Raw genomic sequence first — 144,179 nt, 5'->3', positions numbered from 1 at the left:
CTCTGTATTGAGGTCGAATGGCAGTGGAGTGTTCTACTTTGAAGTTGATTTTGCGGTCGTTGCCATTCCACAGAGTGAAAACCAGGATATGTGGTACAAATGACAATGTGCCTGTGTTGGGTGGTTTACGGTATCCCTCGCCATCCTCACATTCAATTGCTGGAAAAGCCTGGCTGCTGTTACGTTAAGGGTGAGCTTTAACTTCTCCCGAATTAAAGGCTGCAGGGTCATGACTAATTGATTTTGATTAAATGGGATTTTACCACTATCAATCGTCTATTTCTATAAACGTTATTTCCTAACGAAGGCATTCTGCGAACTGAGGCTTAGGAGAAAAGGCGATCAATAGCTTACCCAGTTGCTGGATTTCTAGTTCCTCCTGAGCTCCTGGCTGCATTATGCATTACTGTCCCCATTTTGCTGCATCTTCCCTGAAACGGTCTTTGAGTAACTTGTGGTGTCACTGGGAGCTGAGATTCTGGTCATAATGGTTCCTGGAGAAACAACGGAGTGAATGCACAGCCCGGGGAAGTACCCAGAATGGGATAGCTTCAGTGGCCTGGAAGTGGGTTTCTGGATAGGGGTATGACTAGGGTTGTGTGAAGTACCCAGAATGGGATAGCTTCAGTGGCCTGGAAGTGGGTTTCTGGATAGGGGTATGACTAGGGTTGTGTGAGGTTTGGTGGTTCTTGAAGTCACACTCCCAGTAACTCAAAACTGTCCCTGTTGTACCCCTCAAGGTCCTGAGTACTTGCCAAAGCACACAGTGCCCTTCCTAAGGCTTGCACAGGCTTCTTCATCTTCACAGAACACCATCCGTCTTTACTTCATTTCTTGGTTTCCTTTCAAGCATCAAAGATCTGGATCTCATTTGCTCTCCATGGAAACCATAAACTTTTCTTTGGGGAGTTTTCCATTTCTAAGCGTCTCCTGCGAATCGGGCTGGCTGGGGGAGTTCATATTCGTGTTTAGACTCATTTTAATTCTCTCAGTGGGTCTCTTGCTATTTTAAAGATGGAGAGGACTAAAGCCAGAAGATGGAGTAACGTCAACATTTTCCTCAGTGTGAGAAAGTAGATTTAGTTCAGGTCTGTCTGAAGTCCTACCTGTGAGATGTCCTCATCTGACCCGTGACTCTTGTTTTCTCCTCCTCCTTCCCCTCCACAATAGCTGCCTTTTGCAGGCTCTATTTTCCTGGGCCATTATCTTTTATTCTTGTTGATTTTTCCCAGTCCACCCTACTCCTCAATGGTCGTGCTGCCTCTTTACAATAAGAGTCCAGTCAGATTCCTCCCTCAGTACAAACTGTTTGTGTGTGCCTATTGCTTTCCGGATGGAAGCTCTCGACCTGGTTGGCCTCTGTTCCGTGTGGTCTCTAGCCCATTCCTAGCTAGAAGCATGCTTGTGCTTGCCTGCATCACTGACCGTCGCGGGACTCCTTTGGTCCTCTTTTACCATCATGCTTTGCTTTGCCCTTTTTAGTTCTCCTTCCTACAAACAAACATGTTTCTTCTCATCCTTAACTGTTCTGTCAGAAAGCTACTTCTCTGGGAAGCCATGGGTCATCCTACATAGGACAGCCCTAATGACAGAACAGTGACCTTATCTCTTCCCTGTTTACCTATCGCCTGTCTGTGGGGAATCCTTGTAAGATCTACTGATGTCTGAGAAACAAACCATGACAGGCAAGAAGGAAACCTAGTTCAGTACAGCTTAACTGGGCTGCTGGTTCAAACTTCGGGAGTCTGACCAATTTATTTAAAAAAACAAACATTTTTTTTTTACATATTTCAACACAATACAACTTTAGAAAAGAGTTCCCTCATGACAACTCTCACAACAAAGCTTAATGCGTGACTGCATCAGAAGTCCTTTGCAAAGTTCATGTCTTTAGCAAAGCACCTGTGACTTCTTCTACAGGAATGGGTTCTTCTGACTGTTAAGCAGTGCTCAGGATTAAGTCCAGGGAGGAGGGGTTTGTAGTAAGCATAAAAGTAAAGACCTTTTGCAATGTTCATGGGACCTCCTTCCTAAGGATGGGCCATATTGATTGAGAAACAATAACCAGGATAAGGGGATTTGGAGGAAGGCTGGCTCCACAGAATAGCACAAGATCACCAGGCTATTAGACAAGATCCACTCCCAGCCTTCTGGATGGAAAACAAAATACACACCCCTTCCATTGATGACAAAAGCCTGCGTGTTCAACAGTTCAGGTTTCTCTATTGCTCTCTGTAAGCCCAGGGGCCTCACTTCCCTTTATACCTGTCCACTTCAAATAGACCTCATCTTGGGTATCAGGACCCAGAATCATTTGTCCAGATGGTCTAGCTTCTTCCTGGGCCTGAAAAATGGGCTGTGCTCTCTAAGGACAGAGGGACAGACAACTGGAGGCCACATTGAAGAGGACAGGTGTTGTGTGTGTGAATGAATGGAGCCTGAACTTACAGATACAAGCACGCAGAGGGGGTGTCTCGCCATGTCTCATCAAGCCCGAAGGAAAAAGAGGAGTTCAGCTGGGGATCAGAGCACCTTGTGTTTAATCTCTAGTTCCAAACTCAGCACCACCACCCCCGCCTCCTTTTTATGAAGAAAATCTGAATCTAACCACTCTGGGTCCCTTAGTTCATTTCTGAGCTGAATTTTGATCTTTGGGGAATGGTCAGGGAATTGAAGGGTCCCCTCGATGGCTCTCTTATAAGGAGGCACCTGGGTGGTATACTAGCGGGAAGGGGTGACCTGCTGCCTGGTTGGAGAGTTTCTCTGATGCCTCAGTACTTCTGGGTTGGGTGAAAGGCCCCTGCCTCCTCGTGCAGATGGACTTGGTACTCATGTTCATGCCTAGGCAGAGGTTTCCTTGGGTCATGTTGGCTCTTGCTGGTTGTTGCTTCCTGGGCGCAAATTCCTTTCAGAGGCGCAGACTCAGTTCTGTTTAGCCTGAGCATTGTTTGTAGACATGGTAGGTCCTTTCTGTGCCATTGCTAACGCTAATGTTCTAAGTTTAACCAAGTGATGCTAGATCCCTTCCATGGACCATACACTCAGGATGGAGATGATGGTTGGTCCAACAGCCAGCTCTCTGTGCGTACTGGAGAAGAGTGTATTCAAGTAAGACTTCTGCCGTCAGCGTCTGAGATTAAGCGGAGGCATGACCACTTGTATTCGGAGTCATGTACAGTCACAGGGAGCAAGGGGAGGAGATATGGGATTCTCAGTCTTCTTTCCAGTCAGTGGTTCCCCATCCCCCACCCCCGCCATCATTGCATATGCATCATCATACTGCATGGATTTTTCCTGGTACACTCAGGACTCCTAGGTTGTTCGCTTTCTTTATAGATGTTACCATCAATGCTTCTTGCATGTTCTTGTAAATGTCTCCTGGGGCTCGCATGGAAGAATCTCTCTAGGGTTATTGTATGGCAAAGAACTTATTTTTCTCAGTTTCTGACACAGAGCTTAGAAAAAAAAAGAACTTGGAAACTTCCAAGTGTTAGGAATATCTTTGTCATGCTGATACAGTGATTCCTGTAGTCCCTGACTTCAGGGAGAGGCTCCCATCCAGCTGGGATGGGAGTGGAGCTGCCTGAACTCTGAGGGCAGGAGAGGACCAAAGATGCCATTCATGCACACTGCCAAGGGCTTATTGATCACCAGTAAAAACCTCTGGTTGATGAAGCTCACCGGGGCTTCCTGGTTGGGACAATAAGCTCTGGCTCAGAGAGGGCTGGAAGGCTCTGATCCCAGGACCCTCCCAGCTTACTTTGTGACCCTCCCTCACTGTGAGTGTTAAGTCTGCCGCAAACACTATGCTCTGGAAGCCGTTCTAACAAATGGTCAAGCCAGAGAATGGGTTTGAAGAATCCGTGCTTCCTAGCCAATTGCTCCTAAGTTCCAGTGGCTTCTGGATTGGGTCCCCTGGTGGACTTTGCCCTTCTCTTGTGGGGCTTTGTACTGACTTTGTATGGGTACTACTGGGGTTGCATTGCAATAGATCCAATTGCAGCACTCAGCTCTGAAACAGTGCAAGCACATATATATCTAGGAGTGGAATTGCTGCCAGGAGGGTTCTTAGAACATCTGACCGACTCACAGGCAGTGCTTGGCCACTCCTGGCCATTGACAAACGGTGACTCTTATGATATATAGTGGTCTGGTGGTTTTATTGATTTCACACTGTGGTTTTTATTTCAATTTCCATATTTCCTAAAGAGGGCGAATAGCTTTTCACGTTTCTTGACTGTTCAGTTTCTTCTATAAAATGCCTGGTCCTATTTTATGTTTCTTTATGAAGTTGTCTTTTTGCTGCAAGTAGATGATAGCATTTTCTGTGTTGGCTCTGCACTTTCATTTTGATGCCTTTGGAAGAATTTTAATACACTAGTAATTAGTCATTTCTTTCTGATTTTAGTTCTTAAAATTTTTACATTTAAGTGTTTAATCTACCTGTGATTTATTGTTATGCATGATGTATGGGCCTAACTTTTCCACCTTCCACATTAACAATGGCTCCAGTGTGCTTATTGACCTGTCTTTCTTTGCTATGGAAATGCTATCAATCAGTTTTTCATGTATGAGAGTTTGTTTCTGGCTGTGGGTTCTGTCTCACCATAGGCTCTATCACTCTGGGTTCTATCTCACCACGGGCTCTGTCTAACCATGGGCTCCATCTCACTGTGGGTCTACCTCCCTGTGGGCTCTATTTCCCTGTGGGTCTCTCTCCCTGTGGGTCTCTCTCCCTGTGGGCTCTATCTCCCTGTGGGTCTCTCTCCCTGTGGGTCTACCTCCCTGTGGGTCTACCTCCCTGTGGGCTCTATTTCCCTGTGGGTCTCTCTCCCTGTGGGTCTCTCTCCCTGTGGGCTCTATCTCCCTGTGGGTCTCTCTCCCTGTGGGTCTACCTCCCTGTGGGCTCTATCTCCCTGTGGGTCTCTCTCTCTGTGGGTCTATCTCCCTGTGGGTCTATCTCCTTGTGGGTCTATCTCTCTATAGGTCTATCTCCCTGTGGGTCTACCTCACTATGGGTCTATCTCCCCATTCTATCTGTCATTTGGTTCCAGTAATACAGAGAAATTGAAGTCTGCTCTTGGGATTTGGTCTTATTAGTAAAAGGATTTAAGAATGGACTCAATTGGAAACTTGAGGACAATTTTATTTAAGTTTAAAGTACACCCTGGGTGGTGGTGCATGCATGCTATGAATCTCAGCAGCTGTCTGGAAGAGAGAAGGAAAAAGCCACATGTGGAAGGCAGCCACATGAGGGAAGGGGAGCTTTAGAGAAAGAGCAAGGAAGCTTAAGACATTACAAGGTATTAGGAAAAGAATACTTGGTCTCGGGGGCTGGAGAGATGGCTCAGAGGTTAAGAGCACTGGCTGCTCTTCCAGAGGTCCTGAGTTCAATTCCCAGCAACCACATGGTGGCTCACAACCATCTGTACTGAGATCTAGCACCCTCCTCTGGTGTGCAGGCATACATTGAGGCAGAATGTTGTATACATAATAAATAAATAAAAATAAAAAGATTTTAAAAAAAAGAATACTTGGTCTCTGGCCAGCATCCACTGTGCGTGAAAAAGTGATTTGAAATAATCCTTGATTATTTGATGTTAACTGGTAATGTCAATCCATGAATACGGTATGGCTCACCATCTATTCGGGTATTCCTTAGTAACTTTCAAGGTAGATTTTGCAGTCTTCTTTCTGCCTGCAATGGCAGGTTTGTATGCTAGTTAGTTAAGTTTTCATGTATTAGAACCCACATGTGACTTGTGTCTGAGTGTATGGTGGGTGTGTAGCTGTGCATTGCTTGGGCCTACTCCTTTCACTCTGTGCTCCCTATTTACTTCCAATTAGTTTGTTTCCAGTACAGAAAATGCTTTTTAATATGTTAATATGGCAATGTGGGTTATCTTATTATCGATCATTATTAAAAGACCCTTTCTTTACTTTTAAAAGATGATTTGCCTGTCCACGAGTCTATATTCGTCCACATACATTTAAAATTTATTTATTAGTTTTAAAGCCAAGTGGTGGTAATGCATGCCTTTAATTGCAACACTCGGGAGGCAGAGGCAGGCGGATCTCTGTGAGTTCGAAGTCAGGCTGGTCTACAAGAGCGAATTCCAGGACAGGCTACAGAGAAACCCTGCCTCGAAAAACGAAAAAAGAAAAAAAAATATTACTTTTAAAAGTTAAGCTTATTGAGTTTCTATGGAAGTTCAAAAGAATTTTGATATCTTTATATTTATACATTGGTTTGGACAGAACATATGTGTGGATAATGTTAAGTAATGCTACTCAGGAAAATGAAATATCACATGTCTGCATTCATTTCAATATTTTAAAGTGTTCTTTATTGGATTTAAAAAGTATCCTTGGCACAGCATTTCTTTGGGTTCTTAAAGTTTTTAAAAAACATTTTTATTATTATTATTTATTAATGCAAGTGTGTGTTATAGTGCTCAAATGGGGATCAGTGGATGGCTTGTAGAAATTAGTTCTCTTCTACCCCATGTGTTCTGGGGATCAAACTCAGGGCATCAGGCTTAGTGGTAAGCACCTTTACCCACTCAGCAGTCTTGGCTCTGTAGGTTGGTTTTAGTTGCATTGCTTTGAGGTGCTTTGCTTTATTTCATATGTGTCTATAAAAGTCATGCTACAAACTGGTGAGTTTTGTAAGCAAAGCCTCTTTTCTGATCTCTTTACGTGGGTATGGTTTTATTTCTTTTGAGACAATCCCTACGATTATTTGTTTGGTCGCTGTGTTATGCAGAAAATCTATGTTTAATTGAAACCCCACTGCCAGTATGTTTTCTAAGATGACTAAAACCACTTTGTAGTAGCAACTCATGAGAGCTCAGGTTGCTCTCTGTCTTTGTCAGCACTTGAGATTGTCCATCTTTTTAAGTTTAGCCATTGAAACGGATATGTAGTGTTTCTGATAGTTATTTTCAATTTCACTCTTTGGAGTGGTCATTTGTAGAAGTTCTATTCACACCTTTTCAAATCCACTCCATCATTTTTTTTTTTACTTATTTATTTATTTTTATTCTTTTTTAATTAAAATTTCCACCTGCTCCCCATTTCCCATTTCCCTCCCCTCCTCCCAAATATTGCCCTCCCCCCACTTCCCTCCCCCATCCCCACTCCTCTTCTCCTCCCCCCACTCCATTCCCCCTCCCTCTCGATACTGAAGAGCAGTCCAAATTCCCTGCCCTGCGGGAAGACCAAGGTCCTTCTATCTACGTCCAGAAAGGTGAGCGTCCAAACAGGCTAAGCTCCCACAAAGCCAGTTCATGTATTAGGATCGAAACCTAGTGCCATTGTCCTTGGCTTCTCATCAGTCTTCATTGACCGCCATGCTCAGAGAGTCCGGAATCAACCCATGCTTATTCAGTCCCAAACCAGCTGGCCTTGGTGGGCTCCCAATAAATCAGTTCCACTGTCACAGTGGGTGGGTGCATCCCTCGTGGTCCTGATTTTTTGCTCATGTTCTCCCTCCTTCTGCTCCTCATTTGGACCTTAAGAGCTCAGACCGTTGCTCCAAATTGAGACTCTGTCTCTACCTCGATCCATCGCCAGATGAAGGTTCTAAGGTGATATGCAAGATATTCATCAGTATAGGATAGGGTCATTTCAGGTTACCTCTCCTTAGTTGCCCAAGGTACCAGCTGGGGACATATTCCTGGACACCTGCGAACCCCTCAAGAGTCAAGTCTCTTGCCAACCCTAAGATGGCTCCCTTAGATAGGATATATACTTCGCTGCTCCCGTATCCATCCTTCCTATATCCCAACCATCCCAATCCTCCGAGCTCCTCCCATCCTCCCCTTCTCATATTTCTCATCCCATTTCCCCTTTGCCCCATGCCACCTCACCCGCAAGTTCCCAGTTTTTGCCCTGGAATCTACTCCATCATTTTAAGGCAAGTTTGCTCCTTCCCCATCTCTCCTTTATCTTCTCTGCCTTCTGAGGCCTCCTTGTTTCATTTCTGGAGCAGTTTTATGCACAGTAGAATTGTCTGCCGTACTCCTGTCCTCGCGTGGGCACAGCCTCCTCAGTTGATACCCTGGACCAGAGAGGTGCATTTTTTTGCAATCACCTACAGTGCTACATCAGTGTCACCCACTGCCACAGTCTTGATCCTGTCCATTACGTAGGCTCTGGCAAATACAGAACAGACCTGCCAACCATCACGGTGCAGCACAGAGTACTGCCCATTCATTCCCTTCTCAAAATCTTCGGCCCACCATTCTTTTTACAGTGCCTATCATTCTTCTTTCCCTAGTGTTATGAATGTGGAATCAGGCAGTAGATACCCTTTTTAGACTGGCTTCTTTCTCTCTGCAGGGTGTATACTAGCCTTCTCTCCTTTAAAAACAAAACAGTAAGTGCAGCTGGAGCAAGATGGCTCCATTGGTAAATGCTTGCCACGTAGACATGAAGACCTGAGTTCAAACCCAGATATCCATTAAAAAAGCTTGGTGTAGTGGTGTGTGCTGTGCCCCCAGTGCTCAGCTCAGCAGAGACAGGAGGATCCCTGGATCTTGTCATTGAGCCTGCCGATAGTGAGGGCTGCAGCGAGGACTAGGTTCAGTGAGAGACCTTGCCTCAAAAAGTGAAGTGTGGTGTGATAGGGGAAGACACCCAAAGTTGACCTATGGCCTCCAAATAATTTAGCCCAAGCACAAGAATGCATGCATTATATGTACATATGCACACAGGAATATTCAGACACATACACAGAAGACAAAATAGAAGCAGAAATAATGACATGTACTTCATACGAGGTATGTGCTAACCCACTAACGAAGGTGATTTCAACTCTCATTTCCTGTCTATATTTTCACCTGCTCTGGCTCCCAATTCCTTGTTGACCGTGAGATTATTATTTGGACATTTATCTGAAGGATTGTTTTGAAGGTTGGCTTGAAGATGACTTCCTTCAGATAAAGAAGGTGTTATTTGCTGTCACTGTCCTGAAGAATTTCCACCCCAGGACTATTTGAACTGAATTCTCACCTTGCGGTTTTTAAAGTCAACCACACAGTTTGAATTCAGCCTGTGAACTTGAATGCATCTAACCTGAGACTACAAACTCCCGGGGGAAGGTTTTCTCTCTTTGGCTCGTCACAGAGTCTTTAAGTTCAACAGAAAGCTTTCCTTGGACTACTTGGAGAAGTGGATTTGCAGTCTTGCAGCAGATGAAGTGTGTAAGATCCTAGCTTTTACTTGGGGCGGGGTGAGGGTGAGGGGGCTCTCCTCACACCTGAAGGAGCCCCTGAGGTTTGCTGCCTCCCCTAAGGAAAAGCAGGAAGGATGTGGAATTGGACAAGGGATCAGCATTCCGCGCTGCTAATACTATCTTAATAAACCTCCTGTTAGTGTCGCAAATGTAACGACATTGGATAGTGAGAGAAAACACGGGCTTGGAGCAGTGACCGCTCCCTGCGGATTCAACCTGAAGATGAAGTTGAGGCAACTCTTAGGTCTCACAAACTTCCTTCTCCCTTAAGATTCACTGATCATTTCCCCATTCTAGAACAGTCTCTGTGTTTATGTAGCTCATGGAGGTCACAAGTGACACATTTAATTTATATAGCTATAGATATTTCAGCTGAAGATATAACTTAGTACTCACCCAGCATGCACAAGGCTCTGGATTCACACTCCAGCACCACACACACACACACACACACACACACACACACACACACACACACCAAAAACAAAATACCAATCCAGACATAGATATTGCTAGCATGCATAAAAAAACCACAGCAGAAATGCATACGCTGCAAATCAGATGTAAGCAAGCACCCGGAGCGTCAGTCATTCCCAGTGCTGACAGAGATGGAGTGTACTCTCAGGGGAACGATGCTCTGTAAGCACTCTGCTCGCTCGCTTGCTGTCTGCTTTAGTACATTTTGCATTTGCTGTAACGATATACCCAAGGCTGTACTACTTCATAAAGAAAACAAGTTTATTCAGGTGCCCGCAATTGGAAAGGGTTTTGTGCGTTATAACCTTGCGTGGATGGAGTTATTACAAGATGAGAGTACATATGATAGAGAGAGAGAGAGAGAGAGAGAGAGAGAGAGAGAGAAGACTAATTAGTGTGATAATAACCTGCTCTTGTGGTAACCAATTCAGTCCTTTGAGACCTAACCCACCCCTATGAGATCCAAGGGTGATAACTCCTCATAAGCATCTCTTAATAACCTCACCTATTAAAGGTTCCACCCCCTTCTCAGTATCGTTACTTTGAGGGCTAAGTCTCCAGCACAGGAGCCTTTAGGGAACAAACCATATCCATGCCCCAGCCCTGTCTTAGGAACTCATTAAGGTAAGTTACTAGGTGCGGAATCATGGGGGAAATGTAGGCTGCTTTTCAATTTGGAGAGGCATTACTGAGTTTTTCTTCAGTTATTCTCTCAGCAGAGTGTGGGAGTTCCCTTTCCTGAATACCCAGCCAATACTGGTTATAATTAATTTTTTTTTTAAAAAAATCTCTGCTCATCTGCTAGCTGAAATATTGTTTTAATTTCCACCCATGTTATTACTAGTGAGGTTGAACATTCTTTCCAATTTGTTTTTTCTTAACTTCCTTGTGCATGCTCTTTGCAAGTTCTTCCATTAGGGTAGATCCACCCCGGCCCCTGCTCCCATTCCATGGGTGATGGCGGATCAGTGTCCTGCTTGAGAGACTCCGTGTTATTCTGGATGAAGTTACCGAAACTTGGCCATTGTGCCCTTGTCATTCAGTCTCCTCTTTTTAACCTCATTTCAACTACACCCTCCAGGGGTGGGCAGGAGAGGCACAGGACCGGATGACTTGGCATGATGAAGTAGCCAGGGAGCCCAGGTGTACCAGGCTTTCTTTTGGGTGACAAACCAGCTCCCAAATCAAGACATGAAGACTTCTTATTAGGTATGAATGCTCAACTGGCTTTATCTTAGCTCGTATTTAATCTGTTTCTCTTTATATACATTTTGCCTTGGGACTTTTTACCTCCCTCCCCCCCTTCCTCTCTCCCTCCTTCCCTCCCTCCTTTTCTTCCTCCCTTTCTCCCTTCCTCTCCCTCCCTCTTGCCCCTCCCATCTCTTGTCCTACTTTTACTGCTTCTCACATCAGGCTGATTAGAGGCTTCCTGGCTTCCGGCCCTGGACATGTCCCCTCTCTTTCTCTCCCTTTCCTACATTCTTCTTCCTGCTTATTCTGTTTGCCCACCAGCCCCACCTATCCCTCTCCTAGCTATAGGATGTTCAACTTCTTATTAGACCAACCTGGTGCCTTAGGCAGGCAAGGTGAGACAAATGCAACACATCTTTACATAATCAAGCAAACACCGCATAAACAAATGTGACTCATCTCGACATTGTTAACAAAGGCAGCAGAAACAAATGTAACACCCCTTTACACAGTTAAATATTCCACAGATAAACAAATGTAACACACCTTTACACAGTTAAAGTAATATTCCACAGATAAACAAATGTAGCACATCTTTCTTTACACAGTTAAATATTCCACAGATAAACAAATGTAACACATCTTTCTTTACACAGTTAAAGTAATATTCCATAGCATAAACAAATGTAACACACCTCTGCACAGTTAAATATTCCACAGATAAACAAATGTAACACACCTTTACACAGTTAAATATTCCACAGTAAACAAATGTAACACACCTTCACACAGTTAAAGTAATATTCCACAGATAAACAAATGTAACACACCTTTACACAGTTATAGTAATATTCCACAGATAAACAAATGTAACACACCTTCACACAGTTAAAGTAATATTCCACAGATAAACAAATGTAACACACCTTCACACAGTTAAAGTAATATTCCACAGATAAACAAATGTAACACATCTTTACACACTTAAAGCAATGTTCCACAGCACCGAGGAATCCTGTGAGGAGAGTTAGCCAGTGTTATGGGGTGCTTAGGGGCTACTGTTCGACTTTGCAGGCGAGATAGATGCACTGATTATTGTTTTTTTGTTTATTTGTTTGTTTTGTTTTTGGAATGTCCCTTTGAGTTTCATTAACCTTCTTTATCCTTCTTGGGAACTTCTATCTTTGCATTTCACTGGATTAAAAAAAAAAGCACAAAAGGCTCACATGACCTGATGGTTCACTGAGACAGGTCCATGAAGGGCAGGCTGCAACTGTTTTCCCTAATTTGTTTTTGTTTTAGTAAGTACATGACCTTTGGCCACCTAGGACTTTTGTTTTTGTTTTTGGAGACAGGGTTTCTTTTGTGTAGCACTGGCTGTCCTGGAAGTCTCTCTGTATACCAGGTTGGCCTTCAACTCAGGAATATGCCTGCCTCTGCCTCCCAAGTGCTGGGGTTAAAGGTGTGAGCCACCACCGCCTGGTGGAAAAATGTTTTTGAGCTTTAGCTATTTAAAAATAGTTCCTATTATGTTTTTCCAGGTTAGCTTGCTCTTGTCTGCCAACAGCAGACCTTACAAGTGCCACAGAGGCACTTAGGCCCTCACCAAATGTGTCAGTTCACATAAAAAAGATGTCAAGTGGCCAATGGGCCAAAGTCTTGGATGCCTCCATGTTTTGGGTTAGTGACATCTGAAAGCTGATGGTGCTTGTGGTTAGAGGCTGCCTGCCAGTAACGGTCATCCTTCATTCTCCCTTGCTCAAGCTCAGAGGCAAAGGGAGGGAGAGAGAGATGTCTTATTTGACTTGTGACTGTTAAGAAGTTTTCTGCTCAGTTCTCTTAGACATTGCAAGTATCTTATCTATGAAGCCATTTTAGCAAATAGGAGAGGGATTTTTGTCAGGGATCCTCGGAGACTGGTCCAAGGCTGTCAACACCAATCCTTTGAGATGAAAAGAATTTAGAGCCACTTCTCCAACATATTCTCTTAGAAATACTGTATGAGTTACTTTGTGTGTCACTGTGATAGAACAACTGATGGAAACCATTTAGGGAAGGAAAGATTGATTCCGGTTCATGGGTCTGGGGATATAGTCCTTTGCGAGCAGGAAATACACAGCCATGGGTATCTCTCAGCTGGTGCACAGTAGCATGAGGTGGACGGTTACCTTGCTGTTGACTGTAAGGGGCCAGGGTCACCTATAACCCATACGGTCTGCTTATTCCAGTTAAGCCCTTCTGCCTATAGTCTCCCAAAACAGTGCTACCAGCTGGGAACCACATGTTTGAACACATACATCTATGGGGGACACTTTACGTTGAAATCGTAACTGGGGCTCCACAGGTGCTTCTGATGAGTTGCCACATTGAGATACATTGACCTCCTGTAAGAGCTGTGTCACTGCGTGCCCCTTGAGTCACATAGGGTACTGGAGGGAGGGCTAGGCTCCTGAACAAAGCGGAAGTTCTATTGGGAGAGAGAGGGGCGGCAATAATGTCTACTGCATGGATCAAATTGTACTTAATTTCCAGCCCGGTTCACCCCGACGTCTAACCCTTTAAACTGTAAAATGACCGTATAACTATTGTACACTTTTCTAATGGCAGAAAAGCATAGGTGGTGGGGGCGGGGTTGAGGGGAATGGGGAGGGAGCTCAGTCAGTAAATCACTGTCTTGCAGGCACAAGGACCAGAAAAGCTGTGTGTGATGGTGGATGCTTGTCGGCCCAGCCCTGGGTAGGCTGAGCTAGGTGGATTCCAGGGACTCGTCATCCAGACAGCTTACGTTACATGTTGAATTTTAGGCCAGGAAGAGACTCTCACCTCACCAAAGGGGTGCGGGGACCTGAGTAGCGACATCAGGTTGTTTTTTTGGTCTTTACACTTCTATGTACACACAACACACACACACACACAGGGGGTAGCTTAAGTGGACACACAATGCTCATGATTTCACATTTGCTTTTTGTGTTTAATATGCCAGGGAGATCATTTATGTCAGCCTACCAATCTTGCTCTTTGTAACAGCTAATCCTTTCCTTGAGCATTAGTTACACTGTTGATTCAATTGCTCTCCTGTTGGAGGACCTTTACACCCCTCTGCTCTTTTACCAACAATGCTGCAGTGGCCATCTGTTTCCATAGATTTGTGTGTGGGAGTCGATAGGCAGAAGTGGAATTTCAGTCTAAAGGGTGATCATTTAAAGATGATCGCTTGGTGTGGTGGCATATGCCTGTTGTTCCAGCACTCGGGAGGCAGAGACAAGCAGATCACTGTGAGTTTGAGGCCGCCTGATCTACATAGTAGTTCCAGGAAGGCATGGCTACACAGCGAGACTCTTGTCAAAAAAAAAATAACAACAACTCCAAATTGATAAATATTTGCAAACTGTTCCCTAATATAATGGGAACAGTTTACCGTCCTTCCATGAATACACGAATGCTTCTGTTTCTTCATAGGCCCACCCCACGGACTTTGAGTGCTATCTTGTTTCTAGACCTTTGCTTATATGATAAACAAAAATAAGATTATTTTAAGGTACACCAGTTTATTTGTGAATTAAATGTACATTTCCTTATTTATGGAGGAAGTTGGCCGTTTTTCATAGCTTAAAATTTATTTACTTATGTTTTTATCTTGTTCTAGGGACTGGTCACACATAGTTATCTTATGGGTGGGTTTTCCTTGAAGGTTTCTGGCTTTCACATCAAGCAAAGAAACATTTTCTCAGCACCAAGGTGTAAAGGTAGCGTTCTACCAGGATGGAGACTCCATTGCATCTCTGAAGTAACAGTTGCCAAGGTGACTCCATCTGCAACTGTGTAGCTTGTTCCCAACTTTTCAGGGTTGCATTTCTCCCATTCATGTGAATGATTTTCCCACCCACAGACCTGCTTAGAAAGTTTGTTTATCCTTCCATGGGGCAATTAAAGACGGCTTCATTTCTGATTGTGCGGTGGAGGGCTAGGTTCTTGGCAGCTCTAGGCTGCCCAGGGTCTGGTGGCATCCCCTGCAGGACCCCTGCTCTCTCCTTGATGTTGGTGTCTCCTACCCTGGCACCTAGTTGATCCTCTGAAGGCGGCTTTCAAATGCCAGCTCCACTGGGTCTTGTTAAAATACCTTATCAGTGGCCATCTTTCTCAGCAGGAGTGACCTTTGCCTCGGCTTCGCTGCCACTACCTGACTTGGATAACCTCCAAAGGCAGGTTGCCATGGCGATTCGTATTCAGCCCAACCAAATCTGGCTTCTGTATCTTATTAAATGTTCCCTAAAAAGGAAATCACACTGTGTGCGGAAAGAGGAGCGCCATTTACAGGGAGCAATAATGTTCAGCGGCCCTGTCCTCCCACTGTGTCCCACTCTGGGACCGGTCTATCCTTTGCCAGAGTTGACTGGTTGCCCCACTTGTTTCGGTTCTTCCTAATCGCCGTTGTCATGGTAAGTACTTAGATTTTAGGGGTGAGAGGATGGGAGGGGGTGGCTGTGGCAAATGTCAATCAGCCATTCAAAAGACACTTTTACTGTTCCGATCCACGACACTAACAAGCGTCAGGATCAGGTGCATAATGAGGCCGCGCTCGAGACACTAATTGGAAGGGCCTTCTTTTCTTCTCCGTCTTCATTTTGTTGTGATGTTTCACCCGTTTTTCTCAGAATGCAGTCTTCACAGTGACTCTCATTAAATCCGAGCAGATAATCTCCTTCAAACTACTGCTCCTTGCCCTGGAAGAGGAGTGGGTGGACCCAGTGGTTGCTGGGAACTTCCAGAAGGTTGCTTTGTGTTCACCCCTGGTTAGAATAGAGGGGAAGGTGAGAAACATTCCACACCCACAGAGCCTGCAGACGGGGCTGTGCTCTCAGTCCCCCAACAACAGGCAATCTGGGGAAAGGGAACACTAGATGTCAGAGATAAAGTCACTTGTAGAGTGGGCAGGTGCCGCCACAAATCTCTGGGCATGTCAGTGGCCCTGACCTCTGTAGGCAGAAACCCCAAGTCTGCTTTGAATGGACCGCCATTCATTCACAACAGATCGTTCATTTTTCAATTAAACCTCCCTGGAAGTGCCACCTCAGGCATGTTGCAGATGCATCCTCTGGGTGATTCTAAATTGGTCAAGCTGACAGTGAAGATTGGCTGTCACAAGGCACACGTCACATGTGCACAGACCAGTGGGATCTTCTGAGCAGTGTGGACCATACTGCTTGATCCTGAGTCATAGCTGCTGTGTGAACCTAGACTGCCTCCCAAAACCACTCTCTAGACTACTCTGGCCATCTTCTCCCTTCTCTCCAGATGGCCAGGGTCCTGGGAGATGGTTCTTCTGTATGAACTTTTAACACTCACACCTTAGAGGTCAAGATTGATACAGAAAAATAACATCAGTTGGCCATACTCCAACTCCTCAAGTTGATAGAGGGACCTCAAGAGCCTTGGAGGGCCTGTCCTGCTGGTAGAGGAAGGTACCAGAGGCAAGGATTGGGGGTGTCTCAGAAGGCACAAGTGACTACACACTCAGATACTAAGGGGAGGGCAGCACTGCTGTGAAGTGTGTGTGTCTGTGTGTGTGTATGTATGTATTTATGTTTGTGTGTGTGTGCTTGTGGGGCTGTGTGTATGTGTGTATGGGTATATGTATGTGTATCTGTGTGTGTGTGCTTGTGTGTGTGTACAAATGTGTATGTGGGTGTATGTATGTTTCTGTGTATGTGTGTTTGTGTCAGGATGTGTATGTGTCTGTGTATGTGGGTGTGTGTGGGTGTATGTATGTGTGCTTGTGTGGGGGTGTGTATGTGTGGGTGTGCGTATGGGTGTGTGCTTGTGTATGTCCACGCAGTTACATATGTACATTCCTGCCTCCCATTTCAACTCTCATTTTGCAAACTAGAGTGGGACCCTGGTTATCCCCACCATGACCACAGCTTCCTTGGATCACCTTCCTGAAACTGAGTGGAAGCCAGTTTGTCACCTGGGCTCCTAGGGCTTCTAGTAGTATGGCACCAGGCTTTTAAAGGCTGGGAACAGTTTAAATCCTTGCTAACTCCTGCTGTGCCCGAGGCCATCCCAATCCTGCAGCAGCTACGAACAACTTCAACCCACAGCACCTAGCAAAGCCTGCCTGGATCCGATTGCATTTTCAGGCAGCATTTTAGAAACGACTTGGTTTTATTTTAGTTTGTGTGTGTGCATGCATGACAGTCGGCTTCAAGGACAAGATGGTGTCCCCACTACTCTACATGATGTGGTATTCAGGACTGGAGCACATCCCTGAGGACATGAAAGAATTCTGCTCTGACTCAGTTGGACTTCTCTTTTACATCCTTACAGTGAAATGATGGCATCACACAGAAATAAACTTGGCTTCTGATGCAGCGAGGCAATCTTTGTGACCAGGACTCACCATCAACGACTGTGATTCAGGCTGCACACGTTAAGATCAAGTCCTTTCCTTCAGGAGGCGGAGCCTCGGGCTTGTTTGCCAATTGGACATTGGAAAAGTGTGGAGAAGCTTGTCTTATCTAGGGATTTGGGGGATACAGACATGTATGGGGCAGGGGCAGAGTATGACCAGAAGAAACAGGCATCAGAGGCTACTGTTTGGCCCCTCATCCCTGGAAGGGAGTAAGCAGACTGCGGTCAGCGTCTCAGCATAGGGTAAATGGCCATGGATTTGGGCTTTCTGAAGCCAGTTTTCTTTTAAAAGAAAGAGATGGCTCTGCGTGTGGGCAGCCAGGCCGTCTTGCTGGGATCAGCCTGGCACTGTGTCTCCGACTTCACATTGCTTCTTTACGTTCACATTCATGCCTCAGCCACCCGCCTGCCTTGGCACTTGTTGGGTCAGTCACTGGTGAGTTACTCCTCGGTGGAGATCTGTGATACATGAGGGGTGATACAGGGGAACCAGAAATGAATTGTGCTAAGCTTCATACTGAGTGACAAAATGAAGGATGAGAAACAACACATACACACACATACAGAGGGAGAGAGAGAGAGAGAGAGAGAGAGAGAGAGAGAGAGAGAGAGAGAGAGAGAGAGAGAGGCCAAGAAAGTCCCTGGTCCACTTTCTCATGGAATCCACAGTTTATTCTTTGTTTTTCCATTTGGAATTTCTGAGTCAGGGTCTCACTGTGTAGCGCATGCTAGTTTCAAGCTTGCAATCCTCCTGCCTCAGCCTCCTGTGTACTGGGTAACAGGCCCACACCATCACGCTCAGCTCTCGTGGCTTGTTCCTTGTTTCCTGAGTGTGCACACACCTATGTTCACATCCCACACAGGACAGAGGTTAATGTCAGGTGTCTCTCCACCTTCATTGCTCTCCACCTCACGTTTTTGAGATACAGTTTCTCATTCAGTGTGGGACTTGTTGATTCATCTAGACCAGTGGTTCTCAACCTTTCTGATGCTGCGACCCTTTAATATAGTTCCTCATATTGTGGTGACCCCAACCATAACATTATCTCTTTGCTACTTCATAACTGTCATCTACTGTTATGAGACTGACTGGTGTGTACCAGGAATGACCTTATCTCCACATTCCTTAGTGTTAGAATGTCAGGCTTGTATCACCATGCCCAGCTTTAGATAATTTTAAAATCATGTATCTGGAGGTCTGAGCTGAGGTCCACATGCTGATGTGATGAGCATTTTGCTGACCGAGCCATTTCTCCAGCCCCTCTGGTTTGCTACTTTACTCACCCTTTAATACCCTTCTCCTTTCCTGCCCCATCTAGAAAGCAGCATGTAAAAAGTTTTTCACAACCTCCTGCAAATTCAGCCGTGAGGCACAACCGCCTTTTGTATACCATGTGGTCTGCCATGGAAGAAAGTCCATGACTGACTAGAGGTTCCTCTAATACTGCCTCTGAGAAGTGATGCAGGCCAGAGCTCCCTTCCACTCCTGGATGCTGCATTTCATTTAACATAGGACCTTAGGAAGATAATGTTTAATAGCAGGCATGGCGGCTCTCCAAAATAGCTCTTCTGTCTGAGTAGAAGCCGAGCACTAGGTGGCCGCGACAGAGTCTACCAGAATCTTTCCACATGGAAGGTGAACATGGGTCTAAAACAGTGGATTTCCGGTGATGATAGTAAGAGATCTTAACTTCCTCAGAGTCTTAAGTGTTTGTTTTCAGTTCTGTTTGCCAGTTTCATTTGTGCAAGAAGGTTGTTGAGATAGGTCTAAAACCGTGTAAAAACAAACAAACAAACAACAACAACAAAACCAGAAAAAGCAGGGTGGTGGTAGCACATGCCTTTAATCCTAGCGCTCGGGAGGCAGAGGCAGGCAGGTCTCTGTGGGTTTGAGGCCAGCCTGGTCTACAAGAGCTACTTCCAGGACCAGCTGTAAAGCTACACAGAAAAATCCTATCTTGAAAAAAACAACAAACAAAAAACACCCTGTGACTAAACAACCCATGATGGTCCCTAAGAAGCAACAGCTTTCACCCCTTAGGGAAGATTGGCAGGTTGGTGTGTTGTGCAATCTGGCCTTGTGGGGGGTTTTAGGGCACTAGTATATTGGTCTGAGTCCTACCACAAGCCATTAAGGCCACAGTGCAGAGACCGTCTTCTCAGTCATGACCTGCTGGGACTAATGACACTGGACTTAGGGTCAAGCCCCACCCGTTGTTTTCCGCCAGTCCATCTGGGCTCGCTAGTAAGCCTCACACCAGCCCAGCCTGCCATGAGGAGAGATGAGGCAGTTCTGGTTGGTGGCCTGCATCAGGGAAACCAAGTCATCCTTTCCTGTCATCTCAGCACGGGCTTTGTGGCAGGGTCATCATAGTTTACGTTCTACCTTAGTGGTGCAGTTTGGACAACTCTGAATTTCAGCATCTTCTTCCATAAAGTGGAGTGCATGGTGCTTAGCTCCTAAGGGCATCACAAGAATTGGAATCAGACACTTCAACTTGTAGAGCGGGGTCTCTCTGCATTAAATTACCACAGCCATCATGATCGTCACCACTCATGACTGAGCCTAGTGGTCATGTTCATAGCGTGGTCCAGCTGCCTGTTAAGTTGGAGCTGCACGTGACATTTTAGTGAAATGGGCTTCATGGGAGCGCGGTGTTGTCTCTCAAAGATGAACTCTCAGCTCACTTCCTCGCCGCATTCAGGAAGGGTCTGTGGGTGACAAGGGGTCCCTGGAGGTCTATGGCTTTCCGCTAGGGTGCGAACTGGTTTCCCACTCACAAGGTGACTCCATTCGGTAAGTTTAAGAAAAGAACGTGGATGCTGTGGGCCATGAAGGAGGGACCAGCTCTGTCCGGTTTTGTGAACCTCTTGACGCCTGGCCCATTAGAGAAGCCAGAATGCTTGGTGGATTTCCTGGGAGAATGGCTGCCAATAACTTAACAGAGAGTGACTTGAGAGAAGTGGAGAAAAGGCGTTTTGTTCTCTCAAGGAGCCTACCGAACGCTCAGTCCAAACAGCCCCATAACTAATTCATGACTTTGCACCACACAGACATCTTTTAAATTAGGCAGAATACAGATGAGTCTTGTTTTGTGCCATTAATTTCAATGGTTTTACACAATATTTGAATCGCTGGCTTTTCTTCTTCTTTGGAAGCAGACCAAATCGGGCTGAGTCTCCTCGCACTAAAAGCCATTCACGAGACCCAGCCAGCTCCATCTTGCAGATGGAGCACCATATGTTTTGGCTCAACCTCCATATGGAACGACAATATGCAATCCAGGGATAGAAAGCCCCGTTTCTTCCCGTTCACGCTCACGGTCACCTCTAACCCGCAAGCTCTCCATTCTGCACAGAAGTAGGCACATTCATCCACAAAGGAGCCAGAAATATGCTGAACGCTGCAAGGGCTGGGTTTTGTTTTCTCTTGTCCTTTTACACACAAAGACATCCATACATCTGGTGCTTCCATGAGGTGGCACTTGGAAAGATTCCATTTTCACGTTTCCAGGAATAGGTTAGGCCTTTTTGCTTGAACACACAACACATAACTTTTTGTAAACATCAGGAGACTCTAGAAATAGTGAATTAAGGGTCTGGACTGTGCAAAAGCATTTGGATATAATCTAAGGCTTCCTGGAAGGGGTTTGTTGTCTGGGAGAGAGGAGTCAAGTAGAATCTGGGCTTCATTGACAACTAGAATAAAGGCTTCAGGTTTCAGAGCATCTTCTAGGGAAAGGTGGGTCAAAGTTATTAAGAAGTAAGGGCTCCTTTTCCCATGTATCCAGAGCGAGGAGGCCAAAAGTGCTGAACTGAGAGTCTGGCCTTTTCTCCATTATTAAAGAGCCTTGTGACCTTGAACAAATGTCAGTGTGACATTCCTTTACATGTAAAGGGTTTAGATGATCTGATGATGGCTACAGAGCCCATCTCTCATCCCATCTTATGCTGTAGGACACAGCTGTGGGGAGGCTCAGCAGTCAGGGTGGTGGACATGAAGTCAAGGCTGATTGGATAGTAGATACGCTCATCATGTATTCAAATTGAGATGTCCCTCCCGGCAATGGCATTTGGGAACCATAATTCAGTTTGTTCGCATGAACCTGTGTGCAGTTATTAACTCAGGAAGCGGATCTCAACTTCCTGGCATGTGGGCACACCACAAAAACCTCTGTCCACACTTTGTATCCACCTGCCTTTGGCAGTTTTACTTCCTCGCTAGGGAACAGCAGTAGCGCAGACCCCTGGATGTCACAGAAACACAGGTGCTTCAACCCTGGAGTTTTGATTTTGATGTGATTGTGAACCAGAGGTAAGGGGACAGATAGCAGAATCTCAACCTTGTTTTGGCCTGCGAAGATGAGGCCCACATCTTCTAGGTATTTATGTCTCAATAAGCTCCAGTTGTGACTGGAGTTACCAAATGTCTTATGCTCTGGGACCCTGGAGACTGAGTTCCAGGAAATCTAAACCTCCGAGATTGCCTGAGCCTTGTTAAATGAGTTTCCAAGCAGCTACCCGTGTAGTTTTCTATGACTGGAGGCTGCAAGGGGATGCTCTGAATCTCTTCAACTGAGCTGTCAAAAAGCAAGGACAAAAGAACAGCTATGAACTTTCACATTCCAAGCTCTGAAACCAAGCTTCTGTGCAGAACTTCCTCAGATTGATCTGACACCAGGGTCCTGACCCTTAGCCCACTATCTCTTCGGTATAAAGAAATTGAATTTAGAAATTCAAGAAACAAAGGGTATGTTGATGGGCAGGTTTGTGTGTGGCGTGACCCGCCCTCAGCCCCACCCACACAGCAGGGAACAGGAAGCAGAAGGAGAAACACCTGGAGTTGGAGGTACAGCAAGCTCCTTGGGGTCTGAGTCATATTTGAGTTAGGCACGGGTTCTCGGAGAATTAGCTGGAAGGTAATGCTGTGAGTTTCCCATGATTCAAATGAACCCAAGGAAGAGAACTGACCTGGAGATGTCTTAGAGGGAAGTTTGCGCAAGATGTACAGTTGGAAAAGTAAGGAGCCCCTTGTTGAGGGTGTCCGGAGGGTAAGCGCTGGGTCCTCAGGGGCTAACACTGGAGACATCAGTCAGAGCAGCCGCCTGCCTCTGCTGGGCTTGGGGGAGACTGTGGGGAGCTGGGAGAGAGGGACACGGGAGAGAGGGATGCCGAGTGTCCGTCCCTTCTCTCTCCACTTCCTCCCAGTAGGCTGGTTTGTTTGCGGTTTTAGGGTTAGAACCCAGAGCCTCTCCCATGTCTGGCAATGCTTTTCCACTAAGCGACAACCCTAGATCACAGGAAGACTTGAAAGCAGTCAGGATAGGAAAGGACACCTCTAGATAGATTCACCTTTGGGGACAGCTTCTTTAATTGCAGAATCGCCTTCTATGGCAATACTTGTTAATAATTTGTCTGCCAGCTCCCCAATTGATTAAGGCACGGATTGTTTCCCGCTTGAGGCTATTAGGATCAGAGCTGCTAAATCCAAACATTCTTGTGCTAGTTCACCGTGGGGACACGGGTCTCCCATCCTCTTGATGAGGCACCCTGGAGGGCTCTGCACGTAACTGTGTTTCACTGCTCAGTGCAAAGGTCAAGATGTTTCACCCCGCCTTGTCCCGTCTCAGTGCACACACTGACAGAGTGAGCTCTGCTTGGTTATTCTTGATGCTCATTTTCTGGAAAACTTATTTGCGGAGAATTTTTTTTTTTTTTAATTTTTTCCAGACAAGAATGAAAGCGCCTCGCTTTGGAGAATATTTACCTAGGCTGTTGCTAGGGGCTGGGGCGTGGAGGACACTGCCAGCCTGGGATCCCTTTCAACTTCGTTGTGGCTGGAGGTTTGTTTTGGACACTGTCCAGGTGGCGCACATCTGGGCTAACCATCTTGTAAAGGCCAGCTGTGGTCACTCCACTCAACGAGGGCCTTTAGATTTTTGTCTGTTTTGCTTCACTGAGCGTCAGGGTCTCTCTCTGCAGCTCCTAGGCAAGAAGGAATAGGTTTCCTTCTATCTCTGCCTTAGCCTGTTGGCCTGACCTTAGTCTGCTTGTGGAAACTGAAGCTCAGTTTCACTTAGCATGACAAATAGCTTCAGGGAGAAGGCAACTTGAATTCACCTCCCTCTGTCTTTACTTCGCCTTTGACTTTACCTCCTCAGAGTGCTTTCGTTTAGGCTTTGGGATGGGACATTTGCTACTGTCTCGCCATTGCTTGTACGAAGGTGTTTCTAGTGTTTTATTTGGGTTCTCCGTGATTTTTTTGTGGAGAGTTAGTTCGCATCTCAGCTGGAATACACAGACACAGTAGAGAGGTGAAATGCTGTCCTCGGGGAGCAACAACCATTGCTCTCTTCACCTCAGCAGTCAGTCCTGACTCTTTGTGAGCACCCTCCAGATGGGCCTGTCACCCATAGAAGGAGGGGGTGGAGGCCCTTCGACCCTCACCTGAGATGTCAACCACTTCACCTCCAATCCTGGTTCCACCTGGTTCCACCCAAGCAGTGTGTGGTCTAGTGTTAGAGCAGATAGGATGCAGAAGGCCAGCTGGAGGGGATACCCTATCTATGCATCTATGTATGTTGGGGTGAAGCCTTCCAATGCTGCTGCTGCTTTGGGGACATCCATGCTCTTATAAGTGACCCTTCACCCATGCTGTGGGAGTGAGCCTTTTTTTGGTGTGTGGAGCTAGACTTGGTGACTCTGTCTGGTCTGTCATAGGTGTCTTGTTGGAGTGAACAAACATTTGTCTGACCATCCCAGAAAAAGTAAAGTTTGCACAAGATAAGTGTCTGTTAGCTCCTTTGGTGAGCTCTTTTAAAGTATAAAACTTTCTTCTATTCGAAAAATTATATTGAGTTATGTATTTCATAACTTTTATGTTTTCATTTGCCTTCGGTTTTCTCCAAAGACAATGGAAATAATTAGTTGGAAGATTGGCCATTTGTATCAATGCTCGAATTTTCTTGTTTCATGTCCTTTCCTCCCCCGTTTTGATCTTTTTGCCTCATTTTCTGGGAGAAATTCTCCATGCCTGTTTAATGATTTTATTGAATCTTTACATTTTGCAGTAGTGTTTTTAATTCGAAGAGCATTTGTTCTCATGGTTCTCTGAACAGTTCTCTCTCATCTAGCCCTTGTGGTCTGGTTTCCAGAGAGAAATATCTACTACTTCAGTGGTTTGGCTTCCCTGGCTGAGTCACTCTCTCCACAAACTGCTGTCTTCTACTTGTCTCCTCTGTGCATAGGAAAGGACCCTTACGATGCCAGGTCTTCAAGTGCTTATATTTTAATCTAGGCACAAAAATGGTTATCGAAAACTGTGTGTGTATGTGTGTGTGTGCTTGCATGCATGTGCACATGTGTTTTTATGTATGCACAAGTATGTGTCTATGTGTCTGTATGTGTGCATGTGTATAGATGCAGGCATGTGTGTATGGATATGTGTGTTCAGCCATGCTCCCCACCATGAGGATAACAAACTAAAATTCTGAAACTGTAAGCAAGCCCCAGTTAAATGCTTGCTTGCTTTCTTTCTTTCTTTCTTTCTTTCTTTCTTTCTTTCTTTCTTTCTTTCTTTCTTTCTTTCCTCCCTTCCTCCCTTCCTCCCTTCCTCCCTTCCTCCCTTCCTCCCTTCCTCCCTCCCTCCCTCCCTCCCTCCTTCTTTCCCTCCTTTTCTTCTCTCCTCCTCCTCCTCCTCCTCCTCCTCCTCCTCCTCCTCCTCCTCCTCCTCCTCCTCCTCCTCCTCCTCCTCCTCTTCTTCTCCTCCTTCTTCTTCATAAGAGCCACCATGGTCATGGTGTCTTTTCACAGCCACAGAACACTAAGACTGTCTGGTTCTAATGCTGGTACCTCTTGTGGTTTTTCTCTTGAGTTGGTCTGGGTCTCAAAAGGAGTCTCTTCTAATCGCCTCGCTAGAGACAGTCAAAACTCTGGAAGCCGAGATGAGGAAGGAGGTCAAAGCCATGGGTGGTGGGAGCGATTTCATATGCAGTAAATATGTAGGCCCTGGGTACCTTGTTATTGGTTGTTGCCCCTGCCCCTGGGGTCTAGAGTTCTTTGTTTCTACGCTCCCTACAGTTCTGTTTAGGAGAAGACGTCCTCCAGTTTCCCAGAGGGGAGGCGGTCTGACGATCGAGTTGTTCCTTTAAAGTTCTTAAACCGGCGTTCTCATTCTCAGCCTCCTCTTTGCTCCCACATTCATGAGCACCTGGTAGCATCATCCTTGCTGCCAACTTCAGCGTTGACAAGTCAGTGCTCACTCCTCTACTTCTTAGCTTCCAAATGCCTCTTCCTGTTTCCTCTCCTGTTCCTTATGAGCCATTGGATGCGTGTCATTGAAAAACCATTTTAATGTGGTTCCTGGGAGGGGGTGGAGCAGAGGTGAATAGATGCTTGCTACTCTTTTCTTTCTCTGTCTTTTGACAGAAGGCTTATTCCCACAGCATTGAAAGTCTCTTATTGGATCACCATATTTGGACTCTTAAATGCAAATATCGTCACTCCGAGCTATTTTTAGTGGAACCTGGGATACTTTTGTCCAACTATCACTTGGGAGAAGAAAAAGACATTGTAATTCACCCTATGCTTTTTTTCTTTGGCAAATGTGGTCAATACATCTATTAGCTTGGGGCTTTTTTTTTTTTTTTTTTCGAGACAGGGTTTCTCTGTGGCTTTGGAGCCTGTCCTGGAACTAGCTCTGTAGACCAGGCTGGTCTCGAACTCACAGAAATCCGCCTGCCTCTGCCTCCCAAGTGCTGGGATTAAAGGCGTGCGCCACCATCGCCCGGCTTTGGGGCTATTTTTGTATGTGTATTTTGTATTGATTATGAGTAGTTCAAGGAAGCTTGGTGTAGAGCAGAACCATTGAGTGTCCAGAGCAAAACTTGATCCACCCAGCACACCCTCAAGACAGGAGACTGTTCCGCTACGGACCTTCAGACCATGGCTTCTAGAAGAGGCACGGCATCTCTTAATGTTTTGTGAGTTTGCATAATATCTAGTTACAACACATGGGAGTTATAAAAGACCCAGCATCTGGAAACACACTGTAGCTTAGGTATTATTTTGCTAGGAGAATTGGGCAAAGTAAGGAAGACTTGGGGGGCATATGTGGGACTCTTGGGCAGTTTGTTGAGGCTGTAGTCTGAAGTGGGCTTCTATAGCCTTTCTTTGGGCTCTGATATAAATGGACAATCATTTTTGTGTCTTCCAAATGGGGAAAAACAGAATGCTATGTGCTTGGGTTTAGCTTTGAGTCTTGACACAGTGTTTAGAAGGGTAGTCAGACTTAGTTACCCAATACCCCCTTTACCCTCCTTCCCTCCTTCCCTCCCTCCCTCCCTCCCTCCCTCCCTCCCTCCCTCCCTCCCTCCCTCCCTCTTTCTCTCTCTCTCTCTCTTTCTTTCTTTCTTTCTTTCTTTCTTTCTTTCTTTCTATCTTTCTTTCTTTCTTTCTTTCTTTCTTTCTTTCTTTCTTTCTTTCTTTCTTTCTTTCTTTCTAAGCAAGTACTCTATCGAGTAGACCATATCTCCAGCCCTTCTACTATTGCTTTTCTGTCTATGCTAGATAGTTCTTAGGCACCTTGGGCCTATCCCCACATACCCAATTTCCACATTGTCTCCCCTTGTCGGCAGAGGTCCTGTGCAGACTTCCAGGCACTTCTTGGAGAGGGTCTTGGACTCTATCCTGGCATAACAGAAAGTCTGTAATTTTTCTATATTTATCAGTGTGATTGTCTGTATACTTCTGCTTGTGGGTACTACCGCTACTGTGTTCTCTTATGCAGGTTTAGGGAAAACACAAAATTTTATTTTAAACACAGAGTCTGTTGTCTTATTTTTAACAGGATCAGCTCGATAAAGGAATAACTATGGAGAGACTTTATGCAGTGACAGGAAAGTGTCTCTTCCATTGTCCGTCGACGGCCACTTGAATAGGGGTAGAGAGACTCAATGTCTGTGTTAAGTGTTCTATGGTCATTTCTCATGTCTGAGCTGTTGCTTTTCTTTGAGGTTTGATGCACTTTCCCCTGCACTAAGCCTGATTAAAGATAAAGTGACTAGGAGGTGGGAGCCAGGGCATCCCTATCCTTGGGTTGCCCAAGAAGAAAATGCTTCAGCGAGACCTGCCATTCTCTGGCTCACTGTACTGTTTCATATGGAAGACAAGTTTCCAGAGAAGACATAAGTTAAGATGGGACATGTCAAGTGAAGTGGAGGAGGAGCAGGCAAATGGAGACCTTATGTCTGAAGATGAGCTCTAGTGAGGCAGTGGCTAAGGAACTGGAAAAGAGTGGGCTCGGAGCTCAGAGAGACTGAAAGACTACCAGAGACAGAGGGACTTGGCGGGCGCCAGGCTGGGCTGCACTTTTTGTGTGCCTTTTATTCATGGCCTTGCGTTCCCATGCCAGACTGCAGGCTTCCATCTTTAACTCCAGCTTTCCACTGCTCGGTAGAGCTGATGAGATAATCTGGTGTTTTGGAGGAATCATGCATAGTAGGATAAGTAACAGACATGTCTCTGCTTAGTAATGATTTAAGGGATTTGCGAAGGTGTAGTATAGTCTTTATGTGTGGTCATCGTTTTGTCTGTTATGTGGTTAGAATAAAAAAAACTTACATAGACCCGGAAAGCAAGTCCTGATCAATAAGGGAGGAGACTGGAGGGAGTCACAGAGCACAGTCACAAGTGAGGAGGTCCAAGAGCCCGGGTACACAGTGATTGTGGAGAATGCAGCCAAAGTCCCCCTGAGCAGGCCCCACCCGACCTGCACCCATTACTATTGTTAGAGAAAGTGCAGGGTCCTTCTTAGAAATTTATGGAGCACCTGCTCCTTTCCCCACCAGATTTCCCTTCTGGACTGTTGACTCCCGTGAGGAGACCAAATAGCTTCTATCTTCCAGGAGAAAGACCAAGAACAACCGATGTGTGCATACATCAACAGACTAGGCAGTTGCCTGCTGTCCTGGGAAACTGCAGCATGTCCTTGAAGACAGGCCTGGAGTCTGATGCTACAATGAGAAGGGCTGGGAGGAAACCAAGGGAAGCTGATAAGCAGCATTAAAATTCCTCTGGTGGAACCTCGAGAAAAGGGGCATTAGAAGGAGGACAAGTGTCATGGGAACGTGATCCGGTCAGCCAATGACGTTTGGGGGTGACTTGTCATGGGCGTGGTTTTCTCTGAGCACATGACCCGATAAACTGGGGAAGGAGCATGCGGTCACTCTCTTGGTGTGGTCCTAGCTGGAGGAAGCTGTGGTTAGTGTTCTTCACCCCTGGGCAGAACGGAAGGACAAAGACAGGTGGATAGCAGCTCTGTCTGCTTTGTTCTGTATTTGCAAGTTTGTCTTTTCATTGCACCTTTTAATAATTTTTTTAATAGACTTCTGTGGGTTCCTGCATCAGACAAGGGCAGGAGAGACAGTCTCAGAAGAAAATATGCAGAAAGTGAGGATCTCTTGCATGTCACATAGACACTCAGCTGTCTTTCCATTTTGGAATGGCTGAGATCACTCTCTAAAGGTCCAGGGTCATATGAATCCAGTGCTGTGACCTCAGCTGGGGCATCATCAAGATCTGTAGGAGAGAATATATAGGTGATAGCCGGGCTTACTCCCTTGGTGGCTTTTGAAAATTGGTAGGAATTAGCTTCCGTGTGATAGCTGGCTGCTTGATTGATTTTCTTGTCCATTGCTGCTGCTAAGGAGGATAAAGCCTTCCCAGAGGGAGCCGGCTAGAGAGTCGAGGTCCAACAAGCAAAGTCCCACTCCATCTTCCAGGCCTAGCCCATCTGTCATCGCTCCCATGAATCCTTCTCTGAATATTCCCAGTTCCTTGAACCAACATTTCCTTTTTATTTTATTCTGCCATCCTTTGTGTACCACTGTTCCTCCCATTATCTTTAAGCCTTTCTGAGGCTGGAGCTATGTGTGTGTGTGTGCTCCTCAGAGATGGCCTTAGTGCCTGTGCCTTTCAATGAGGTCTATAAAGTTGGATGAACAAGTGTAGATATTCTAGAACACATAGAGACTCCTCCTTCCCCTGCGTGGCTCACTGGTGTTCGTGGTTAGTCCGGAGTCCTGTATCTGGAAAGGTGCCTGATTGTAGAGGTGGCCATGAAGACCGGGCTGCCACAGCCTTCTCTCTCCCTCTTTGGCCCTTGTGTCTGCAGAGGAGAGGAAAGGACAGCTGCCTTCGAGGAGACATGGAGCTGATTCTTTCCTTGCACGTTTTCCCTCTCTGGCTCTCTCCCCCCTGCAATGTCCCTATCATTGCCATACCATATATCCACTTTTCTGATCACAGAAACCTCACCCATTCCAGCTACTGGACTATGGGCCTTGCAAAAGCCAGGGCCCAGTGTTATGTGGCATGCCATCCAGTGGCCATCCATTTCCTTGAGTGAATGCAGAAAGAGATTTCTAGACGGAACAGTTCTATCCTATTAAAACTTATGCGCTGAGCTATTCCACTACAGTTGTATGGAGGTCAGGCCTTTAGAGGGTAATTCTATCATAAGAAGACAACTTCTCTGATGATGTTAGTGTCCTTATAGAATGGCACACGAAATCCAATTTCTCTCAATTTTCTCTCTGCTATGTAAGGGCATAATTGAGTGGTGTGTCAGTCAGCTCTCCACTGCTGTGATAAAATTCTGGAGGTAAATCAATTTTGGGGAGAAAAGCTTTATTTGTGGCTTATGAGCTCAAGGTTTCAGTCCATAGCCGGCTTAGTTGCTCTGCGGCCTACTGTGAGGTAGAACCTTGTGACGTTGGGAGAATATGTTAGAGGAGGGACCATTTCATAGGGGCCAGGAAGCTAAAAGGGAGAGCAAAGACATAACTGAGGAAAAGATTCGTCCTCCAAGGGCAATTCTTCCTCTAGGTAAGTCCCATCTCCTAAAGTCTCCACTGTTTCTCATTAGACCACATCTCAGTTACTTTTCTACTGTTGTGACAAAACACCAGGACTAAGACAATTTATTAATAGAAAAAAGTATTTAATTTGAGGGCTCACAGTTTCAGAGGGTTAGTGGCCATGGTTATCATGGTGCATAGCATGACCGAAGGCAAGCAGGCATAGTGCTGGAATAGGAGTTGAGAGCTTACACCTGTCTGATCCACAAGCAAAAGCAAAAGGCAGAGAGAGAGAGAGACAGAGACAGAGAGAGACAGAGAGACTAACTGGGAATGGTGTGGACTTTTTTTTTTTTGACTTACTTCCTCTAAAAAGGACACACCTCCTAATCCTTCCCAAATAGTTCCACCAACTGGAGGCAAAGTATTCAAATATAAATATATGAACCTATATGGGGATAATTTCTATTCAAGCCACCACAGACCATTAAGCTCCAAATCTACAAATGATGAACCCATTCCTGAGGCCTGCCTCATCTTATTCCCAGACCCTGAGTCAAATGGCCATAGTTCATGGAGGAAGATGGGAAGACGATGTTCAGCTTCTGGTCAAGTCCAAAAGGCAGCAGCTGCAGTCATGGTGTCTGTCACCTACACCCTACGCTGCACTAATGAACATCTCTACTTGGTGCTTCTGGCTCAGCAGCCAGGAGCAGGGGTGGCTGGAAACTGAGCCTGGGGCGGGAACAGGACTTTGGGAACCAGCTGCATCAAGTCATGGCCAAAGCTGATGCAGCCCTGGGGACCTGGTGAAGTTTAGGGATTATGAGAACTTGGGTTTAAACTATAGCTCAACCTCTTCCTAGGGTTTTGGCTTTGCGAAAGTTAACCAACCCCTCTGCCTCAGTTTCCTTGTCGATGGAACTGGAAAAACAACAAGCTACACAAAAGAGGTAGTTCTGAGAAATTGGAGTTAGTTTATGGGACCCATCATCCAGTCAGTACACAATTAACAGTTGCCTACTCCGGATCCTGGCCACTCCATCAGTCTCCAGTCCCCCTCCAGCACTCCCTTGTGTGCCCCAGATAGTATTTGAGGCAGCCATTCAACCAGTTATCTGTCCTGACACACTGTCAGAAGACGCTTCTCTTTCTTGTGCCTCTCAGAGCTCTCCTAACTGAATTTGCAATCTGTGCACACGTGAGCTACATAGAACGTCTGCAATGGGTCAAGCATGTGTCCATGCCAAACCAGAAAGAGGAAAGCCTCTTCCTTCTCCAGGCATTTCTATCACAGAAACACCACGGAGGGATTCTCTGGTATCCTCTTCCATGGTTCAAACACTGCCAAAATCCCTTCTGTCTCCTAACATGCTTATAGGGCCTGAGGGATCAATAAAATGTTTGACGTCCCAGCAGGGCCCCAGATATGAGACCAGACCATGACTGCAGTGCTGGAGCAAGGATCCTGCCTAGAAAACACTTTAACACACACTGCTGTGCATGTGGGTTCTGAATCTATACCCGTCACACTAGCGGGGAGAACCAAATCAGAACAGAATCTTGGGGATGGGGTCTGAGTGGTAGAGTCCCATCTTCCTCCCCTTCTGGTATGGATTCGTGTAATGATCAAATGTTTGAGAGATGATGCAATTAGATGGCCTTCGATGGCTTTGGGTAGGCTGGTGTGAATGGTGTTGGCAGATGATGTGAACGGTGTTGGTAGATGGTGTGAGCAGTGTTGACATGGTTCTCAGGCTATGCGTTCATATTCATGAACTTTGGCATCTTGGACATATTTTTCATCTCAGAGAACCTTGGTAATCCAATCTAATTACAGCACACAGAGCTGTTGATAAGGTTGAACATTGCACGAGGTTCTATGATTTGAGTCTTAAATGTCTCCAAAGGCCCAGGCATTAAAGACTTGGTTATCAACCTATGGCACTTTTGGGAGGTGATAGGATGTTCAGGAGATGGGACTTAGCGGGAGGAAGTTAGATCATTGGGGGTGTGCTTTTAAAGGATGTGGAAAGCTAGCCCTGCCCCCTCTACCATCCACCATAAATAAGCGGTTTTCCTCTGCCATGTGCCACAATGTTCTTTAGTTTTAGGCCCAACAAGATTTGGTCAGGTTTCTATAAACTAAAACTGGAAATTGTGAGCCCAAATAAACTTTTGGGTTTCTTTTTGGTTTGGTGTGCATGTATAAGCTCATGTTTGTGTGTGTGCACATGTGTGTGGAGGTAAAATGCATATGTGTACTAATACAAGGGGCCAGAAGACAACCTTAGGTGTCATTCTTTAGACACTGTATACTGTTTTTGTTTTTTTGTTGTTTGTTTTGAGACAGGCTGGCTGTGTAGCCTAGGGTGCTTGGCTAGGGAGCTCCCGGGGCTCACCTAAAGCTGTATTTCCAGTATAGATATTACAAGTGCATACCACATACCTTTTTTTTCTTAGTCATTGGTTCAGTCAATCAGTCTCTTCATCCTTGTGCTTGCAATGAAAGCAATTTATCCATTGAACTACAGTCCCAGCCCAACTTTTGACCTTTGTAAGTTATTTCAGGTATTTTGTGGAAAAGTGGGACTAATTTTTCCTCCTCTTGAGGAAGTTCTGGCATTTTTTTTTTCCAGAGGTAGGTGTGGTGGTTTGAAAGGAAATGGCCTCTACAGGGAATGGCACTATTAGGAGGTGTGGCTTTGTTGGAGTGGGGTGTCGCCTTGTTGGAGAAAGTATGTCACTGTGGCGTTGGGCTTTCAGGTCTCCTTCCTCAACCTATGCTCAGAGTAGCACATAGACTGTTTCTTTTGCCTTCAGATCAAGATGTAGAAGTCTCAGCTCCTTCTCCAGCCCCATGTCTGCCTGCATACCACCATTAATGGACTAAACCTCTGAACTGTAAGCCAGACCCCATAAAATATTTTTCTTTGTAAGAGTTGCGGTGGTCATGGTGTCTCTTCATAGCCATAGACACCCTAAGACAGTAGGCTTCCTTTCTCCCATTCCATGGGGTCCATTCCAGTTGGGCCCATATCTTTTTTTCAAAGTACTCATATCCATATTCCACATTCTGCTTTCTTGTAATTTTGTCCATGCAATGGGAGTCCGTGAAGCTCTCACTGTGGGCCAAGCATAGTTCAGTGGCTAGAGATATCTCAGTGAACATGCCAGTCAAGACCTCCATCTTCACAGAGAGCTAGGCAATATGTCAGTCCTTTATTCCCTCTGTAAGCACACATTAATCCAAGCAGCAGGGGCTGGAGGGATGGCTCAGTGGTTCTGAGAACTGGCTGCTCTTCCAGAGGACCTAGGCTTAATTCGTAGCACCCAAATTGTAACTCATAACTGATTGTATCTCTACCCTCTTCTGGTCTCCACAGGCACCAGGCACGTACAATACTGCAGAGACATACATGTAGACAAACACCCATATACATTTTAAAACATCCAAGCAGCAGCAGCAGCAGCCATAGCAGCAGCAAACAATGACCACATAAACCAAGGAAGGAAAACCCCAGTAACCAGAAAGAATGGAAAGACCTCAAGCCAGGATCCAAGAGGAAGCCATAGAAGAGTTCACAAGAGTTCAGGAAATGGCTCTGGATAGTGGTTCCTGGTGAGAGTGAGGGTGTACCCGAGTGCTCCATGGAAACTTCTAGAGTTATCAAACTACAGCTTGGGGCCTGAGGGGGGGGAAACATCATCTGTGAGAAATTCAGTGCTTGCCTTTGATTCTTGAGAGTCAGGGAATGGTTACATCGGAGACAGAGACATGAGCTACAGAGGGTGGCTCCTTCCATGTTCACGAAACAGACCTATGTGCCCCCTCTGCACACACATCCCCAGAACATTTGAGAAGAGTAGCAGAGAATAAACAAGGGAACAATTGACATATACTTGTCCTGTTTTATGTTTAGCTGTTGTTTATTTCTTACTATGCATAATCTATAAATTAATGTTTGTCATAAGTTGGCATGTATAGAGAAACCAGTACACATAGGGTTTGATATTGTCTGTGACTTCAGGTGTCCACTGGAGGTACTGGCATGGGTCTCCCAGGGATATGGGTGTAATTGCTGTAGTTTTTGAAGCCACCTACTAGGACAATTGAATTTATAATAGAAAGTGATTAGCTGAGAAAGACCAGGACTCCCCAGCATATGACATCCAATTTCAGTCCTGAAAGGTTACGGTGACGAGGAGGCCAAAGGTAGAGAGGAATCAGCTCTCGAAGCAGAGGGAAGAGCAGACACCAAATCCCCGAGACCAGAATAATTCAGAAAAGCTACAGGAAACTAAAAAAGGCTGGGTGTCCGGAATGATGAGTCAGAGGTAGGAGAGGTCAAGAGTTGTGGTACAGGGCTTGAGATTTTCTTCCCTGGGTGGAGGAGAGCCTAGAAGGTCTGACCAGGTCAGGGGCCTGATTGGGTGTTGGTAGAAGCCTGAACATCTGTCAGAGCTTTGCTCCACAGAGCTTCACTTTCTGACTCTTCCTCATGCCATTTCCCTATCTAGTGCATCCTGAATTTGTATTTTCACAACAACACCACAAAGGAATCATTAGGTGTCGTCTCTAAGTCACAGTGGCCCAATTCTGATGAACAGTGAACCCTGCACCGGCTGTTTAGTGGCTTCACTGTTACAACCTCACTTAAGCAAAGGGAGCCGCATTGAAGGGTGTTTTCTTGCACCGGCCTTGACTTGACTCATCATTGCTGTCTGTTGTCTGAGAACCTGCTTGTCTCTGTGTGGTTTGCATACCAAGAATAATCCTCCTACTCATTGGGTCGTTGTTTTCTAACAATTCCCTGATGATTGACTGCTCCTACCTGGTTCTGCACCAGCTCTGTAGAAGCCTTTTTATTATTTGAAGCCTTTGGATCTTTCTTGACAGTTCTTGGAGGCCCATTTCCCTGCTAGGTTTCTTGCATGGGAAGGTGTACTGGCTCAGGAAGACGGAATGAGACAGGCCACAAAGGTCCTTAAGTGTCTGGTTGGGTGACTCTCCTGGGCTTTGGCTGAAGGTGACTAGAATAACCAGACTGTATATGCACCAAGTATGAAGATTCCCCACCACCTGGACCGCTAAGAATAAAAATGCAACTGTCCTTATAATGCCCAAAGGCGACCAACACTGATTCTAGACGGTAACCATGGAAACCTCCCATTGTTGTGAACAGCCCACCACCAGAACAGGAGCCATTTTTTTCCTCCCTGAGGGATGGTGTTAAGTGCTTGACCTCCTCTTTTCCTCACTGTCATCTCTCAACACCTCGGTTAGGGTTCAGGTATCCAATAATAAAAGCTGACACTCAGAGCCAGGGAATGGTTACTACAGAGACAGAGACATTAGCCATTACCTCAGGGGGTGGCTGCTTGCTCATTCAGGAAACAGACCCGTATGACCCCTCTCCACCCGCGCCCCCCAACATTGGAGAAGAGTAGCAGAAGGGAGGTGAAAGTCCGGGGATGGAGATGGCCAAGATGGCGTCCAGAGGGCTGGTGAGAGATGGTGGGTGGGCTGGGCTGTTGGTTAAGGGTGTTTACGAGGCAGCATTCGTGTCTGGAGTCCCGTCAGACTGGCATCAATAAACGTCTCTGTTCCATTCTGGAAGGGAAGCCTTAATTAGGCCTGAAGAGATTTATCAAACAGCGGCCTCTTGGAGCCATTGGTTTCTCTGCCATCTGGATGGATGGTTTCCCACCCTGCAACCACGGCCATGGGAATGATGAATGAGGTCCCACAGCTCAACGCCCCCGGGGTCTGAGAAAACCCAAATGGTGTTTGTCCTCCCCAGAAAGGGTGAAAATCAGCCCGTGTCGATGGGCACGTGTGCTGGCGTTCATACTAAGCTTCGCCCAGTGAAGACCAAGGCCACATCCAGCTAAAGTCAATTTTTAGTTTTACAATGAGTGCTCCAACCATATGGACTTCTAGAAAAAGCCCGACCGTGAGGGCAGAACTGTGGTGAAAATTCCATGTAGGCCTCTGCCTCGGTTTAATGACCTACTTATTCTGCTTATGTCCAACCCACGTGACTTTTTGGAAGGTTCTTGTGATATGATACGCGCAGAAATGGCTTCGCTCACTAAGACCTCTCAAGACACCCAGGACTTAATCCAACAAACATTTATTGAGCAACCATTGTGTGCTATGCACCACGCCTAGCACTGTGATGGATACAGATGAACAAAACAGAGCCCGCCCCTGGCAAGCTTCCAGTCTAAGAACAGGCCTCGGACAAGTGCACAAGTAGCTATAATACAAGGCAGAGCATGGTAAGTGCCATGGGAAAGGGACGAATAAAGTGCTGTGGTGGTTCCGTGGAGGGAGAGAGCCCAGCCTCGGTGGGTCGGGAAGGGCTTCATGGAGGATGCGGTCTCTGCATGGGCCTCGGGAGGAACTCAAGAGTGATCCAGAAGACGAGGACTGTAAGGCCAAAGGCACAGAGCCAGGAAGCATGGCACCTTTTCCAATAATGACAACTCTTCTGGATTGGCCAGTGCAGGACATGAAGGGACCTGATTGGGTGCTCTGTAATGTCAGGATAAAGACAGGCACATTTTTGTGGGCCAGAGGATCTTATTGCAGGTTTGCGAAGGACTGCGGGGACTGACCATTGCGCATGCTCGGGGAGGTCTGGGAGAGGAGAGCACTACTAAGGGGTCCACGGGACTAGTAGCGGTGAGGTCGGGACTAGTTGGAAAGCGTAATGATGGAATGCACGGAAGAGTCAGTGGTCACCTTAGGGTCCCAGATTATGTTGAAAGAGTCATTGGTGTTCTGGTGGGAAGATAAGGGGTCGTGCAGGGAAGATGGTCTATTGAGCTTCAGATGTGTTGAATTCAAGATGTCAGAGCAGACAGTATGTTTACCAAGCAGCGTATCATCCGGGGGGCTGGAGCGTCCAGTGGAGCTAAGCGGCTAAGGGGAGTGGAGTGGGAGGCCGTCTTTGGGTGGTGGTAGCTAGGTCTGAAGGGAGGCGTGGAACTGCCGATGCAGCGGGCATGGGCCCGCGGGGAGGATCTTGTGGTACAGGGAGAAGGGAGGGGGAAATGGGCAGATCGTCCTTGGGTCCCTTCTCGGCTCAAGGTAGGAGTGCCAATAAATAACTCATAAATACATAAATAAATATATAAATAAATGGTCATGGAGGTTGGGATCGGGAAAGGGGTAAAATCTTAAGAACACAGTATCATGCCCAGGAGAATCCACGGAAGAACTTTGCAGTAAGGGTGGCCTTTCGAGTTAGCACTGAGATGTTGGTCCCAGGAGTGGGCTAGGAGGGAACACTAAGGTGTGGTCAGGGGGGATTGGTGGCAATAGGGCCTGGAGACCCTGCCAAGGTCTGATAGTGGAGGAATTAAGTGAAGAGGCTATAGGAATCTGACTGAATGCAAGAGGGCCGGTGGAGAGACTGAGGGTATGAGTGGGGAAAGTCCTTGGCCAGAGGAGGGACCTCACTCACTCAGAAATGGGAGACTTAAGGTTATAAATGGAAAGGAGAGGCCAAGAGAGTCTGAGGAAAGGTCTCATGTCAAATGCTTAGTTTTTTTGTTTTGTTTTTTTAAATTTGGTGATGGCAGAGGTTAAGGGTGGAGTCTCTGGAGGCTCAAAGTAAATGGAGGTCTGGCAGGCATAGGTGGGAGGACCGAGGAGGTGACTGACAGCCAAAAGTAGAGGGGATTGGCTGAGGCTGACGGGATGCTAGGATTGACTGTAGTGGCAGCAGACAAGTCAAGAGTGCAGGCTGTGCCTCTTGGGGAACAGCCAAGGTCAGCCAGCCTACGCTAAAGACTTCAGTGAAAGCCAGCCCCAAGTGACTTCTCAGCAGGCAGTCAAGGGCAATTGGCTGCTGACTGTGAGTTTGGCTGGAGGAGAACAAGGAGAGGGGAAGCTAAGGTTCATAGAGTCCTTGCTGCTCTATGCCCAGATCATGTTGATAGCCAAGGACCTGCTGAGTCAGGGAAATGGCATATCCGGGTAGTCCTGGGATTGCTGACTTTTCCTGGTTTAGGTTACAGCCTGCTTAAATCCAGTTAGACAACTGGCCCTCTACCTCCTCTGCAGAGAGAGGACGCTGGGTGGAGCTCAGGGTCACCTCCAGAACCTGACCTCTGGGCCGCCACATGGACTAGTCTGACATCCAGGGGCTTTACTAATGCAAGGCCCTGCTGGTGATTTTACCGGTTCCTCCAGGGCACCGCAAACTTTAGAAATTAAATGTCTTCTAGAGCCTTTGAGATCTTTAAGATGAAAGGCTCCGGAGACATGTAAAATATGATGTTAATTATTTCCACTGCTCATGGGGAAGGCTGAACCACTCAGTTCCCCGGGTGGCTGTTAGGGCTGTTGCTTTTTTAAATATTCATTTTATGATGCAAATCCCAAACCAAATCACACGCTTCGTACTGCAACAGGAACGAAGAGAGGAACGTGGAGGTGTACAATCGTCATCCTGGCTTGGGGCTGGAGGACGGTACACGGGGTTACCATGGTTAATGGTTCTAGGGTGTCTCCATTGTCTCTGTTCATTTCCCATCAGCCACTAATTTAGAGCAAACCTTGTGTTCTGAATGGCTGTTGATTAATTACGTCAGGCCTCATAGGCTTGGGAACGGCTCCTGATTACTTTCCGTTACTCTGTTCACCTTCCAGATAATAGTTTTCTTTCTTATCTTTCAAACATGGTTTAAAAAACCGTTATTTATCAGGCGAGGGACTGCATCTAACAAATCAAGCTGGATAAGGCTTTGCTGCGTGTGACCTGTAAGTCCAACCCCTAAGTTACTGGCACTGAGCCCAGATTTCCCCTGGAGATTATATCCCATGTTTCTGTGTTTGGCTTTGGGCTTTTACAACAAAAACAAGTCTTAAGTGCGAATCTAAATAGAGGGGGGCAAGGATTTTTGCCGAAACTCTGTAGTCATTGCTTGTGTAGGGGGGTGAGGGTGGGCAGGTGTGTAGAGTGAACATTAGAACCTCTCCCAGAAGAGTTGAAAGTCTCCACGGTGGAGCTTAGCGTGGCAGGTACGACTGTCAGGATGGGACAGGGATGAGAAGGTGACACCGACATGGCCGTCTGGCTGCAGGGGACCCTCAGAGTGCAGGATGTGACAGAGAGACCTAGAGCCAGGTGCTTCATAGTCTTCCAGGTGTCCCGGTCTGGGTCTCTGCGTGGCGCCTAGAAAGGCCTTCATGTGCCATCGTGTATGTTTTGAACAGGATGAGACTATTGTGACTGTGCCTTTTCAAGCATTCGCTGTATCTTTCTGGCGGTAGACAGGACAGTAGAGTTCTCCCGTGTGACAGTCTTGGAAGATGGGATGCAGGCTAACCGGGAAGCTGAAGTCCCAGGACCACTTCTTCCTCAGTGGGGCTCAGTTGCTTTAAAGCACACCCAACAAAACGACCATATTTTGGACACTCTTTTGTTCTTTTCTGAGGCAGAGCAAACCCCTGGAAGGTCTCAAGCTTCTAAAACCATGATTTATAACACTCTACCTGTTTAGGGCCATCTGCCGATCCACCCTACTAAGTCCTGGGTGGTCCTTGTCTAACCGGGATAAGGGGCTGTCGAGTGGGTTTCCTCCAGCCTGTCTCCGTAGCTGGGAAGGCCTCTCTGGGACATAGGTGCTGCCCATGTGTAGTTTGGGCACTTACACTCTCAAGTTCATGAACAAGGTCCTCAGCTCTGTTGTGACCTCTGATGTTTGGTCTCCTTGTGCCTCTTTGCCCAGCGGAACTCTCCAAGTCTCTCCTCCATGAACTGCACCTCTTTAGACTGGTTCAAACTCTCCTCTCTGGGTCTGGGCTACCCAGAATCCACATCACTCAGAGGTTCGGGGAAGCTGACAACAGGTGGCTCTCCATTCATCCATGAGCCCAGAGATCCGTCCAACCCAGGAGGCGGGTTGTCATCCAAAGTCATGGGACTGGCTTCCTGGCCTGTCAAGTCCTTCTGCCCCTAAAGGTGGACCGAGTCTCCATCTGGTCCAGGTGGGTTTTCCACACCTTCTTCATGTGGCTTATCTGCCTAACGCTAGATGAACACCACACAGTTATAAATACTCAGGTCAATATATATATGCAGGTATAGATATATATATTCTGGTCACTGTTTTACACTTTAACAAAGGAAACCACTAGCCTGCTTGTTCTATTGTTTGTGCCACCCCGACTCCCATCTGCCTGTGGTGTAGCTGGCAGGAAAGTGAGCCACTGAGTCCCACGGGCTGCCATCCTTACGTAGCCCCGTCACACTGGCCGACCGTCAGTTTCAATGCTCCCTGCTCATGCAGGCTCTTGAGGGCCTTGAATTCCAAGGGCATGGTGTGGGGGCTGGCCTGGGAGGTGTAGCCATACTTGAGGCTGTCATAATAGTGGTACTTGACGGGGTTCTGATTCTGATCCAGTGGAAAGGGCCAGAAGCCATAGAGGTAGATCTGATTGCAGAAGCGTGTGGCCAGGGTGTACATTAAGAGGCCAGTAGTTGGTCTTTTTATGTGAACTTTGTTGGTCAGCCAATATCTGGATGAGAAAAAAAAAGTTAAGAAAGATAATAAGATCTGGGAAGATGGCTCAGCTGGTAAAATGCCTGCTTTGTGAGTATGAGAACCTATTTGGATTCCTCAGCACCTATGTTAGAGAAAGGCATGGTAGAATATACCAGCAACCCAACTGTGCAAAGGTAAAACACACACATGCAAGCATTCATTTGCACATGCACACATGGGTGTGCACACATGCATCCACTAACAATATACATTATAAACAAAGACACACAGAAACATTAAAGAAATGTGTTTGTGAACACTTCCCAAGAAGAGAGAAATTCTATTCTGCCCAGCAGCCCACCTCCTGCCTCCTGTGACCTCAAGTCACAGATCCTAGGCTTCCTCCTCGGGAGATTGACAACTACTGCTGATTAAACCTGGACTACGCCTTGAGTTGGAGCTTTCCTGTGCATGCGTCTATGATGTCTGGGGCACCAAGATAAAAACTGGCACCCCAAGGTCACCCATGTGGGAAGGGGCAGTACCTTGTCTTGAACACAGACCCATTGACAATTGAAGCAGGGTTGGCAGTTTTCTATAATGGGCTGGGCGATAAATGCTTTTGGGTTTGCAAGTCTATGGCTTCAATTATGACTATGCAACCATGCTGTAGTTAGAGCATGAAAGAGCCACCACCAACATACACAAATGTGTCCAGGCTTGGTCACATTTTAAGGAATGTTTGTTTGCCTAGTGCCCACACTGCCTTACAGACGGTTATTAGTCTTCTCCACATCATATATAGGTAGACTTCTTTCCTACCAGGGTTCCCAGAGGCCCCACCCTCTGGGGCAGCTGACCTTCCCTGACCATATATATAACTTCTCTGCTGAGCCAAGGAGCTCTGGGCGCGGGGCTGGACTCTGTCTACACATTAGTTCCAAAGATCTGTCACTGGATATTACTAGCCATCTTGAGTAGGGAGCCAGTATTTCCTGCCTTTGGGGCTCTGTCAAAGAGAGATGGGAGGAAACATGGAGAAGGGCAGAGAGCAGGTTGTTGACGAGACAGCTCAGGTCAGTGGAGTACTGTGTGTCTCTCTGTGCCTTAGCCAGAGCAGGGAATGGGCCATCTGCACTCTGGATGAGGAGCTATGCCCGGAGGATGGAGGTCTATAACTCAGATGGCTCTGTTGTTAGCTCTCTGTGTCTTTGAGAAAGTCACTTCTCTCTCATGGACCTTATTTTTCCTCACACACAGTCCAGATACCTCCAGGTTCAAACATTCCACAAGAACCTAGAAAAATCTCTGCAAGTGAGAACCCTTCTGCTTGTTATTCTTGCTTCTTGCTATATGGATGCAGAGCTCACCCTGAGTGGTCCCCACCTGTTTATTCGTAGTTAAAGCTCTGTTTGACTCTGGCTGCGTGGCTCTAATAGCCAGGCTCCTGTTCCAGTGCAAAGGCAGGATTGCTGACCACTGAGCTGGGCCAGTGTGTCTCTAAACCAGACCCAGATCACTATTTTCTGTCTTAAAACATCTCCATGGGACTGCATCCCCTGGGCTCAGACTTGCCACTCTTCCACTGAAGGGAAGGCCAGTTCCTCAAATGAGCCGATTAAATTCATGGAAGTGGAAGGACACTAGAACAAAACATTTACTTATTGTTGATTGTGTGTGTGTGTGTGTTCTTTGCAGTGACTTTAACTGGCGAGAAGGGGTGGGGATGTAAAGGCTTCTGAGAAGTCCAAGAAAACCCTTTACACACCATGGCTTTTTCTGCAGCTCAAAAAAGGAACCCAAAAGATTCCAGAGTCAACCCCAGAGGAGTTCCTTGCGTCTCTGTTTGGAGGAAGCACTGGCTTCTGGATCAGATGAAGTCACAGATGCCTAGAAACCCATGCAATTACAGTAAAGTGTGCAATATTTCCAAGGTTTGCTCAAAAAAAAAAGAAAAAGAAAAAAAGGTGTTCTGAGGACTGCCACAATCTGCCTCTCCAACAGAACTGTCTGTCTGGTGTGATCTCAACGTCACTTTGGACCTTGAGATAGGAGGCAGTGGTCCAGACGGTCACAACCAGGCCTATGATTCTTCTGGGCACAGGGGGAGCTGGGCGGTCCTTTGGACAACCATGGTTCTTCTGTAGGCCTGTCACTTGGAGATTCTTGTCCTTGTGTCTCCTCCTATTTTATGCTATATGAACCTAGAAATGTCTTAGCAACTGATTTTCCAACAGGGAATCAGATGGAGTGAGAAAATGAGCCGAGCAGCGGCTCTGGTAACTGCAGGCACAACACAATTGGAAAACAGCATGGAGCAAGTCTGTGAACACAATACAGACCTGTCCTTTCTTCCCCATACTGCTCACGTTTCTATGGTGATGGTCGGCCACTGTCCTCCAGCTCCCTCTCACAGCCTCCTGGGCAGCTCTCAGAAACCTCTCCCTGTTCTTCATGCATTTAAATTCCACAGTGGGTTCTCTGCAGGACCCTCCCTGGCTACACCCTTAGCTTTGCCTTTCTCTTGCGGCACCAGCCTTCCCAGTATGATTGGCCACAGCTCTCTTCCAAGGCCCTGTGCCGTGTCACAGTGTGTCCCCCCCTATCAAGATGCTGTTGCTCTTTTGTTCTGGCCTCTGGGCTGTAGCTGAGGTCACCTGCGTAATGGTTTCTTTCCCAGGCTGCTGAATTCTCACGGGACCATAGGGCACATGCTTGCTTTTCTGTTATATGCTGGGTTCTCGGGGGGTCATCTGTCTTGCTTGCTGCCTCTGTACTGAGGCATCAGGATTCCTGAAGAGGTGTATTATCATTCAGGAGGAGGGAGGGCTGATTTGAGAGTGGCAGGGGGCGGGGCTGTGTTTAGTCTTTCCTCCCCTCACTCTGAGATTCCACAGGGCTATTGCCTACTTTCTGTGGGTTAGGGTAGGGGCAAGGGTTGGGGTGCCACTTGTCTGAAGGAAAATATACTGAGAATGTGAGGGGAAGCCTATGTGTTGTAAGCCCCACTGGGGTCCAGGATGGGTTAATTGACGTCCCTCAGTGGCTGGGAACTTCTTCCCTCTGGTCACAGGGAGGCCTGGGTAGACTGAACACAGAAGCAGTATGCTGGCCTTTTGTGTCTGCTCTGCTCCCCATAATGCAAATGGGCCTGGAACTCTGAGGGGGGAGGGTCTCCTCCCTAGTCCTCTTGAGCATAGGAGGCATCAGTCAGGCTGAATTCACTTTAAGACCCACACCGTTTGGCCCTGGGCATATCTGGTTCGGAACTGATGGGGTAGGTAACATCAGCCAGCCTTACTATAGATGAGAGAACTCCACGGGGGACCATGAAGCTGGAGATCATAAGCCAAGTGGGGAATTATTACCACTATCCCAAGAATCCACAGGATACACGAACCACTATTGTGGGTGTTTCTAAAAGGCTGTGTTTAGTGATGAGGTTTTCTTCCAATTGCCTCACATTGCCATACTATTCTGAGTTCTTGAGAAGAATTACATGCTTCTAAGTGTCCATCATGTGATCCTTACCCTTCCTCAACTATGATGACTGTTCTTAGCTGTCAACTTGACTACATCTGCGATTAACTAAAACCCCCCAAATGGGGCACATCTATGAGGGAGTTTTGTTTAATCTGAAGCGGAAAGATCCATTTCTAATCTGGATCTTTGCTGTGGGAAGACACATCTTTAACATGGATCTTTGAGTTGGGAAGATACACCTTGAATACAGATCTTTTGAAATGGGAAAGACCCACCTCCAATCTGGGCCATGCCTTCTTCTGGAAGCCTATATAAGGACATGGCAGAAGGTTATCTTTACTCTTTATCTGCTTGTTTTCCCTTTGCTAATAAACCCATTCCTTCTACTTCCTCAGGATTCTGGCGTATGGTGAAGACCAGCTGAGACATCCAGCCTTGTGAGCTGAACAACTACTAGATTTGTGGACCTTCTATTCATAGACAGTCATTGTTGGATTAGCTGAACCACAGCCTGTAAGTCATTCTAATAATAATAATTCTCTCTCTCTCTCTTTTGATTAATACACCAACCACTCCACCCTCCATTCTGCCTCCACTCCCCTTCCATTGTTTCTCCACTGAGATCTGGTCCCGACTTCAGTAGCTCGCTCTCTCAGTGCCCTACCCCTCACCCAGGGTTCCACATAGTGAGGAATTAGACAGGTCTCAAGGAGCAGGCAAGGTCTTACTTGGTGAGGACTTGAACTGGGGCTCCCCTCGTCAGGTCCTCTGATTTCATATTCGCGGTCTGGCCCTAACAGTCCATGGGTGTCCAGGGAGGAGGCTGGTGCTAGGGTGTGGGTGTGCTCGTGGGACTACCTATTTACTCAGCAGCTAACAGGAAGGAAGCATGGTGGTGGCCTGGGGACGATTGATGCTGAGGCTGGGGCTCCTTGGCCACCGTGGCACTCTCTGTGCTCAACAGGGCTATGAGATGGGCTTGGGAGGGTCCTGGGGGACAAAGGCAGGGAGGCTGTAAAGAGATGACTCCCAGTGGGTCTGCGAATAGGTATCAAGGGGTTTTTAGTCGTGATAAACATCTTTAAAGAGGGGTTGTACTGAAGATTTCACAACTGTATGTTTGCAATTCATCAAACTGTCCTCATAGTACGTGAATTAGTAGGCATTATTTATACTTCAATAAAAGTTTTTTTTTGTTGTTGTGTTTTTATTTTATTATTATTTTTTTAAAGTTGACACCCGAAAGGACAGCCAGTAATGGCAGGTCCTCCCACACATCCTGGGGAATGTTCATCTGCCTTAACCGACACACATTCATACTGGAGAGCTTGCCCTTTGCTAAGCAAGCCTAGTATGTCTCAACCCTGATGCCAAGTTTCTTAATTAGTTGCCTACTGTAACACCAGGAGCTTCAGCAGATGCCTAGAGCCCACTCCCATTAGCCTGCCCACGGAGATCCCTACGGTGCCCTCCATTAAATCCTGCTCTGACTAGGAGGTGGATCAGTAGAAAGAGCCAAATATGGGTTACATTTGGAAGGGAAGGGGGGACAGAGTCAGTGTAAGGACAGATGAGAACTCAGCCAGCTCAGCAGCCTGGCAGAGGTAAAATGGAGTAAACTGAGAGTCGGGCTATAGGTGAGAAAAATGCGTGTGCAGTCTCAGTGCTGTTGTATAAAAGGGGGTAGTGGTGACAGTGGCATCTCCAGGAATGACCAGTTTAGGGTTGCACTGAAGGCTGACACTAAGATTTTCTGATTTAAGAAAAAAAAAATAGCACTGATATTCAGAGTTTTTTCATATACATTCTCCAAATTTTAAAATGTTGGTAACTAATTAAAACGCCTTTAGAACACTGAGTGTATTCAGTGGTGGAGCACTCCCCGGCATGCATGAGGCTCTGGCTTTAACTTCCAACACTGCCAAAACTTTATTTCTTTAAACTATCATGTGAGGCCTTATTGGGTGGGTCAGATAGAATAGATCTGAGGCTAGGACAGCAGCCTTCTGAATTAACCTGCTCTTCCTCTTTCGGTGAGCAGAGGCAAACGTAGTGGACAAGGGAGGTTTTCTAGAACAGAAGCCAGATTCATAAAGCACACAATCAGACAGGGTTTGGCTATAAAAATGTGTGTTTCCGAGTCTTGGCCTCTGGGGCATTTTTCACCCTGTGGTGATTTTGTATGAGTCAGGGTTAGGGCGGCATGGCTATAGCTACAATTAGCATTAGCCAGAGGCCATCGAGCTGTCCCTGACATTTTCCAGGGACACGTAAGCCACTGGTGGTGCCCTGCGCGTGGGTTTATTGATGCTTATTCCTTGAGCTAAGGCCGCCAGATTCCATCCTAGGGATTTGTACTTTGTTTACTTTCTGATAGTAGGGCCTTAGCAGGGGAAGGCTTTCAGTAATGGATTTCTTTTTAGGTCAGTAGTGCTATGTCCAGAAAGGGGGTAAGGGAAGAGATGAGTTTAATCAATGGGACAGTCACCCACGGAGCAGGGGAGGGTGACATATTCACGCTGGGATCTCCCCCACCCCATACCTGTCTCCACCTCTGCCTAAGCTTAGTTTCCCCAAATTAAGCGCATGCATTTCACCTTCCTGGAAACGGTCTCTGTTCCCTTTGTTCCTCTAGCTCCTCCCTGGCTCTCAACCTGGTAATCACTCTACCTGATCACCATGAGCTTTCCCCCTACTCCTTTTCGGTGCTTAGCAACTGGGGCCAAGGCTTACTTAGATTCCTTTGTAGGATTCAGTCATCCAGCTCTCCTTGCCTACTGTACCTGAGGACCTAGACAGAGACGATAGCACGTCTCCCCCACACATCCCAGCATCCTTGCGACTAAGCTGGGTCATACCAGCGGTTCTGGTGCCCAGTCGACAACAAGAGAGGCTTCTTCTGCTTCCTCTTTCCTGATCTGGAGATGGGTTGCCTAAAACAAGATGCATCCATCACGGATCTCCAGACCACTGATTGGAAGAAAGCCTTGAACAACTCGAACACAAAGACCGCTGGGACTGGAGGCTTTGTCGTTGTAGCGGGTCTGGAAATGGTGGTCCTGCGGTCTCTGTGTGCCAAATATCTTCTATACAAATAAAACTGAAAAAGGAGAAGATGTAGGGACGCAGAAAGGGGACGCTAGCAGTGTGCACAGCTTTGGAAGTATAAACAACGGGGACAGGAAGAGGACACCCAGCTCTGAAGATCCAGTGCCAGATTTTCCACCCAGAATTGCTAACTGGGGAAGGTGTTAATGGCCCACAAGTTTCCAGCATAAATCGGAAGTGTGGTGGCTCTTGGCAGAGGGACCTACTTACTTCCGGCTCTGCCTCCAGGGTAAACAAGAACTCCTGAGTCACATCTGACAGGGACACAGGGGCTCTGTTTAGTGAGCAGCTTGTAATAGAAGCTGACTGTGTTATGTAGGAACACATCATTCTAGATTTCTTTTCTGTCTCCTCAGTCACTCTGGCCAATTTAGAGACTGTGCGTGGCTGACTTGCAGAGGATTCCGTTCCTTGGGATAACAACTGGGTGTTAAAACACAAATTAATTTTGCCTTCCTAAATGAGGTTAGCTGGGTGCATCCAGAGAGTTGTATTGACAATGCACCTTTAATATCCTAGTCTTGAGATTTTAATTAGAAGGCAAAGTAATCTCAAAGAAGGCAGTAAATTATTTTTCCAATTGGCCACCCAAATGACTGTGACAGCTAAGCACCGTATTTTATGAGCATGGACAACAATCAATGATGATTGCCAAAATCTTTTCATCTTTAAAGTGCCTCCTTCCGTCCCTGGATTTTTGGATACGGTGAGAATAGTGGCTGCCACTGGTTAGCGGTTGTCCCTCCATATGGGACAAAGAGGACTTTCTCCAAGAAGCCAGTAACACTGTGGGACAGGGTCTGTAATGTCCTTGAAGGGTAGGAGTGTCTCACAGGGAGATGTGAAGGGCACTTGGTGATGCTTTGTGTAAGCCTGGCAGCAGACTATGGAAGGGAATTCACCAGCTAGGCTACTGCATCCCCATCTTCTGCCTCAGCACCTCAGCCCTGATCTGAGGGTACCACAGCTCATTGCTGTCCTTTCCTTGGGTGTACACTGAGGTTTCTTTTGCACCCTGGTTTATCTCAGGATAAATCTGCCCATTCCGCATAACAGGTAACTTCTGGCTTTTATCTTAGAATTTGGGGCTGTTGTCAAGAATTGGTAAAAAGTTCAGTTGGTAAAGTGCCTGCCTTGCAAACACGAGAACCTGAGCTTAAACCCACAAAAGCTGAGGGTTAGCTTAATCTTTGAGTCTTGAGTCCTGTGCTGAGACACTCCCTCAAACAAAACAAAACAAAACAAAAAAACAAAACAAGTAGGTTGTTGATAATCGAGGAAAGGCACCCAAGGTTGGCTTACATACACACATATGGATGCATACACACACACACACACACACACACTCACACTGCTGAAGCCACAAGAATGAGGGAGGCTTCTGGTCTCTAGGTGTCTAGGTATCCAGGCTTACTTACATAAATGTTCTACCTAAGCTCACGTATACCTGAAACATGACTGGACTACCGAAAGTTTCAGTGACCCTACGAGCACAGGACAAAGGCAATGGCTAGTCAGGTTGGATACACCAGTGATCTGGGCCTGCAAACCATCCTCATCACGACTCTACCCAACTGCAATTGCGGCGTCTTGGTTTCCAACGAAGCCCTTTCCTAAGGTTTTTTGCTTAACTGCTCTTGAATGCTCTCAGTTGCCACGCCTCTTTCTGCTGAAGCCTTTGGAATCTCCCTGATGGCTCTGGTTCTGTGTGCTCCTTCCCCTACCACAACACTTTATTTGTTTGCCTCTTATTTCCTCCCTTCTCAATTCTGTAAGGAAGTTGATTGACTTCCTGTGTCGGTGTCACCCTAGATCCTAGCATAAGGCACACATGAAGTGCACACTTCCCAAATCTCTAGTGATGACTGGCAAGCTGAGATCATGGGTCACTGTGGGAGCACTGCCAGGAGAGGTGTGTGGGCTCACTCAGCTTTATCCAACACATTCAGGTGGACCAGGACTGTGCATGCGACAGGCTACCAGTGTAGACCACACATTGTCCCAACAAAGGAGTAAAAAGCATGATGCTGGTTATTTGAGGGGTCCCTCCTGTTACAGCACCTTGCGTGTAGTGAGACTGTTTTTCAGACTTAACTCTCACCCGTGACCCTAAAGGACTCCGGAAAGACAATTTGTTGAGCTTAAATTTGTGGTCGGATTCTAGAGTTTAAACTGATGCCACCTGCAAACAGATCTTATTCAATCTTGTTCATAATCAGTGAAATCCAGTTCCAAACAATAACCAGCTGCCAGTTTTCAGTGGCTTGGTAGAGACGACAAATGTTGATAGGACATAGTCTGGAGAGGTTCTGGGGAAGCAGGTACCTTCAGTAATTGTACGTGAAAGTAAATTGGTCCCTGCTGCTAGGGAGGAGACTTTGGTTCTGTCCATAAAAATCAACAAGGCATGTATCCATCTCCCCGTTTAGAAGACACGTCTAAAGAGCAAGCCCACAGATGTATAGGTGTTAGCAGAACTCATTGTAAGTGATGGATGGATGCCTGATTACTGCAGCCAAGACTGGGAACAATGCCTTTGCCTGTACAGGTGATGCGCCAGATGTACCACGTCTGGCCAGGCAGCTTTGTGGGACCATGAGGTGGTGTGTATCCATATGGAATAATTTTGGGCATTTAGAAAGGTGTGAGGGAACACACATTCCCCATGTGTGAAAAGAGACATAGATACCAAGAGCCAGTTTCACTGCTTGCCTCCTAGAGGAAAACAAGAGATGAGGAGTTTAACTTCCTATCAACCAAACTTCTCTCATATAATTTAGATTTTTCTTTTTATAATGTGCACTGTCATTTAACACACACATACACACACACACACCCCATTAAAAATGAACGAGGCTGGGAGATATCTCAGTTCTTAGTGTGAAGATGTGAGCCTGATCTCCAGAGCCTGTGTTTAAAAAGTCAGGTGTGCTGGGACATGTTTGTAATCCCAGTGCTGGGCAGAGAGACAGGGAGACCCCTGGGGTTTGCTGGTCAACCAGTATAGCTTAATTGGTGAGCTTCATTTTCCAGTAAGAGACTGGGCATGGGGAAAAATGTGGATGATTCTTGAGGAATGCCACCTCTGGCATTACACACACACACACATATACATACATGCACCCACATACACCATCACTATTCACCACCACACAAGATATACATGTACACAAATAAATGCCCAATACTATAGACTGTCTTTCTCTTCTAGAGATGGTACTTTCAGAATGATAACTCTAGTTCCTTGGTTACCTGCCCACTGGAGCAGACTGGGACCGGCCGGGACAAGGATATGGACTAGGAATGCACACTCTAGCCTGGGGTGGCATCCCCGGAGAGAGTGTCGTCCCTGGGCTGGGGTGTCCCTTTGTTCTTTGCACCTTCTACCCTCTCACCCAGCCCTCTCTCTGGCCTCTAGGCTTCTGTTCACAGTGACAGGTGGCAGGGCCCCTCCCTTGACTGTTCCTTCTAAGCCCTGGCAGGAGGGGACCAGACTCAGGCTTAGCATTGCTGGTACTTAATTTGGCACCAGTTCACAGGGTGTCTGATGTGGGATTTCCTGCTGTATGCTGTGATTATCATTGATTAATAATGAACACTGCTTTGGACCTATAGCAGGGCAGAATTTAGTTAGGCAGGAAAATCTAGGCTGAATGCTGGGAGAAAGGAGGCGGAGTTAGGGAGAAGCCATGTAGCCCTGCCAAAGACAGAAGCCAGAAATTTGCCAGTAAGCCACTGCCTCCTGGCGATACACAGATTAATAGAAATGGGTTAAATTAATATGTAAGAGTTAGCCAATAAGAAGCTAGAGCTAATGGGCCAAGCAGTGATTTAAATAATATAATTTCTATGTGATTATTTTCGGGTCTAAGGTGCTGGGCAGTCGGGAAACAAGTGGTCTCTCCTTACTACAGGTGTCTGCTCAGGACAAGCAGGCTGATGCCCCGCCCAAGGCGTGGCCCTCTCTGTAGGTCACAGCCTCCCTTGTTGTTGTAATTGAATTAGAACTATTCATGACCAACTGCTGAGGAGTTTCCCACTTACTGTGCCACGCTCAACTGCCTGGCTGGCTGTCCACTCTGCTACTCTCCTTCCTGACCACAACAGCTAGCCAGGGCTCTGGGCCACTCTGCTGGCTCTCAAAGCCTTTGGGAGAGCTGCTCCTCCTGAATCTTTCTTGGTATTCGAAGGTAAGTCTGCCAGTTCCAGGCTTTCCACAGTGCTCTCTGCTTCTTGCAATGCCCAGGCCACTCTCTCAGCTGGGCTGGCAGCTGCCAAGTGTACTGATTCATTGAATCAAAGAATTCTGGAGTGGGGTATAACTGTTAGGGACTGAATTGTATTCCTCAGATTCATTGGTTGGAATTTGTCCTAACTCTCAATACCTTGTCATGTGACCTTATTTGATGATAAGATCTCATAGAAGTATCCAAATTAAAATTAGTCATAGTCAAATTATAGATAGTCAAAATTAGAATGGGCTTTAATGGAAACGTTTGTGCCACTGAGTGTGAAGACAGCCTTCCTCTGACAAAGAGAGACCAAGATTCATGTTTCATAGCCCGCAAAGGGGACCGACCCTCCCTACATTTTAATTTTTGGGTGTCCAGCCTCTAGAGTTATGAGACAACCCATTTCTACAGTTTGGCCATCTCAGGCTGGTACTTCGACCAGGCAACCCTCACTGAACAATGTATCAATTCTGTGGGAATGACATGGATTTCCCTCCTCACAGCCCCAGAAAGGGAGCTCACTCTGCCCAGACATTTCAAAAGACACTGAATTCATCATTTCTTAAAGGCACTACCTTGTTGCTGAGGCTCTCAGGTGTTGGGATTTTTTTTACCTTGGGCCAGATGGTTTCCTCCCCCCAACCCCTTTCCCTCACCTGCCCTGCAGCTTCACAGGCTCAATCTAGTGGTTCCTCAAGGGCTCTATTTCACCAGCCTAAAGCACCCTGGGAGCCTTTAAGTGTCTGATGAGAGCCGCTGACTGAAGGAAGATACTCTCGTGCTCCCTAGCTCCTTCTCTCCCCAAAACGTTTCAAGTCCTTGATTTTTCTGCTATTGTGGTCCTTTTACAGTTGGGTACCCCCAAGTGCATGTGACTCTTCAAGTGGGATCTGGCCACACAGAGTAACAAAGCGATCCCTAACCTCCCTACCACGTAAAAGATGTCAAAACATCCTCCGCTGTGCCCAGAGAGCATGGGAACCTTTGGGGTGTCAGGAGCCATGTCCCTCCCCCAAATTATTATAGGGAGCATTGCCTTGAGAAGTTTGCAGAGGGCCCCACTTCCCAATTGTATTGAGAATTGTTTTATTGACAAAGCCTATCCCACACCCAAATTAACTGTTAATAGAGAGCTATCTGTTAGTGGAACCCGCCTCACACTCTATCTAGCGAACTAGGTGTGTCAACTTGTGAACTCCTGGCAGAGGAATCATGACCTGACCGATCGTAACCTCTTGGCCTACGTGACCGGCATGGACCACATGGCAAGATCCCGTGCCCCAGACCCCCAAGCTCCTCATCCAGGGGCTATATAAGCTGCAACCATGATTCTAATAAACGGAGGCTTCGACAAATTTGCCTAGCCTTCTTCCTCTTATCAGCCCATGTCTTTCAGGTGGTACCTCTCCATGACCCTGGAATAACTGACCAACCAGGCGGGTTAGAGACCCTAGACAGAGTAACTTGCCAAGGAGGTCGACATTGGGGTATCCATCCATCCACTCAGTTTCAAGCCACCATTGTCTTCAGCCTAGCTGGAGAGTTTGAGATTTGTCAGAATTCTCAGTTTCTTCCCTCCGATTGGCTTAGGTTTCACTGTGAGACTCTGAATATTGAGACTTCCGCTAAAATCATCTCACTTGCGAATTTGCTAAGTGAGCCACTGGCAAAAATGGAGACAGGGTCTGAGCCTGGCTGCCGGGGTCACAGAGGTCGCGATAAGGTCAACATAAACGTATGAGAGGAATGAGTGTCCTCGAAGGGTCAGTGGATGGGTCGGTGGAGAAGGGTTGGTCGGTCTGGCATGGCTATGGGGAGGTGGTGGTAGGATATGCAGACATCTCAATCTTAAATAGGCAGAGACCAACTCTGGCTCCTCTCTTCTCATCTGTAAGAGAGACACTTTACCTAACATCTGAGTCTTGATTTCCTTCTGGGTCAAAGGTATTCTATCCACAAGGCTGTTCCAGCAGAAAACTAACATTTGCCCCTTTTTATTCTCCTGATTGTTAAATGGGCTGCAGCTCTTTAAGTTGCCACGAAGAGCCTCATCACCACAGCTGACTGATACTCTGTGTAAATAAAGGGACTACGCAGATGGAGCGTACCTGTCTGCTCTCCCTACAATCAGGGACCCTGGGACAGCACACCGTGATATGTTCTGGTGAGCACTCCTACTTGCAATGTTTCTTTCTACCTCTCTTATGAATCCCTGGATGGATAATCTTTGGATAATCTTCCTAAACTGGGCTCACGGGTGTCTGTAGTTTTCCCACATCTAAAAACAAATCAGAGTCAAGATGACTGTCCCCATTGTCCTTCCAGTGCAGCTCAGTTTAGAAGAGGCCACGGTCAGCGGATCATAAGGCCTAATTGTGGTGTCATCTGGTCTTCATTTATTGATGGCAACGGTTCTGAAATTTATGCCGTGCACCAGAATCAGGCGGACCTGTTAAAACATAGATTGGTGTACGTTTTCCTACGCCTTGCGGTTCTGAGCGTCTGAGGTGATGTGAGCATTCTGCCTCTCTAACAAACACCCAGGTGATGCTGATGCTGTTCATCCAGGGTTTACATCGAAAGCCGCTGGGGCAGCAAATGGAATTGCAGGTCAGGGATCAAAGATCTCCTCACCTTGTCCAGGCCACAGATCCACCACCACTGTCTTTGCAGAGAAAACAGGAGTTGAGGGTTTTGTTTTACCTCTGCATTTTGTTTTTATTGTGTTTTTGGTAGTTCTGGGGATCGAACCCAGAGCTTCATGTATGCAGAGCAAGAGTACCACACTCCCAGCCTATCTTTGTCCTTTGTAGCCTCAGTACCATCTTCCTCTATTGTTTGCTTGTTTGTTTTGTTGTCTGCCTGAAAGATAATGCATTTTTTTGGTGTTCTTATTGCTTCTCTTACTACTTCTACAAGCTGAAGCCCATTTTGGCTTTGGTAGTCTTGACTTTATTCTTCTAGAGTTCCTTTGCCATTTCCTGGTCATGTGCACTAGAAGTAAGCAGAAGCTGATGAAGAGCAATGGAAGGGTCCAGAATCCGTCCCTTATGAGGCAGCCTTGGGCAAATGGGTTACTCTATGAGGCTCAGTTTTTCCATCTTTAAAATGGGGATAAGGAGACTAAGTTCAGTCTTGTGATTACATGGGACAAGGCTCAGCATGGCGTCTGGCCCCTAAGCATACTAGCTATGATAGCATGTGCCCCACATCTATTTTCCCGTTTTTCATTTCGGTTCTGCCACAGCACATTCAGAATGTGTAATGGAACTGTTGACGTCTACGCATGTTTGCTTCTCTTTAGAAGGCTGTCTCATGTGCAAAGAAACAGCCAGGTGAGTCAGGGAAGACAAACCCATCTGGTCCAGGGATAAGAAGGTTTTAAGAAGATAGTATCCCACTAGATGCTATGTGTGTTGCAACTCTGAAGTGTTTGGACAGTTCACCTTGTCCTGCCTGTTGGGAAAGTTGCCCCAGACCCTGGATAACTGCTGTGTGAACACAGATTCTCTATGCCAGGGCGATGCTCCCAGGCCCACTGAACTTTTCCGGCCCCTGCAGATCTGGACATGAAGAGGCACAAGTCCCCACTGCACCTGATACACTGGGAGGCAGATGGCACGGTTCTATTCTTGGTTGTGCGGCTTACTGGCTGGGTCACCGTGTATGGATCGCCGGACGTTCCTGAGCGTTAATAAATGAAGATGCTGGCATGCCTCAAAAGTCGCCTCTCCTTGGAGATCTTCACCAGCGGCGCCAGAGTGCCGGATTCTCCAGGTCCTCACAGACACGTGCTGTCTTCTGGCCACTTTATTAATTTGTTTGATGACAGCTATGCTTCTAGGTGAGAAGTGGTACCCAGCTGTGGTTTTATGCTCTCTGCAGTCATCCGCGATCCTGAATGGCTTGTCATATGCTAATTATCCATTTGCGTATCTTCTGTGGAGAAATGTCTATTCAAATCCTTCTCCCATTTTCTGAATTGGGTTGGTTGTGCTTCTGCTGTTAACGCTGTAGGAGTTCTTTACAGGTCCTGGATGTTCATCCCTCACCAAACTTACTACCTCTAAATATTTCTGCCTATTCTATAGGTTTTCTTTTTCACTTCCCCAATTGATCATCATTTATACACAATTGGTCCCCTGCCTTCTTCTCCACCGCCCCTCGGACATTTCTCTCACGATTTCACTCTGCACCCCTTGCAAATATGTTCCTTCAGTTTCAGTGAACCCCAGGTAAGGCCAGAGATGGAGGCAAGTCCTTTCCCAGGGACACAGGCTGCCCACGTTCTCACCCCAAGGCATCTCTTCCTTTCCCTCCTCTCCTGGCTCAGAGCTGGAGGTGGGGCAGCCCACCTGTTGCTCCTGCAGTACTCCCTCTTGGACTGCTGGCAGAGAGAGCTGCCTTCTTCCCCGGATCGACAGCCTGTTTGTTTAAAGGGCTCATTATTGCTGCTTAATGCTATTTTGACAGATGAAAGTGAGTCAATTACAGCTAAAAATAGCTCTGGCTGCAGAGGTTTCTTCCAGGTGGCTGCCTGGCCCACCCAAAGGACTTTTGCTCTTGTTGCTAAAGTTGTCTGCCCTAGGTTATCTCCCTGAATCTCCAAATCAACTCAGGAGGGGCCTCCTTCTAGGAATAAAAGGCCTTCAAGGCTTGGGGCCTAAGGCCTGGAGAGCGAGGTTACTCTGACACGCCCACTCTGAGAGAACTCAGTGAGAAGATGCTGAAGAGGTTCCCCGGGTCCTCTGTGTCCCTCAGGGGTCACTCTGTCCCTCCAGCCTCGAATGTGGTTACCCTTGTGGTTTGTTTCTTGAGATCTGTCTTGGGACCAGGATATTCCCTGTGATCACACATAACAAAATACGCCCAATTTTGGTCATAGCCATGAATGTCTTAGGGTCACCTTTTTTCACGAGCATGGGTTCTATGAAGGGGATTCAGATGGCTTTCCAGTTATTATGTTGAGGGGCCACCGAGGAGCATCGCCATGTGCCTCAGTTGGCAAGAAATCAGTCCTAGGGAGCTTCCACTGTCTTTGGAGTAGGGCTGTGATTGGCCTGCTGGTTGGGTGGACAGTTGGATAGGTCAGTAGGTGACACACATTCCTGACAGACATGTCAAATCTATATCTAGGCAAGTATCCAATTCCTCAAAATCTACTCCCGCCCCACCACCTAGGCTTCCGTAGGTTCTCTCATATGCCACCTCCACCCTCATAGTACCACCCTCCACCCATGTGCTTAAGCTCTGCCCCCAAAATGATGTGACGAGAGATGCACTCAATACCATCTGTCCCCAGTGCTCTGTCCCCCGCCACCATCTGACTGCACCTTTGCCTAGAACCGTCCAGACAAACTATTCCTGAGTTTCCAACTAACAGCAATTAGGAAAAACACAGGTACTGTTTTTTTTCAGGATTCTAAGTTTTCGGGGTGATTTCTAACCCTGTGATAAATGGAACTAAGGGAGTGAGGGCTTACCATCCAGCTCTGCTGCCTGCTGTGACTTAAGGTGTAACCCCAGGAAGTCTCCTGGCCCAGAGCCCTGGGGGGTGGGTCTGTGCCTGGTCTCACAGTTGGAAAGAAATAAGCAGGAAGTTAGGAATTACCAGTCTGGCTGGGCTGTTGAAAAGCCCAACTGGTTCAATGTAGATTTAATCAATTTAATTTTTTTTTTTTTTTTTTTTTTTTTTTTTTACTGCTTTGAGACAGGGTCTCATGCAGCCCAAGCAGACCTTGAACTCACTTTGTTGCTGAGAATGACATTGAACTTCCGATCCTCCTGCCTCCCTCCAGAGCTTTCAGTTACCATGCCCTGGTTGTGCAGTGCTGGGGACTGGACCCAGGGCTTAGTACAAGAATGAAGGATAGCGGTGACAATAGTGTTAACAATGACAGTGTATCTGTATTAGTTGCTGTCCAGATGTTATTTCATTTAGTTTTCACACTCCGGCAAAGTTACCCTTCCCACTCCTGCTTACTGATGAGGAAATTAAAGTCTACAGAGCTTCAGGTGACATGTTGAAGTCAAAGCCATTTGTTCCTGGTGGAAACCACCTACCTGAGATGGCGGGTATGTGACATACCTGTCACCATCTTCCTCCCCAAGTCCATTGCATCTGTTCCCATTGAGCCTCAAAACAACCTCCAATTATTTTCTTAAGAGCACAGGGAGTAGGGAGCTCACCCAGATGAAACCCATCTGCCAACCGCCCTCATTGCTGATAGAGTCTCCAGAAAGGCCAGGGAGCTTGCTAAGAGCATTCAGCTAATGGGTGTGGAGATGGAAGCGCATCTGAGAGGCAGCCCTGTTTACCACGCACACCCAACCCTCCGCAACGATGCCACACTCACCCTCGGACTGCGTGCAGCAGGCGCAGGGAAGGGTAAGCCGTGCGGACGTTGACATGATGCTTCAGGATGAGAGCGTTGACCCACTCCACACGTTCTTTGCCACCCCGGGCCATAAAGGCAGGTATCCACAGGATGCTGCCGTTGAGGCCATGCAGCCGCTGGAGCAGCTTCTCCCGCCAGGTGGCGTTCACCAGGTCCTCAAAGGCCCGCTGGATGACTGAGGGGTTCATAGTCACTAGGTCTGTCTTGAGGCCCACGTCCCGGGCATACTCCTGAACTGGAGCCAGGTTGCACCTGAGGGATAAAAGGCAACCTGGTCATTTGGGATGATCCTTCTGACATGAACTTTACCCTGCCCCCTGCCTCTTCTTGCTTCTTTCTTTCTCCTCATAGATGCATCATGGGTACTTGACTGGTCCCAAGCATTTCCCATCTCTTCCTTCCTGTCTCAATGTTTACCAAACCCCTGTCATATCCTTAAATACAAAACACCACTGGAGGTCAGTGTCTAAAAGAGGAAGCACAGTGCTGGTCCTCAGCTCCACAATGAGGTCGCTGTTGGTAGGTGTGCCCTGGCCCATTAGGTGACACCTTAGAGTGAAGACTCAGAAGACAGATTTCCAGGTTCAGGACTCAGATCTGACACACTCTGTGTGGTGACTTTCTCAGCCTATGCTTCCCGCAAGCTTCCGTGACTTTGGCTGGTGGAAGAGACCACAGGAACAGTGGGTACTCAGGATGCTGCTGGACCATAACGAGAACATAGCCCATGGTAAGTGCTGTCATCTTTCTGTTGGGGTAGGGGACTATCAGGCATCAGAGCGGGGAAGGGAAATCTAAAGGATGGATGAGCAAAAGAGCAGTGGTGGATAGCGACGGAAGAAGAGCTTGTCTCCAGTTTGTAAAGTCAGAAGATTCCCACAGAGACTTGTTAAAAATAGGATTCCCCAGGTCCTGATTCAGCAAGCCGCAGAACTTAGGAATTTATATGTATATATGTATATGCATGTGCATACATAAACTTTCTAAAAATCTCTTCCTCTTTGGGTTCCAAGCAACTTAAAAACAAAACAAAACAAAAAAAATCCCATGATGCTATGGAATCTGAGGCACAGGAAATTTGCCCGAGGGCAGGGAATGTGAAGAGCATGGGCGTTCAGAGGAGGGACATGAATTGGTCTGACTAGCGCGGATTACATCGGTGAGACAGGGAACAAGAGGGAAACCAGATGAGACATCAGGGGCTGGATATGCAAGGACTTGGCTCCCAAGGTGGTAGGAAGCCATCTGAAGGGTGCTGGGGGAAAGAGCAAATGGGCCGATCTGTATCCTGCAATCTCTTGCTGAACCAATCAGCCTGCCTATTCCCCGAAGGACCGCCTTGGGTCCCTTCCTCCAGAGTTCTGGCCCAGGTGTCAAAGGGCCCCTGGGACTGAGTCTGCAGGTAGGAAGCGCTTACTGTCTTCCCTGGAGACGTGGATGGGAAGATCAATCTTTAGATCAGTGGGAATAAATGGAGAACCCAGAGCAAGTATGTGCAGTGTGGAGGCTGACGGTGTGTTAGTGAGGGGCCAGGCGCCATGGCTTCACAGTGTAACACAGACACCATTTGCCTTTAAGCAACAACCTCTCTTCTTTGCCTGGGGAAGAAAGCCAGTTAAGTGGATAGCACACTGGCATCGCCGAATCCTGGGCTACTCTGGCCACATGGCTAGTATTTTCTCCCTCCTACAGGTCGGTTCATTTTTACTGTGAACCTGTATTAATAACCCCATTTTAGAGACAGAGGAAGGAAGTCCTCAGCTACCCAATTAACTTGCCCAAACTCCCTGAGCCAGGAAGGGAACTATTAGGATTTGGAAGCTTGTGATCTCTTGGGAGCCTCACCCCACCCAACACCAAGGACCTCTTCAGATGCCCCTGCTCCATGCCACAAGAGAGTGGGAGATACTTTTAGCACAGTGGCCTGTCTGGGGCCACCCATATCTCCCGATTACTCCAAGGTCAGCTGAGCCAGGCTTCCAAAACTTGGCTGATTAAATCCCCACCCTCAGGCTCACTGGAGATCACCACTGCTAACTGTAGTGGGGCAAAGGAGGCAGCACGGGTTGAGTGGGTGTCCAGCAGATTTGAGGGCTGCTCAGGTGGTGGGGAACACACTGACTGATTACTATCATAAGGACCAAAAAGGCCTCTGCTGGAAGAGACATCAGTGTATTTGTGCCCTCTGAGGGCAGGGCCGTTCACAGCAGTGGCTTCGCAACCTACATGGGGTTGGGGTGGGGAGTTGGGGGGTCTGTGGGACTCAAGCTTGCCCAGTGATATGTCTTAGTGAGGACATTGCCACTAGGCATGTGTGTGTGCGGGGGGTGAGCAGTTGAACCACATGTGGCCTCTGGAAATGTTCCTTCCCACTGACATAGAATACATGAATTTTTTTTTTTTTTCATTTAAGTGGGGTCAAGTCCTTTCTGACTTTGGCTCTAGCAGAGGCTCACGTGTTCAAAGAGAATTCTAGGGGAAGAAGCTGCACTGTAGAAGGGACTGGTTTCTGGCAGGAAGGGAGCTGGTCCCTTTCAGAAATAACTGTATCCACAGGTATATGTAGAATAAGCCTCAAGATGAGGGGGCAGTTGTGGCTTCGAAGCCAGGCTGCCAGCTCCACAACCTAACCCTACTGTGTAGCTAGTCACCGGGATCTGGGCCATCCGTGCCTCAGTTTCCTCACTGGGAAGTGCTGAGAGTTAAATAAACTCATAGGTGTGCACAGGCCAACACCAGGTGCCATGAACATGTTATTACTAACGCTCTGCGGGGACAGCCTATCTAAAGGGTCTATGCTGATGGTGATTTCCCTGTGTGTGTGTGTGTGTGTGTGTGTTGCTAAGAAGAAGGAAGCTGAGAATGGCATCTCTCCTCATCCTGGCATTGTAGTCTTGTGTCATCCCTTCAGGTCTAGCTGTCCCAGCCATCTCTGTTCCCAGAAGCTGGCATTGTAACCAGCATCTGCTCAATATAGTCTCCCGGACTTGCTTCCCCATCCTTCCCCTTGTGGTCTGCTCTTCCTTGTAGGAGGCGGTGCACACTGCAAGTTCACTGTGTTCCACGTGTCTTGTAACCTACTAAGACTCCTGGGGTCCTGTTCCTCCGTGGTTTTCTGAGAAAGTGGCCATGTCCTGTGTGTCCCTCACATGGAGTGGGGCAGAAACATAAATCAGGAAAACTAATTTTGCAGACTTTGATAGATGGAGACAGGCATCCGTTAGGAGGGACTGTTTCAGTATTTGGCATTGGCGTCTAGGCCTGTGGAGCCCTGCTGTGTGCTAGGCACACCAGGACCTGGAGATCAGGGCACAGCCACAAAAACTCCTATCATTTCAGGAGCTCGCTGTCTGGGGGTAAGGTAGTGCAGTGGAGACACAGGGTTTATAGAGAATGAATACTCAATGTCCCATCATGTGGGGGACACAGGGCATGCCCACATAAGTTATTTCACTTAATATTCATGACATCATGTTCTTCTGATTGTGTGTGTGAGTGGAAGTGTGCTTGTGGATATGGGGGTCAGCAGAGCATGCTGAAGTCTAGGCTCTTTCTGTGCATCTTGCATACAGTCATTGTTGCATCTTGCATGCATTTGTTGCCACATCATGCATAAAGCCCCCTTCTGGTCTTGTGGGAAACCCAGAGACTCAGGCTTTCTTCCTATCTCACACCTCTGTATTTCAATAAGCCAACAGCTATGCATCCACATTAAAGTGTGGAGAAAGCTGACTTAGCATCTGGAGAGGCTTCATCATGGGAGGACCTTAGAATCAGCCAATGAAACCCAAACACTTCACAGATGAAACCAAGGCCCAGGAAATGGGAATGTTCTACTCCAAGTCACTTGACAAATGATGATTGGAGCCAAGACTGAGCTTCAGAACCCATACTGGGAACTATGGGCTGACCCTGACCATGACTTCTAGAAATTCTTTTTCATTCAGTTTGGGAACCCAGCTCATAGGAGAAGGCCAAGCATCTTCAGGGTGAATCTTTTCTCCGCAGTTAGGAGTGGGGCTTAGTGTGGCTTGGGAAGCTGACTGTCGAAACGCATTACTCTGCCTGTCCTGCAAGAGTTATATGAGGTTGGAGAGACTTCCTCACTGCAGGCTGCACCCTGGAGGAGAGCTGACCCTGGAGGAGGCTTTGCCCTCTGTCCTCCATTTTAACAGCCATGCTCCTACCCCTCACCTCTCTGGCTTCCAATCAGACAAGTTCCACACATTTTCCTTTCTTTTCTTTCTTGGACCCTCTCTTTAGACTGGAGGGTTTGGAAATGTAGGGATAGAGGTATTGGCTCTGCTAGCCACAGAGAGACCTGGTCAGGGGAACAAAAAGGAAGTAACTGGTACCCAGGCCATTGTAACACCTCCAGTCTCAGGGGATGCAGGAGTGATTATATTCATTTCTTCCCATGTCCTCAGGTTCAGGGAACTCTCTGGCCATGATGCTCCCAGAACCCCAGAATGAGAGATTCTCTTTGCACAAGGGCAGTCCTAACAGAAATGTGAGATGCAGCACATATTTCTGCCAGGGCTGGGAGCACTTTTGGATGAAACTTGAGGCACCATGTGTCCTACTTTTGTCTAGAAGACAGCGATACCTTGTTTCTGAGTTTGTATGGCTCGAGGGTTAGGTGTCAGGTCTATGGGTAATTGTCACAATGTCCCCAGTGATGGCAAAACAAGAGCCGATGTCACAGAGAAAATGACTGTTGAGTTTCTTTATCACTCTTCATTTCCTAGGTTTTGACTACAGGATACTAAAGTTACAGGTGGAATACACCTTCCAGAATACTGGGAAGACTTTTATGGCCCCGGCACAGGAACTACCCATCCAGATTTTCTTAATCCCCTTTGTGCCAAGCTCTGTCTAGTGTTCAGAGAACAAGCTCTTTCTGTAAGGGCCAGACAACAGATATATTCAGCTTTGCAGGCTGTATGTGCTCTGTATTGCTTTAGCCAAAACATCCCAGCTTTGCCCAGAAAGCTATTAAAGGATGAGGGTTGGCCTGAGTGGCTGTGATAATAAAGTTTTATTTACAAAGCATATGGGGGGCCATAGTCTGCCCACCTCTGAACTCTTCTTTCTGATTCCCAACTTTATACTCCAGAATCACCTGGACTCTTTGGGTCACACAATGCTCCTGTCCTGTCCCTGTGGTGACTTAATAGATTAGATGTGCATTCTGATTGGAGATAAGGATCCCTGTGACAAATCTTCATTGTCAATCTGATTGAATTTAGAATCCCCTGGGAGACACACCTTTGGATATGACTTTGAGGAACTTTTCAGAGAGGTTTGACTGAAGAAGTAAGCCCTGCCTCAAATGTTGTTGTTCCATCCTAAGGGCTGGGTCTTCAGGCTGAATAAGAAGGGGAGAAAGGAGCTGAGCACAGACATTTATCTCTGTTTCTTAACTGCAGATGTGATCTTACCAGATGCCTCATGCTCTTTCTGCCATGCCTTCTCCATCATGATGGACCCTCAGACCACATGTGCAAACAAGCTCTCGCTCCTTTAAGGTGCTTTTGTTAGGTGTTTGGGTGCAGTGATGAGACAGATCATTAATGCTCCCCCAAAGCAAGTATGACAAGCAATGGAAGTTGAGAACAGGATGCACCTGACAAATATGTCTTGTTTCAGTCACCTGACTTAAATATACCTGCCACTTAGGGCCCAAACCTTTGCCGCAGATGGTTGGTTACCTTATGACGAAGCTGTGTGTGTCAATCTCCTGCCCACAGCCGCTGTTCAGCAAGACCCCCGAGTTGCCCACGATGGCACAAGTCTGGAAATGCTTATTCTTCAGGGGTGAGGTTCTGGGAAGGAGTTCGTAGAGGTTCTGGGAAACGTTCATTGTGCTGTCTCGATCAAAGATATAATGAATAATGTCTCCGGGCTTCAGGGTCCCCTTAAGGACGGAAATATCCTTCTCCGCATCTAAGAACTTTAAAATCTGCTTCCTGTGGAAACCAAATGAAAAAAGTCTCCATGCTGTTAGATGCTCTTAACAGGCTCAGATGTTCTACTCCATGTCACCCTGCAAGTATGCTACCACCCAGCAACCAGGTGAGCACACCGGAGGCTCAAATGCCTTCAAGGATGCTCTCTGGCTTTGCAGAAGGCCCTAGATGAAAGGGTGCTGCACCAATGCCAGGAAATCTTCAGTAGTGGGCAAACCCAGCCCTTTGGCTTAGCCTGCATCAAACTGCCTGTCTTCGGGGAACTTTCATCTAACAGGGAGACAGAGTGATGTGTGCCCTGATTCCCCATTGGCCTCTGCTTTTCCTAGAAGGCTTCTACAGGTGACCATGGTGGTGGTGGTTGGGGGAGGTGGGGTGTAGCAGAGGTGACATCCTTCTGTAGATGGGTCTGTGGAACTGTGATGGGGAATCACTACTTCCACTTGTAATATTCTGTGAGTGTAGTCTCCTGGCCTGTGTCCTGGCCCATTTTGTGTACTGCCTCTTATTTCCCTAGTGTTGTCTGGTGAGGGTTGTGAATCATGACATCTCCTTGGTCCTACAGAGACAGGATCCTCTGTGTCTGTTCAGAACAGTGTGATCAAAATACAACACATCATTCTCTAGGTTCTGGGGTTAAGTTAGATCTAGAGGGAAAGTTCTAGAAGAGCACAGGGAAAGGCTGGAAGACACTGGAGTAGGTGTCTTCATGAAATCACAAAAATTTAGCCAAACACAGCCTGTCTCTAGGAGTCTGAGCACCAGTGTGAGCTCTACTTATAGAAACCTAAGGATTGGAGCAAGGATGACACCCATAGGCTTGCTAACATGGAGGGGAGGGAGAACTCTCATAGGACCCACAATACTAGACAAGGAACTACAAACAACCAAGCAATACCGAAAGCAGGATAGTCTCCCCTGCTGGTTATCCAATGCCAAGTGGTCAGCCCTGAAGTCATACACACATATAAGCAACATACAGACTGAGCAGGTTGTGTTTATATATTTAGGACTATAAACATTCATATATAGATATATGTGTACACGTACACACCCGTATGTAACCATGCTATGAGTTTGAAATGGCGGCAGACACACGAGGGAGGCTGGAGGGAGGAAAGGGAAGGGGAAAATGATGCAATTATATTTTAATTAAATTTTAAAAAGAACTGCTTAAGGAGCTAGAGAGACAGCCGAGTCGGCAAAGTGCTTGTCATGCAAGCTTGAGGGCTTAAGTCTCATCTCAGGAACCCACATTTTAAAAAGCCAGGCACAGTGTCATGTGCCTGTCATCCCAGGCTGGGGAGATGAAGATGCACAGATCCTTGGGGCTCCATTGCAAGCCAGTCTAGCTTACTCAGCAGGCTCTGGGCTAATGGGAGACTGTCTCCGAGACCAATGTGGATAGCTCGTGAGGAACATTGCCAGAGGGTGACCTCTACCTTCTGCATGCTCATGCCTACATACACACACGCACCCACAGATGACAGACAGACAGACAGACACATAAAACACCTAAGCCACCAGTTTTAAGACATGGTGGTGATTGCAGTCATACAGAGAAAGGAGCTGGGTGCTCAGGTCAGCTGGTCTAGTTGTATCTCCTTCAGCAGGTCCCCATTTCACCTTTGAGAACCGAGCCAGGGAAGCTTGTCTTCCATCCACAAGTGTTCGTGTGGCTTGCAAATGTGTGCACATCTTCTTGGATGTGCACTTGGTCGCACTGAGCCCTGAACCTGCAGAGCACCCTGAGGCAAGTCCTAAGAGGTTACAAGTCTGTATACTTGAAAAGGAGGAAGAATCTGGAAGCTGTAGCTGACACTGTGGAAACCTGATTCTGTGGGGGTCTGGGTCAGATGATTAATATACATCTAGGTCTGGGGTGTTCTGAGACAGTCAAGGGGGCAGCCAACACCCCTTGGGGATGGCACGTTCCATCTTCTAGCCACTGCCCTTTAGTGAGTGGAGTCTCCAGTTACTGCACAGGGAGAAGCCACCTTGGCTGAGAACCTCTTACATCTTAGCAGGAAACAAAAGCAACTTATTTACTCCACTTCACGAAAGACTATACAACTTGACACGCTAATATACTTTGTAAATTGCTAATATCCCTTGCAATTACTTACCCCAAAGTATTAAAAGCAAAGAGAGCCCCCAGAAAGCTCATAAATAAATACCTCTGTGAGGGAATTAATTTCTAACTAATTATGAGAAATTACAATCAATTATTAAATATCATTCCAAATCACTCACAGAATCTTTTATTGTGAGTAATTTTGGGAACTAATTGAGTAGAGGGAGATTCCTTTTCCCTCTGGGTGGAGGCATATTGTTCCTTCTACAGTGACTGCTGTCTACAGGCTCCTTACAGAAGCAATGGTCTCCTCTTCTACACAGACAGGGTGTGTGTGTGTGTGTGTGTGTATGTGTTATGTGTGTGTGTACACGCATGTGCACAAGTGTGTGTGTGTGCGTGCATGTGTGCATCCACAACTGTGTATGTGAGTATGTGTGTATATATACATATGTGAGTGTGCATGTGTGCATACATGTGTGTGCATGTGTGTGTCTCTCTATTCCTCACTGTCTTTTCAGAGTTCCTACAGGAAAGGTCCAGAAGGAGCTGACATGGGTGGGTGCTGGCAGTAGGATTTTACCTCAGGTGCTACAATGAGGAACATGAAATATGGTGGCCAACCCAAAATATATGGCCAACTCTGAATCCCTGGAACCTGTGAATGTGATTTTACTCAGAAACAGCATCCTGGCAGATATGATTAAGGATCTTGAGATGAGATCATCTTGGATTCCCTGTGGGCTCTAAATCCAGTGACAATGTCCGGTGAGAGATAGAGGATGAAGTTACACCGACTCAGATGAGGAGACAGAATAGATAGAGATGGAGGTGATACAGCCATGGGGACATCCAGGGCCCCAGAAATCAGCAGAAGCAGCAAGGAGGGCTCTCCTGGAGCTGCTGGGACAGCACTCAGAACTGCGGCTTCTAGAACCATCCAGAGGAGAATAACTGCTTGGCTTTGGCCTTAGATTGGTGGGGGTTGCTGCTCTGTTAGCTCCATGGTACCCAGGGGAAAGGATGTGACTATTAGGACAGTGCAACAGGGATGGGTCTCGCTTGGGTGACCCCAAAAGAGGTGCTGAGAAAGACGGCCTGGTGGCAGCTCCTCCAGGGGGCCTCTCAGTGTCGGGCTCCCAGATGGCAATGCTTTTTAGTCCCACACCCTTTTTCTCTCCCCATGAAGCATCTAGAGCTGTGGGGTAGAGTCACTGGAGGGGGCAACTTCCTGCTTTGTGTGATAGTGTATGTGTTCCTTCACCTTTCCTGCACCATGCTGATGGCCTGGGGAATCAAACCTTTCCTTACCTGGTCCTGGCTGCCTCATTCCCATCCCCCATTCCCCGTCTTCTGTTCAGTGTTCTTTCAGCCCTGGTCACAAATCACATATTCAGAACGTGTGCATGCAGGATGCGCATGGTGCACCTGATAAACTCCCACTTACCCTTCAAAACATACTGTTATAGGTCAGCCTTACCCAGTAGTCTTCTTGGATCCCTTAGAAAATGAATGGCTATGGCTCCCTTCAGTATAATCTCCTTAGCTTTACCTATTTGCAAGATGCAGTACTGTCTGGTGTGAACATCCTACCATGTTGTCCTGTCTCTGCTTATTTTTGTATTTTTCTGCCTAACTTGCCTAGTTATGGGCCACAGGTCAGTGCTTGGAAATGAACATCAGATGGGTCAGTCATGACTGCATCTGAGCCAAAGTCCCAAGCACCAAAGTCATCATTTTCTCCATGTCCACCACCCAAGGATGACTGTTGTCTGAGGGTGCCAAGGCCAGGACAAAAACTTTTCTCTGACTTAGACAGATCAGTCTCTTGGAGGTCGACCAGATGTCAGATCAGTTCTGTGTCTCTCAGCTGTAGTTCTGCGTTTTCATGTGCATGGAGGTAGGGAGATAGTCTTTCATTCTTTAAAGGCTATGGGAGGTGGCAGACAAGGTGAAGGACTGTCACAGATTGGGGACATAAGTACCAGGTAAAGGCAAACAAGAAACAACTCTTTATGCCAGAGAAAGATACCTGTGGCCTGCACTGTCCAGAAGCAGATTCCCCGACATAAACTGATGACCCTAGGGGGCTGGTCACACATGCCACCTCTCCTTGCCCACATGGCTGCATATCCACATGGGTCAGGTGACTGGGCTTGTCCCAGATTTTGATTTCTAATTATCATTTAATAGATGGAACCTGCTTCCTCAGGAGGAAAACATTCATTTCTATCCTGGCTTCTTCAGATAACAGTGAGTTGCAGTTTGGTGACTCATGGTACAGAAAGCCAGGCCTGCGACCCCCACCTCTCTCTCTTGTCCTGTAGGTAATGACCCATACCTGATCCTCAGAGAGAGTGTCTGGTTGTGTCTCCATTTGGATGAAGCCGGCTGGATGCCGTGTTTAATGCTCTCATTACTTCTGTCAACAACAGCTGGCAGTGAAGACCCATTTATTACAACCTCAGCTCTGGAAAGGGGGAAAAAAAAACACGAAGGTAGACATGATCTGTGAGCCTGCCCATGACAAGTCTGATAGCTTTGTTTTTGCACGGGCTTGAATGTAAACTTCACAAGAGCGAAATTGCAGTTATTACCGGAGAAGGGAAGTCTATTTATCTTCGAGAATGCACGAACTCGCTCCCTCAGGAATAGCCTGCAGACATTGGTTCTTAGAAGCAAGAGGTGGGGGCCCTACAACTTGCTCTTCCCTCCTCCCATCTCTGACCTTCCAGGGGGAACCGGCAGTCTCTGCCCGGACAGTTTCCCTTCTCAGTACAGAGAGGAGCATCCACAAGAGCAAGGTGCCAGCTGTTACATGATGGCAGGCAAACATAAAGAGATAGCTAAACCCCACGCAGGACAATGTCCTTAGAGCCTGTGGCTCCGCCCTCCTTCCCTCATTCCTCTCATTTTCTTCTTCGTAAAACCTTTTCAAATACATTTGTGTTTGTATGTGTGTTGTGTGTGTGCACACGTGCGCGTACGTGTGTGTGTGCATGCGTGTGGGGGGGTCCATTCTCTTTTTCTATTATGTGGGTTCTGGGAGTTAAACCCAGATTATCAGCCTTTGTGGAGTGTCCCTTTGATTTCTATGCCATCTCATTGTGCCCCCCTTTCATTGCTCATAGAAAAAATACCCATCTGTGACTGGATTATTAGTCTTGTATCTGCCTGTCTTACCAGGCTTCCGGTGTGGGATTTTTCTCCTATGTCTCCATTTCATAATGGTTTAACATAGCAGGGGTCCTATAAGTAACCACCTGTTGAATTTGACGTTGAACTTGGTCCTGAGAAGCCTGGTGTGGAGGAAGGAGCTGGCTGGTTTTGTATTCCTGAGGCAGATCCGTAGGCTGGATATAAACCATCTTCCTGTCCAACTCAGGGACAGCAGGCACGGGAGGGCTTTTGAACGCAGATACTTGAAATCTATGCTAGTAGGTTTCTAAGAAACCAGGCTCCACCAGTAGCTTTGAAGGCAGTCTAGGAGCCAGCCTGCCTCCTGCCAACGCACACAGATATATGTGGGTCACGTCCCAAGTTCCTTTTGTCTAGCCGGCAGCACATTCTCTTGGCTAGAATGATAAGTGGGTTTGTAAGGCTGGATTCTAGAGCTTTTGAGAGTTCAAACCAAACACCTCTGTCCTCTACATTTATCTTGGAACAGCCAAATTCAGAAAGACCAAATCCTGTTAGTGAAGCCTGAACTCAATACTCTGTTTTGCCTTATGCAGGCAGAGAAGAAATTCTTTTCAGGGGGCCTATCCTGCATGGCACCCTCGCTGCATCTGCCCACCTCCATCCCTCCATATTCCTTACTCCTCTGGCTCTCAGCACTTGTCTTGTAGCTTTGCAGGGGATAGACCAGGTAACTATCTATCAGAGGGGCTTAAGGGATCTTATGAAAGAGAACAGAAAGTCCAAACTTCGGAATTGTTATGATTTCATGGAAGGAAGCAGAATATATTGTGGAGGTATTTCACAAACTGGGCATCTATGGGCAAATCGCCTAACCTCTCCAAGCCACAGTCTAAGTATTTACAGAAAGAAGGGAGCTAAGAGGAACGCACCAGGCTCTGAGGTTCTAGAGTTCTTAAAGGATGGCTATGTTTCCTACCACCTCTCAGGGGTCCAGGGAGGCTGGTGTGGCTGCATCCTCTCTGATACTGTTCCCTGTCTCTGTCTCTCTCTCTCTCTGTGTAGGATGCCAGGTTTCTTCCTCAATTATTCACCTATTATTATTATTGTTATTATTATTATCATTATTATTTTGGGTTTTCAAGACAAGGTATCTGTAGCTTTGGAACCTGTCCTGGAACTTGCTCTGTAGACCAGGCTGACTTCAAACTCACAGAGATCCACCTGTCTCTGCCTCCTGAGTGTTTGGAATTAAAGGTATGTGCCACTACCATCTGGCCTATCTTCTTGTTTGAGATAGTGTCTCTCACTGAACTTGGAGTTCCCTGTTCGTCTGAACTGTCTAGCCAGCTGCTCCAGAGGCCTACCTGTCTCTGCCTTCAAAGTGCTAGGATTACAGGTGCACACTTCTGCACCTGGCTTTAATTTTGGTTTTGTTTAATATGGGTTCTTCAGATTGAATGCATCTCCTCAGACTTGCTCAGCAAACACTCTCCCCACTGAGCTGTCTTCCCAGCCCTGGTACTTACTGCTTCCTTATGTGTGTCTAGAGGCCAGAACAGTAAACTCAGGACCATGAGTACAGTGGTCACATTCCAAGGCCTCCAGTATTCACGGCAACTTCCATTAGTAGGGAAATAGTTTACTATTTGAGATGGGACATGGTCTTCTTAAGAGCATCATGACTGGCATCTTGTAGTTTTAGGTGGATTTGGTCCCTGGTGATGCTCCCTAAAGACTGGACATTTTGCATGGCGTCAGGCATGCTCAGGAAGAAAGTATCTGCAGAGCTCTGGACTCATGGAGACTTGTAATGGAGACCTACTCGGAAATCTCTAGGTGGGGTCTCCAGGCTTCTCCTGGGCACAAGGTGGTAAAAGAAGGATCCAGGCACTGATAATGGTAACATGTCATTCTGATCCAGGTTCCTAGCTATCAGGGAAATCTTGCATAGACATCCTTGGTGCTGAACTTTAATCCTGGCTCTGTGACTATCTAACTAGAGGGCATGAAAAGGTCGCCTCAGGCTCTTGGCCTTCTCCTTCATGTCTATACAATAAAGGGGGCAGCTTAGCTATTCTCAGGGACAGCCTCTGTATAGATGCTTCAGAAATTCTGCGCTATCCAAACCCAGCTGGACTGAGGGAGATTTGTTCTCTTCTGTGAATGTGCCCTTCAGGGCCCAGGATACTTCTCTCTCTAACAAATGCTACAGGTACGTTTTTGGATTGAGTTGCTTCACTTTCCACTCTTGAACTTTGCTCTCAGTCACCAATCTTCGAGGCTATTGGTATATCCAGTGACAGCGGCAAACATCTACTGAATGTCTTGGTCATCTCAGAAGATCGGCTATGTAGAGCCTTAGCATCATTAGTTCAAAGCTGCTGCTTTATCATTGTTTGAAAGGTGAATGCACTTGCCTGAAGCCCTACCTAGAGAACCCAGGGTTTGAATCCAGGGCTGCCTGGTTTCTGCCTAGTTCGCAGACTCAATCTGACAGTACCTCTTCAAGTTACCATGGAGACCTGGGTCTTGGGGACAGGGTCGCCTTTCTCCAAAAAGGGGCATCTTTCCGTAGTAGAACAGAAAGAAGTATAGGACATGTGACTTTCTTTATTTCTGCCGGATTTGCATGTTAGCCAAAAGATTCACTTCATTTGAAATGCCATAGGGTCGAGGCCACTGGAACTGTAGAGGCGGTGAGGGCAAGGATAGAGGAAACAGTTTCTCAAGCCAGTTGCACAAGGTCAAGATCAGACATACTTTACAGGTCGGATATGGTCAAAAAAGACCTAAAAAAACCACAGAAGAGTAAATAATGAAACTGAGTGTGGTGGCCTCTGGCTGTTGTGAACCTCTCAATCCCAACAGCAGCAAAACAGGACGTGGAGGAAGTACCACAAGAACTTCAGTTTGAACAGTAGCCTCTGTTCATGGCAAGCATCTTGGCTCCTTATATGTGGGTTTTGCGACAGAGGTCCTAGCTACGGTGCACTCATCCTTTTGTGGAGAACGGATAGGGGGGAGCGCGAAGTACCTGCAGCATGCCTTGCAGAGTGTTCGCACTGTTCCCTGCACCAGTCTCCCCCCACCAGCTGGGGACTGTCCCAAAGACTTCCAGTCCCACAGTTAATTGATTCCAGAATTGAGACTGCAATCCCACAATTAGAGTTATCATTACTTAATTGACTTCCTACATATTTTAAGATGTCTCAGCAAAGTTCTTGAATGCTTTATCCCCATCTCAACCTCCCAGACAAGTCATCAACCACAGTGAAATTGGATTAAAGTCCTGGCTTGCTTCCGGGGCTCCACTGCTCAGCAAAAACGAGGGTTCTAAGAAAGTTGGTGGGAGTTCAAGCTCGACGAAGTGGGTGGGCTCTTTGCCAGAAGGTAACTTGTGCCCACCTGTGTTTAGCATCTCTGTAGCCTCTCTAGCCCCACGGACCATTTCATGTGATCTCCCACTGACAGCTCCTCTCGAAAGTGATTAAGGAAATGCAAAACCAAAGTGAAATGAAACAGATCTATTTGCTAAGTAAGAAGAGCACCACCCAGCAAAGAGGAGAGGCAGATTAATAGCTGCCTTACAGCAAAAACAAATGAACACAAAATCTAATTTACAAACCTATTAGATTTGCTATGTAAGCTGTTCACAGCTGATCTGATTGTACCTCTGCCTCCAGAATTCCTGCAAGACAAAGGAAATGCATTATTTATCAGCGCTTCTCTTCCTTGCAAAGCCCTCTTCAATCACCAGGAGACCCCAGAGCTCACCTGGGGGACCACAGAAAGATGACAACATCTGACTCTGGACTTTCTCTAATGGGCCATGTCTTGTTCTCTGCCATAGCCCAGGAATCTGATGGGATATTTGGGTCTCTCAGAGCCTCCCATCTCCCAGATGAATGCGTCCAACTGAGACACCCATTTGAGATTGGTGAGAGACTGCTTTGGAGACATCTCCCTTGGCTAATCTGTGTGATGACATGATTCAGCACAACGTGGCATTGGCACCAGCTAACCCAGCAGCGCTCACTCTCGTCATCCCTTGCTTTCATTCATGGGTCGTGAGATGTTTTCCCTCACATTCACCAGAAACAGAAGCCACCGGAAATCCAACAGAGGCAGCAGCATTAACTCGGCAGTGCCTCTAACCAAAGTGGTCTATTTTTTCGTGGCAGGATGCACACTGTTATTAGTGTTACTGTGTAGCATGGATGGGACAGGAGGCAGGTGGGCAATGAAGAGTGTCCTTTGTCCTGGGGAACAGGCTCTTGAAAAGCTCAAGACTTTAGGTAAAACCTGAGTGCATGCTCTTGGCGCCCCACTCTGTGCCCATGCTGTAGAAAAGTCATTCGCAAGGCTATTTTTCTTTATTAAAAATTTCCCCCCGATTTATAGGCAATGCGAGTAAGAAGGTATTTTGAATTTTACTTGTATGCTAAAGTTCTACTGAAGCCTTCAAAGAAGGGGTTAGTATACAGCAAAGAAACAATTAACATCCCTGGGGAAGCTATGTATTGGGGAAAACTGTCATAAAATAAGAAGTCTTTGGGAAGAAGTTATAGCAAAGCAGCACACTGGATTTATACAGATATCATCGTATGTGCATCTGCATGTGTATACATACATATATATATGTGTATACACACACACACACATATGTGGTAAGTTTTTTTCTGATCTGTTGAAATGCAGTTTCAACATTCCTGACTAATAGTCATTAGTCTTCTGTTTCATAGTCGGATAATTGGAGGTGACATGAGGGTCTCTAGGATGTCCCCACCATTGAGTTTTACCCCTCCAAGCCTAGTTCTTTATGACACAGAGTAACATCACACTTAACTCTCATTTATTGTCTAATATTTAATTCATTTGGTTTTATAGTCTTTCCATTCTCTTCGGAAGGCAGAGTTCTTGACCTCCCGACTGGGATTCTGAACACCTCACAGGTCCCAGTTCTGAACCACAGTTTGGTTGACCCTAAGGGCTTCCTTCGGTGTGGTGTCCCCACTATCACTGTCCACTCGCACCCCCTTCTCAGACCCTAGCCATCAAAGCAGCTGTCCTCGAGGGACGGCAGAGCTGCTGGGCTGAGTAGTAAGTCAAATGTGATATTTAAAGTGCAGTAATAGTTCAAGACTAGCAAAAGGTTAACGAAACTGAAGAGATTGTCTAGCAATACCGTGTGCATAAGAACTGATACATGACTTTTTAAAGCATTTTCAAAGGGAAATTAAGTAAATGGTTTGGAATAATTGACTAACAATCTTGGAAGAAATAATTTGAGCACCTTCCTATGGATAGCAAAGCGAACTTTAGATGGGTTTAGCTGGTTATTCTAGTTCACATCCGGTCGCTGAGACAAAACATTGGCCCAAACCAACAAAGGTGGGAAAAAAGATTTATTTCTTCTTACAGCCCCCAGGTAAGTCAAGGCAGGAACTGAAGCAGAGGCCATGGAGGAACTCTGCCTACTGGCTTGCTTAGCCTGCTTTCTTATGTATTAATTAAAAAATGTACCACAAGCTTGCCCACAGATCAGTCTGATGGAGGCTCTTCTCAATTGATGTCCCTTCTTCCTGGGGACTCTGGTTGATATTAAGTTGACAAAGCACTAACCAGCATGCAAATGTTCCCCAAACCAGTAATTCTTATATCTCTATAACCAATTTCCTTGTCATCTAGGGTACCATTTATTTAAATTTTAAGATGGATTCCTCTTTAAAAATGCACCTTTGTCTTAAACAAGACCACCCAAGAATCAGAGGTATGAAGTTGGAGCCATGTGCTTATTCACAAAAGCCACAGAAGCATCGCTAGGAGAGTATCTGAAGAACTTCTCAGATCATCTCACATCACCACGGGGAATAGCGGGGATGCTTGCATCTCCCTCTGGGGACGACCAGACAAAAGAGGAAAATGCTTAGAAGGAAAAGCAAACATGAATTTGGAAGCACACGTGGCAGGCGGGGTCCACCAGGAGTCGAGCAGGGAGCAGAGAACATATTGTACCCACATATGAAAGTACCAACAAAAGAAAGGCGAGAAATGGGTTAAAAATGGCGGTATATTTAGGAAGTGTTTGATGAGGGCCCAGGAGTATATGGGAAGGGTAAGATGAGATAATGGATTCCGGAGAATGCTCTACCTTCATCAGAATCTAAAGCGCTGATTATTTAAAAGGCAAACCCAGCTCACGGGGGCTTCCATCAAACTTACAAGGGCTCCAGGTGAGGTGAAGGCTGCATCTGATTTAACTTTTAAAAATTATTCATTCAACAAAAATATTTGAATAACATCATAGCTGGGTTGCTTGCAAAGCTGAACACATACAGTTCCCGCCCTCACGAAGTACAGGGATACCGCAAGCTTTCTTCATTTTCTGCCCCTCTTCTTCTTAAGTTCCCAGTTTACCACTGGCTTCAAACACACACACACACACACACACAGAGAGAGAGAGAGAGAGAGATAGAGAGAGAGGATGCTTTGTGTTCATGGATCCTACATCTGTGGATTCAACCAATTTAGGATAAAAAAAATTCCTGAAAACTTTTGTGTCAGACAGGTGGTGGTGGTACATGCCTTTAATCCCAGCACTCAGGAGGCAGAGGCAAGTAGATCTCTGAGTTCGAGAGCAGCTTGGTTTACAGAGTGAGTTCCAGGACAGCCAGGACTATTACACAGAGAAACCCTGTCTCAAAAAAAAAAAAAAAAAGAAAAAAGAAAGAAAAAAAATATGCTTACTGAAGCTGAACAGACATTTTCCTTGTTGGTACCCAAACACTACACTAGCACTTACAGTGTATTAGAAATTAGCAGTAACAAATCCAAAGTATAAAAAAGGATGTGCATAGGTCACAGGCAAATATTGCACCACTTTATATAAAGGACTCGAGCACTTGTGGAATTTAATAGCCGTGGGAGAGTCCTAAAGTGTGTCCATCATGCCCATTGTGATGCCTTGATATATGTATATATACATATGTATATCTGCATACATTGTGAAATGATTAAGATAATTCCCATACCTATTACCTCATATAGTTGTCTTTTGTTGTTGTTATAAGAACACAGAAGACCAACATGATAGCAGTTTTCAAGAGTACATTATCGTTGTTGTTATTATAATTATTCAAGCAAAGTCCCGCCATGTTGCCCAGGTGGATTTGGATTTGCCATCCTTCTGCATCGGCCTCCTGAATAGCTGGGACTATAGGTGTGAGACACTGTGCTTGGCTACTTGTGGTATTAGCTCTGGTCACTGTGCTAACAAAACAGAACTTCAAATCGCCCCACTGATCTTTGTGCCTTAGACCAACATCTCCCTCCTCTCTTCCCAGCCCCTGATTGACAGATTCAGAGGGACCAAACACTTCACCAACACCAGCTCCCAGCCTTTCCCCTTTTCTACCTCAGGCTAGGTCCCAGAGAACACGGAATCCTGTAGATGTTGGCTATCAAATCCCTGTACTTTCCCTTATCAATCCTTTCTCTAACTCAGGGCTTCCTATCCTCGACACTCATTCAGGCAGGACAGCTCTTTGTCGGTGAGGCTAGGAATGAGACAGCTATCTCTATATTACATCCCTGATTTTTTTTTTTTTTGAGACAAAGTCTCACTATGTATCGTTGACTGTCCTGAGACTCACTATGTAGACCAGGCTGGCCTTGAACTTACAGAGACCCATTTGCCTCTGCTTCCGTCTCTGTTGGGATTACAGGCGTGCGCCACCATGCCCAGCTCCACCCTTGACTTCTGTCTACTGCCTTCTAACAGTAGACTTCTTCCTCATCTCCAAGGTGTGGCAATCAAAAATGTCTCCAACTATCACCAGCATCCCCTGGGATGTGGGGCAGAGACTTGCTGCTGGTCCAGAACCTGCATCGTGCTATCGCTCTCAGTCTAGTGTCTCCCAGGCAACCAGATGGTCCTTATCATGCTTCCATGCTAGCCCCCAAGCCAAACACCTGCGCCTCCCTCAGAGCTACCCGGGGTTTGCATCCTCAGCCACTCTATCCTTCTCCTTAGAAAGCAGCTGCTTCTCGGCATCTTTTCGCATCTGTCTTCTCGCAGTCTGACCCCTCCTCTTACTGCTGAGTGAGCAGCCGGCCGAGGTCTGAGTCTTTGTTCGGGTTTCAGAGTCCTTGTCTTCTGCACCCTCTGCAACGTGTTTCCCTTAAGGATGAACAGTAACCTTGTATTTTATTTTCCATGTTCTGATGTTTTGACATTTGGGTCTTGCTGTCTCTGCAGAGAGCATCCTTCCTAAGGCTAACTAACCCTGCAGATAACCAAGGCTTGCATGGTCATGAGTCCTTCAAGTACCAGCCAGCCATGACATGACCCACTTGCCATCACCTCATTGATGGAGGCCCCACTAGAGGTCATTATTCCTTTGTGCAATAACCCTAAGAGCAGATAGGAGAATCCCAGGACCACATCCTATGCTCCACAGCCTGCAGACATTATTCGCCCTAGCCTGCTCACCAGCTTTGACCATCACCTTTTTACAGAAACCACACTAAAGGCTCTTGCCAATCTGTTCCTCTTACTGTGTCTCCCGGCTTACCCAGTCTTTTCTGTGTGCCCACATGCTCTGGCATGTGTGCCCTCTCCCCATGAGAAATATTACCATGAAAAGCTAAACAGGATGAGACCCTGTTCTGTTCAGTCCTGCAGCTCATAGAGTGTCTTGCCCCAGAACTTAGTGAACTAAGTTAGACTTCAATGATGAGATGCTCAGCTGGGAATTTTGCACGCCTGATCACACACCTTCATTATACCCATTTAAGACACTGTGTTGTCATAATCCCTAGGGCAGGGCATCACTCCCAGGGAGTCTGAAGGTATTTGGCTTGAGAAGGAAGAACACAAACTGATGAGAGGTTTGTTTTCATTTTATGATATTTTGCCTCAAATGTTATTAAAAATAAACTCATACTTGCTTAGTTAAGGGAAAAATATGATGATCGGGTGAAAAAATGCTAAAAATAATTCACAAAGTGAATTATAAGACCACAGATTCTTAGCCTATCCAAATCAACAACGACAACAACAGCCACCCCTGAGAAAGTACTTTGTATACCATAAAGCCTCAAAACCGAGCCCAAATATCAGCAATGGCAAGTGTCCGTTTGATCATTCTACCATGGTCTCAGCTAAAATGTTGACACAGTTTGGTCACTTGAAAGTTTTACAGTTTAGGAAGTGTTTGCTGCCACAGCTGTGATGTCCTCTAGCAGAGTACACGGTGACTAAGACAAGAAAGCGAGATGGCAGGTTAGCAAGACACAACAAAACCACGTGCAGTTGGATCCGTTCCGAAAGCAACTAGGAAGCACACCGAACGGAATTTCTGCTCAGCTTCTGCATCAGAACCCAGATATATATATATTTGTGAGACAGGGTCTTTCACAGTCTAGGCTAGCCTTGAACTCATAACCTAGGTTATCTTGAATTCCTTATCCTCCCACTTCTACCTCTTGCGTTTGGGATTACAAGTGTGCTCTACACACCTGGTTTCTGTAGTGCTAGTGACAGAGCCCAGGGTTCATGCTTGTTAGCAAATACTCTGCCCACTGAACGACAATTGCAGACTGCAGGTTCTTAAATTTTGTGTTAACTGTTGTTTTTCCCCACAGACAAGTAACAAACGTATCCGTTAGTGGGGCACAATGTGCTGTTGTGGTATGTGAACATTAGGCGCCATTCTTTATACTCAAGGTCATGCCCAGTGTCTATCCGTGTTAGAATTATCCGCATTTGCAGTTCCTCACCGGAGAGTTAGGCTCGGAAAACGAACTTTCAGGCGCTGACAGCTTTAATTAAGAGTCTGGACCCAACTTAAACAGTTGATTAATCTTGAGAGTAGAAGATTAAACTGAAGAGCCATTCCTGAATTTGTAGATGATTCACATTGTTGGGAGGGTACTGAGTGCCTTTTACCCAATTCCTACATGAAACCCACTGAGCTCCTACCTGCTGGCTCCCAGGGGTACACTAACATATGGTCCTATGAGCATATGCTGGGGAAAGCGGTGAGGGAAGGGACAATTTGGAATTAGTCACATGAGCAGACCTGGGGTTCCTACTGAGGGTCAAGCAAGGGTTTTGATTTAAGGACGCCCTTTCCTCTGTATACTTGACACCACTGTCGTCATTTGCAGCAGTGCAGGGATATTAAAGCACTAATAAGGTTATTACCCTTCAGCATGCATCCCCAGAACATCTTATCCCAAAGAGAAACTACAGTCAATAAGCAATCCTCACCGTTCCCATAGCTTTGATTCCACGGTCTGTCTTTAACAGTCTTATGGATCTGTCTATTCTAGATATTTCAGGTGGGTAGAATCACACAACATCTGGCTTCTTTGACTTCATGTCATGTCTTCAAAGTTTATCCACCTACCAGTGTGCCATGGAGACCTGGCATTTGATGATGGAGGTCTGGGAGGCAGGACAACACAAAGATGCTCTGTATAGGGGACAGTCCCACCTGCCATGTTTGTGGCTTGAACAGGAGCAGAGGTCCTACCTTCTGACCCATATATGATGACTCAGGGACACCATTGCCTGGAATTTTTTGAATTAGTTGCCAAAAATTAGCTGCCTGTCTCTGTCTTCTGAAAGGTTGGATATCCTTGCTCATATGAGCAAGAGACCCCCGGCTGATTGATTCAGTACAGGTCTTGAACAAAAAGTTAGCAAACATAATGACTTTGCTTACTCTGAGTGGGAGGAGGTTCATGTGTGCTTGCCTGGGCTTTTGTAGTTTGGTTTGGGATGGTATGTTAGGGTTTCTATTGCTGTGAGTAGACACCATGACCATGGCAACTCTTATAAAGGAAAACATTTCATTGAAGTGATGGCTTACAGTTTCAGAGGTTTAGTTCATCATCATAGTGGGGAGCATGGTGGGGAGCAAGGCATGAGTTGCAGAAGGAGCTGATACATGTTGATATGCAGAAAACGGGAAGCAGAGTGTCTCACTGGGCATGGCTTAAGCATATATGAGACCTAAAACCCGCCTCCACAGTGATCACATCCTCCAATGAGACCAAATTTACTCTAACAAGGCCACTCCCTTGGGGGGTCATTTTCTTTCAAACCACCACCAATGGTCACATCAAGAAGAAAGCCTTCTTCGGGATATGGTTTGAACCAGGGAAGACTTTGCTCTAAGTATCCCATCCCAGTAATCCTGGCCCAAGGCATCTTCATTGACCACCGCTGGAGAATCCTTGATGAAGGGCGTATGCCTGTCTGCAAGCTAGACTATAGTGATGTAACTGCTGGCATCGGCAGGAGACAAGAAGTTCAAGGTCATCCTTCCCAAACTCTAAGATGTGGACGCTCTTGTGACCTTGCCCTTCACTGCCTTAAAAGTGGAACTGGGGAGATGGCTCACTGGGTAAAACTATTGGTACACAGCCATAAGGATCTGAGTTCTGATCGCCAGAACACACATAGAGAGCCAGATGCAGTACTGCATGTCTGTAATCCCAGGGCTTCTACTGAGAGACAGGAGCATGCAAACCAGCTAGCCCAGCATGGGGAGTGGTGAACCAGGCACTTGATCTTGAACAAGCTGGAAGTCAAGGACCAACACCTGGGATGGCCCTTTGATCTTCACAGGTGTCCTAGGGTACGGGAGTGGCCAGACCCACCTTATAGTTGACTTTTCCAATCACATTCCAAGTCACCTCCAAGGTTTTGTAGCCTCTGGGGTATGAGTCAGTTAAGATTTCCTTTAAAGAATCAGACAGTTAAGTATTTTAGGCTTTATGAGCCAAGAGGAAAAGTTAAAGATATGCACACCCTTCAGAAATAAGAAAGAAAAAATTTCCACAAATGTTTTATTGATGACATTAAAAAATATAATAATTCAGTAGAATCTTTTTTGCTCAAACGTTCCATCAGTCTGCTGATGAGAAGAACGTAATTCTCCTGGGGGGTGGAGCAGGATGGATAAGGTTTTGCTTAATTAAAAATGGCTCCTGCCATTGTTACGGGTAGGAGGCCTCATTCTCCTACACTCTTTCCATAATCCTCTGAGATCCGTTGTCTTTCCTCTGTGAACTCATGTCACCCCTTAATCTTTCTGTTGGAACTTAGGCTCTGCCCTTCCAGTAATTTTCTGATGGGGGGAATCATAGATGGGAGATTCTTCTCCATCCTGCTGGTCCAATTGGATGGTTTCTCTCCATTCACCCGGTCCCTGCAGCCGCTTATAAAATAACCACTCTGTGGCTTAATATCAGTTACAATTGTTTGGCCAATGCCTTAGGCTTCTTACTGGCTAGTTCTCTCTTATAAATGAACCCATTTCTATTAATCTATGTATCACCACGTGGCTGTGGCTTACTAGTAATACCCTGGCAAGTTACTCCTTTGGGGGCTTCATGGCATCTCTCTGACTCTGCCTTTTCTCTTTTTCTATCTTTGTTTCGATTTCCTGCCTAGGTATATTCTGCCTGGCCACTGACTGAATCAGCTTTATTCATTAACTAGTAATAGAAACACATAGTCACAGTATACAGAAGGACAAGGACATCCCACACCAGGAAACAAGCTAGAAGAGCAAGCTCTAAGGTGAAATTCCAAGTGTCTGATTTCTCCAAGAACTAGTCATTAGCTGTTTGATCTTAGATCATCCCTCGACTATCTAGAAGCTTCTATGTGCTTGTATGTCTATAGATTGAGTAATAGTATCTGGTTGGTATGATCATTGAAAAGGTAACATGATCTAATGCAAAGATCCCCTAAACGCAGAGCACACTGCAAACCATTGAACATGAATGTCGTTCTTTTGACTCTTTTCCATCCTCGCCCTAAGGACCATGTGGTGGTTTGGATAAGAAGGGCTCCATAGCCTTGTATGTTTGAATATAGTCATCAGGGGGTGGCACTACTTTAGAAGGGTCAGGAAATGTGGACTTGTTGGAAGAAGTGTGTCGCTGGGGTGGGCTTTGCAGGTTCAAAAGACCAAGTCAGGCCCAGTGGCTTTCTCTTTTCCTACTGCCCGAGGATACAGATGTAGAACTCTCATCCATGGCCCTGGCACCATGTCTGCCTATGTGCCACCATGATGGTAATAGACTAAACCTCTGAAACTGTAAACAAGCCCCAATTAAATCCTTTCTTTTGTAAGAGTTGCCTTATTTATGGTGTCTCTTCACAGCAATAGAACAGCGACTAAGGCAGAAATTGGTACCAGGGAGCTGGCCAGATTTGACCTGCTGGCTGTAGAAGGTTGGTGATTCCTATCGTAGGATGCAAGATGCGCCTTACAGTCTCGGAGACATCATTGCCACATTTCCTCCCGAGGACTTCCTTATGCTTATATGTGGCGTTCACGGGTCTAACATAGGTCATGAACTCCAGCAAGGCCAGCTCATCACCAGTGCGGAACTATCACGATCGTGCTGGAATTGATCGGCGTCATTTCAGGAGGTAGAGTGACAGCATGAGACATTCCTCCCAGCCGCTTCAGCTTCACATTTTTTGTCCTTGGCGCTGCCCATGCAGACTGGCAGTTTCTCTCGCAGTTGGTTCTCAGGTCGGGAATAACAGTTTTACAATGTGCTCGCCAGTATTTGAGACTCCTTTTCTTGTAGTGGACTATTTAAACCCCATAGACAGGGAGGCTTCACAGGACACACAAAGGCTGGGATGTGTGTAGGTGTCAAATTGACAGTGTTACTTCTGTAACAGTTGAGGTCTCTGGCACTGGGCTTCCAAGAGTGTGTTTGAAGCTGAAGGTTAACTCAGCTAACGAGGCCGGCTGTCTTCTGTGCCCTTGAGCTCTCCTTCCCCGCTTCTCCACATTCCTCATGTCATCCCGTCTTCTATTTTAAATACTAGCTTGATTTGATTTATACATTCGCTTTGATTTCAGCCAACTTTTTTCCTTGTCAATCAGTTTCCCTTGCTGTACAAAAAGGTACCAGCTCACTCCTTGCTCTCCCCTCTGCTTCAGTTCAGAAAACATCCCTGGGAACCCAGAGCTTTGATTATGCTCCAGCCAATTTCCCCAGACTTTATATAAAAGTACTTCTAGGCATCTGCACATCAAAATGCAAGTAAACAAGCCTCTTGGATGCCAGCATGCCACGCCAGGCTTATTCCGGGTCTTTCCTCTGTCTTACGTCTAGCCAGGGGCAGACGGTATGATTTATCACCCCAGCCAGAGTGATTCCAGAGTGAATGGAGGTGTGGACCTGAGAAGATGCATAAACTGGGGTTACCAATTCATGTGGGACTCGACCTCCAAATTGTTAAAGGAGACAGACTTTATACACCGCTATCTAAAATAGTGCTGCACCTTACAGTCCCTGCGGTTCCGAGACCCAGATAACAGCACTTAAAACTCAAAGGTGGAGGCATCTGTATTAATAAATGAGTTGAAACTGGTGAAGAGTGGGAAAGGCTTATAAGAACATTCTATTTTTACTTACATGTATGCGTGTGCTAGTTTGCACATTCACATGCCTGTGGGTGTTCACTCAGGCCAGAAGAGGGCATTGGATCCCCAGAAACTGCAGTGACAGGCTATGGGTGACCTACTGTGAGTGCTGGGAACCAAACTCTGGTCCTCTCTGAGAGCCAGTAATGCTATTTAAGTAGCGGGCCATCCCTCTAGCCCCAGTGACTTTTAAATGGAAGGTATTATTGTGATTTGACTATGAAGTGTCTTCCTTGGGTTCGTGTGTTCTATCCTGTGGTCCCCAAAAGGTGACACTGTTATGGAAGGTATGTGGAACCTTTGGGAGGTGGAGCCTGATGAGAGGAAGTGGGTCATTGGAAGGAGGGTCTTGAGGCTGTATAGTCTGCTTGCCGTTTGGTGACAGGGAAGGCAATGTGACCAGATGCCTTCTGCTCCTGCTTCCAAGCCTTCCCCGCCATGAAAGGCTGTATCACTTTTACTGTGAGCCAAAATAAACCCTGCCCTCCTCAAGTTGCTCTGGTTGTATATTTAGTCAGCAACAAGAAAAACCAACACGGTGTTCATGGCTACAAAGCCTTTTCTGAGTTCATGCATCCTTATTTCCTACAAGTCAGGGCCCTCCTGCCTTCCTGTTCTAGTCTATTTGCAGCAAGGTGCTCTCTAACTCGGTTCCCAGTGCCCCCACCATAGACCATGGCCAAACACAGGTCTGGGGTCCTGCCCATGCCACTATTTTCATAGGAAGCACACTTCCTGCATATCCAGTGTGTTCTAGGAATGAAGAGATGAGCCAAAACAGTTGCAGGTGCCCCTCTTCTACAGAGAAGGCTCAGCTTCCTAGAGCAGGGCTTGGGGAGGAAGGATGGAGAACTCAGACGTCCTCCCATGCTCTTCTACCTGCATCCACCGGGCATGCTCTGGTCTAGGGCTTCGCGTTAGCTGTGCCTTCACCCTGGGATGTTTGCTCCAGGGAGATCCCCATGGACCACTTTCCCGCCTTGAAATCTGTGTGCAAATGTCATCTGTGTAGCAAGGCCTTTCCTGACCACCGTTTAAAATAGCATGGACTTTCTCTGTGCCCCCACTGTGCTTCTCCTTACTCCCCATCACCACACCTGCTTATTAAAGGCACTGTCTCCCTCTACAGTGGTAGCCTCATGTTGGGAGCATGTCTGCCTAATATTGCCACCCCCAGTGGTGTCGGTTCCAGCGCCTCCAGGGTTCAATTAATATTCGTTAATGGAGGAACTCAGCTTCCCACCTTTCTCGTGTTACAACAGAGGAACCAGCTGTCTCCTTATCCAAAGCCAGTGATCTACGTTCTGAATCGCATCCCTTCTGCCTTGAGGCTCTCTAGCCACCGTACCTTCCATCCTCCATGAACTCAACAATTCCCACTAGCTGCATAATTTGATATGTATCCCAGGGCTCTTGTAAGTCAGGCTAAGTTCCACAAATCTTACCTTACCTCACCGTTGCCTGCCTATAGCCCTTGAGGGAGGAACAGACGTCCATTTATACAGAAGAGGACTCCATGCCCAGGCACAGGGAACATGAAATAGCATCAGAGCCACATAGCAAGTGAGGACCTCAGGATTTGAACCTAGAAAACTGGTCAAAGAGCTCAGCTCTGAATCACCATCCATGTTTTAGGCTCGCCCACACCCTTCTGCTCTCATTTCAATATAGATTCACTTGATCTTGCCTTAAATTTAAACGGCCCTTCATTCCCTATTCTCCTCAGCCAATTCTATATTTCTTCCTATCACTTTGCAAAGATTTTCAAAGTCTCCTCTCTATTAGCCATTTCTTCCTTTCCACCACGTTCTCTATTTGTCTCCCTCTAATCTCTCGTACTTCTAGTCAAAGAATTCTTTTTTAAAAAAATATTTATTATGTATATAATTTTCTGTCTGTATGTAGGCCAGAAGAGGGCACCAGACCTCATTACAGATGGTTGTGAGCCACCATGTGGTTGCCGGGAATTGAACTCAGGACCTTTGGAAGAGCAGGCAATGCTCTTAACCACTGAGCCATCTCTCCAGCCCTCAAAGAATTCTTGTAGGATCACCTAGCAACAGAATTTCTCAGTCCATATCTGTCTTGGTGTGCATTTTATTGCTATAATAAATGTCATGATCAAAGGCAGCTTGGGGAGGAAAGTGATTACTTCCTTCACAGTTTATAGTCCACCATGAAGGAAGCCAGGGCAGAAACCTGGGGGCAGGAACTGAAGTAGAACCTACGGAGGAAAGCTGCTTGCTGGATTGCTCGCCATGCCTTGCTGGGCTTGCTTTCCTATACAACCCAGGACCACCTTCCCAGGGATGGTACCACCCACAGTGGGCGGGGCTCTTCCACATCAATCATTGATAAAGGAAATGCCCCTGCAGACTTGCCCACAGACACTGCTTGGGACATTTCCGTTGAGACTTCTCTTCCCAGGTGACTCTGGCTAGTGACAAGTTGACAAAAACTGACTAGTGTGCCATCTTACTCGGCCTCCAGCAGGACTTGCCAGCAGTAGCTGCTTCTCTCTTCCAGGACAGAATATTGGGGGTTTCCTGGGTACAATTCTTACCCTCTGCCTGGCTCACTGGGTAGCCCTGAACAGACCCTCCCTCCCCTAAAAGACACATGAAAAAACGTCATCCTTGGGCACACCCCGGAGGAAGCTTGCTATTAGGAAGAGACATGAAACATTATTGCAAGGAAAGGGGTCCTTTAGAGTTCACAGGACATCTTTATCAGTCCTTCTGGCTCAGAGATGCAGTATTTTAACTTGTTTTCTTTTTAATGCCTTAAGGTTCTATCTGCAGTGGCATAAAATCCCTCCTTGACACTTTCTGGTGCCCAGGCAGATGGTGTCCACATTCTTGAATTCAATTTTTCTTTATATTCACACCCAAGCAGATTTTGCTTAGAATTACCCATCATTTTCCACAAAATTTGGATTTACATTTCCAAACACAAATTGTTAAAAGAGTGTGTAGGTACGCATAGTCTTCCCTTCAGAGCAAACGGTCTCCTTCCCACTACCAAAGTTCCCTCCCCAAGAGCCATGTCTTCGTTATCCCAGGTGACGTTCTTGTCCATTGGCCATGTGGACAAAACGCTGCTTAGAAGGACATGAAGATCCCCAGAGTCATTAAAAATGATCATGGCTTCATATGTGGAATCTTACCCCATGCCAGACACAGTACCAGAAATATGGTATGCTCACTTCCTTATTTCTCACTCTTTTAGAGATAGGATTCCAAAGCTCCAAAAAAAAAAAAAAAAGCTTTAGTATTTGCCCAGGATCACCCAGTGAATAACCCCAGAATAAGAGGTTTCAGGACATCATCCACATGCAGCCAGATTCCATGCATCTATGAAAGGAGGCCTTGTACCTCCCCTTCATTGACTGTGGGTAAGGATTGAGTGCAGTCCCAGGGATGCTAGTGAATTTAGCAGAAGCAAAGGTTATCCCAGAAACCGCAGCGGGAGAGCTAAGCAGACGGTTCAGGAAAATATTCGAGTTAGGCTTCCTGCTTGCCTTACGCTGATCGGTAAGTGTGGTCCAGTCATTGCAGGCTACGCTTGAAAACAGTTTGCTAGGAAAACACACTCGGTCTGTGACCCAGTTGTTTTGCATCCGTTATTGACGGCCCTTCCACTGCTTTAACCTTGGCTGCCATTCCCCTCTCTTTTATTGTAGAAGAAGCGTACTACTGCAGAACCCTAACCGGAAAGCTGACAGCCCTGGAAACTCATTTCATTCATGTCGTAGGGTGTGGATAAATCCATGCTCTTTAAAGAGAGGAGCAGAACGCCCGTCTGATGCGCCACACTTTGCTCTTGAACCTGCCAGGCGGCTACTTGAAAGGCCTCCATGTTCAACCAGGCTTTCTTCTTCTTCTTTTGTTCCTTTCTTGATGGCCTTGCATTCAGACGCGGCAGCGTTCCTATTAACGTCAGCTGCTGCCTTTTCATGACAGAATTTCTAGAGGACACCCGGACAGGGAAGACTTTGAAGGTGCTTTTCTTCTGGGGGCTTTGATGTGTCTCCTTGTGACCCTGCCTGGTCCAAGGACAATGGCCATTCCCTCTTCCTCAGCAGCAATGCTGGTCAACACTCAGGAAGTCTTACTGTTAGCTGTAAAGAGGTAGAGTGGAACCACTGGATAGGGGCCGGGAGCTCTAGCTTCCCACAGCTTCTGCTCTTACAGCCCTGAATCTTTCTTGGTCTTGATATGCTTCTTGTAAGTCAGGTCTTATAGGGTTCAAATAGAAACCCCTGTGAGTGTTTGTTGCAGTGTTATTGAAGGTGATAGCCACTGTCCTTCAGAACAGAATAAACCAGATATTATTGCTTGCTGAGCTTAAGAAGTCTCTTGGGACTGCTGTGCTGTTTTTCCATAGTGCAATCCATTAGGGTACCATTAGAAGCCATGAAGGAAGGACAAGATGGTTAGCCATAGTAGGATCAAGCTTTCTAATGTTCTATGGCCTCCTCAGATGTGAAGCTGGGCTTTATCCAGAAGGAAGGGCTGCTGGAGATCATTTTTGTGCATTTTTCTTTCCTTCATGTAGGAGACACATCTGAATGTCACATGCCCATAGTTCATGGGACCGTGCAGGAGAGAACCCTTGCATAGAGAGGCCTGATCCCACCTTGAGTAGGCACACACTGGGTACAAGCCAAGTGTAATAGCTGGTGTTGTCAACTCAGTTGAAGCTAGAATGACCTGGGTGAAGGGTGTTTGGTTGTGCAGGGTTATCTTTGATTAATCCAAGTGAGAAGAACCTGCCCACCATGAGAAGTATCATTCCCTGACTGGCATTCTGGATTGTCTAAATGGAGAAAGGGGACTGAGCGGAAGTTTGCATTCATTGATCTCCTTTGATTACTAGGGCACTGTGATGAGCTGTCTGAATCTCCTGTGGCCTTGAATTCCTAGTCATGGGAGACGGTAGAGGGTAACTTTAATTATGAGCCGAAGCAAGCTCCTCCATAAAGTTGCTTTTGTCAAGATAATTTAACCATGGCAATGGGGGAAGGAAAGGAAGACACCAAGTATCTGCATTTCCCACGAACCAAACGAGACTCTAAAACATGCCAGAGACCAGCCTCAGCTGTGGCAACACTTTCTCTGGTTTTTTCCAGAAACTTCTTTTTCCCCATTTGCTTCCAGTCCTGCCTGGGTATTAGGGATATGAGCCTAATACCTGTGATCATGGCTCTGAGAGACTGTCTTGAATGAGGACTGACATGGGAGGGCCCTGTTCAGCTGACTTTCTCACATAACCCAGACCCATCTCCTAGGGTGGGCGTTGCCCACAATGAACTGTGGTTCCCTGTTAAAGTACCTGCCCTGACTTCCTTCAGTGACGGGCTGCGCCCCCCCCCGCAAATGTGAGCTAAGTAGACCCCCACCTTCCGAAGCTGCTTTCAGTAAGAGTGTTTTATCACGGCAAAAGAAAAGCAAACTCAGATGATACCCAGTGATTGACAGCCAAGGAGAGAGCAAGAGGCAGGATTTGAACCGGGCTTTCTAAAAGACTCTCTAAGTGGTTGGAGCCTGAACTAAGTTAAAGCTGAGAGTCAGTATAAGAGCACACTGAAGAGGTATCAGAGGGCGAGACGAAGCAGTCAGTGTTCCTGGTCACTGTACTCCAGACAGATGCCGAAACTCATTAAGTAGAGAAAGAGGAGTGAAAAGCCACGTCGGGAAGGAGGCGGCATGCACTGGAGTGGGCTGTCCCTCTGACTCGACTCCCCTGTCTCTTCGCGGACTTCTGGCCCTTCGCTTTGGATACTTCCAGAGGCTTCTGGAAGGAAGTTCAGGCTGGAAGGTTGTTTTCTGTCTTAAACACCCACCCTGAGAATAACCAAGATGTAGCAAACAGTTACACACACACACACACACATACATACACACACTCAAGCAAACATCCTCCTGGCCTTAGGCATGGAGCTGTAATTTCTACTCATGCCTTGGGTGCTACTGAGAACACATATAAAAAGCAGGAATGGAGGAGACCTCAGTGAAGTGTGTGTTTAGAGTGGACTGGGAAGGGCTGTTTTCTAGAGGACTAGGGGAGCCAGACTCCAAATGCACCATGGAAAAGACTCTCAGGTTATTGTCTAAAAGCACAGCCCAGCCTTGTGGCTCGGTGCATTCCAGTCTTCCCTTCTGTAAATAGTGTTTCTGTGCCCCCCTACCCCAGTACGAGCTCACTGCATTAATCCTCTCTGTCCTCTCTCCCTCCCTGCTGTTTAGCTCCACTTCATTTCAAGGTTGTGGCTCTGTCACAGGGCCTCTTGTGCTTCCTTTCTCTTCCCTCACGATCTTATTTTTAAACTGTGAAAACAACATATCTGTGTGTATATGTGTGTATGCATGCATGCATGTATGTGCATGTATGTGTGTGTGCATGTGTGTATTGCGTGTGTGCGTGTGTATATGTGTGCATGCATGCAAGTGTGTGTGCATGCGTGCATGCTAACTGTCTTCCAAGGTCCCAGGGTTCTCTCTCTTCCCTCCTGCCTCCCATTGCACAGTAGAAGCCTCCTGTTGCAAAGCTTCCTGTGCTGCTCTGGTTTCCTTCTGTTGTTGTGACAAGCACCATGACCAAAGACAACATAGAGAAGGAAAGGGTTCATTTGGCTTACACTTTTGGGACACAGTCCGTCACTGAGGGAAGTCAGGGCAGGAACTCAAGCAGGAACTTGAAGTAGAAATATGGAGGGATGCTCCTCGCTGGTTAACTCTGTGGCTCACTCACAGGCTCATACTTAGTTAGCTATTCTGTTTTTTGTTTTTTTTTTTTTATTTTTTTTTTCTAACACAGCCTGGGATCACCTGCTCAAGGAATGATGTGAGTGACAGGGGGCCTGGTCCTTCTATATTAATAACAACATTAACATTCCCTGACCCCCGACATGCTCACAAGTCAACTTGATCTAAAAGCTATTTCTTGGTCAAGGCTTTCCTCTCAGATCAAGACTTTCCAGTCAGATAACCCTAGGCTATGTCAAGTTGAGAACTGAATCTAAGTAGACATATATATATATATGTGTTCTGAGGATTTGAACTCAGGTCCTTACACTTGCCTGGCAAGGCTTCTTCCACTGAGCCATCTCCTCAGCCTGGCTTCTTTGGAAATCTACATGTTTATTTGTAGACTGTTTCCCTTCTTCTGTCTCCTGCTCTTTTCTTCCTTTTCAGTCCTCTGGCAAGGCCAACCTGCTGTCTGTAGAATCTCACTCCACCTGACCGCTCTAAGCAAAGTAGTCTCTCAAAGTCACCACGCTTGATGATGACCCAACCTAAGGACCCTGGGCACCCTCATCTTTAAAGGGTGCACATACTGGCAGCATGCCTCCCTTGCTCTCTTGTCCTGGTCTCCCTCATTGGCTACTCTGCCCTTTGACCTCTGCCACCTGGCTTCTGCTCCGACTCTCCAAGTGAGGCCACAGACCAAGGCTTATTTCTGGAGCCTTTGCTATGACAGAGGTTCATTAGCACTATGGCTTTCATGCAAAATTGCTTTTCTCTCAGCCCCAATTGCTCTACAAAATGCAAACCAATCAGCTCCTGATTCTTACCACTTAGGGGACTCTGGACAAGTCATTCACATCATATAATTGTTGCTATAATAATAATAATAATAATAATAATAATAATAATAATAATAATAATAATATTAATAAGTGGCCTCCTATGTCCCTCTTTGCTCTAATAGCTGGTGAACTGATTTTTTTCTGGCTATTTCTCAGGTGTTCTGTGCACTGTGTTCTGGTTCACCCATCTTCACCACCACACAGATGGATACCTCTGTCTAAAATAATCAAGTGTGAAACCAAAGACCAAACCCACCCAAGAGTCACACAGAACAGCTTCCTTTCTCCATGCCCTCTCCCCTCCCCCCATTTGTTTGGATTATTCCCTAACTCTTCCTGTCTTTGCATGGACATCACCCCAGGTAGACCCTTCATGCTGTGGCTCCCTTTGGTAGTGTGGGTGGTCCTCTCAGCTCCTTTACTCCCCGTGCCCCCTAGTAAACTGCTCCTTGTTGGCATAGTCTTTTTTCAAAGCACTCAGGGGTCCATGATGGTTCCTTTTTCTTTAAGAATCCTTTGAAACATATGGACCCTGTGCCTGTCATCTGAAGGGGTTCACAGAGCACCTAAGACCCACTACAGATTCTCTAGGGCTTCTGACTCCTCAGTCTATGTCAGAGACCTCTAACTTGTGCTGTGTGCACACTTGGTCAGAAATAGATGGCTTTTTGTTTCTTCTTCTTTTTCCCCCCAAAAGACAGGCTTGGGGTACATTGTCCTCACTGGTTTCTCTGAGACGCTGCCTTTGAAAAATAGTCACTGAGCATATACAGAGCCATACACTGGGTCCATAGAAATGAGCACGCACAGACACGAACTCCTTCCCTCACAGAATATGATCTAGAGTGAGATGAAAGAATAAAAAAGAACGAGAATAAAAATAGACCACCCCTCATGCAGATGGAGCGAGGCTAATCCCTGCCTGCTTCTAAGAAAATAAAAACAACGCTGCACAATGAGACTTGGATGAAGTCTAAAAAAAAATCTAAACCCCAACACGCTTCACTCTATTTTATCTCAATAGATCTCAACTCCCAAATATCTGAGCTTCAAAAGGCAAGATTAGATACCATTAAGCCAGCCTGGCCAGCATTGATTTAAAAACCCTCTTCTATGCCTCAGGATTGAGGAGGTTGTGGACCTCTGTTAATCTTCTTGTTATCAGCTGGATCTCAGCCTGCCAGGAGCCAGCATGCTTGATTCTCAATTCTGGCCACATCCCTCCAATCTTCTGGTTTCTGTGTATGACGGCCGTGTGGAACCATGAAGCAGCTAGCTAGGAATACTAACTTCATCCGTGGGCTGATCTTTCTTCATGGAATTGGGAGTGAGAAGGCTTACTATATTAATAAGACAGAAATCAACATATGCAGTAGTTAGCTTTGTTGTGTTGTGAACAAAATATCTAACAAAGAAGAAAAGATTTATTTTGCTCACTCTCTCAGAGGGTTCTGTCCACAGCTTGGCAAGGGTGCTTATGCAGAATCTCATGGCAGTGCAAGCATAATGAAGAGCCTCTTCTCTTCAGGGTGGACAGGAAGCAGATAGTGAGGAAGGGACTGGGCACCGGGTAGACCCATCAAAGGCGTGCCCCTGTGGTCTGCTTTCTTCAAGTAGACTGTACCTCCTAAGGTTTCTGGTATCTCCCCAAATAGCGCCACCAGCTGAGACCGAGCCTGTTGGGGGCATCTCATGTTCAAAAAGTAATGATAAGTTTCATATCAGATGGCTGCAGAGCCCCATGTAATACCTCGCAGGTTTCCTCTTCTCTGGTAGCACAAAGAGGTATTTAAAGGATCCCAGAATGTATTTGACAGGACCTTGCTGGAATTAGTTCCCTCTCCTTTCTTTCTCTGCCTTCCCTCTTCTTTCCTGGGTTTTCCAAACCAGCACACATTCTCTATGAGGCACTGGATGGATAAGGACCTGGAAGGTCAACACAGCACAGATCTGAAATGGTCCTGTCTCTCGGTGAGCTCCTGGGTAGCTGCCATGAACACTACCACATGATAGATACGAAGTGGTACCGAGGAGAGGCAGGGCATTCCTAAAGAATGGCAGCAGGCATTGGCCTGGTAGTGATGCAGAGAGAGGAAGGTCTTCTTGGACCTGACTCATCCTGACCTTCTCTTGTCCAGATGGTACTGCCTGGAAGGTGATGGTGCTTGAAGATTGCATGAGTGTGCCAATAAGCACGCACACACACACACACACACACACACACACACACACCCCACTATTTAAATCACCTGCATGATTGTTTCCTGGGAGGAGTCTTCCATTGGGTACTTCCTCAAGTATAGTGAATGGATCATTTCTGTAACCAGGGATCCTTCTAGGGAATTAACTCACTCTGTATAGAAATGCCTCAAGGAATTGTTTTGGCTTCACTACCTTTGGGTTGCTTAATGGCACAGGGAAGAAATCAGACTAGTGTGTTTCCTACATCAACCATAACATTTTTTTGGGGTCTATTCTCCTGTATTTTGCTAACTCAACTTTATTGACTCAACACTTGCCTTTAAATTGACTCACTTAAAAACTTAAATGAATTTATCACAAAAGACATCTTTGTATCACTACCATAAATAGAATACCAATATCCCTTGCCCTAAATAGAAGATAATAGCAAGAATAAATACAATTAAATTCTTGGCTGCCATCCTGCTCAGGGGCTCTCTTTATCAGGAAGAGCAGATGGGTTTTAAAAGTCTCCCCTATACTTAGCCTTCATCACCCCTAGAGGCCTCCCCTCTCCATTCACCACAGTGGTGTTTGGAATTAGACTACAGGCTGGGCAGCCCACCAGATCTGCCGAGGAAGCCCCAGACCTCTGGAGGAACTACTATGGCCTGTGCCAACTGTGAAGTCAGGCCATTTGCCATCTGAATGATCACAGCCAACCAACTCACCAGAGAGCTCAGTGAAGCTGAGGACTGCTTTGCTGTCCTGCTTCTCCAGAAATTACCATCTGGTACTACAGGCCTAGGTCAAGGCTGTGCCTAGATGTACGGGAACCTCTTTAGACTCCTGAGTCAGGTCAACCTTTGGTGATGATTCCTTCTGGCTTTACCTCATGGCTGAGGAACGCAGCCAGCTAGACGGAAAAATGTTAGGTCCCTCTTCTGGCTTTATGAAGCAATTACTGTACTCGGGTTTCAGTTACCAGTCAGGTTGCTCTTACAGGGTGTGTGTGTGTGTGTGTGTGTGTGTGTGTGTTCACCATAGCACAGCCATGGAGGTCAGAGGACAACCTTGGGCAATGGTCTTCACTTTCAGTCTCATTTGAGCTGGTCTTTCTGCTGTTTTCCAATGCATACCCCTGGCCTTCCAGGTTCTGGAGATTCTCCTATCTCTGTCTCCCAAATTGCTGTAGCAGAATTGGGATTAGAGATGTGTGCTACTGTACCTAGCTTTACATGGGTCCTAGGGATTCAAACTCAGGTCCTTGTGCTTGTCTGATAAGCAGTTTGCCCACCGAGCCATCTCCCCAGTACCTCCTGTAGTGTTTTTATAATATATGTGTGGTCTACATAAAAAGCACTTCATATACACATGGGGATCTCCCTTGTGCCTGGAATGAGTTACTTCTTTTTTTTTTTTTTTTTACATCCATTGGAGAGTCACTCAAGGGCAATTCTGTTTTGGGCAGAGAGACATAGACAAATTCTCCCTGGTGAGTAGGCACGGGTCACTACAGAAGGCCGGGAGAGCAGTTACACTGATGTATCCTTTAGTGACCGGGACATGCCTGCAGAAATGCATCATTAAGCGATGTTGTGGGAATGCTACCAAGTATTTTTGCAAACACGGGCGGTGCAGCCTTCTGTCTGCTGACTGTATGCTATGGCCTATTGCTCCTAGGACCAAACACCACGTTTCTATACTGTGTCCTACAGACAAATGTGTTTATCCAAACACAGGAAAGGCGCATTGTTTTTCAGCTCCATTACAACCTTAGGGAGATGCTTTGGCATGTGCAGCTTGGGGTTGAGCAAAACATCATTTTGTGGTGTGTAACTATATTGTCGTGTGTGTGTGTGCAAGTATGTGTGCAAGTGCACACACATTGCCCGGGGCCTTAGTACATGGCAGATAGACTTAGCAGGCCTGAGATTCGGCATGTCTTCCGTACCTCTAGGTGATATCCAGAGTTGATGGTCTAAGGACCACACTTTAAGTGAAAAGACCCTAGCCTAGTGTATCTCAATTCCTCAGAGGGCCTAACAGTGACAGGATCTCCTGGAACTTGTCCAAGATGCAAATTCTCTGGTTTGGACAAGCCTTTGAGGATGTTCTTTCTGGTTCGAGGGCCATTTTATGGACCTCATACTTTCCAGAAGCCATACCAACTGCATAGTCCCATTTTCTTGCAGGTACTATATGGTGTGAGCCTGACAAGAAAGGGACCACACGACTTCAATTTTCCTAGTCTTGTGGTTGCCAAATCAGAAAATCCAAGGTTTTAGACTCTTGTTGAGTTCATTCTTGTGCCAAAGGGGGGCAGTTTCAAGACATCCACCCCCCTCCTGCAGAGACAGAGCAAGGGAGAGAAGGAAGCTGTACAAGGCACTGGGAGGGGTCTGAGTAGCTTTGGCCTCCCTCATCTCCACCACTGCACTGTGCCTTCCATGAACTTGAGTGTTTATGGGACCCCAGGGACCCCCTCCACTGAATTTAGATAGGCAGGCAAGCCAGCAAGTGTTTACACAGTGGCCACACAGAAAAGCATGAGCCTGTACTTCCCATAGTCCTAAATCCCAAGGGCTAGGGATTTGGGCCACGTTCAGCAAGTCTAGCCAAACACACTCATGCTATAGTGATGGTGTGTGCTTTCTAATTCTCTGTTTCTGCCACTCCCTCACTCTCTGGCACGATTGCCTCCCTCCCATGCTTCTTGGCATCGTATTACCTTCCAAATGAAATAGTACCCTCATTGATGTTGCTTTGTTAAAACCACACCATGCTCTTAAAATAAACCAACGTGCCCAAGCACCTGCCAGGCATTCCCTCATTTGTGTGTGTGTGTGTCTGTGTGTGTGTGTGTACGTTTTCAAAAATTGTAGTAAAACATATTCAACACATACTGTTTTGAACTTGTTTGAGTGTTCTGTTCAGTGGCGTTTAGTACATTTCTGATTGCTGTGCAATCTTCGCCACCATCCCTCTATAGAACTTTTTTCATCTTGCAAAACAGAAACTTTACATTCATTAAATCATAACTCCTCACTCTCCCCCCTACCAACGGTGATAATCCCCATTCTGTGAAGAACCTGGCTGTTGTAGGAAGCTCCTGTATGAGGAATCAGGCACCGGCTGTCTTTTAGTGACTGCATTAATTTCACTTAGTTTAATGGCATCAAGGTTCATCTGCGCTGAATGGAGCATTGTTAGAAGTTCCTTCATTTTTAAGGCTGAATAGTATTTCATTATATGTGAAACACATTCTGATGGTCCATTCATCTGCCAATGGATACGAGCTGCTCCTACCTTTTGCCCATTGTTACTGACACCTCTGTGAACAGTGGTATTATTGTATACCTATCTGTTCGGGTCTTGGCTTTCAATTTTTATAAAGCTTTGGGTGATTTTATTTATTTCCCTTTCATGCGTATGAGTGTTTTGCTTGCATAGATGTTTGTGTACCACATGTGTGCTAACCCATAGAGGTCAGAAGAAGGAATCGAATTCTCTAGGACTGGAGTTGGAGATGGCTGTAAGCTGCCATGTGGGTGCTGGTACTTGAACCTGGGTCCTCTGGAAGAGCAGCCAGTGCTCTCAACCACTGAGCCGTCTCTCCAGCCACTCTGTTTTATACATACCCATTAGTGAGATTGCTAGACTGGATGGTATGGAGTCTGTATTAGGGTTTTGGGGAGAGACTGTTCTTTTGCTTTCCTTAGAGGCTGCAGCGTTTTGTACCCTACTGTCTGTAGTCTGCACAATCATGAGGAGGCTGTGGCTTAGGGAACTGAGGTTCAGAAAAGGGGGCCACTTCCTTGAGGGCACTTGGGTAGTAAAGGTTTCTCCAGAGGCCAGCATTTCCACCACCCAATAATAGCTCCTTGTTGGTACTAAGGTGGAGCCTGGTGTCCTGCATCAGGGGCAGCAAGTACAGCTCCAGCGAGAAGGCAGTGCAGAAGTAAGGCTCTGGGTGGCATCGATTCATATGAAGACCCAAGACCCCACTCTGTGAGGTCAGAGCCATGGTTGGCAGCATGGGTAGGAAGAGATTTATAGGAAGACCCAAGACCCCACTCTGTGGGGTCAGAGCCATGGTTGGCAGCATGGGTAGGAAGAGATTTATAGGAAGACCCAAGACCCCACTCTGTGGGGTCAGAGTCATGGTTGGCAGCATGGGTAGGAAGAGATTTATAGGAAGACCCAAGACCCCACTCTGTGGGGTCAGAGCCATGGTTGGCAGCATGGGTAGGAAGAGATTTATAGGAAGACCCAAGACCCCACTCTGTGGGGTCAGAGCCATGGTTGGCAGCATGGGTAGGAAGAGATTTATAGGAAGACCCAAGACCCCACTCTGTGGGGTCAGAGCCATGGTTGGCAGCATGGGTAGGCTGTGGGAAGGCCTGCAAGCCATGACTGTTTCCTCACTGTCCAGAATCTTTTTTGAGGCCTTCTTCAAGCATGCCTAGACACAGCCAGCAGTACTGCCGTTCCTCTCACCTGTCTCTTTGCTTCTCAGAAATAAACATTTTGCTTAGGGCATTAGCTTGGACACCTTGCACAGTTCGCTTAAAGTCAAGTCTTAGGAAGGCACTCTGAGTGCCTTCGTGACCTACAAAACAGCAAGCCAAAGCCACCGGCCCAGGCAAGCTCCCTCTCTCCAGACACCCTCTGCCTTCACCTCTATTATTTAAACTGTCCTGGCAATAGCGTGAAAGAAGGCATGAGTTACCTGAGGTATCGCTCTCCTGAGTGAGGCCAATGCGCTTAGCCTAGAAACTAGAGATTAGGAAACCCAACAGCAAACACTTAGGTCTTACTGGGCAGAAAGTCCAGGAGCGTCTGCCCTTTCCTCAGCCTTGGCTGAACCGCCAGACCCCAGCGATATCACCAGGCTGCTAGTCTACAGACCGTCCATGAGTCTCTCCTACAGACTCAGAAGTTTCCAGTATCCTTTTACAAACCTGCAGTGTGGCACAGACAATGGAACAGAGTAGAGGAGGTCCAGGGCAAGACCAGAAGGGCGGTCTAAACATCTTCAGTACCAAAAAGTAGCTAGGAGCAGCGAGCAGAGGCCAGGGCCAGATGAATGCAGCTCCTCTTGAACTTGCCGTGTGGTCACAAATTCCCGGGACCTCTCTGAGCCTTCAGTACTTATCTGCAGATGGTCAAACAGCACTATCAAAGTGAGTTCTCAGGGGGTCAGGCCCTGGAAATGGGGGCACCCTGGAACGTGCCACCTCCCTGATGAAGCCCATGTTTCCCTGCTGTGTAGCTTCTTAACCAGGCTTCCCTGACTTGGGGCAGTTGGCAATGTGAGCCCGTCCTTTCTTCTCTGGAAGAAAATTCCTCCAGGCCTTCACCATGTGCCTTGCTTCTCCTTCCCTCAGTGAGTCAGTCAGGCCCCCCTCCACAGCCTCCTCCAGTTTCTTCCCTAACATCTTCCACAGCCACTCTGAAGGGAGCAGCTTAGGGGCAGAAGGCTGCTGGAGGGGAGGCAAAAGCAGTGGTGTTTTTGAAGCTTCCCCCCTTCCCCATTGCGTATGGATCTTTCCAACTGTCATGGCCCATTATGTCCTGGGCACCAGCAGCCCACCCCTGAAAACCTCCCCCAGCCTTGGTGTGTCTGCATAGTCCTCTCTCACACAAGTATTGCGGTTTTGGTGACTACTCCCTTGGAGATAAGTGCATGCCCATCTCGTCACTGGATGCCACTCAATGCACCACTTTCGCGTGGTTCTTGCCCCCTGGGGTTGGGGTTCAGGTCTCACTTCTGCCCTTTACTAGCTGTGTGACTCTGGATGAATTGTTTGATGACTCTGTGACTTGGTTTCCTCACCTGTGCTGTGGGGATGATAATGACATCGACTTTATCAGATTGCCGTGAGGCTTAGATATCTAGCACCCACAAAATGACTTTGTTATTACTGTCTATTGGCACCTTCCCTCTGGAGGAAAAAAACACAAAACTGTGTGTGGAGGGGGGTTGTGGCTTCCGGTGTGGTTCCCACCATGAACCGTCATGAACCAAATCCCAGAAAGTAAGTTTTTAAAAGCTGGTAGCATTAAAAATAAAAACAAAACAATGAAACAAACTGGGGTTCACAGACACTGGTTCCCAACCCGTTTCGCCAAAGAAGAGGATGATTGGGTCATCTTCTAAGACTTTCTTCAAAGTGTGGTCATCTTAGTAGCCCCAAGAAAAAGAGAGCAGCATCTCAGGGCATAGAGGCTCTGAAGCAATGGCAGCTGGTAACTGAAAACTGCCTAACTGCTCTGGATACATTGCGCCTTTTCTTTCTTTTTTATTCTTCCCTTTTGCATCCTTTGTCCTTTCTGCACATCAGCATCTGGGGGACCACTGGTCAGGGGCATCATCTGGATCCCTAAACTATGTATTAAGAAGCTACAGGAGCAGAAACTGCATCCCTGAAGTTTGGGGTGGGGGTTGGGGTGGCGGCGCTGGCGCAGGGAAATCCCCTTGACAGAGTGGAGAGCCTCCTTCTTGCAATGCAGATTTACAACTCACACAGCAAGCCGGGCGTGATGCAGGATTTTCCAGGGAAACAAATCAGCTCCCCCAAGTGCTTGTAAGTGTATCTGGAGGAACACAGCTGCCTGTGTGTAGCGCAGCCACGCTCTCTGCTCTCCTCGACTGAAGCCATCCTCTCCGTGTTACTGTGCAGTAGGTGACAGCTGAAGCCGAGCACATTCAGGGACAAACAGGTCCCGTCAGGACACTGGACAGCCTCCTGGCTGGGTGATGAATTGTGGACAACTGGGGAGAATTTAAAACCAGCCCAGCTGCCACCTAAGAGAGTGACTAATCTCAACACTTAAGGACGAGACTAGCACAGCAGAGATAGCAAGCCAGACCCAGACTGGCAAGAAGGCAGCTACTGGGGATGTCACCCTGACAGACCTCTAGGGAGGGACCTGTCTCCATCATCCCCCTCCCTCCAAAAGGAGAGAGACACAGCCATGGGCTCAGTGGGCCGTGGAGTTTCTGCTATCTGCCATCTGCCTGTCTAACTCAGTTTTGCTCTGGGCAGATGTGAGATCGGATCCTCCTGAGCTTATCTAGATCTGTGCAGCATCCCCAGCCTTGACGGGTCATCATGATCCCCTAGTTTGACAGCGCTTTAAAAATAAATGCACTACTTTTAAGTATCCATAAAGAACATTTGGAGACGGTATACATAAGGGTGGAGGACCTTGCATTTCTATGTGGGCTGTGTCTCAGAGATGTCACTTTCAGTGTCCTTCCCAGGCTGTACCCTTCATGCTGCACATGGCAGACATACCATGACTTTCTCATTAAGTGGGGGTGTTCAACTGTTTGTTGAACAGTGGGGATCTTTTGAGCCAGAGAGACTAGGACCTGACTTCGCTAAACCTCAAACCTACGTTTGTTCATTCAAAAGGTACTTCACGGGTTTCATTATTCCAGCTTGGAGTCCTGGGCCACAAGCACCCCAGGACAGCTGCGAATGCAGCTCACTCCAAACTAGCACACTACCTTAAAACATTACGACTTTTGAAAAAAGTGATTTGTTTCAGTAACTCGATCAAGTGACTCTTGAGGGCGAACATGTAGATGGCAATGTCATGTTTAAATGTCAAAAGGTCAGGTATTCCTGGGCCATATACTTCTCAGGAGGAGCTCAGACATAGGCTAAATAAAACATAATTGTGAACTCTGTCTTCATAGGGCCCTTGCATGATGGGATGGTCAAGGTGCACACAGGGTGAGCAGCTAAGGAAGGTGGGGCTGGGAATGTGACGCCAAGGAGGTAATGGCAGAGCAGAGAGGAAACGTGTGTGTGTGTGTGGGGGGGGTCATGGGAAGGGGGGCAGGGAGAGCAGGAAGGCTAGCGTGAATCGGAAGTCCCTGAAGGGGGATGGGCGTGTGCAAAGGGATAGAAATGGGCAATCATGGAACAATGCAGAAACTTGTAAGCAGTATAGAAGGGAACAGGTAAAGCCATGGAAGGATGAACAGGAGGCCATGACCAGGTGGCAGCCACTTCTGCGCATTCTCTCCTTAAAGAAGTGAGAAGCTCTCCAGAACCCCACTCTTTGTGTCAAGTAGTTATCATTTTTCACTTTTCACCATTCCCAGATTGTGAAACCTAAACAGTTTTAAAACCTAGCAACTCTGTACTACAAGGGGAGAGAGGCCTTGCGCACTGAGTTGGTTTCCAATATGGATATCTATTTACAATTCAAATTGGATGCTGGAACAGTTGGCATCAAGGACTCAGAGCAAGGGAGTTAAAACCAGAACGTCTTTCTCTTCTATTTTATCTTTTAATTGTGTTTATGCTTGGGTGAACTATACTAGGATGGTGGAGGAGGAAAAAAAATGAATGCCTCCCCCAATGACAAGGACCACCTTGAATAAACACAAACTCTTCTCACAGAGCGGAGGATGCAGCTGCCCAAGGCCATGTTCTTCTGCATCCACCCAGACTCTTCCTCTGAGAAGTGTATTTAACCTTGCTGGCCCTGGATGGCAGGAGTCACTGCCTGCTCACAGACCGGGTCTCATTGATGAACAGCGCTAACTCCTCCTCCTCTGTTACTTTCCTAGAAATGATTTGACATTTAATATGGTACCAGGACCCTGGCATGATGTACTAGATGGCATCAATTCTGACCACTCAGATAGCCATTCTAACACATCAGTTCTCAAGATGGATCGATTTCTAAATATCTTCACTATCACCCCTGCTCTGGATACCTGGATACAATCAGGAAAGTCTAATTCAGCTGCCACTGGAGTCTAGTTCGCGAGAGAATGAGAACGCTACCTCCTGCAGAAGATTTAGCCCACAGTCTGCCTGACCTCTGACCTATGTAGACCCAGGGTCAAGTACTAAGCGCTTCATTACTAGCGAATTAACTCACAGCTTCAGTTTCCTTCCGGATAAACTAGGGGTAGCAGCAGTCCCCGCTGGAGATGGGTGGAGTGACGGCTCAGTGAACAGATGCTCCCAGGTAGTCATCGTGGGCCTGGTACACGGAGCTCAATGAACAGAAGTTCTTGGTGCCCCTGGTTGCTTGCCGTTGGGGTACCACAAGGATAGAATATGTTAATGTCTTGGACAGCCAAGAATAGCTCTCAGCTGGTACTCAGTTCATGCTAACCATCATTACCACCCCCCTTGGTGCCACAACTGGAATTGTTAGGGTCACCAGCTATGCATTTATCTTTTAAACAGAGTTCTTTAGTGCTCCTGGGATTATAATGGCTCACCTGGTGACTACAGCATTGGATGGCAAAGGTGGAGATCCGTATGAGGCTGCCTTACATGGAAACAACCACGGTATGGCTTAGATATTTGATACTACATCAAACAAAGCCTAACTCATAACCCAGGGAGCTGTTTCTACAGGAGAAGCCCTTTGTGGCCTGAGGACCTCCGAGTGCCACCTTGCCCAAGGATGTTGTGTGCCTACCTGAGACAAACTGGGAAAACCCATACCTCTTGAATGACTTCTGTGGGCCTGTTGTGAAGACAATGTGCTTGACACAACAACCATGAGCCACACTCCTACGGAGGTGGAGGTGTCACACTCAAGACTAAAGCCCAGGTGATAACCAGAAGGACTCGGTTTACCTAGTAGGTGTGTCAATGGTGCAGCCCACAGGTGCTACGCACACCAAAGGAGCTATGAACCTAGTCCAGCGCAAACTGTAAACTTATTTAAAATGTTGTAAGTTTTTGCTTTGCCATTTCTTTTGGTAACTAGATAGCATATTGTGGACTTTGCAAATAATAATGTCATGTCACAATATCTAAACGCTGAACATGCCTGATCCAACATGGGCCAGCCGACGTTAAAGCTCAGGAGGTGCTCCTGGGCTAGGTATGTGGCTGCTTCACCAAAAGCCCCATTCAATTGCTGGCTCAGAACTCGCCTGTGTTCTTTGCTCTCAGGCAAGCCTCCTTGGGTGCTTAGCAGAGAATTTGGCTTTGTACATGTTTTCCTGCCTGGTGCAGTCCCAGCTGAATGAGAACTAGAGGGTCAAAAGTGGAACTTGGAAGAAAATCACTCAGAAAGAAGAGATGTCTCTCAGACGAAACCTCTGAAAGAGAGCTTTACCCCTGGCCAGAGCATATGTAGTGCAGGGGGCGGGTCAGAACCATGGATGCCACTAACCTTTGATCTCATCTTCTAAGAAAGCATTGAGAGACTTCTGAAAAATGGGTCTCCAGGCCATGCGTGCGTGCATGTGTGTGTGTGTGTGTGAGAGAGAGAGAGAGAGAGAGACAGACAGACAGACAGACAGACACACACACAGAGTTGCTTGCTTCTTTCACTATCCATTCCTTAATTCTTGGTAAACCTATCCCTAAAGTGACTCTCTGTCTTGTTTGCCCGATCACTAGATCTCAGGTTCCCACTGTCTACTGCCTTCCAGAATCAGCATCCCCAGCACCTCTGGACCATGGTTCTCTCTGGCGGGTAATTGGCTATTCTTTCTAGCAGAGGTAGCAAGGGCTGGTACAAGAACACTGTGGTCCTGAGTAGGATCCCAGGCTATCCTGAAAAGCACAGGACACGGGAGAGAGTCCTCTTGACAACCCTCCCCCGTCTCTGTGATGGGTCATTTACCTACACCTTACTATTCACATCCGAGGTGGTCCTAGGAGTCAGTGACTGTTCTAGGAGTCAGCTAAGGAGTGAGGTTTTAACAAGTGGGATTCCCATCCTCCCTGCCCACACTGTTCTTTCCTTTACCATGCGTGGCCAATGCAATAAGCCTCCTCCCCCCAGGTTAAACACGGATGGGACTGACTGCAAATGGAACTGGTCTATCGATGCCGATCACGTGGCATAGATATAGGACCAAGGTGACTACATCAAACTAGGAGAAAGTCATAATGACTGACCAAGCTAAATGTCAGTCAGCCCAAACGCCAGAGTCAGCGCACAAGGTGCTGCAGCAGATGTCAGTATGGGCTAGGTGGAGGTTTTCTTCAGGTAAGGGGCGAAAGAAAAAGAATTCGGGATCCCCAGTTGAAATATATCACAGAGGATATGCTCACAGCATCGAGCCCAGTATACATCAGTGTATACTGAGTTTCAGTATACACTCTAAATGTAAATACTGCTCTGGAAACTCCTGATGGCCTGCTGGAAAAGTCTGACTGTGGAAAGTGGAACTTTCAAAATGCCTTTGACAGGAAAGAGAGACACTACGTGTAACTGATCTTCTCATTACATTTTAAAAATTAAAAGTCCCTGGCGAAATAGAAGATACTCAGTAAGAAGTTTAGCAAATTGACGAGCAAGGGTGTTTGCTTATGGGAGAGGCGGCACATGTTCCTAGAACTAGTGGGCATATGGGCCCTTCGTTTCCCCCTCGCCAAAGGTCACCCAGTGGTCTGGGCCAGGCAGAAACCCGGAAGTGCAGAAGGCCCATCTTAGCATCATGGTCTCTTCCAGTATCCCAGAATGTGACTTCACCAACTTTTGTTGCGACCGGTGGTTCTCTGGCCACACACCAGGAACACAGCTATGGGAGAATAACCTGTTTCTGCCTGTGCTTAGGCGCTGGCGGCACATAGTGTGTTAACTGAACATCGGTGAAAGTTTTCAGAGCTCTTGGGGAAACCGAGGATGAGGAGAAGAATAACGCCGAAAGGGGCTCATGAAGCATAATGGAGTCCACAGGATGTATTGTGCGTTACAGAGAGAGATAGTGTCAGAGCGAAAGCAAAGAGCGGGAAGAGACACCTGCCTGCAGGCTAGGGTCCCCAGGGCTTCAGCATTTTGGATTCTGGTCGCTCTCTGTTTTGGAGGGGCCTGACAGCACGGCGCATCCTCTGTTCGGGTAGATAATGAAGTTGGACAAAGGAGGGGCGCACGCAGCATGGGACGTCCATATGTTTGGCTCCTCACAAACCCCACAGAGGACCGGATTCACCCACTGCCTGCCATCCTCTCTGAGATCTCACCCTTTTCCTGAAGGCCACCTCAGAGCCCTGCTTCCCACATGTCCACCATGCTTTGGAGGCTCCGGACAGGGGTCGGGCTCCTCGTGCAGTAGTCTGAAGGGCCGGGCGCCAGCCTCAACCCAGGAGGCACCCCGATGGTGTGACAGGCTCCTTCAGAGAGCACATTCCAAGAAGTCCCGGACCAGGAGCAGCTCGAGGTTGTGGTCCCGCCCACCCATGAAGAGATGGGGGACAAGCTGAGATCGTGCGCTCTTGGGGACCCTGGAGCCCACTGGCCGGCGATGGAGACTTTCCGGCAAGGTCTCCATCTCTCTGCGCCCGCTGAGAGCGCACAGCAACCCGGGGTCGCCTGGGGAGTCGCAGGGTTAGCTGAACCTTCAAAGCCAGCAGAGAGCCCGGGTCTCCAGCCCCGCGCGCCACACCTTAAGCAGTGCCAACCCCCCACGCCGGGATCCTGAGCTGGCTGGCGGGAGGCGTGGGAGCGTGCCTGTGTGTGTAGAGCATATTCCCCTTCTCCGGAGTCAGTGCAGGGTCTACCTCACTCAGCTCCCGCCAGGGGATTCCCCTCCCCCAGCTCAGAGATCCCCGCGCGCCCCCTGCCCACTTTGCCAAGGCGAGAAAGCGGCCGAGCCGGAGACAAAGAAACTCCTGCCTCCCTCCACTCTCCGTCCTTCTACCCGCCCGAGACACTCCCCGGCGCCCTCCCTCGACCCCGGCGACACCGGCGAGCGCAAACGCCAGGGGAAGGGACCAGGGGACAGGGAACAGGGTGGGCGAGTCCGCTTTCTCCACGCCGTGCGGCTACAGCTGCCCGTGTACCCCGCCCGGGGACACCTCTAGGCAGCCGCGCCCCCATCATCCACTCCCCAAAGCGTCCCGGGCCCCTGACACTGCCAACCCCAGTCCAAACCGCCAGCCCCATCCCTCCAGCGGAGCGACAGGGGGGCGCGGCGCACACAAAGCGGATGGGGAGCGCGGTGCCTGGGGAGGGGAGGGAGAGATCCCGCCGGAGCTCGCGGCACGGGCCCGGGGTGGCTATTTACCCGATTTCTTCTTCGATCTCCGAAATGTCTGCGAAGATGAGGAAGACCACAAGCAGTGTGAGTGCGGCCAGCATCCAGCTCCGGAACTGCAGCTGCATGGTGGGGTCGGCGCCCCCGGGACCCGCGCGCGCGGGCCGGGGCCAGGAGCTGGGGCTGGAGGAGCCTCCGCGCTCCAGGCGCAGCGGGGCACACACCCTGCGCTCTGGGCGAGTCCGGGCCGGCGGCGGCCAAGGCGACAGCGGCAGCGACAGACAGGGGTTGCTCAGGCGCGGCGAGCCCTCTCTCTCTCTCTCTCTCTCTCTCTCTCTCTCTCTCTCTCTCTCTCTCTCTCGATCGCTCTCCCTGCTCCTGCCCGCCCCTCCCCTCCCTCCTCCTTTTCTCCCCTCCCCACGCCCCACACCGGGCTCCGGGCTCAGTTTGACAGCTTTGCTCCGCGCCTTGCCTAGCCTCCTCCCACTAACTCCAGCGGCCAGCCAGCTGCCTTTGCAACTCCCACCCGGGAGGGCTCAGAGAGTCTGCCACTCCTGGCCTAGGCAGGCTGGGCTTGGGCTGTCGAAAGCGATCCGGAGATTGGCCTGAGCCCCGGGGTAACTCGGGGCACTGTGGCTGGCTGGCAAACGGCCTCCGCCTTCCTCTTTTTGTCCAGCGCCCTCCCTTTCTCTCAAAGTTTTCCCGACACAAAGACTAACACCTGGGGACGGTCTCCAGCGCGCTACGAGGAGGCGGTTTCCTCTGGGCTATGTTTCAGCAGTTGACAAATTGGGAGGGGAAGTGGGAGAGAGGAGGGAGGAAGAAAAGCCTAAGACAGGTCAACTTCAGCAGAGATGCTCATGGTAATTTGTGGGCGAGGTACTCAGCCTGAAAAACATCACCTCCTCTATGGGCGGTCATATCCGTCCATTTTTAGACACCCAAACCTGGGAGTCTAGAGGTCCCCGAGTTGTTTGAGGTCTTGGCTAGAACCCTCGGATCCCCGTGTAGTACCTGTTCTACCTCCAATAGCAGGCATAGTACCCTCATTGTGGCTGATGCTGTATGCGCTTCATCTCCCTAGCTCTTGTTCTTTTCTGGTCTAATCAATAACCCCCTGGAGTCCTATCATGATCAAAGGCCTTCTAGAAAAATATGGTTCCCACAAAGGAAGATGCACTTTCCCACACCCCATATGGGACTGTTCCCTCCTTCACACACTTCAGCTCACGTTGCATTTTGCACTGCCACATTAAGTGAAAGGACCCATTCATTAAGTTTTACTAGAACTAGATCACAACAGACACACACACACACACACACACACACACAGCGGTACATGTAACTTTCCAGGAGCAGATGTCTTTTCCCAGAGGAGGGCTGTGTCCCTTCCACAGTACTCCCTTGCTTTCCCTCCCCCTTGCCATGATCGTGCATGTCTGTTCCCTTCACAATGAGTCCCTGAGAGTAGCACCCCCCTTTTGTCCCCGGACATCAGAAGAGGGTATCTCAGAGCTGAGGAGGTGGCTCAGTCAGCAAAGGGTTTCCTGTTCATAAAGCAGGAGCACCTGATGTTGGATACCCAGCACCCAGGTCCGCAGCTGTGAAAGTAACCGCATCTCTACCTCCAGTGCCAAGGGGTAAGGGCAGAAAGACGCGGGTCCTGGGGCTTGCTGGTCAGCCAACGTAGCTGAATCGACAAGCTCCAGGTTCAGTGAGTGACTCAAAAATTATGTCTCAGAAGTTAGGGTAGAGCATTACTGAAGAAGACAGCTGGCATCAACCTCTGGACTCCATACACTCATACGAGCATATATGCATGCATTTGTAATACATTGTACACCCTACATGAACATGAGCAATACAACACACACACACACACACACACACACACACACACACACACACACACACACACAGAGCTACCTTTCCTGTCCGTGTGACAGGATTTTCTAAGCACCTTTCTCTTTCTCTGATTTGATGGGCCATTCAAGAGGTGTGTGTTATTTTTGACAATATTGTGTCTTGTTTTTCTCCATTGGCCTCATTCATCCAGCAGTAGTTACTGAACTGCTTGCTAACGTGTGCCAGGTTCTGTGCTAGAGACTAGAGATAACAGGAGTCAAGTTGTTTCCTGTCCTCTAGTAGCCGTCTGGGTTCAGAAGGAAGGCAAACATGCAAGTGTCTGATTGTGGCATAGGGTAGGAGCTGCAGTGGAGCTGGGGTCTCCTACTTGTAACTAACTGATTAGTAAAAACACTCCAAAGAGCAAGAAGACATCAGCTTGGCTCTGATCTTTCTCTAGCTATACATTTTCCTTTTTTTCTGCTTTGTGTGTGTGTGTGTGTGTGTGGTTTTATATGTGTTTGTATGCATATGTATGTATGCATGCATGTATGTGGAGGTCTGAGGTTGATGCTGGGAATGACCTTTGATCAATCTTCCATTTTGTGCAATGAGGCAGGGTCTCTCCATCAAACCCCAAGCTCACTGATGTAGCGAGCCTTGCTAGCCAGGTTGCCCTGGGAATCCCTGACTCTGCCTTCTGAGGCTGGAACTACAGATGGGCTCCTATACCCACCTGTAATTATGTGGGTTTCTGAGACTCTCAACTACAGTCCTCATGCTTGCGCAGCAAATGCCTTACCCACTGCACCCTCTCCCTTGTCCCCAACGATTCTCCTTCTTGTGACAGAACGTCATGAGGTGGTGCCACGGTGCTCAATTCATCAGGTCGGGAAACCTCACAGCTACAAAGGCTATTACAATGAAGTCTTTCCATTTTCTGTTCTGTGACTCATGTTCTCACTTCAGGCTCAGCAGTATTCCTCCTTTGCATCCACTAGAAAGGAACCATTCCGAGTGGCCAGCAAGCAATGGAAACTTGCACCAAATACCATTCCTTATAGAGATATTCATGTGCCCAGGCTTTTGGAGAAGGCATCCAGGGCATATCTACTGGGGGAAAAAAAAAGAACTTAACATTGTGGAGGCTCTCCTTCCAATGAGTCATTGAGGTGGGATTTGGCTTGTAGTGTAGTGTGGGACCTTGTAACTACACACCATAGAATATTATTTAAGGCATTTAGGCACTCTTCTTGTGACCTTATCAGTGACCTGTGTTTTTTTTCTGCAACCTGAGTTCATTCCTGGAATTTGGAATGAAAATGAATGATCAGATTGGCAGCAAGTGTCGGTAGCTACTGCCTTAGTTAGGGTTTCTGAATGATCAGATTGGCAGCAAGTGTCGGCAGCTACTGCCTTAGTTAGGGTTTCTGAATGATCAGATTGGCAGCAAGTGTTGGTAGCTACTGCCTTAGTTAGGGTTTCTGTTGATGCAACGAAACACCATGACCAAAAGCAAGTTGGGGAGAAAAGGGTTTCTTTGGCTTCAGCTTCCTTATTGTAGTATATCATTGAAGAAAGTCAGGACAGGAACGCAAACAGATAGGATCCCAGAGGCAGGAGCTGATGCAGAGGCCATGGAGGAATGCTGCTTACTGACTTGCTCATCATGACTTGCTCAGCCTGCTTTCTAATAGAACCCAGGTCCACCAGCCCAGGGATGGCACCGCCTACAACGGGCTGGGCCCTCCTCCATTTGCAATTAAATAAGAAAATGCCCTACATCTGGATCTTATAGAGGCATTTTCTTAACTGAGGTTCCTGCCTTTCAGCTGACTCTAGCTTGTATCAAGCTGACACAAAACCAGCCAGCACAGCTACACAGCACATGCTTGTGGTTGCTTGATTTGACACGCTGGTCCCTTCTCTTTTTCCATCTCGTTTAAGTGGGTCCCCTTTCCTACACTGGATTTCTCAGGAAAACTGGATGTCCTGCAGCAACCATTTTATTTATTTATTTATTTATTTATTTATTTATTTATTTATGCCAAGTCATTGAATGCTTCGGCTAAAATGCAGGACTTATATGGGAGTGTCAGCAAATTAAAAGTTATTACCACTCATTAACATTTTAATTCGAATTAATAGAGTCTATTAGCTGTTCAGGCAACTCTGAGGGGCTGGGAAGTTTGTGTTAATGAGGGATAGCATAGAAGGAAGCTGTGCAGAAGTCTGTAGCACATGGCAGTCAGACAGTCCTTTGTCACTATTCGGGCTGAGGGTTGCAATTGTCCTATGAGATGCCAGCCTCAAGAAGCGGAACTTACCCAGAGCTGGAATTTATGAGCATGCTTCAACTTCGCCATCACTTATCTAACTAACCCTCTTAATACAGACTGGCTCTGGAAAATTGACACTTGAACACACTGCCTAGGGACATGTCAGGTGGGGGCAGGAGCGTCCGGTAACGCACCGACATTTATGAGCACACGTGACTGCAAAGCAGGCTGACAGGCATTTCCCTTCGCTCTCTCAGACTCCCTCTTTCATAAAGAGCGTCATCTCCACTTTTCACCAGACAAACTCAGGCTCGGAAATGCTAAATTGTCTAAGTGGCTCAGTTAGTGGAGGGAATTCCAATTCAGATGCTTCCACTATGATCCTGGAATGCCAACGCTCCCCCAGGACTCTGGTAGTCCTAAATCTGTTTGTAAATAGCTTCTCCTTTGATTTGGACTATATCCCCTTAGTTTTTTCATGCCTGGGGCTTGGGGAGCAAATCCATCTTCACTTTTGCACAGCCTCCATCATCGACGAGACAGTAACCATAAATCTCCATTTTCGTCTTTCCACACGGAAAAGTCCTTTCAATCGTTACAGAATAAATAATGATTATCCAACATTTGAACATCGTACCTAACACCCTTGGAGCCACAAAACACTGATACTTTTGCTTGTTCATTATCTCTGAAAGAGGAGAGAGAGAGAGAGAGAGAGAGAGAGAGAGAGAGAGAGAGAGAGTTGGAAGAAGATAGCCTGGGAGGGGAGTGGAAAGAGGCAAGATATCATAGTCTGAGTAGATTAATAAGTTAATGTGTTTCTGCACCTTCAATAACTGAAAGAGCCTGCCTTTTCATTTGAAATTTACACTACATTTGAGTGTTCTCAAAAAACACCACGCTCCCCTCTTCCAAATCCAAATCAGAGTGGTGACAATATAGAACCGGGAAGGGGCACATTTGCATCCCATCCATAACTTTCCTACATAGCAGAATTGTAGTTTAGCCAGGGAATGGAAAGAAATATACTCAGGCAATTGTTGCAAATGTCTCGGAAATGATCAGCCAGCGATGTGGGGAGGCCATGGGGAAATGCTCCACACTGAGCTGGGAGGGAGAGGAGTGTGCATGTTGGGGGGTGTTGTTGCATTTTTTTCCCTTTGGGATTTTGACAAACCCTTCAGTGGAGGTGAAAGACGTCTCAGAGCCGAGCCGTGAAGACTAGTACCAGGTGGCAGAGAACAGAAGAGAATGTTCCCTCATGGTACTATAAGATGACCACCGTGACTTCTGAGTCCAGCCTCTCAGCCTGCCAGTTTTCCCTGCAGTCCAGTGTGACATCTCCATCCTCAGGCATCCAGGGCTAGGCCATGCTGGCCATTCTTGGGTCCATTTCGCATCTCTTCCCTTTGCTTCCATTTGAATTGTAGATCTCTCATTCATAAAGCTGGTAGTGTTTGTAGCAATCACAACCCCTCTCCATTCACACACAGGGTTTTTTTTCATTACTGTTTTGTGTCTGAAACTGCTGACAGCTGGGGTGTGGTGACTGAGGCAGGTGGACTTCTTCTTGATGAAGTCTCATGGGCTTTTCCCGATCTCCAGATGTTTCAAAACTGAGAACACATTTCAGCCTGCTTGTCTCTGATCAAATGCAATATTAGTTTTCTCTCATATACACCAGGTCCTTTCATTTGTTTTCCATGAAATTTCAATGAAATTAGAAACTTCCAAGGGATAAAGATATATATTACTTTCTGGTTCCACACTGTGTTGTACAATGGACGAACAATATAGTTTTTTTTTTTTATCATGACCTTCTTCAAACCATCATAGCCATGTTGTTAAAGTCGTAGTCAGAAAGAGATATGAGTGACAGGCACACCATGACAGAGCATGGCTACCATGCCTGAAAGTAATGAAAACATCTCAAGAATACAGAAACTAGTAAAGGGTTAAAAAAACGAGAAAGTGATAGGTTCTAAGTGCTCACTGTTTCTGTTTCTGGTACATTTTATTGAACTGAAAATTTATGTATTCCATGTAGGCTAATATTTAATATTATTTAATGTACTTAAAAATCTATTTCCATTACATTTATTGTTATAATATAGATAATTAATACATTACATTGCAAATGTAATAATGCTTATTATTACATTTCTATTTCATGTGTGCATGCCACTGTGTGTATGTGGAGGTCAGAAGACAACTTCCATGAGCTGTTTCTCTCTTTCCACCAGGTGGATCTCAGGGATTGAACTTGGGTTTGTCAGCCTTGGCAGCAGCTGCCTTTACCTTCTGAACCACCCTGTTAACCTCATACTTTGGTTTTTTTATGACTGCACCAAACAGTGAGAACAAGCTGTTTCTAGCATAGTATTAGTTGCCAGGGGCAACGTGGAGTGGCCACACTTCTGAAACTTGAGAGGCATTCTTAATGAAATACCATCTCTAAAACAAACCCCAGAAGGGTTAATCTACAATGGTATGTCACCACTGACCGCACTACTGACCTGCCAGCATGAGAGCACACAGCCTTGTGCACCTGAGAGAGGTCCTAGGCTCCAGCGTGGTTTCCTCTATCATTCCCTTTGGGAATTCCCTTTCCCGTTTCTCCTGCTCAAATACAGTCTGTAAGACTGCACATCAGCACTTACCATCCCTATTTTCCTTGACAAATGGCAGATGAAGGACTACAGAAAGATCTAGGGATGCGTCAGTTTGCTTGCATGAGTGTTTTAATTGAAACTTGTGCCATCCCTAATAGCAAGCCCTCTTTTTCATGGCTCATTTCATTCAATTTCCAGGTAATAAAGTGGGGGAAGAGATAAGAAAGAAAGTTACTTCTGTCTGGAAAGCTTAAGTGGCACAGCTAGCTGCAAGGGAAGCGGGGACTCGCTAGCTGCAAGGGAAGTGGAAAACTTGTGTTTATTTTAGGTTTTATGTACTCAGCTGAGATTCTATCAGAGGAGAAGGGATACATGGGTTGGGACAGCCACTGCAGTTTGCCACAACGGGAGAATCAAAGACACGTTTTACACAGTGCAATCTTATTATTCTTGCCTTTTGTTTGTGTGGGGCAAGGACTGATCAGAGTAACAGACCATGAATAACTGAGCTATTTGTGGAGCTGGGCATCAATGCTATGGTGTCTTCATAATGCTTTAGCATCCTTATTTTACTATTTTCACACATGGGGGTGGGTCTAGTGATTTAAAGCAATGCTTATCAAGAAATTTGTGGAGAAGAAACAGGTCATTTGTTCTTAAATGTTTAACCGATTGTAGAATGGTATGTGTCCTGGGACAGTGCCCAAGCCTCTTAACCAGCAGGAGTCACTGATTTGGGGAAGAGTTTTGTGAAACCTGCCAAGGCTTCCAAATGCTGCTCAGTTTTATTCATCTCCGAGTCGATGCACGGTACACGGCTCCAGTATAGATGAGTCCTGTATAGATCACACATGAGTGCTGGACTCTGGGCCGCACGTTGAACTGTTCCAGTTTAGACTTGTTCCTGAGGTCATACGCATTAGGGTTCAGAGCCTTCTTACTGTCTGCTCTTGGTCTAAGTTTCTTGATGCTAAATGGAGACGATTGTAGTACTTAACTCACAAGCTTCAGTAAGAATCAACTAAAATCATATATCCAAACTGTGTATAAAACTAGCATCAACTAAGTGTGCGGCACAAAGAGCTACATTTATTATTTAGTATGATACAAAATATAAAGGACATGTTTATATACGTATATATGAACAAATAATATCTCCTACATATGCAGTATATGTGTAACAATAGGTACCTCTATGTTGTGAAATTTGGAATGGTCTCGATTTTTCTTCACACTATTTTCTGCCTAAAAAAATTTTCTCCACTGTTCACAGATTACTCTCCAATCAGAAAAAAAGCCATTAAAATTTGTGGTGTCTATTTTCTCTGCACTGATATTTATTTTTTGGCAGGGTTTAATACTCTTTCTCAATAATCCAATATAAACACACATATTTAGTAAAATTGGTTTTGCAAACAGTTTGCAACCTTCCTTTGCTATCTTGTAAGCATCTACCTAGACTTCACAGTGCGATTTCCAAGGGAGGAAAACACAAAACCTTCTTCCGCTCAAATGACCGGTTCTGGAGGGTGCTTCAGGGTTTCCCACTGCTGTGCCCTTTTCTCAGCCAGTCCGAATGCCATCCGACTTAGATTCTCCTGCTGCCGGCTTTGCAGGTGAGTGGGCCCCATCCAGAGGGCCTGGGTTTCCTCACTGCACACCGTTGCTTAAACTCTACCTTGGTGATAGTGCAGGGGAGAGGCAAGAGCCTCGACTTCTCAGATTGTCTGCGGTAGCGCCTTTCTTGAGGCCTCCGGGTCATCTTGCAGGCCTTGCCGTCTCCGAGAAGAGTAACCCTCGTGGTGAATATAGCTTTGAAACTACCATCCATTTAGAATAACTTCTAAAAAGATTGGCTAGGAGATAAAAAGGAAGACCACATTTTAGTTTCCCCAGATAGCTTGTTGGAGATGTATAAAAAAGGCCAAATTGTCTTAGCCTTTCCGAATTCGAAGAGGACAATATGGCTCCTTAACTTTATTATTGTTAACATGTTTGGGAAGGCTGTTTTATGACCTGGTAGTGTCACAAGCTCTTCTGTTTCAAATATTCTTTAGAGGACATTGGAATCCGATGTGTCACCGAAGCTTAGAGTAAATGTTTACTAACAGGGAGATAATTTTGGCAAATCTGAGTGATTACGGAGCTCTGTGGCTGTGCGTCGGCCTTTATGTCAACATGTTATTGCTAATAGCGATGATTTATTTACTTCCAAGTCCTCAGTCAGTAGCAGCGCCTCCAGATAGAGTCTGGGTCCAGTGAAGAACACGCAGTCTGTTTCTGGAAATCCACCACGATGACAAGAGAGCTCTGGGCTGCTCCTCTCTCCTGAAAGCAATTTAATACAATTTCCTGAGTGGCTCTGGGAGAAGCTGTGGCCTCAAGCCATTTAACAAACCCAGGGTTATCTTGGGCCTGTCACAGCAGCCCCTGTAGTCTTTAAGTTACTCAAACACTGAGTTATCAAAAAACATGTAGTTTTTCAATACAGATCATGGGTCTCAGGGATGGGAAATTCCACTGCCTGGACCCCAGGAGCCCATAGTCTAGAGACCTGTCCCCAGTGTGGTATTATTGGAAGTCCTGTGGAACCTTAAGAGGTGAGACTTTGTGTAAAGTCCTTAAGCTATTTTGAAGGTGGCTGTAAAAGGGGTCGTGGGACCTTGGTCCTTCTTAGTCTAGCTCCTGATTCCTGCTGCCCACTGTGGGTATCTAGTAGCTTTATCAGAGGCACAAAGCAAACAGGAAGGCCAGTATCTCTGATGGAAACCTCCAAACCCATCAACTTAGCAGCAGTTTTCTCTTTTTAAGTTCATTGCCTCGTAGCTCATTAATACAGCTAGTTCTGGCCTTTTGTTTTCTTCTGGAGGGAAAGTTTGGGGCAGGGGAGTTTAGATTTAGGGAAAACATCTTTAGAGGACTACCATACCTAATTAAATAAACCAGATTTTTGGCAGAACTCTCTAAATTTTATCGGAGCAATCCACTTCCTGTGACCATGGAGGTCAGAAGGAGTGGAGAACCAGATAGCTAGGGCACTTGGGGGGACTGACCATAGATTCTTCCTTCTCCCTAGTAATAATTTCTATTTGGATCATTTAGGATCCTAAGTTTAGGATCCTGTGGGTTCAACCAAAAGAATAGCAAAAAGATTAGAGGAAAACAAACGACACATGTACTGAACATGCACAGACCTTTCCTTCCTTCTTGTTCCTCCCTAAATACAAAGTAACAAACCATGTGAATTTATGTTACATTGTGTCAAGTTCTGTCATCAAGAGATGACGGAAGGAATGGGAGAGGATTTGGGTGCTGTATCCATAGCACAATGTTTCCTAGAAGGAATTTGAGCATCCACAGACCGCGGCAACTACGGGGGTCCTGGAACCCATCTCTCATGTATCCCAAAAAGCAACTGTATTTATAGTGTGGTTTGTGGTGTGTGTGGGGGGATAGCCACTCTTCATCTGTCATTTCCTGGTGACGGTCCAGGTTTCCAGCATTTTCTTTCTACCTTTTCAGCTGGATAAGTAACTTTCTAGCCCTCTTGTGTTTTTCTAAAGCTTTCATTCCCCTGTCCCGTGGCTCATTTCAAAGGCTGCTAACAGCTGATGATCCATGGCCTAGCGGAAGGGGTGCGTTCTCCCTTCCCCTTCTTTTTACCTTCTGTTTGCCAGCCTGTGGAAGGGGCCTGCCTGCAGCCTGAGGGCCCCTCAGCCCACACCACAGCTGGCCTCTGCCAGAGGTGTGCCAACAAAAGACGAAAACAAAAGCTGAGCTGCAGTCATTTCAAGCTCCATTAGGGGCATGTGTTGGGCGAGGAAATGAATGGGAAAAATGAAGCTGCCAGGGAAAAGACTTTTTTCCCTCTGTAGAATGGGATTGACCACAAATAATGATATGGCAGAAATCACAAGGCAAGAAGATTAAAAAAAAATCACATTCAGCAATTTAAAAAATGTATTTCTGAAGCTTAGGGGCAAAAGAAATTGCCACTTTGTTTAGTGTTTTTCTTTGCATTACCAAGTAGGAACTGGGTCCCAGGATAGCAGCACACGGCTAGCCCCTGCGGATGGGTGCTTTAAATAAAACAGGAATTGCCCTTCTGCGGCTACTGCAGCCATTTGAAAGGATAAACTCTTAAGTATCAATAATATTGATATCCGTCCTAATGTGTGGCTAATCGAAGACCATTTTACAGCTTTGCTTCCAGAAGCCAGTCAAGAGAAGGGCTTCCACGGGGACTTGTTAACTCCAAATTCATCACCATCCTCTGACAAAATACCATAAAGCAGGTATTTCGAGAGAAGATGCGGGCAGGAACGTAGTTGTGGTTTTCGTAAATAGTCTATGGAGAATCAATTCTTATTCTGTCACTCTGTTTTCATATAACTTGGGCACTTACAGGAAGGGTTCCTTTCCTGTCATTTGATTTCTTTGATAAGCTTAATTCTGGGTTTTTCAGTTTTCTCTTGATAGCGTTTCTCTTTGTTGTCTTGTTGCGATGACTGGGAGTTGCCACCAGGTGGCACTGTGCCAGACGAGGCTCTCGGAGAGCAGAGAGGGAGATTTGCCGGGTTTAGCTCCCATCAGGAAAATTCCTACCTAGGGAAGACTGAAGGAGTAGATTGGGACATGAGGAAATGGAGGGGAAGTGGATAAAGCTGCCTGGAAGGCAAGCATCTTGCATTTTGCCCATGGACTGATCTTGGTGAAACTGACGGAAGCCACGTAGCTGGAATTGAGATGAAAAGGGGGCATATGGTCTGTGGAAATCAGTATTCAAGGCAAAGGAATTGGGGCGAAAAGCTTGTGGATTACCCAAGATTGGTTGGAGAGTCCCGGTAATCTCTACAGAGAAGCCCTTTCATTTACACTCCATCTAGCCTTAGTGAAGAAATTAAATTTGAGCAGTTCTTTAAATAATCAATACCAAAATCAATAACAGATTGACACCTTGCACTGTCCCCGATGTGGGCAAGGCTATAGTAAATGTGTGGTTCTGGCTGTTTCAATTTACAAGCTAAAACATAAAATTGTCTCCTCTTAGTGCTGTTATTTATTTATTTTGTGATTAGACCAAGAGTCTTTTCCTTAATGCCTCTCACCCCATGGAAAATAAATATACAAACCAGCAAATCCACCTCTCCAAGGGATGCTAGAAAGGGCAGCATTAATATGGCATTTGTATACTCGAAGCCCACACACCAAGCACCAGGGAATTATAAAATAATGAAGAACCTTCCCCTATGTGCCCAGGCCTATGCCCAGCGATCAGGGAGTTAAGAAACAGAAACCATAGTGCCCCAGGTTTTTGCAAAAAAGCAAACTCTCCTGACTTAAATGGGGTGTGCCCGTCACACGTTGCACAGATATAGCTGTACCCCATCTCTCATTAACTTAAAGGATTCTCATTGTCAGTCCTCTGGGGATGTGGAGTTGAAGCCCCTAAGTTTTGTGACAAGCATGGGTGTGTTTGTAAATGCGTCTTCCTACTCCCTGGCTCTGAAAGCCACAGCGCTCTCTCCGCTCAGGAAGGGAGAAAGGGGAAAGTGGGTACGGTGGCAGGTAGCTGTCATCATCATCCTCACCTATGCTTTCAAGTCGCCCCAAATGAGAGCTGATTAAGCTGCCTGCTCTTTGTCCGTCTCGGCTTTCCTGCTGGCCCGTGGCTTGGACTTCTGTAGTTTAGACTGATCACAGGCCACTGATGGGGCAGCAAGCTTTGCATAGGGAAAGCTTTTTTTTTCCTCTGTTCAAAGTCGAAAACTCACTCTGGGTGTGGTGGTACATGCCTGTGATCCTAGCTCTTGGGAGATCCAGTCACGGGGATCATGACATTAAGACTGTTTCGAAAATCAGATAAAAGGGCTGGAGAGATAGCTCCAAAGGTCCTGAGTTCAATTCCCAGCAACCACATGGTGGCTCACAACATTGCATCTGTAATGGGGTCTGGTGCCCTCTTCTGGCCTGCAGGCATACATACAGACAGAATATTGTATACATAATAAATAAATATTTAAAAAAGAAAACAAAACAAAACCAAGTCCTAACCAGATGTAAAAATTTTAAACAAACAAAAAAAAATCAGATAAAAACATAGCCAATAACTTAAATTTTTATCGGCTGTCTCTCAAGGGTGATCATGAGCCACGAACTTATAGTTCAGACTTGTTTATTATTTATGTGTGGGTGCATGTTTATGCGTGTGTTCATGCACATGTGTGTACATGCATGTAGTGGCCAGAAGACAGGTTTCATTTCTCAGAAACACCATCCAGTCTAGCCAGGTATTGAGACAAGTTCTCTTGTTGGCCTGGAGCTCTTCGAATTGTCTGTGCAAACCAACCGGATCCATGCGACTCTACCTCCCAGGGCTGGGATTACAGGTGTGGGCCATCACATGTCATGTTTTGGCTTAGGTTCTGGGGTCCCAGTTCAGCCACTCATGTTTGCAAGGCAAGTGCTTTGCCCGCTAAGCCATCTCCTGAGCCTTCATAGCACATGTTAAAGACACACGGTTGCTTTCATGGAAACCACAGCATTTAAAGATGTCCTGGAATCTGAAGGCTTCCAATGGGCCACAGGCACCCCAGTTCTCAATAGCTTGCTTGGTATTTTACATTTGGTCTAGTTCTCATACTTGAGATCTCTGGCTGGATCCTGTTGCATCTCACAAGCGGATCAGCCTGACACACAGATGTCTGTCCTTTGCTGGGAGTAGGCACCCTTACTCATAAAAGATTTAAAGAAAATGGGGACAAATCTTCCACATCGTTCACACAAGGGTAAATTGGAATGACTTCTGTAAAGGAAACTTTGTCAACTTGAAAGGAATCTTGATATATGGGGACCTGGTCTATAGGGTGATTTTGGTAGTTGGTGAGAAAGGAATCCTCTAGAACTGTGAGGAGGAGGAGGTCTGCCCTTCCTGCGCCTCTGGTACACTCTGGGTGTGGGCCTTTCCCACTGGGAAAAGGGGGACTCTTGACAATCTAGCCTATAAACAGAGATCGATTCAAACTCCTCACCCCACCGTTAGAAGTTCATCTAATTGTTGGTGCTTTTCAGTTTATGCAGGGAATAGACGCTGGCGCAGGCAAGGACTTTCTGAACAGAACACCACTAGCATGGGAGTAGCCCTGGTTACCAACACATAGGACCACATGAGACAAAACTGTCTCTGCTGAATGAAGGAAACTCTCAGTACAGCACGCAGCAGCCCACAGAGCAGGAGAAAAATTTTACCAGCTCCCCTCGGACGAGAGGACAATAGCCAGAATTTATGAAGAATTGCATAAATTGAATACCAAGGAAATAAAACTGCCAATCAACAAATGGGCTAATGAAAAGAGAGTTTTCAATACAAAGAACAGAAACGGCCAATAGCTATTTTTAAAAGTGCCCAACATTCCTAGTCGTTAGAGAAAATGCAAATTAAAATACTCCAAGATTCCTCCTTGCCTATTTCAGAATGTCTTCGATAAAGGAATCTGACAAGAAATATTGGGGAGTTTGTGAGAAAGGGAGGCTCCCTTACTCACTGTTGGCGGGGGTTCAAGTAAACACAGCCGTTGTAGAAACCAGTTTTGAGGTTCCTCAAAGAGTTCAAAGCAGTACTACCTTACGGCCCAGCTATTTCACTCCTGAGCCTGTACTCAGGGGCCTCCATACCACAGAGATATTTCCACCCCATTTTATTTCTGCCTTACTCACGGTGGTAAAGAAATGGAGCCAACCTAGTTGGCTGTCAACAGCTGACTGGTAGTGAAAACATGATACCGTCTTTGTTTCCTATCGTCATGGCAAACACCATGACCAAAGTAACTTAGGGAGGAAAGGGTGAATTTGGCTTAAACTTCCATATCACCAGTTTGTCATCAAGGGTGGCCAAGCAGGAACCTTGAGGCAGATGCTGGAGCAGTGGCTGAGGAAGAACACTGCTTACTTGCTGGCTTGCTATTCCTGGCTTGTTCAGTTGGCTTTCTTAACAAGACAGGATCACCTGTCAAGGGGAGGCACCGCCCACTGTGGGCTAGGCCCTTCCACATCGATCATTAATTATAAGGGAAATGTCCTCACAGACTTGTCTACAGGTCAGTTATGTAAAGGCAATTGCTCACTTGCCGGTCCCTCTTTCCAGATGGCTTTAGCTTGAGTTAAGCTGACAAAAAAACAACAACAATAAAAAAAAAAAAAAACAAAACCAACCAGTACAGGTACATATGCAAAATGGAATAATAAATACTATTCAGTGCTAAATAACAGTGAAATCACAAAATTTGTGTGAGAACAGATGGACTTAGAATGTATAATATTAAGCGAGGTCACTCAGTCTTAAAAAGGAAAGAGCGAACATCCTCCCTCAAACTCAAATCCCAGTCTGTAATGTATGCATGTATACATGCAAACAAACGTACATCTGGGTAAATACAACACACAGAGAACAAGAAAGGTTGAGGAAGATGACGAGGAAGGACAGAATGCAGGATAAGTACATGTGAGCCATGAAAGAGGACATATTAAGTCAACTGTTTTTCTAGTTTCAACTCTGATGTGGGAGTGTCATATATCAATCTGTTGATTTCATTGGTTAAGTAATAAAGAAACTGCTTGGCCCTCATAGGTTAAAACATAGGTGGGTGGAGTAAACAGAACAGAATGCTGGGAGGAAGAAGAAGTGAGCTCAGACTCAACAGCTCTGCTCTCTCCCGGGCAGACGCCAGGAAGCAAGCCGCCAGGTCAGACATCCTGAATCTTTCCCGGTAAGACTGATGCTACACAGATTATTAGAGATGGGTTGATCGGGATATGAGAATTAGCCAGTAAGGGCTAGAAACTAATGGGCCAAGCAGTGTTTAAAAGAATACAGTTTCTGTGTAATTATTTTGGGGCATAAGCTAGCCAGGCTACCAGGAGCTGGGGTGGCAGGAACACAGCCTGCAGCTCCTACTACATAACTCTCATGGATTTTTCTTTCTTTCTTTTATTTTTGGCAGGTAAGTGCATAAAATATAATAGTAGCTAAAAGAGTAAAATCCAAAGCAGCACCCATGGATTCAGAATGGCTCTTCTAACTGCGTAGAGATTCCTTTTGGAGGTGGATAGACTTTGGGTCTGACAAGTGCTTATTTGAGTGGCGATGTTACTCTGTCTGTGTGATATTTTCCGTAAGCAATCTCTTAACAATAAAGTTATAGATACACACACACACACACACCAATCCACAAAGTAGTAAGACTCTTAAAATCACAACAGCTTGCATTTCAACCCAACAATTCCACCATCTTTAGGACTTTTTTCATAAGAGAATGTGTAAATGAGTAGGGAAATGTTTAGATACAAGGATGTTCATAAGAGCATCATTTTTAGAATTATAACCGAAAGCTGACATTCCAGCAGTAGGGCTTTGTCAATAAATCACATGACAGCCTTCAGTGGGATCCTAGGCAGTCATTACAAATGACACACTGTGATCTTCTGGGATGGAGACTCCTTGCATTTTTCTAAGCTAAAAAAGACCCAAGTGTTTTGTTCGCATTTGCATCTGCATATATACTTATGTGCATGTCTGGAGTGATGGACGGCCTCTGAACTGGAACTGAGCTGACATGGAGCTGTAAGCTCACTCATGATGAGGTTGTGCACGTCGTGGCTTCCAATTTGCTCTCTGTATTAGTTATTTTACTTGTCATGTGACGGAGTAACAGATGTAGGGACTAAGAGAGAAGACTGATTTTGGCTCGTGGCTTGAGGGTATCGTCCACCATGATAGGGAAGAACAGGAAAGCCATGGTAATGGGAGTGTCTCTCAGTTGTGGCAGGAATGTGAGGATGCTCGTTCCCATCCAGGAAATCAAGAAGCAGAGAGGGTGATACCAGGACTCTCTTGGCTTCCTGCTTTCTTCCATTGTTTATAGAGTCTGGGCACCCAGCTCATGAAATGATGCTTTCCATGTTCAGGGAAAACCTTTTTTTAATTTAAACTTCTCTAGAAATGCCCTCACGGCCTTTCCTTGATGTGAGTTACCTAGGTGATTTTGAATCTAGCCAAGTTGGTGGTGAAGGCTAATCATCACACCACGGAGCTCTCCCTACTGCCTTCTTGGTTACTTATTTTGATGAAACCAGCTTCCACACTGGAAATGCCCATGTGGCGAGGATCCGAGGGTGGTCTTCAGCCAACAGCCACAGGGACACTAATGTCTGTCCCATAGTGGAAGGGAACTGAATTCTGCCAGCAATGGAATGAGCTTTGAAGTGACTCTTTCTGGTTGCATTTGGATGAGAACCCTTTCCAGTCAGCACCATGTTTGCATCTCTCTGGACCCCCTGAGGAGACCCCAGCCTAGATGTGCAGGTTCCTCACCTTTAGCCCCTGGGGTGAGCTCTAAGTTTGTTTATAGTAAATGTTGACTCACACTTAAGGCAAGAGGTTCGGAGTTCTAAACTATAATGTATTAGATATTGTTACATCTGGGTGGCACAAATACAGCATCCATAAAATGTTTGGGGCCTAGGGATTCCTTCAGTGTGGCACTGGCCCGTCTTTTACATTTATTCTATTGAGAACTTGTGATTTGACATTGGCATTGAGTAAACATTTAAAAATAAAGGGTGACTTAGCAGCTTACAAATTTATCTGTCTGATTTCATATACTTAAGACAGAGGTATTGCAGCTCTGAGACACACTCTGGATCTATGGATTATTTAAGACACATAGGGTGTGTCTTAGCGTTTCTATTTCTCTGATGAAACACCACGACCAAAAGCAAGTTGGAGAAGAAAGAGTTTATTCAGCTTATACTTTCACCTTGCAATCCGTTATTGAAGGGAGTCAAGGCAGGAACTTGAACAGGGCAAGGACCTGGAGGCAGGAACTGATGCAGAAGCCATGAAGGAGTGATTCTTACTGGCTTCCTCATCATGGCTTGCTCAGCCTGTTTTCTTACAGAACTTAAGACCATCAGCCCAAGGGTAGCCCCACCTACAATGGGCTGGGTCCCCCTTCATTAAACACCAGTTAAGAAAATGCCTTACAACCAGATCTTAAGAAAACATCTCAGCAGAAGTTCCTGCTCCTCTTTTTTTTTTTTTGATAGCTCTAGCTTGTGTCCGGTTGACATAAGGCTAGTCAACACAACACAGGGGTTGTTAAGATGTATGATTTGAGGTGACTTTGATTCACATTTTTGTCTCTCTTTTTGTTGTAGGTTGAGCTCTTGGGAAGCTGACTCGGATGTTCATGGGCACCACCATGTGCAAAAGAGGCAGGCAGGGAGCAGAATGGAGCCAGGAAAGCTGCATGATGGTACTCCCTACGACTCCGTGTCCTAAATGGTCGGGCCTCTGTAGTCCTGCCTCCTTCAGCCAGTGGATGCTGGCTGTTCCCAGAAAGGGAGTGACCTTGGAATATGTGACACTCTGCTCCTGAGACAGCCCTGAGACAGGCTGGCCACCGAAGACTGTCTTCTGACTATATATACTTCCTGCTCTGGGCAGTAGGTCTTTATTTGAACATGCCTGTCGGTGCTTCATTTCTGAGTAGACCTCAGTGGAAGAGACACTATAAGTTCAGAGCTTGGCTAGGAGAGGATTGAGCTGCTCTTCAGACCTAACAAAGGTTTGTCCAGCCACACAGGGAAGCCTGGAGCATATTGGACCCAGGTAAGTTTCTTCTCATTGGGTGTAAACCCTTTGCAGTGGGTCAGTGCCTGCTCATAGCCATCAGAATGGGTAAGCCTGTGGGGGAGGCAGGTTTCATTGGCAAGGCGGATCACGAAGGATCTGGCAGCCAGACCCCACCACCGGGACAGAAAATCCTTCCTCCTACAAGTACCTGGGTGTACATTTCGGTTCATAGTCTGCCGTTTTCACATCTGACATTCTTCTGTATTTGTGTTCTGCTAGTAGCTTCTCTAGGATTGTAGCAAGCCTCATCTTTTTTTTTTTTTTTATGTTGGGTTGTGCTCCTCCCCTGATCCTTACTGTGGTACTTGTGTCCATCTGGCTTCAGTATTTTATTGCTCATGGTGCTACCATGCTCACTGCCTTCAGGAAGCTTAGCTCCAAAACAGCCCCTCCTACCACCTGGGCTTGCAGAAGACAGTGATATTCTGGTGCCGTGATCTCTGTACCCCGGGAACGACATTGTCCCTGGACTGCACTGAACGGCGATCATCTACTGAATGTACTGGCTTTTCCTGGAGCCTGGTGTCTCCCAGTGTCTCTGCTGGAAGGCTGAGCACCTCAGCTCTCCTTGCTTTTACTGTCATGAGTTCTGTGCTTTTAGACGGCGTCCTCCCAGCCACTTTGCATCATTCCTTGGGGTCTTTGACAGAAGGGATCTTGGAAGAGAAATCTCAAATCAATAACCCCCCTGCCCGATCCAGTCTTAAATTCTGACCCTATTGATCAGCACTAATGAATAATTCCTGGGTCTTGTTGGCCCAGGATGGCTAGGCTTGCAGTTTTGGGGTGGTGTGGTCTTTCTCCTTTTGTCAGGCACAGTTGGTCCATAGCAGGTTATGTGGTAATTTAGACAAAATAACAGCCCTAATGGCAAGAAGGAGACACATGCATGATGTCTTGTCAGGAACTAGTATCTTCACTGAGTCCTAAACCATATCAGGGAGGGTGAAGATTTTTCTGCGAACTGAGAGAGTTCAGAGGAATCTGCAGATTAAAAATTGTAGAAATATCTGCCTAAATATTTTCAGCGTTAAAGTTTTGGTCTATTTATTTAGTCATCACTTGCTCCTATTCATTCATTCATTCATTCATTCATTCATTCATTCTGTCCTTGAGCTTGATATAACAGAGCTGTATAGGTTGGACTTCTCATGATATTTTCTTTTTTGTCTCTCAAAAGACACATGCGCGCGCACACACACACACCCTGGGTGTAGGTATGTGTACAGTGTGCATGCAGTTCTCTAGGAGGCCAGAGAAGGGGATCAGATTCTCTGGAACTGGAGTACTTGTGAGCTACCCAGGGTGGGCACTGGGACTCGAACCCAGGTCCTCTGGAAGGCAGCAGTGCTCTTAATTTCTGTGCCATCTCTCCAGCTCCAGGAGTTCACTTTCTCTTACCGTGAAGTCCTGAGCCTATCTCTGCTTCTTTCTTCCCAGCTGAGGCTATAAAAACCTCTTTATTAAGAGCCAGGGAGGTCTCGTGGCTCTCACAATTGCCTTTCAATTGCTGATCTAAGTATTTTTCTAAATATAAATGGTGCTTATCAATACACTGTTGTTGGAGTTACGACCCTGTGGAAAGCCGATGAAGTCCTGAGAGAATGTGTCTTGTTGACATACATGATCATGGCCATGTCATATTGAGCACCCCCATGCATGCCTAAGACCCTCAAGAAAGCAAAGCCTTCCCTTGGTCCATGTGCAGATGTTGACAGAGTGTGCAGATGTATGTATTCCTCCCCCTGGATGTTTACAGACTGAGGTTGCTCCCTTAGAGAGATCTCGAACTGAGAGATTAGTTAAGTCCCTCCTTGTGCTGTATATCACAACGTTGCTGAGTTTCTGGGTTGTGTAGTAGGCACCCTGCATTAGAGGAAGCACAGCCTACTGAATCCCAGCTTTTCTGTATCTGTGTCTGTCATTTCTTCAGTGTCTGTCATTTCTTCATTCCTGGGTCACACTCATCAGATTTCCAGGATCACACCATGCTGGACAAGACATATCTCCACACCTCTCCAGGACACATTTCTGATAAATTGCACCAGCTACACCATTCCTTTCCACCAGCATGCCATCCCCAGCTTATCAAGAATAAAAGGTTTAACAATTGGATTCTCATCTCATGCCAGAGGCTCTTCACAGCCCACCTACCACTGAAGATGGAGTCACGAACAGCCAGCCATCAGCAGGTTTGCTCCGTTGCCTCCGTCACTGCCTCTTTCTATGACCTTCCAGTAGAATTATTCCTCATGGGACAGGATGGCTAGCTTCTTGTCAACTTGACACAAGCTAGAATCATCTAAGAGGAGGAAGCCTCGACTGAGAAAATGTCTTCATAAGATCAAGCTGTAGGCAAGTCTGTGGAGCATTTTCTTAATTAGTAATTGGTGGGAAAGGGCCCAGGCCATTGTGGGAGGTTCCACCCCTGGACTGGTGGTCCTACAGTTTATAAGAAAACAGGCCAAGCAAGCCATGGGGAGTAAGCGGCAAGCAGCACCCCTCCATGGCCTCTGCATGAGCTCCCGCCTCCAGGAGGAGTCTGAATTTCTGTCTTGACTTTCTTCAGTGATGGACTATGACGTGGACGTGTAAGACAAATAAAGCCCTTTCCTCCCCAACCTGCTTTTGATCAGTGTTCCATCACAGCAGTGATAACCCTAACGAGGACGCCAGGTTTTCCAGAAGCAGACGATGATATGGTAGTTTTTATGGTGACAAATACCAGTGAGAAGGTTGAATAACTGGGCTAAAGAGGGAGTGGAGACAAGCGTGTAGCCTTGAATAAGACCTTAGCCCAACTCCTGGGGAGCTCTGGACTGAAGAATTTCATGCCTGGTGTTGGGAATGACAATCCAAAATTTTTTATTTCGAAGTGAAATTCAAACCACATCTCCTTCCTCGGCTTGCTTTGTGGGAATATGGCATTTGGTTCTAATTTGAATCCATAGCATCTGTTTAGAAGTGAGCTAATGGCCAAACTGATGTCCTAAGCTCCGATAAGTCAGGCTATCAGATGTCCTTAGCGAAGACAAGGAGCAGCCTTCTCCTGATCCCCATCTTGGTGCTGGGTTGACTGACTTATGTTGTGCTCACTTTTGGAGTTATTTCCTCTCCGCTGGTTTAGATTTGCGCCTCCATTGAAGTTGATCCATCCACAAAAATGCTAGCTTATTCACCTGCCATGATCAGAAGGAGAGAGTGTCAATCTTTCTCCCCCTTCTCCTCTCTTTGAAAGTCCCGCTTCTGTGAAGGTGCTTATGGAAGGGAATTAGTGATGGATTTTGTTTTTAAAGCTATAAACACTAGCCCGAGGCCTCATTCCCGCTTCTGTCTAGTATCATCCCTTTTCCAATAAGAAGTCCCCTTTTGACAAGAGGCTTTGAGACCACAACTAGGGAATTTAGTTTCTTTCCTGTAACTTAGAAAAAGCAAGCCCCCACAAAAGACAACTTGAAACTTGTAAAAGGTCCGCGGGAGAGAAGACAACATGGGGTTCGGTGACAGTCAGCCTCGGGGGTGGATGGATTGAAAGGCTGCCTCCTGCTATAATCTATCATTATATAAACTCTCAGATACTCAGTTTCTTCAGGTAAAGATCATAGCCCATTTCTTTTTTGTCCTCTTTGTAGTAATGCCCTTGAATGGATTCTGTCTCTTATGCTCATGCATTTTCCTAACAATCCCAAACAGCTCCATCCTCATGGTTCCTCAAAAGGTCCGTGTTGACCTCCTGCTGTGTGAGATGGTTTCCTAGGGAGACACAAACAAATATCTATAAAGACCTAATGGACTGTAGACAGTGTAATGATTCTATCAATGTCTGACTTGGTGAACCAATGAGTTTATGGGGTTATGTACAGGAGCCTGGACCACTCAAAAGTAGCCGTATCATCCAAAAGCCCTGGTTGCTTGTGTGTTCAAGCATGGAAGATGGAACCCTGGAGCGCTCTGCATGTGATGTGTCTTTCCCCACCAGTCCTTAAAATATGCTTATATAAATGCATGTATATGTATATACATACATACATATATATATATGTATATACATACATACACACACACACACACACATATATATATATATATATATATATATATGCTTCTATAAATGCTTATATATTTAGAGGAAGGAACATTGTGAATTTGGTAAGTTTCAGGGATTTGAGATTTGTGAGTTATTTATTTCCTGAGTCTTAAGGAATCTCTCTCCAGTGAGGCTTGTTTCAACTCAAAGGAAACTGCTCCGTATCTTGCGGGACCGATAACCTCCCAGTCGCATCTACTCAGGTCACACTTTCCCAATTCCAGGTTTCCAAGCAACCGCTTCATCTGAAACATCCCGTTCTACTCTGGATCCTTGGCTCTTGTTTCTCCTCTGGCCTGAGCTGAGTCCCTGAGTATCTTGTAACTGTGTGTCCGTCTGACGCTGTCGTCTTGGGACTCTGAGGTTTTTGATGCCATCCATGTGCTGAGGACCCTCACATTTAGATCTTCAGCCTGACCTTGCCCATGACTTTCAGTCGCAGAGAGTTAGTCATTTATGTCACATCTCTTTTGGAGTGTGCTATCTGCACTCCAAACATAACTCCTTACTCCTCCACTTCCCTACCCACAGCACCATAAAGTCTGTTGGAAAGCCGATGTTTTTCTTCCCTTTCACTCTCTGTCCTTTCCTCTAGGGACTGGAATTGACCAAGAATGTTTCTCAGAATCCCTGCCTATGTATATCCCATTTCCTCAACACCCTGCGATACTCTCCCTCTCTGCCAGGAGAGCAAGCTGGTACTAGTGCCCTCCCATGGCTTGTGCTCCTTCCCTCTTTGAGAGGCTTTTTACCCCCAACCTCAAATGCCTAAAACGTCTGCATGCACTTCACTTCTGAGCCACTCTCTGCATCCCCCATCCCCGTGTCACCTTGCACCTAAACAGAAGAATGGGAGGCACTGCTGTGTTAGCCCAAGATCCAAACCCATGGAACTAAGCCTTTACCATGCACCTATGCAACTTCTTAGGCCAAAAAAACATAAGAATAGTTGATTCCTCTCCTTCATCATCAGAATCTCGGTTATTTAACGATACACCTGAACTTCTGAAGGTTTAAATAACCTGGGGGAGGTTCCATGTAACTAGTGACACTATGAGCCATTTATCTCGGAGGCTAAATGTCACCAAACACATGCTCTCTCTTGACGGAACCTGACTGACAGTGTTTTAACAGGGAAAACAAGCTCTTATATGCATCTTGTTCTCAATGAAGCTTACAAAGAAGTATCTGGCCAAGAGAAATCAAAGGTTTATCAAGTGCAGGGTTGGCATGGCTGCCATGTACAGGACTCGAAGACCCTGTGTGCTTCCTGTACTGTTTCTGTGGGCTGCCTACTTGTGATGGGGCTTTCTTATAAAGTAAGGGTAGACTACGGGGGGAATACTTTTTGTTCAAACCTACTGAGCAAAAATACAGACATTGATGGAGGTCCTAGCACCCTAAGGAAAGATTTTAAACACTGGCATCACAGAAGGGTGTTTTTCTTTCTAGAAAATGTGGCTTCCTTTTGCCTGCCTAGGAACATCCCATTGAGGCCATCGCTCTGCAGAAGCACCTCCACCACACTTGATGTTGGGCACCTTCCTTCCTGAGGTTTGTCCTCGGGTTCCTAATCCTCACCACTGCAACCCCACATCTAATCACATGCAGTTTTACCTGTGACATGGTACTGCTAAACATGGAAGCAGAGGCAGTGGGTAAAAACAAAATGATAAAATAGATCCTCTTGCTTATGGGTTCAGTGGGAACTGTGAGTCAAAATTATGCATTTGGCAACACAGAAATGATACTAATGAATGCAAAACATATGAATCATATGCTTTTCAACCCATCAAACAACTCTTCAAGTGGAAACACAACTCTGAAATCTAGTAAATTTGTCTAAGCCGAGATCCATGGTATATTCATGCATGCCTACCCCTGGTACTATTCCAAATTTTTAACCCTGAACATGAAAGAAAGAAATCTTTTGGATTTTTAAGGGGGTGATATCACACAGGTCCTGTTGAGAGGAGACTTGAGGGTCAACCTAAATCCATCTATGGGGATGTGGTCCTAGCGCTGATGTCAGAGAGGGAGCTCAGGGCATTGGGATTAAAGGCTGGTACAGGTGCAAGAGCGTGGATGTGGCCCCAAAGTCCACCTTTCCTCAAGAGTCTTTGAATGTGTGGTAGCTGTTGGCTTCCTATTGTACTGACAAAATCCCTAGGATAAACAAAGAAGAAAGGGTTTTTGTTTGGTTGATTTTGTTTTTGTTTTTTGGCTTACAGTTTCAGAGGGCTCAGTCCATGGTCAGCTGTCTCTGTTGTCTTAGGTTTGTGGAGATGCATAGACACAATGACAGGAAGCTGTGGTGGAGGAAATCAGCCCAGTTCCTGGTGGCCAGGAAGCAGAAAGAGCCAGAGAGGAAGTAGGGATAAGATACACTTTTCAAAGGCATGCCCCAGGGGCTCACTTTCTGCTGGGAAGCCCTTATCAGCTCATTCCGCTATGAACTCACTGATAGATAAGACAGTTGATGGAATGGGCACCCTTATGATCCTATCATTATCCAAGTGGTATCACCAGGTGTAGTCCAAGCCTTCAACATGCGAGCCTTTTTAGGGGACAATTTTTATTTAGATCCCAGCACTATGTCATCAGGTGCATGCTCCATCTTTAGGATTTCTAGATGACATGGTGGACATGGCACTCAGTAGCTGCAGTGGAGAGGTATCAGATGAACGGCATTTGAGCGATGCTCTGTGATTCCAGGGTATGGGAGATGCAGACGGAAGGGCAGTTCTGTTCTTATAGCCTGCTCAGATGGTGCTTTTGTCTATGAAGTGGCTTGTTGGAGGGTGGGGATAAATCTAAGGTGTCTCCTGTAATGATTTTGTGGGAAAGAGACTTTGGCGGCGGGTGGGTCCAAACCACTGCAGGCGAGAGCCCAAGGTGGATGAGGGACAGATATGCCATGCAGACAGAGCTTAGTGGGGAGTTTTATTGACATAAAGAATGTGGGGGAAGGGAAAGGAGAGGGACAGATATGCCATGAAGACAGAGCTTAGTGGGGAGTTTTATTGATATAAAGAGTGTGGGGGAAGGGAAGGGAGAGAGATAGAGAGAGAGGGAGAAAGACAGAGAGAGTCAGAGAGGCAGGCAAAGACCTACTTGCCTCCTCAGAAGAACAGCAGGAAAGAGCAAGAAAATTGGCAGATCTTGTCTCTTAAACGGACCTTTTGAGCCTGCGTACAGACTATGTAGTGATGTAGCAGTTGTGAGCTGGCCAGGGTACCGCCTGAGTGCATCCTGCCAGGTGACAAGCAGGCTATTTCCTGAATCCTAACATCTCCTGCATGTCCCATGTTGAGAGCTCTATACTCTTTAGCTCAGATAATTTTGACAAATATTTAAGAAGTCTCACTATATTTGACAAATTTGAGACTCAGAAAGGGAATGAGCCTCTCCTCCATCAGGCCCCAGCTAAAGAATAGCGTGTTTAACTGAATCCAACACCAACCCTTGTGTTGAGGCCCCAGCCCTCCATGTGATGGAGGGCAGTGAGGATTCTGGGAGATGATGTTTAGGTGAGGTCAGGAGAATGGAGCCTTCATGATGTGATTTGTGTCTTTTCGGGATATCACTGGAGAGTTTACTTCCTTCTCTTTGTCTCTGCTGTGTGAGGACACATCGAGATCACAGTCTATAAGCCAGAAAGAACATCACTTATCACCAGAACCCAGCCATACTGGCACTGTAATTTCAGATATATAGCTTCCAAAACCACGAGAAAAGCATTTCTACTCCTAAATCTGTCTAGCCTGCCCCAGAATACCCCCACGGCATTGTCTGACTGCCGGAGCTAGGATACTGAATTTCAACACAGGTCAGTTGGAATGTGGCCTGTCCAGCCCGGAACACTGTGACATCTCTCCAGGGCCATCTATAACTTTACCTTGTCTTTTAGCTAACCACTCAGTGACACTGAAGAAACTCACAATGAAACACACACAAACTTCCTCATCTGAGAAGCCTGTAGCACATAGGGGGGTTGTTTGTCGTGTTTAATTATGACGTTGGGGTATGGTTCAAAGGCAGGTATTTAATTTTCTTCCTTTGAATCCGTCATCTCAGGAAGCCCAGGCACATTGCACAGTCCTGGGTTCTATGGAGCTGTCTCTCACAAAATTACAAAGTCCAACATAGCAGGGGGCACTCTCTCAGGGAAGCCGTCCTTCCAATATTCACCAATTTTTGCCTTTAGAAAACAGGCTTGACTGAAAGGAACACTAGGCTCATTCTGAGTTGATCAGACATCTGTCAAAACATCTAAAAGCGAAAGCCATATTAAGGGCTTCTCAGAGAACACAGCAGCTCCAAAACACCCACAAAAAGCTGAAAAGTGCCCCTTGTAAGAGAAAGGGGACTGAGTGTTGTACCAAGTTCATGTTCTGATTCTCTTCTAAAATAATCTTGGATTGAAACCTTTGCGCAGAGGTGGTTTCGCCACTGGTCATTACTTCAGGGTTCTCTCACCAAAGGGGTCCTCGGCTCTCAACTGTGACATCCTACCTTAGTTTAGGTCCAACCTTTATAACTTCCCTCTGTTCCTTAAGTTACGGCTTGGAAGATCAATTCTGTTCTCTGTCTAACCACCAAGGCACCGAATGGAATTAAAGATCTGCGTTCTCAGAAGATGTCCTTCTGTGGGTAGAGGAGAGATGGTAAATTTCCCTTTGAACAAATGTATTGAACGCTTGAGCGCCATGGAAGTCACGGGCTATCTACCTCCACTATGTGGGTCCTGGGGCTGAAACTTTGGCTGTCAGACTTGGTGGCTGTGCCTTGCTGGCTGAGCCATCTTTCTGGTCCAGGAAATTGCTTTGTTGTTTAGTTGTTTGTTTTTTAAATAATTATGTGTGTGCGTGCATATGTGTGTGTGTGTGTGTGTACGCGCATGCGCGCAGGACAAGAATCATGTCAAATGTGATTGAGGAAGTTCAATCACTTCCCACCTTATTTATTTTGGGTACAAGTTCTCTCTCTGAATGTGGAACTCAACAGTTTGGCTGGAGTAGCCCCAGCGATTTTCTGTGTCTCTCTGTCACCCCACAATGACTGCCAGCCCACAAACAATAACCCGGAGACTTCTTATTGATTATGAAACTTTGGCTTTTAGCTTAGGCTTGTCCCCAACTAGCTCTTATAATTCAATTAAGATTTTTTATTAATCTATATTCTGCCATGTGTTAGTTACCTCTCCTCTGTACTATATGTCCAACTTCTTCAGTGTATGGCTGTGTCTCTATCATGCCTGGATTCAGAGGTTCTCTCGCTGCCTGGAAGTTCCACCTCTTCTCTCCTGCCAGCTATTGGCCATTCAGCTCTTTATGAAACCAGTCACAGTGACACATCTCCACACAGTATAAACAAACATTCTGTAAAACTCCCCCCTTTTTGTATAAATAAAAAGGGAAGAGTTTAACTCTAACACATTAAAACTATATATAATAAGAGCAATTATCAGGTAAGAATTACATTCACAATGTCCGCCCGCCCGCCCGCCCGCCCACCTGCCCATCCTTTTGTTTTTTTGTGGAAACAAAGGGATAACTTTTCCCTAATGCAACATATTTTCTGACTTCCATTATGAAGTTAAGACTTCTTAAAATATATAAGTTGATTTAATTTAGTGTTTTTTCTACAATCCAATGTTTCTCAGCAGCGTTTGCCCTTTGCTCATCAGTATTCAAAAAATTAAATTCAACAAAGCAACATACAGGATCCAGGTACCCTGTGTATTTTACATCCTTATGTAGCTATTATAATTACTATTATTATTACTACTACTTTACTCTTTCTTTAAAGCCTTTCTTATTTTAAACTATTTATTTAATTTATTAATTTACCTTTTATGACTGACTATTCATTTCCTCCCCTTTCTTTAGCACTTAAACTTAAGTATATTTTCAAGCACACTGTAACCTGTTCAGAGGTTTTTGTTTTTTTTTTCCTGGACCTGGCTTTTTTTTTTTTTTTTTTTTTTTTTTTTCAGCTGCAACATTTCTATGACTGCTGTATGGTACATGATGCTGGTGACTGGCTTGACTTCCTTCAGGTCCTGTAGGCAGTGGCAGAAGCTACACCTAATTGTTCCAGCTCTGGGAAGCTGCTGTGTCTGCACCATGGCAGAGTAACACAATTGGCTGCTCACAGCGGGGACTCTTAAATGAGCCATGCCTCTGTATCCATAAGCACTGGGCCTACCTGGTGGTTGCCAGGAAACCACACCCAACTCTGTGTTCAGAACTTTTTTTCCCAGCTTTCCCAGGCCCTATGTGGATTCATATGCCATACGTTGAGCATAAAATGTAGGCAGTACTTTTTCTGTCGGGACTGCCAGCCCACAAATAATGACCTGGAGACTTATTGTTAGTTACCAAAGTTTGGCCTTTAGCTTAGGCTTATCTCCAACTAGCTCTTGTAACTCCAATGAACCTGCTTTTATTAATCTACATTCTGCCATGTGGCTCTGTTATCTCTGCTCTGTACCGTATATTCAACTTCTTCAAGGCTCACTGACATCTCTCCACCTCTCTTCTACCTAGAGTTCTCTCTGTCCTTGGAAATGAGCTATTGGTCACTTTAGCATGATTAATAAAAACCCAGAGACAGATATTGGGGTTCAACCTGAAGGTCAGAAAAGCAAAACAGCCAGCCATTGACTCTTATTACCTCTACCTCAGTCCAAAAGGGCGATCCTGCCTTTAGGAATCCTCAGAATTGCTCTGCGTCTGAGAGCTGTCTTATAGTCCTCTCTAGGGCTGGGATTAAAAGCATGCACCCTACTGCATGGTTTGTATGGCAAACTAGTGTGGCTACTGGGATTAAAGGTGTGTGTCACCACTGCTTGGTCTGTAAGACTGACCAATGCAGCTCTTTTACTCTCTGCTCTTCAGGTAAGCTTTATTTATTAAAATACCAATGAAATATCACTCCAGGTTGTTCAGCTCTTTATTACACTAATCACAGCAATACATTTTTATCCTGTGTAAATATCCCACAAGACCTAGCTTTTTATATGGGTGCTGGGGGGGTCAAACTTGGGTTCTCACACTGGTATATCAAGCCCTTTACCAACTGGGGAGCAACCCCTCCAGGCCCTTTCAAATATTTTTAAGGCACTTAAAACATCTACAGTATGAATTGATTACACATGCATGTTTATATTCTTTATTTTTATGAAACACGTATGCTTTCCAGATTATCATAGCGACGTCATGCAGTATGTTTTAATCACTGCAGAGCCAGAGAAACAAGGACACCCATTATCAAGGAGGATGCAAGGCTTTAGAATCAGATTTGTCTTCAGCTACATGCAGCCACTTAACAGTTGGCATGACGTATTTTCTCTTTGTGCCTCTGTTTTTTCATTTTTAAAGTGAAAGAATTGTTTACCTCTTATGGGCATGGTGTTTCGCTGCCATTCCCAGCATAACTACAGAGTGGGAGCGTGGTAGGGAGTAATTCTGTAGCTCTTGGGTGGTCTGTGTGGTTTGTCTTCCCACTAACTCCTGCTTAGCAGGCCCGTGATTCTCTGTGACATTTTCCTGGGACTTTAAGGAGCCAGCAGAATTCTGGTTGCTGCCTTAGTCGTGGTACTTCTGGGCAGCTGTTAAACAGGTAATCATGAGAACAAAGGTCCAAGCCCTAGGGACTCAAGGAGCAGCTGGCCTCTTAAAATGCTCCCGGAGAGTTTGATTCTGAGAACGATGCCTCTGGACTCTAATCCAGGACCAGGGAGCAGCACACGTCAATTTCATTCTCCCGAAACAGGTCCATCAGAAAATCCAGGATGCCTTCTGAGGGGGCAGGCTTTGCCCTAAATAGGGAAAAAGACTAGGGCCCTGATCTTGATAGAGACCTGGAAAGCAAAAACTAAATACATTTCACAGAAGCTCAGCATTCAGGAAGTGGTGAGAAGCAGAAAGGGTCAGAGGTTGGAGGAACAAGAGTTGGATATTTTGCACTGTAGGGCAGTCAGTCCTCCTGTACCACCCATGACCAAACCAGTCATTTGGTTAGAATGTTTCAGAAGAAACAGGAGCACCAAAGCTAGTGGGAAGGAAAGTAGATAACGCATTTAGGGTCTTTCCAGGTGGAGGAAGTTATGGCTCCTGGTGGAGGAAAAAGAAGCAATCTGAGCCAGTTCAGACTTCCAGGTTGGGTAAGGGTAATTGAATCATCCATCCATTCATCCATCCTTCCTTCCTCTTCCTTCCCTCCTTCCTTCCTCCCTCCCTCCTTCCCTTCCTTCCTTTCTTCTGTCTCCTTCCTTCCTTCCTTCTTTCCTTCCTTCCTTCCTCTCTTTCTTCCTTCTTTCCTTCCCTCCCTACCCATTCCTCCCTCCTTCCTTCCTTCTGAAGCAGGTAAACACAGGAATAATTTAGTAACCTGGCCTTTAAGTAGACTTCTAGAAAGAATCTCTTCTGCTTATGCATAATTAGATATAAAATCAGCTGCAGAAAAATGATTATTATGACCTAATCTATTAATCAAAGCAGAAGCACCTGCATTGTGCTCCTCAGGAACCAAGCTCCTCCTTCTCCTGGCCCCAGATGCTAATCAGGGCCCCTGAGTAATTTCACTCCTCTGACCTTCCTCCTCACTGTAGTCTATTCTGAGAGCTTCTGTCGCTTTGCCTTAAAAACTTTTGCAAATTTGTGTGGGCTTTTATCTCAATTAATAAAACAAGAGGACTTACCTCACCACAGGTTACGGTTAGCTCCTTTTTTTCCTTCCTTCCCAACTATTTCTCTCCCTGCTTCTCTCTCTCTGTATTTCCTTCCTTTCTCTTCCTTTGTTCTTTTTCTTTTCTTTATAAATTAAAAAAAAATATGTGTATGATTGCTTTGCCTGAATGTAAGAATGTGTACCACGTGGGTGCCAGGGGCCCCTGGAGGTCAGAACACATCAGATCCCCTGCCACTGGAGTCACGGATGGTTTTAAACCACTAGAATGTGGTCTAGCCATTCAGCTCGGTCTCAGACTTGCTATGAAACCAGCCTGGCCTCAACCTTGTGATCTCCTGCCTTGTCTTTCTGGGCACTGGTATTATAGATTTGTGCTCTGACTCTGTGTTCCTTGAAAATGCTTCCTGTATGATTTCCCTGGGCAGTCAGGGGTCGAAGCTACCAATCTGGAGCATCCCCCTTTTGCTCAGTAGTCAGCTGGTAATTCTTTTACTTGTATAGGTATTTCTTAAAGCCTGTTCCTGGACCCTGCATGGAATACAGATTCTTGGGTCCTACCCGGGACCTACTGAGTCAGATTCTATAGAGTGGTCAAAGGATGCATTTGAACACACACTGTCTTAGATCATCTGTAAACGCCCTTAGATTTGAGAAAGTCTGACTAAAAGATCAACTCTCCCCCATTTCATGCCACCCTGCACTGATGATCCTTATATCTTCCTAATAAACGCAAGCTCCTTCTGCTTGCCATTACAAGCTTGAGACTTTAAAACGGCACAGCGAAGACCTTGGAAGGAAGAATCTCATTTTGATGTAATGCAGGCGGTTGGATGAAGCCATTTCTTTTAGTTCTGACACTCTGTGATTTTATACCATTAGATCTGTCATTATGATCTGTGAAGCACAGGTATGAATTGGTTCAAACTGTAGCTACCGCAGACAGAAGGGCAGGCAATAGCTCCAAGCGGGGTTCACATATTCCCACAGGTCCTGCCTTGGACTTTAAATCAAGCTGACCAATGGAGCTATGGACACTGCAGGCCTTCAGGACTGAGCTGTGTCTCCACCAGGGCATGCGCTTGTAGCCACCATTGTGGATCATTGTGGCTCTTGTTTCTTAGTTACTTACTTGCTGTTAGCATATGTCTGTTGTGCAGAATGGTGGGCCTTGGTATGACATTCTCACATTCGCGTGCATTATGCTTTGTTCTGATTCAGTGTGTGTCCCGTAGGTTTATCCCCCCCCCCCCTTCTGCCATTGTTTGAACCCATGTGCTCCTTTTCTGAGCTCTTGGCTCTAAGTCTGAACTTCTTTCCTACTACTGATCCTTTGAACTTGAGGTTAACATTTGTTTCCCCCTGAATGTTCATCTTAGTTCTTCCTGGTGGACTCTTTTTTGCCTCACCTGGGGAGTAAGTATCAACCCTGGGTCAGGTTGCTTATGGAACTGCCTCAACAGCGCCATAACAACCGTAGGGAGAGACAATTCCATCACGACTTTTGAAGTGGGACAGAGAAGTCAGATCTTTTCCCGGTGCTCCCCAGGGGATCCCAGCGGGCAGCAAGGATTGACAACCACTTAGAAGTAGACAGCCACACCTCCCTGCGGCGGTGTGCGCATCTCCCACCTCATCACAGCCCGGGGTTGCGCTTCTTCCTTCACCTCTCTGTGCCATGGAGAGACTCTTTTAACGACTGTCCCAAGCCATTCGTTATCGGAGAACATGAAATGTGCCACCAGTCCCGAGGATGCAGGCTGAGGGAGAGGCAGCTGACCAAAGAGAATAGAACTCTCACAGGGGAGACTCCCAGGCAGAGCTGGAGGGCCATGCGGAGCAGATCGAGGAGCCGTTGGCCATAATGAGCAACCTGCGGCGGGCGCTTTGCAGAGCAATACAGTTGATAAATACTTGGTACTTAAAGTGAACTTTGAACAAATGCACGAGCAGAGATCGAGTGCTTTGTGCAAGGAGTAGCACATTAAGGGCTTGTTACAAAGAAGCCGTGTCCCTGCCGCGTAGACTGAAGCGGAATAATAGCCAAGCTGGGGACTCTGAGATGACTCAGTGGGTAAGAACATGTACTGCTCTTGCAGAGGACCCAGAGTTCAGTTCCCAGCATCCATACAAGGCAGCATACAACCACCTGTAACTCTCGCACCAGGGGATCTTCTCTGGCCTCCACAGGTGCCTGCACCCATGCGCGCATATATGTGCATACACATACATACTTAATTAAAAACAAAATAAAATTTAAAAGTAGTTGCAGACTCAGTGGAAGGTGCCCAGAAAAACTCAGGCAGAAAAGTACATTTCCTCAAACCCTGATGATTGAGGTTTCTGGAAGGTATCTAGTGATACTGAATTGGTGGGTCACAGTGTTTTCAGGGTGAGATGGAATTGGAGGTTCCTGTTGTGAGCTCACTGTGGGTTATTTGTAATATGTGGGCTCCACCCAGTTTAAATTGTCTGTATAGTAAGTCCTTTTTCCTTTTAATTCCAGAGGACATTCATCATTTTTAATTAATTCTTTTATTGTTGCTATGAATCCCAGAGCTAAGAAATCCTACTACACTCTTTTATAGAAGCGTATATGGGAAAGAGAGTTTGGGTGCCCAGCTTGGTGACTGGGAAGGGAAGGAGCTCCTGCCGTGGAACTGGTACCTCAGCAACATTCAAATTCCTCTCTAGGATGCTACACCCAGTGCTAACACCATCAGGCCAGAGCATACACATCAACTGTGAGGCCCAATGAAAAGCCATGGGAATCATGCATCTGGGAGGTTCTGTAATGAGACAGGAGCCGGAAAGATGTGGAGAGCGCTCCAGCTGTCAAACTGGAAAGGTTGGGGGATCAAGTGGAGCATTTCAAAGCAGTCATCCCTGCTTTTCATTAAGATGAAAACCCGCATACGCTCGTCCCTCACAGAGTCAACTGATCTCCACAAGACAGCCCAAGCTCGACGGCTCATCACTTCCTATGGTGGCGTGCCGGCGAGAATAGGATCCGGCTCCCTTCATCTGCTGGGTCTGAATGTTGATGGGAGTTTCTGATGGGAAGAAATCAACTGTGTTTTTTCTCTGCGATTTCAACGGACCTGCTTGAGAAAGAACCATCAGAGCAGAAAGTAAACCCTGGCAGCCGGAGAATACACTGCCTTCTCTCTGTCCTCTTTTTTCTTTACTGGCCAGGAGGCACGTGACTCTTAGAAGTCCTACCCCTGGTGATTCTCTTTTGGAAGCGCTTGTTTGGAAACTCAGCAGAGGAAGGAGTTCAAGTACATTGCCACTGAAACCAGATTAAAAGCCAGTGATTACCTGGGAGCTGGGTGGATGTTAAACCTACCCTGGCAATATGCTCCCGATAGCAGCAGGCAGACACATGTTAAGGTCTCCTTGAATCTCCTCAGAAGAGGGCAGATTAAAAGTACACAAAGGGATAAAAAGCCCAAACCTTAAACAGCTAGAAAAAAGCTGGGTGGGCCTTTGCCAGGTCCCATCTCTTAGAACTTTGAGGCCAAATTCCATTTCACACCAGATTTAACAGAGAATTTTTCTGAAGGTCAAAACTCTGCCCAGTGCCTTTGAACATCTTCCTCTAAAGTTGTGTTAATGAGCTTGACTATTTCAGGACCATGGTCCCTCCCTGTGGCTCCTGCAGGCTTGAGTCTACCCAGGACCTGGTCAGGAATTCTCTCATTCGGAGTTCCAGTTTTATCACGGACTTCTTTATTCCTTTATCTGAGAAGAAAGAAATATTTAGACATGTAATTGGCATATAATGAGATAACTATAACAAGTTAATTAGTTCTCAATTAAGTTGTATTTGCCATACTTCCTGGATGTGTTCTCAGCAATTAGGGACATCTAATGATCTTGGAGGAACTGCTCAGCTTCTCACAGTCAGCAGGAAGACGAGAGCATCTCTCTTTGAGTCAGAGGCAAGCAAAGCTTTTCCTTCTTGAAGCCAGCATCAGGGAATGCAACCAGCCTGTCTCAAGATCGGCTAAACAGAAGAGCCAGCCAAGTCAGCGAGACAGTAGGCTGGAGCAAGAAAACATGTCAACAGAGTGGCGGATTAGTGTTAGTGTCCTGTAAGGATCTTTGCCTGTGGGAGCCCAGAGTTATGGGTTCAAGTCCTGGCTATTGCTTTTTAGTTATGTGATCGTCATAGTTCGTTTTCTATTCTAAAAATTCTTGAGAATGAGTAATCTCCAAAGAAGAGGATTTTTAGTCCTCAGAAAAACAGAAATGAAATCTGCATTGAGAGTCCATCTTTCCCCTGTAAGGATGGCTAGGATGAAGAGAATGAATGATCGTAGTTGCTGGAAAAGATGTAGGGCAAAAGTTAGTCACTGGGGTAGGGAATGTAAGCTGGTGAGCCACTATGGAAATAAACAATCAAACTGGAACAGCACGATCCAGCTATGCGGTTCCTGGGTATATAAACCAAAGGTAGTTAGGTTAAGACACCACAGAACAATTTGCACATCCACATTTAGTGGAGTATTGGTTCCAATAGTCAAGATATGAAACTAAGATAGATGTCCAGTTAACGAACGAATGGATAAAAAAATGTGGTATATATACACAATGGAGTTTTATTCAGCTGTGAAGGGCAAAATTAGTTTATATGGTCTGGAATAAAACTGGAAATCATCATGCTAAGCAAAATAATCTAGACTTAATAAGGGCAGATCTTATGTTTGTCTCTTAGATGCAGAATCTAGATTTAAACATACACACACACAAACACACATATACACACACTTATACACATACATACGCATATACACACACCATACACACACAAATACACACATATACACATATCATACATATCCATACATCATAAACACACAGACACATACAAACCACATGTATACTCACATACATACATCATACACACACAACCACACACAAACACACCCAAACAAACATCATACACATACAAACATACACATACTCACACACGCACACCATGAAATAAGCTTGGAACTATTAATGTTTGGCGAGAGAAGGGAGACCAATGAGAGACAGCAGGAGGAATGATGGCGAAAGAAAGGAAAAGATAGGCAAATAAAAACAAGGTCCATGATGTCCACGCACGAAAGCACCATAGCGAATCTCATCATCTGTGCACTAAAAGTCCTCTTAATAACACACAAAACTAGGACGGTGTCTCTTGGCAGTGTTCCTCTCAACAACAAACAAATAAAAAGATTGTGTCCCCGGTAGACCTGTTGAGAGTCTTCTTACCACACCATGCTACGGTGGAAGGCATCACATGACGAGGAAGCGCAAGCAACACTGGAGCTAATGTTTTTATGATGAAGACACTCTTGAGGAAACCAAATACCCCACCCATTAGCCTCCAAACGAATGAATCTGCTCACCTCCCAAAAGGTCTCTCCTGAAATGCCATTAATATATACATGTGGGGATGAAGTTGCCAACGCATGGATTGTGGAGGACACTTTCAAACCCTAGCAATGACTTGGGAAGAGCCCCTCAAATTCTCCAGCCTCCACGTTTATGCTAGATCTAACAGTGTAGAACTCACATGGTTGCTGCGGAGATTGACCGGAGTATGAAAGTTTAAACCCTCTGTTTTCCACACACAGGAAACTTGGTCATTCATCACTAGACATTTCTCTGTGACTTCTGTCATTCAGAGGGTTTGACAAAGATTTTACTTGGATAAGTCCTAGAGGAAGGGGTCAGTTGTCATAGCTGGAACCCATCACCCCCCACCCAGGGCAAATTTCAGTGCAGTGCCAAGAGGTGAAGTCTTCGGGGAAAAGCATTATCAGTACACAATGAGGTGCCCAGGTAGCCAAGGAATGTACATGGAGAAGGTCAATCAGTCATTTCCCCGTTAGGATCACGCCACGCAATGAGATTGAGATAGGAAAAGCACTTTGAGTTTATCTATGGAGCACCTTGTAAGAGTAGTAAAGTGATCCTCTCTGGGGAGGACACAGGTGTGGTGGGGTAAGGAAGGGGTTAAGCCGCCATAGCAGCATACCCTACTGAGGGCGACTCTCCCTAGATATTCCTTTCTATCCTCCCAGGGCGCACCTCATCTTTCGCACCAGCTATGATTAAAAAGCCACATTGAGAAATCGTCAGAAGGAGGGGGAAAAAATTTACAAACTAATTTGCATTTTAATGAATTTTTAATTGAACCCAAATCTGTTGTTTCTGTTTAAAGATGCAGGGCCGACTCTGTGGTCTCTGCGGCTGAGGGCCAAGTGGGAGCAGCGTGTGATAAAAACAATAATAATGCTCAGCTTAATTAGCTTTGAAGACTTGTCTGGAAGGGCTGTGCGGAGTCTGGGAATGTAAGTGTTTCCTAGCAGTGGGTTAAGAAGCAGGATTGCATGGGTGGATGCTTCCTCCCCACAGATCAAGATCTCGGCTCGGAGAAGCCGTGAGCCCTTTGCGTGAGGCAGGCGACTGGGGGTGCTGGCGATGGTGGTTTTTGTTTCTAGGCACAGGTGCCTGCCAAATTAGTCAGGGGTAGGTGGGGCATGAAATTCTACACTGCTTTGGTGGTGTGGTACCACTTGCAACTGCTCCTTTTCCTCCTTTCTTCTTCTCCCTTCCCTATTTATTATTTTATTTCTTCTCCTTTTATTAAGAATTTTTAAAGCCGGGCGG

The 144,179-nt window shown here is 46.4% G+C and overlaps 1 protein-coding gene and 1 non-coding gene across 3 annotated transcripts; both read right to left on the bottom strand.

The window, feature by feature from the left end:
- Positions 1–40,425: 40,425 nt before the first annotated feature.
- Positions 40,426–106,432, bottom strand: St8sia2 (ST8 alpha-N-acetyl-neuraminide alpha-2,8-sialyltransferase 2). Of its 2 annotated transcripts, XM_057756470.1 has the most exons (6): positions 106,335–106,432; positions 72,708–72,770; positions 68,283–68,411; positions 63,610–63,867; positions 57,857–58,150; positions 40,426–40,711 (listed from the first exon to the last, which is right to left on the bottom strand). In XM_057756470.1, exons 1-6 carry the CDS (start codon positions 106,430–106,432, stop codon positions 40,426–40,428), a joined length of 1,128 nt encoding a protein of 375 aa, XP_057612453.1. The 2 variants fall into 2 exon arrangements, with proteins under 2 accessions (XP_057612453.1, XP_057612454.1); XM_057756471.1 differs by lacking the exon at positions 72,708–72,770.
- On the bottom strand, positions 87,225–87,367 carry LOC130865626 (small nucleolar RNA U109). Its single transcript, XR_009056177.1, has one exon. It is a non-coding gene; the product is annotated as a small nucleolar RNA U109 (small nucleolar RNA).
- Positions 106,433–144,179: the final 37,747 nt, after the last annotated feature.

Source organism: Chionomys nivalis, chromosome 23 (genome assembly GCF_950005125.1).
Source record: "Chionomys nivalis chromosome 23, mChiNiv1.1, whole genome shotgun sequence".
NCBI lineage: Eukaryota > Metazoa > Chordata > Mammalia > Rodentia > Cricetidae > Chionomys > Chionomys nivalis.
This window is presented reverse-complemented; position numbering and strand designations above follow the sequence as displayed.

Excerpts from the sequence above, each read along its gene's own strand:
- St8sia2 (XM_057756470.1), bottom strand. The coding sequence starts at position 106,432 with ATGCAGCTGCAGTTCCGGAGCTGGATGCTGGCCGCACTCACACTGCTT. Across the intron at positions 63,868-68,282 it reads ACACTCTCTCTGAGGATCAG|GAAGCAGATTTTAAAGTTCT; the intron begins GTATGGGTCATT and ends TGGTTTCCACAG. Across the intron at positions 40,712-57,856 it reads CTGCTGCACGCAGTCCGAGG|ATATTGGCTGACCAACAAAG; the intron begins GTGAGTGTGGCA and ends TTTCTCATCCAG.